Genomic DNA, 144,179 nt, shown 5'->3' on the forward strand with positions numbered 1-144,179 from the left:
TGGCTTTGTCAGATGAAAATCTGCCATGGTCTCGGCAGCAACAGGCAGTTAGGCCAATGCATTTCCGAATATAAAGTGTTGCCAATTGAGCGATTTATTAGAGTATGCTCCATTTAGTTAGCTGCCTTTTCTCACATCTTTCTTTCTGTGGGTGCGTAATTTCAAGCTGCGACAATATCGCCGTTCGATATAATACACGTTTGGGTAGTTGTGACTGGTTTCGTCGCTTCGTAATGTCTAATGTTGCAAACGGCGTCATATTATCCTGAGGGTCAACAGCGCTCACTCCTGCCTTGTAGTTTTTTCAGGTCGCATTGCATCTTCTCTAAATTTACCACACGAAACAGCTCTATTTAAACCCTTCGGAATAAATCTTCCAGAAAATTGGGAATAGATGTTATTCGTAGTAGTACCTACAAAATTTGTTTTTACTTATTCCTACCCTCAGCACGTTTCTAGAAAAATATGTGCGCTCCACTAGGTTTTTGCCGGGGAGCGAGCCCTATAGCTCAGGTGTTCTGTCAACGCAAGCGCGAATAGACCAGCTGGAAGCTGGATTGCTTTAGACAATAGGCTTCGCGCCGTTCCGTAAACCAGCAGTGATGTCGAAGTATCGCTTTTGTAGCGTCATTTGCGCTGTGCTGCTTGTAGAAAGCATTATTTGCCCTAATACAGGCCAAGACCGGAAAAACCAGGCAAGTAAGCACACTCACCCACCTTATAAATAAGCAATATTAGCAACAGAGCCTTGCTGCCCTTAGTAAAATTGTTCTATCCTCAATTGTTACTCAATGTTTCCTAATGATTACACCCGGAAGCATCCGTTTGTTTCCTGCATGTTAAATTTTGGTCACTGCTTTTATGTTTCCTTCAAGTGTCCCGCCTACATGCATCCATTGTGGAGCACTATTGATAAAATCCTGTATTTTATTTAGAAATGTATAGATTAGTTTCTGTCCATTATATAGTTTTGCCTATGTTGCCTGTTTTAAAATATTGCACGGCGTTTTATCACAAGGCTAAAATTCCCTACATGGCGCAGCATGCTGATTACGGAAACGTTCTAAAATGAACAACCACTTAGCCTTCACAGAATATTTTAGTACAATCTAGCACATCAGTAACACTTCTACCTTGCTCACTGGAGTGTTTCTGTTCCTCTAGGTTAGTTTCTTTCGCAAAAATAAAATGTAATGTTTCTATGAAAACATATCGCGTAGGATACGCACTTCTGCTTTTAAAGTAATGTTTTGACAACACTTTGCAAATCTTTCTCTGAAACTACAAGCACTTTATTGGACCATCTCCATGCCACTTCGGAATGCCGCGTCTGCACACAGCAGACCTCTGGAATATGATGCTTGGATAAGAGCTCTCAGGACATATGGAAAACAAAAACAAATACCAAACTTCTCAGTTTACCGAATATATATCATAAATGCAAGAGCAGTTTGGCCTGTCCGCACACAGCTAAGAAACGTGCAGCAGCCAGAACATGGTTTTTAAATAAAACATAAGTGCAACGCAGAAGCCTTAAACTATTTGTTATTCGAAACACATGGCGCCGTTGGTACCTGCGAGTCCAGTCAACTATGAAACTGCTCACAAAAAAGTTAAACATTATTGCCAGAGCGGCTGCGCAATACATGAAATTAGGAGGAGGAAACTGACCAATACACCTTCGTGTGCTATCTCACGTTATCAATGTTACCAAAGTTAAGGCCCTCGATTACTGTGCCATGAGCGAGAATTTGTCAGTTTTACATTGCTATACGGTACTAGGAGATGTTTTCGCCTTTAATTTGCGCCAGCTACTCTGGTTCACAGAGAGATATGAAAACGTAATTAACTTAAACGCAATAAAACTACAATCAACTCCAAATCACAATAACGCAAAGCCCTGTCATATAAGTACGCGAATTCCAAATTAAAACTGAAAGTCAACTGAGGAACACAGCAACACCAAGTCCAGCCACATAAGAGCACTACAGTAAACGCAAGCTCCGGTCACGTAACTACGCTAAAATCATGGCACATAAGAAATCACGGATTACATTGAAATGAAAGTACATGAATCCAGTCATCGAACTTGCCAAAGGCGAGTCAAAAAATCCTATAAAGTGAGCTTACCACAGAAAAACATTCTACTCATTCGTTGCCGAAAATATTGCTCCCTTCTAGAAATCTTTGGAGGGATAGTAATGCTCGTTTTTGTTAAGAATACTCGTATGTTGTCCAAGGACCTTATATCTTCCAGACGCTGAAGGGTCTGTGGTCCATTGCCACTAAACTCGCCGTAATGTTGGGCTGCTGAGCACGAGGTCACGGATTCGAATCCCGGTGTACCTCATAATCAGAAAGTGCTTTTGGCATGTAAAACCCCATAATTTAATTTTTAATTTAATTTTTTTCTATTGCCACTAAATCACGTGCTAAGCGTTGTTTATGTGTGTCGTGTCATGGACATTCTAGCGGCAGATGCTGTATATCTTCATCTCCATGGACGCAAGTGCATTCCGGACTATTTGTTTTCAAAATGTTTTGTAGAACGTTTTTTGTGTATGTGGTATCGAGCCGCAGATGGTGAATGATTGTTTCTTAGGCTTAGTTTGTATCCAATGTGGACGGAATTTCAAATTGAAGCGAAGGGTGAACGTGGAATAAATCTGAAGCTTTTGAGCTCTGACAAAACAATGTCACTATGCCACCATGGGCTGAGATCTTAGTGCTTACTGCTACTCGCTTTGTATTGGAGGAAAAGCATATGTGCAGTTATTAGCATGTGCTTCTACAGCAGCCTTGTCGGCTGCACTATTTTCAGAGATAATGCAGTGGCCAGGCTCCCAGTACATTATTGTGGGATAGCGTTCACATGCTTTAGCAGGTTCTTGTAGCGTCTCGCAAAGTAACGCAAACTTTTACTAATTGTTGATGTCACAATGAAGTGACGACAAGCCTTTTTCTTCTCATTTCTGGTGGTTTTCTATTCGCCTTCTTGTTTGTTTGCAACATCGGGACGATGATGTTTTAGAGGGCGCATTGACGCGTGTGGCTTTTTGTCTTTCTCCGGTAACTGCTTTTTCACAGGCTAACAAATGTTAAACGACATCGCTCAGCGCAGGACGCGCGTGCATGATTTAGAACCTACATGAACGCTATCGTTCATTCTGTCTGTTATGTGTGCCCTCGCCGAGCGTTGTATGATCAGATTGCATGTGTGACGCGAATTGTGGAGCTGTTCCTGGAAACCACGCGGGCACGCGCCATTGCACTTATATCTTGTGGTGTATAAAAGCCGACGGGCTTGACCAGCTGATCAGATTCCTTAGGCTCGCTATCTCAATTACTGTGTTGTAACAGCTCCTGTATTGTGAATAAGCTTGCCTATAACCGTGTGCCGTGACCTGACTCTAGAATCCACAATTTTTTTGGATTCTAGAGTTTAAAGCTGCCTAAACGCCTGTACGTACTTTGACGGTGCGTGGTTATTTGCTACAATTTTAGACAAGCAATTAATTCAACTTCGTTTTTTCCTTGCATTGGGCTGATGTTTCAAAATCGCGTGTACTTCTCGTTCTGAGACTTTCTTGTGTTCAGCCGTTGTTCGTACATGAGCACGCGATGTACATGAAAATTACTTTGCCTAGACGCTTATATAGCATTCTCATTTCTTGCTTATTGACCTGGTCTCGATAAAGGTCCTACTTTATTAATAAAGATACTGATAAAACACGCCAAGATTCTATAGTCAGGTCACGGCACATGGTTATAGTCAAGCTTATTCACAATACAGGAGCTGTTACAACAGAGTAATTGAGAGAGCGAGCCTAATGAATGTACGACAGTATGACCAAAATGCCCTAAGCAGGCCACAGAATTAGCTTCTTGCAACATGGAATCAAAAGTAAACGCCTGCCAAACAAAATGTACGTACATGTTCCTTATCAAGCCACGTTGTTCCCGCATCAGGTGGAAATAAAAATGATTATTAGTCCGTAAAAATTCATCAAGTAATCAGGAGGTATCTTAGACAAATTTAAAAGCAAAAGTTAGGTAGACCTCGTGTATTTCTTATTTTGGAAGAATTCTCAGTGCTGCTGCAATAGTAGCAAATTATTATTTTCAATTCCACTTCTTGACGTGCTTGGACTCCTAATCTCAAAGTTCACAAAATTTCTAGGAATCATATTGAACATTTAATTGTGCCTCACATCTCTTGAAAGCTGATATGATTTAGCTACATTTTATTTGTCGGGCTATATAACGCGCCATATGGATTTTTAAATTGAAGGATAGAAAGAGGCACAACAACTACATTTAAGGCACCAAGGATTGTTATAACTAGACCCGAAAATCAGCGTATTTGGGAACATTCCAGGAGTTTCACAACTTCCGTTGGTGATCCCTCTGCGGTTATTTAGCTTGTGCAGGCAACATAGGACGTTAAAACAGCACACTAGCAGAACCCATCACTAATGGCTGTTAGTGGGCTGTCATGTAAAGATGCAAACGAGAAAGCAAGTTTTGGGAAAGTTCACTTATTATCATATTTGTTTGAGAGGCATAATTTGTACAAGATACGTGGCCAACAAGTGTTCTTACAGCCTAAGGCACTGACTAAATGCGGAAAATCCACCTCAGCTTTTGAAATTATAAAATTGCAATGTAATTACCATTTACTCTCAGAAATATTTATTAAGTACTACACTAAAAATATACTCAGAACTACCACACTCCGTCTGAGCTGGTTTAAGCAATAGCGCTGGTGGTGTTAAGTGAAAAATTGCTTGTGCAGAGCAGGAAACGAAGTACAACTTAATTTCATCTGGAAACGCGTAGCTCCACATAACGTAATGTTGGTCGAACATGCGGGTACCAACCATGACGACGAACGAATGATGAAAAATCATGAATGATGATGATTAATGAATGATGAAAAATGGTGACGAATACTTTGCGACGATAACGACGTGACAACAGTGGGTGACGACACTCATGTCACGAAGTAGGAAGGACGACGGCGTCAATATGACGAATATATACCGACGATTCAATGACGACAACGCAATGAGAACGAGAGGATGACGAGGATTGAATGAACATAACTGCATTATGACGACTGTATGATGAAACGCAATGACGAGAATGAAATGATAAACAACAAATAATGGCAATAGGACAACGACGACGACGACGTGAGATCACTGAGAAGAGTATTACAAATAGTGATGATGGCATGACGACAATTGTGTGGCGACAATGGCAAGAAAAATTGAGGTGACGGCGACAGTATCGCGAAAACGGAGTGACAAAGTTCATATGACGGCGATAGGTTGAACAAAACGCCATTACATGACATTATAATGACATTTGCATGACAACGACGCAGTAACATTGATGGCGTGACGTTGGCGATATTTCAGCAATTGCATGCCGGTACCGCCATGATAAGACCAACAGTACTATAAACAAACGATGACGTCTTGAGTTCGACTGTATGAGGAGGATCGAATGGAGAAGTATTGTCGAGAACGGAAGAACGAAAGGAACAACAAGAACGCGATGACGGCGGCAGTATGAAAGTAATCGTAAGATGAAGCTGGAATGACAGGATTGAACGACAACTAGGTCACCACGACACGAGGACTACAAACACGCAATAACGGCTATTTGACGAATATCGTATCGCCATGATAGAATAAGGACTGCATTGATTACAGCGGCCTGCTGACGAGAGCCACTTCTCCTTGGCTTTGCCTTGCAGTTTTTTTTCAATAACGAACAATTTTTCACTATGCCACCATAGTTCGCAGTGTATCAAACGCTCTGCGCTCGCACCTGTAGTCACCAAATCAGCTGGAATGTCTTCAATTGCAATGTATTTCCAGTGTGAGAGTTCCGTTCTTTTTCGTTTATCTCTATTACTCTATATTCGACAGATATATTGCCGCCAATGTGAAGAAACGGGGTCTATCTTCACAGACTGCAAGTAATTTTTTTAGTTGGTTAATTTTTACTACTTGACATTCGGCAGTCGACAGTCGCCAGTAGCCTTCTACTTCTAATTTAACGGCTCCTACCCGCCTGCCGTGACCGTGGGGATGGCAGACCATTATATACGACATTTATTCTCTAGAAATATCAAAGCGTGTACCGGAAGCGTATATTAACTCCCATTTTTGTGAACTCGAGAACAAGTACTTCCAGGTACGCTTCAAGTCATGTAATGGTGTCTCTTACGTAGCTCTCGGACCTTCATTTTCTACGTCCGCCGCACTAAATCATCACACGAGTACCATTACAGCTGAAGCCTACGCTATTCTCGCGGCAATTCAAGACTTAAGGCTCGCAAATGTCGCTAAGCCTCTTGTCTTCAAATACTCATTAAATGAACTGCACAGCTTGTTGTGCTCCGCGTATATGTGGACTTTGATTCTCTGATGCTGGGTACCTGGCCATAAAGGTGTAAGAGGCAATGTAACTGCTGACGAAAAGACTACGTCAGTAAGTTTTAGCGACCAAGATGGAAATATCCCCATCCCTGCCACAGATTTAAAGCCTTTTCCACGTCGTAAACTGACGGTGCCTTGACAAGGAGAGTGGAATACCCAATCATTGAATATGGGAGACATCACAAAACCAAAGCTAAGAAACTGGATAAGTGAGAAAAGAGCCCGGTACAAGGAAGTACTTGTTTGCCGATTAAGAATGCGGCCCACTTACAGTAATCACCCTTATCTCTCGACTGGAAAGTATCCTACGACCTGTAGTAGGTGTGGCAATAATTTCACAGTCCTGTATGTTCTCATTAAATGCCCTGCAATAGAAGCAGAGACGAAAACGTTTTTCCCTTCTGCGAATGGCGAAAAGATACCTGTTCACCCGGCACTTTTTAATAGCAAAAGACCACTTTTTAACCTGAAAAATGTCTTAGATTTTTTAGCTGAAACATACACTCGGGAAACCATTTGGCTAGGTAATTTTTACCACGCGATTAACTGCCCTCATTTTCAAGGTCTCTCTTGAAGTTCTAGTTTCACTGTTAGCATTGTTGTGTCGTGTTTCTAACAAAACACAATTGCCATTCCCCACATCACTCACTAGTCCGTCTCATTATTTTAGTACTTATATAATTTACGCATTTACAGCGCCATGTTTTAACCCCTTTTACAGCCATGTCACATCTATTGTAACGAATTCATTATCCACGTTATCGACAATTCATCGACAAAATTACTATTTGTCATGGTGCTCTGTAGCCATAAAACAGCACACATCATCATCATAATCATCATATTCATAGCAGCCATGGTAATCTTGCCGTCGGTTCTTTGCGTTATAATGTGTTAAAACATGAAACTGTACACCTAACTAACCTCACTGGAACAAACACTTTCTGGAGCATAATTGGATTAATAAGGTTGAGATTTTTATACCTTCTTTTCTGGGGCACGGTGTGTCTGCTCATTCTATTGCTGGCCAAGAAAAGTGCCTAATTCATTATTTACTGCAATTGTAAACGGTTGCGACTCCTAATATTGTGTTCTGTAATGTAGCCTGATTCCGGAGACGGTGCACACCATGGCCGCGCAGAGCTGGAGGTGGAAATGGGCACAAGTAAAAAAGACAGTCGTACTATTCTTATAAACAAGCGCCCAGCTGCTTCACGGTTATTGGGGAAAAAATGCTATAAGGCGAATACCAACAGTAGAAGCACAAGAGTGAAGTAATTGCGCTCCTTGGACAGCTCAACCGCCGAAATCACGTGGTTCGAAGGAAGAAGGTTTCTACGTCTCAAAGATTCCCCGTGCAGGAAAAAATTATTCTGCTGCGAAACTCGCTGGAGATCAAGAGCATATTTATAGCATTCATTTACCCATTCATGAAAGTTTCTTTTATATAGTTACCAAGATGCCTAGGGGATCAGCATATCTAGGATATGATAAATTCAGAGAGAGTGTTCGAATAAAGTTTTGCTTCAAGGCTGTTGATTTGATTGATTATGGGGTTTTACGTGCCAAAACCACTTTCTGATTATGAGGCACGCCGTAGTGGAGGATGCCGGAAATTTGGACCACCTGGGGTTCTTTAACGTGCACCTAAATCTAAGTACACTGGTGTTTTCGCATTTCGCCCCCGTCGAAATGCGGCCGCCGTGGCCGGGATTCGATTCCGTGACCTCGTGCTCAGCAGCCTAACACCATAGCCTCTGAGCAACCACGGCGGGCTCAAGGCAGTTCAAATACCACAATTATTACGCGCGCTAGTTAAGTTGATCGCGGCCATGGTTGGCACATTTCGATGGACGCGAAATGAAAACGTGTCCTTGTATCATGCATCGAGGGCAGGCCCAAGAACCTCAGCTCGTCAAGGTTAATTCAGAGCCTCACGCTACAGCGTGCCACATAATGATCTCATGGTTATGGCACGTAAACCGTTCTCCCTACCCCCTCCAAGAAAACATTCAGGTCATAGGACTTCTGGAAGCTAGAAGATATGGAATGAAAACAAGGTCTGAAAGAGCATCTGAAAGAAAGTTGGAGCAATGCTGCATGCAGGTAAGTCTTGCATGATTTGTCTTATGGATCCTTTCTTGAGATCGTCGAATGACAGTTGTTTTCGTAAGAGCAACACAAATAAATTGCACAATGCTCCCGTCATCGATTTTCTCTTACCTCTTGGGAAGCACACAAGAGCAATACAGAAAAAGGCAAACAGCATGACTACATGCACCTGGTGTGTTGGAAAACACAAGCGCTCGCTTCGCTGACTCTTTCTTTTAGGATTTTATGAGAATTCTTAAAGCTGATAGGATGTGTCGTATTCCTATATTCCAAGTTAGCTACGTTGTATTGTTCTTAGGAACTTTAGCATTGTTAGCTAAAGGCCACCTGAACAGTCCTTATACAAAAGTAAGTATGCAACGAGTGTTTATGCATGAAGTTTTGGATTGGATTACAGAGCTTAACGTGCCAAAATGACAAATTGATTATGAGGCACGCTGTAATGGGAGGCTACCAATTAATTTGGACCACGCGGGGATCACATGAGGCACGGCGAAGTGGGACGCTATAGAATAATTTTGACTACCAGGGGATCATTACGCAACTCCAATGCCCGGGACACTAGTGTATTTGTATTCGCCCCCAAAGAAATGTGGCCGCAGTGGCCGGAATTTGATCCATCAATCTTATGCTTACCATCGCAACACCATAGCTGCTAAGCCACCACGGCAGGTATGCATAATGTTCTGACAGTAAATATTGGGTGCAATTTTCGAGCAAGAGTGAAAGCTTAAATGCACGGGCTCTACAAAATTCTTACCTTTGTTTTGTATAAAATTGCGACCTATACCTTATTAAAGTCATTCGGAGTGATATGCTCTCAATATATTGCAACATATGACTGTCGTTGAACAAATAAATTTGATTCATAGAAATTTCCTTCTACCAAGATTTGCGAGGAAATATTTTCTATTTTCATTACGTGAACTGAGCAGAATGTCTCTATGATTTTACGCACAATATCTAAACATAGATATTTATAATGATGTCCTCTGCATTCTTCTATGTGATTTCACTGGGCTGTCGAAAAAACTTCTTTCAAGCACTCGCCATTTAGCTCCATTAAATGTAATAGGCAATATATTTCATTTATTACTAATTGCTATTATTCTCTTTCGTTTGCAATCAAACAATTTTGATTTTTCACAAAATTAAGCCGCATCAAGAATGATCAAGTTTTGTCTATAATGTCCTGCAGAAAAATTTTCAGGTTCCAAGCAACATAACTACTCTATTTTTTTTTTGAACGAACAAACATATATGCTCCATCAGAGGCATTGCCAAGAAAAAGGTGACATTTAATGCATGTGATGTTTCCTTATTTTTTTAATAGTCTTTGGGCCTGTCACGAAAAAGTAGGTTTTACCAGTTTCCAGTTAGTTATTCATATTTTTGCCTCTATTGTGTAGAACGATGCAACTTTCATATAAGTTAAGTAATACAACACAAGCCTTCCAGGGTGGCCTTTCGAAATTACTTAGCGATTTAGAAATGTGACACAGATGCAGCTAATGATGAGATCGATATAAGGCAAGAGTATCCAGGAACCGTTGTACCATAGCGAAATTACCTTATCATTTTTATGCTGTCAGCACGAAAACTGCTGACTACGAACCACTCACAAGCCGCGCTTTGATAGCGATATTCCACGTCACTCTGTTGATCGACTTTTTCCGATGGATACGTTATGTGCCTGCTCTCCAACACTTATAAAGTCAACAACTTCGGCAGTATAATACTTTCCCGAATAAACTAATGCAGCTATATAGAAGTTGTGTGCCTGAAATATGCGTGGTGCTTGTATATGTTTAGTGGTACATATTTGAGATACGTGTGCGTCACCTCCGTTATTCATGAATATAATAAAACTGGAGCTTCAGTTTGCTCGCACCAAACTGCATACGTAGCGAAAAGTTTCCTTGTGAGGTGTACAGGCAAATAATACTGGGTGAACCCGACCATCAGCCGTGAAGATTAAAAAGAAATATGCAGATTCCGCGTAGCGGAGTAAAACAAATGTAATGTTGTTTCCCGTCTCCTGGAGATGCCCAGATTACTTTATGCATTCCGCCTTATTAAACATTTAGTCTTAATTTTTCAACTCCTGAACCATTAGAATTAGATTAAAAGAGTCAACAAAAAACTGCAAAACCTTTCTGTTGCTTGATGCGTGCTACATAAAGGTATTTTTCCAAACGTGAATGAAGCCCGCGAATACAGGCTAATTTCCTCGAGCGACCAGCCGTGGGGCAATTCACGTGCGTTTGTGGGCTTTTTTCATGCTCCGAAAAGCATTTTTATGTAGCACGTATTGAGCAACACAAAGCTTTATCAGGAGTTTTTCACGTCGCTGTACAATTTTCTCATTTACGCTTTTCGTCTAATTTTAACATTTCAAAAGGTCGTCAATTATTTAAAAATAATTATGCAATTGGGCGGTAAGCAATAAATAGGCTGAGTATGTCGAAGCGACGGCAAAGAGTATTACCTTGATTCTGTCCAGATATGTGGCATTTGCATATCTCTAAATCTTGGTCTATGATAGTTGGGAGACCCTGTATACAACCTAGTACGTAATTATGAGATGTGAATATGCAAAAAAAGAAAGAGGAAGATACTTAAACGAGTAAAATAGTATTCCTAAATACAACGGACAGCAGATTGGGTACGAAAGCACGGTTGCCTGTGCAATTTGATCGCAACCTAAAAAGCTGGAACGAAGAGCTCTTACAGTGTACAGTAAATGTACAAAAGTTACTGTGTATTTCCATCAGCAGCACTTACGAATCGTATTCTTTTCTAGAAAAACCATGCGACACCAAGGTTAGGGGCGCAACTCGCTAACAAAAAAGCCTCTCCTCAGTATAACTGGAGTTTGACTGGAGCCTGCTTAATACTTGTTGGTGGGAGCGTGATATGCGTAGCACCTTGTTCCGGTGGTCCTTTCCTCGGTATTTCGAAACTGAGGGGCTACCGCAATGTGTTATTTATATCTTACCCCAAAAAGGCGCAATCATTCAGCATCGTTTTACTGATACATGAAAAGTGCAACTTGATAACATCTTTCTAAAGTTGGAGTGTTGTAGAAAAAACGGAGTAGAATTCTGAGCACTTAAATACGTTTAGTAAGCTGACACTCAAAGAGTGAGACTGCCAGGAATCCTACAACTATAAAACCACAATGTTCAAGCTTTCAAACTTGCCATAGATGTTCGGGAATCTGCCATTTAGAAATGTCACCGCAATTTCAATCGATAAATACGTTTTATTTCGATAAGATCGACATGTTTGGCAGCAGCGCCCAATCAGCCACTGTGCTTCAAGAGGATAGGGACCGAGTAAATAGCGTTATGCATCTCGCGATCCTTATACCACATAAATTTTGGCAGGAGCGCAGCCAATATCTTATATTCTATTTATGAAAAATTCGGACATAGAAGAATATAATTTTGATGTTACATTCACGACTCACTCGGAAGTAAATTGAGGAGTGAAACTCCTGACAATGACGCGATATGTAAGCGGAAAATGTAACTTGTTTTTTTTTCAAATGCACGTTACCATTCTTGTATTGGTGCGGGTTAATAATTTCAAGCTTTTTTCATGTCAGAGAAAGCAGCCCTGATCGACGGCGACTGGGACCCAACAAAATGATTCCTATTCAAAAACGCAGCAGTCACAGCCTATAGTATCAGGCGACTTGCCGAGTTTTCTCTGTTGGCGGTTTCTATCGGAGTGCCCAAAGCGCTCAACGGAGGTGCTGCAGAAGTGACAACCAAGGTTCCGCCTAATATGGTGACGCCACCTCAAGCTATCATGAATCCATCGATGACAACTGCCCTTTCGGCGTATGCACAATTGGGCATGCAGAGGGCCAGCTAGGACTCTGAGTGTGCTATGGAGTTTAACGGATGAGACGGAAAGTCCAATTTACGAATCCTTTACTTCGCCTTAGGGGACAGCCCACAAACACTGTTTGTAAACTGTGTAGTGGTTTTTATGTCCTACAATAACCTCCAACGGGAGTTGCTTGCTTCTTACCCGAGCACAGACCTCACGGGGAGGGTCAATGCTGCACTACAAGCAAGGAGCCAGCGCAACATTGGTAGCATGTAGATATCTGCAGAACAGATGTGCGGCCTATTCCGCCGAGTTGATCTAAACAATGAGCGAGGACAGCAAGCTTCGCCATCTTCCTTTTATTACAAGCTACTGAAGAAAGTATATTTCTAATCCTATTGCAGGAAAAGCTACGAGGCGAGAAATGCGAATTCACAAGACAATGCAAAGATGGCCTGTGCTGCCTAAAAAAGGGCAGCTACGGACCAACGTGCCAACCAATTGCACAATTACGCGAAAAGTGCACCACGAGAGCTGTGGACGGAGTCTACAAAATACGTTGCCCCTGTGCTGATCACGGTAATTCAAAGACGTAGGCAAATACATGTTTCAGCGTGTAAGAAAAATGGTAAGAGGCCCACAAAGTAGAGGACAATAGAAAACACAACGCGCTGGACCTTTGCTTTCCTACCTCTGTCGTCCTTGTGCCTCTGAACCTCTTTTTTATTTTTGTCACGCGCTGGAACATGTTTATGTGTATCTTCCATATAGCGCAACTCTCTGCCCTAAATGCGAAAGCTTGTTTCAGCAGCCGCATTTCTTCTAGTGTGGCAATAAAAGACGCCATACCAGAGAATTTTACCGCCCAACGTTTGGAGATGCATTCTTCCGTTGAACTTTATGGTAACTACGTCACTCACTGCATGAAAACATTAAATTCATTTATTGATGTAAGAATCAAGTACTCACAATGACAGCAAGCACGTAACGCCTGTGTTGCTGGGCAGCGTTACAGAACAACAGAACCTGGAAACTACCAGGTGGCCGCAGCCCCACCGAATGGTTACAGTAGTCGGCGATCACCTTCAAAAAAATGCCAGGAAAATGCAAGAACGCCTTTGCCCGTAAACGCCAACTGAGTAAGACTGCAAGGCATTTCTAAGCGCCCACATTTTTATAGTGGGAAATTTTGTCCACAGCACTACTAACTGATAAACGCATGATGCCGAAATCTCCTCATTGCAACAAATACACGTTTTCAAAAGCACAATTTGATAATAAAAAAACATTTTAAGCCTTTTTATACCACAAAATGGCAAAACTGGCCCTCTGGTCGATTTATGCGATGATAAGTCTTTGCCATGGGGCATAATATTGATGAAACCTGGCAAAAAGAAAAATCGTACTAGAATTTTCTCCCAGTTGTAACATAAAAATATCCTTATGAATTATGAAAGAAAGTCTCCGATTGTATTGTTCACTCGATTTTCATAGATTCATTGCCGCAAATTAGGTCATTTCTGAAGTAGTATTTTTACTTCCTAGCAGCTTAAAGGGAAATAAATGTCCACCCATGTAGGCGCATCTGAATGAAAAGTAGCTGTACGATAAAGTTACGGTTTTACTACACACAGACACAAACACACATCGCGCTCCAATCACACTTGTGCAATTGGGTACACTATATACCACCTATTTCTAACTGAACCCTATTGAGGCCTATTTGAAGCTACATTGAAGGAAAGAAGTGTGAGCCGCTAATTACCTAGGTGCACTTCAAAGGATGTGCGGTGCTTTGGCGTCTTCATAAGGCATCCAGGGTTACGGCATTTTGCAGCATTATTGGTGTGAGGTTTATTGGCAAGAGATGAGATACCTTAGTTTTTCGGGCTGTTACATTCCGGAGCGAGCTAATCGTTATTGATAGGAACATCTAGTCCTTCATCCAGATGGCAGTATGCGTACCCTTCGAGCAAGGGAAGTTAGCAGCCATTTAAATATAGACGCTGGAATTAAAATCAACCAGTAACGCCAGAGTTGAAGCCATGCGTCCAAAATTACAAATTGAGTGGCGCTAGTCTTAAAAATGAGCCTCGACCTTTTCGGACATGGGCATCTATTCCGAAGTGAAAAGGGGCACAGCTGCGCCGTGTATCAATCGAATGGATGCCGTTCACCTCCGTTGCTTCAAGAACAATTGCACTTTGTGTTGTATATGCGCGACTTATGTTTAGATTTTCGGGGTAAAGCTCACGTGAACGTCCGTCGTAAAACGTGTTCACGCTCCAAGCTTCCATTCCATGATGTCACCACACCGTTTAATTACGCCCTATATGGCACAAATATTGCCATATGGAAACGAACATATCTAAACAGCAATGTAGGAGCGTCGAAGGGGCTTAGTAAAATAGCGTCTTTTATAAACAATATATTGAACCAGTATTGACGCAGGTGGACACCGCGCCACTAGACTATATTTGCTTGTTCGTTTGGAAAATAGGCGTATAAAACATAAACCTTCAATTAAACAGTATGAACAGGGGGGAGCAGCTGTCAATAATATGTGGCTATAAAGTAGCAATCCCTGAAGCATCACACATATGGTAGTTTATGGAGAAGTGTCACAGCGACGAATGAACACTGATATTTTAAGGCTAACAGTTCTTCATTTTATATAGTTGATATAGTTGAGACAGAAGGGGATAGGTGAGGAGGGGGATGAAGGGGGCAATCGTGACAACTGACCCTGCCGTGACAGGAGACACCATTGTGCACATGTGACAAAGTACAACACTATGTTGAGATTCTACTGTACAGCTTTTTACCAGAAGTGTGCTGTATAGTTGTCTAGCAAACGCAGCTGTAGAAGTACAGATGGAGATGCTGTGTGCACGGTTAGGGAGTACAACTGAAGTAGAACGACGACGAAAACAAGATTGGCTTTACCTTTATGAATATGTCAAAGACGACAAGAAAAAACCATAATGTGCAAGGAGCTCTCAGGAGCTGTTAAAGGCAGCATCTAATATATTTCTTGTTGGCCATGCCAAATTGGTCAATTGGTCATGACGAATTCGTCAAATTTCGTTTGGGACTTTCACTAAATATGCAGACTGTCCTGCGCAATTCGAGACAGTTGAACACCCTATGCAGTTTGTACCGCCGTTGTGTGTTCAGTATGTGATTTTTGTTTGTTTGTGTAGCAACATATTAAGTACAAAAACAACATACCCTAGATTTTGTCCAGCAACGTGGCATTAGTAAATTTCTAAATTTTGGCGCAATTTACGTGGCACACCTTGCATATAATAATCACAAACTAATTGTTTGTGTTGCAGCCCGCTGCCACGTCAGAATTCACATTTGTGTATCAGCGAGAAAAGTACTGAACTCGACCATTGGAGCGTCCAAGAGCTGAAATAAAAAGTGGACATTTTTCTCTTAAGAGCAGCCTTGTGATTTGTCAATGGCAGTGCTTTACACGTACTGTGCTCATTGGGTGTCGTTATATAAAAAAGTTTGTTAGCTGATATTGGGGTTTATCAAGTATTACCAAATGAGGGGTTCGCTGAGCGGTTTTAAAGCGTTAAACTCGGCATCTTCCTACTGCGTATTTTGAACTATTTGCTACGCATATTATGATGCATAATTTATGCAGTTGCATAACAAAAAATAATAAAAAATTCAATACCGGACATGTTTACTACTGAATATACGAAATTCTTTTCGGCATACTAACTGATGTACATTCTGTCAACCAGCTTCCGCTATTTCTGCATATTTACGAACTCTGATATGTAAATTTATAAATGAAACATTATAGTAGAAGTAGTAGAATTCTATACTGACCTCTAAAGTACACAGGCTAGCCACGCAACATGTATTGCAAGTTGGAAGGAACCGCACACGAAAGCTGCTTCTATAACAGATGATGAAATTAGGAGGGCCCTGAGAGAGATGTCGCCGTGAAAAGAACGAAAAGGTGGAGCAGCAGTTGATTTCATCAAAGATTTCGAAGATGACATGCTTGAATTAACTGAGAAATGCTACACAATGCCTCACGACTTCAACTCTACCCGAGAACTGCAACAATTCCAACATTATACCAATCCACAAGAATGAAGACGATGACACCTAAGGAAATATTCGCCCACTAGTTTGCTTTCTGTACTGTATAAAATATTTACTACGATACCTTCTAATAGAATCAGGAAAACACTTCCATTACGTCAGGAAAGAGAACAAGCTGACGTCAGGAAGGAATAATCTGCAATTTATCATATTCATCTCACGAATCATATATTTTAGAAGTTGACGGAGTGTAATCAGCCTATTTATATGGATTTCATAGATTATGAAGAGGCATTTCATTCAGTTGAGATAACATCAATCATAAAGGGGTTGCGCAATCAAAAAGTACACAATGCATATGCGAATATATTCCGTAGCTAGTTTGTTCTAGACAAGTATAAAATTACCTCTCAGGCACGGCGTCAGGCAGACACTTGAATGATATTCACAGCATGTTTAGAAGTATTGAAGTTATTAGATTGGGAAGGCTTAGAAGTGACAATCAACAGTAAATGTATACAGCTCCTTCGGCGTGAAGATTAGGTTGCTCTTTTGAGCAACACTGGATATAAATTCAAGAAATGATAGAGAACTTAAGCCGAGGAATTGTGAGAGTTGGGTTGACGATTGTCATGCAGCATACCAAGGTTTTGTTCTATAGCCTGGCAATGCAACAGCGACTCATTACCCCCAGCCTGCATCTGGAGTCTGACCAGGAGTAATTTTTCAAAGTCATATACTCAGAAGGGACACTGAGCGTGAGAAGGAAGTTCACATAAAAAATTAGGTTTAGGTGCACACAGCAGGCATTACCAAGTGGATAACCCGCACAAGCTAGTGGGCTAGATAAAGAGGACAAATTGGCCCCAAGACTTCCTAGAATAACGTAGTCCTCCCAACATAAGAATAAAGCAACTGTGTGCTTGATGCAGCTGATGCAATATTTGCAATTCCTGATAAATTTAATTCTGCGCGCCTGAGTATTTAGTTCAATATAACATTCGGCGGATGTTTGGACGTCCCTTCAGTTAACTGAGATAGTTTCTCGAGTCAGCATCTGCTGTAACCTTTTCATGATTTACCACATCTAGTTAAAGTTTCCAACGATGTTGAAAATTCCCGAAGTTAAATTCAAAATCTCTTATTTCACAGCAACAACATGTCACAGCATGTTTCTCAAGTACAAGTACTCGATATAATAATAAGCCATATAATAGTGTGTTTGAGCATGCAGATACAAAGAGCAGCTGGACGCAACGGACAATTGTGCAGAGTTGCTGTCTTTTCCTGAGTTGACGATGTCTTAATATTAGACATGTTAGATAACTCCTTTCTGAGTTTTATTTTCTCTCCGAAAGAGGGGCATGTAGTACAGATGACGTGTGCTGTTACTTCAGAGCTAAGCTAAAGATGGGCGTTCTTGATGTTGTGCCAGCGAAAATCAGTGTTATGACGAGAACACCCACGGGTAAGCATAATGATTTTATTCGTAGGTATAAAGGCGAAGAGAATTAGGGAGCAACAGAAAAAAATATTGGCGAACAGCAGGTATTAACTTTCCCCTCGGCGAAAATATGCCAATGGCTACTACCCCAACGTCACAATGAAATTCTTTCTGAAATTCTTTATGTACAACGTGAAACAATCACCGTTAGGTGCGAAAAGGAGAGCCACTATAGAAAAGAGTGCAGACTACCACCTCTGTTTTTGGGAGAACCAGCAAGCTATATCAAGACATTATTTAAGGGATATGTATAAAGTGTTTGCAATGCTGATACGAACTTTAGGAAAAGTGGGGAACCCCCGAAATATAATTTGTTTTGCTAAGACCAGATACTAACATTCCACAGAAAACAGAATGATTCATGTCAAAACAAAATTTAAGCACTAAAGATAGTTCACAAGAAAACTTACATTGTGCTAATACCAAAGGGGAACGTCAAGGAAGACTACCTCCCTGTCAGTTAATGATACCGATGGCGCGGTTACACACTTGTCATCGCTGTGCATTTGTTTAGGAGCAGCCACGTAAGAGCTGGCCAACATTTTGCATGAGCGCATACACTGCTGTTGCATTGTTGGGTTGGTTTATTTTGTTCTTTTTTTCCCTTTTTTTCGTTGGTGTAAACATACTCGTATGCGCTTTGCTTTGATCCACATACAAATTTTCTCGATTCCTCAAGGCCCTACATCACGACATCTGTGACACGCATCCTCTAAGCAGCACCTGTAGACAGCGTATTGAGAGACACAACATGCTGCTATAGAAACGTTCGCTTCAGGATAATAAATTGCTTCGCCGTACTTATCCTTTTCTTCGCTTTACGTGCTAGGAATTGTCTCGGGTGATAGCTTCAAATATATCATAGTTTGCAAAACGTTAAACAAATGATGTAATGCATTAGCAGTATTAGTGCTGTAGCATTCTTACAGTATAGCGAAGAGTTCAACAGCGAGAAGCTCGGCGTGAAACCTCAGCAATCATACTCAACAACCCCACGCAAGCTAGGAGAGACACTCAAACAACTTGCGTTATCACTATATTCCTAGGAGAACAATGAATCGCAATACGTTGAGAATATATTGACTCAAAGCACAAATTCTTCGGCCTATCATGCCACCAGAAATAGCGGGTGATTTCTTTGATGAAGCAGGGTCACACAAAGTTGACCTTACAACGAAAGGCGAGACAAGACAGGAACAAGAATGCTCTTCCTCTCTTAGAAGCGCTGTCTCAACGAAAAAAGCGATTTATCGAACAGAACCAAACCATAGAAAAACAAGAGACAAGGCTAAATTTTTAGCGGTATCTGAGAAGAGCACAAAGAAAGATGATGTTTAATGTTCGATTATTTGCTTGTAGTGTTTACTAACGTCCTGTAGTCAAAATCTCTACTCTGTCATTCCGGAATATACTAACCCATTCGCTGTCCTTTAACGTGTGCGCCTGCGAGCTTTCTCAAGGCTAGAAGAAGCTGTTTATGCTTTCGGCCATGTAAGTTTACATCATCGATGTCTAGGTTGACTACTTTTTTTGTCTGTACGAACTTGCCCGATGTTTTCCGACTTTTACTGTAAATAAATTGGATGGTATCGCTAAGAATTACCCAACAAGCTACGCAATTACAACAGCCCTTTCGACCAGCTTTGCTACAGACGTAGCCAACTTTCTTCTTCGCAACGTCATTTGTCTTTATAGCTCACCATGAAAATTAATGTGGAAGCGAAGCTGAATTACATTTTAAAAGTAATCGATTGCACTTCAGGCTTCTCCTGCACTAACAAAAAGTCGCACTTTTGTCCGAAAGGGCAAGCATCGATTGTAATAGCAAATTAGTACACATGTATATGAAGTAAGGCTAGTAGTTTCATGGGCCGCATAAACATGGAAACATTCGCTTATCAACTGATTTAACAAACACGGTGTCATCGCGCACAAACAAACATGAACAAGTAACATTCGTTCAGCGCGAACAGTCCCTGTCGAAATGCTGGCGTGAGGAGGTTTATACCGCAATTAAAGACGACGACACAGAAAGGGGTGGTACAATCATTCGCTGACCTACAACAGTGCTTATTTCGAGTAAGAAAGCCACATAAATTGCTACATCAGGAATCGTCAGAAGTGCACCGCTTGCGAGGTTAACCTATATTTAAGCTGATGGGATAACCTTTTTGAAACGAAAGGGCGATTGATGATTTTGCAACGCAGTTATCCGCTAACCTATCCATCATTTCGACTTCGATAGTTTTGCGAGTTAACGACCCCGGCTGCTTCCAACAATGGAGCAGTCTTGAAATACTTGAACGCACGTGGTAGGTTCGTCATCACTTGCGCTGGCACCGGAATGCCTACATTGTTTGCAGCGTGCTTCGAGGAACACGCCCCGCTTTTCTTTTTCGTTACATCGGTGTTCCTTTAAAAGCTGACTGAGGCAGATTCCGCTTGAGCAAGCGCGGCAGCAAAAGCGAGTGAAGCGTCCTTCGTGCGGTCTTTCGCTTCAAGGCGAGAGCGGGGAGAAAAAAATTGGAGGACGCTTAAAGGGAAGCTGAAGAGTCTGTCGAATTCAATAAGACGCTCATATACGGATGCGGGAACCTTATAAACCATGTAGGTAAAATTTGGGTTTTTTTTTCAATTAGGAGCGACGTAATCGTCGGTTGAAATTGCGCTGTAGCTCCGCCCCCCGTCGAATGCCGCGCGCTGCTGCTGACGCTGACGATGCGAGTGGAGACCGGAAACCGCAGTGTTGTGACGTCAACTCTAGTGTTTCGTTCCTTCGCAGCGTCCGCGACCGTGCCTGACCGCGCTTGTTTCTGCGCGCGTGCCATCGTAATCTGCTTCGATCGACCCTGCATTCCTTTGTTGGTGCGTCTGCATGTATGTAGAGTGGTAGTCAACGTGAGTGGTAATCAACGTGAGTGGTAATCAACGTGAGTGGTAGTCAACATGGTAGTCAACAGATGAAGGTCACTACACGTACTGCATGAACCGGGAAGCTTTTCACGCGTTTAAACCATCTTTGTAGATTGCCGACAGCTTTGGATAGCGCACAAATGCCGACGATCGCATCCCCGCTTACGTTCCACGAGGAGGCATGCAGGAACACAACGCTACAGTAGTTTGACCGGAAACGAGCTCACTAGATCGGCGAAAGATCGGCGAGATCACTAGATCGCTTTGCAAAAACACTCTCCAAAGGGCATTTCCAACACGAGGACATCCCAAGACTTTGCTTTTGTTCGCGTCGAAAGCACTGCTCGCACCAGCATCGTTTGCTTCTTCGAGAGGCCGACTCTTCGCAATCGGCTCGCACATGTAGGAAGTAACGCCGAACTCCTCAGAAAAACGCAGTCTCTCTAAATTTTCCATTACCGTCTCAGAAAAACAGCACCAAACTACCTGGCACCGCGCTTCATGTGTAGCGGCAGCGGTCGGTTACTAGAGTTGACGTCACGAGGCGCCCGACCAATCACAGGCGGAAACGAGACGCGCGAGCTGGGCGTGTCCGTGGCTGCAATTTTCGTCGAAATGAAATATATTTGCGCTTTCTTTCGCTCAATTTCGATACGACATTCGAATTCGGAGGGTCGAAAACCATTATGTACAGATGTTCACTCATTTTTTCTGGAAAACCTTTCAGCTTCCCTTTAAGCTTCGCCTTCATGAGTGGAACGCGATAGCGTTATCGCGCGCTACGCGTTATCAAACGCGCTACGCCAGTCAAACGTCACGATCGGCACAGATAGCCGGGCCCCGGCGCTATGAAGGCGGACGCGATCATGGGGCGAGTGGCGCGCCACGAGTCGGGGCAGAGCCGTACATTGCGAGGAGGGGGTCTTCTGTGTTTGCCGCAAGATGGCTCTGCGTGTGCGCAGAGCGCAGAAGAAATGTCGCGGAAACGTACTTCGCTACTGATGAAACTGCGACTTGTGTAAGTTACATGGTCATAATTACCGATATACACCGCAGTATAACTTTTACGGCACGTTTCTAAGGCAACACCGCATTCACTAGAGGCGATTTTGTCCCGCTTCGAAGGAACGAATTCGTGGCTGAGTGGTAGCGTCTCCGTCGCATACTTCGGAGACCCTGGTTCGATTCCCACCAGGCCATCTTGCAAGATGTTTTTTATTTATGAAGTTCCTTCTGGAATTTATCGCTCACGGCCAACGCCGCCGACGCCGACACAGACTTTTCTGCGACACGAGCTCCTTAACGCTCTCGCGTTAAAACAGCACGCAGATTGGCATCAGCCGTTTGCAGATGCGTACCCTTTCAAGATAGGCGTGCCCGACCGCACGCTGCCGTGGAGACTACGCACTTGTTGCGACCGAATAAAGTTGTTTCTCTCTCTCTCTCTCCCTGCTCATCCCTTCATATCCAACGCAAACCATAGTTTTAAGTAAATCTTTCCCAAAATATGTATACGAGCGTTTCTTTTCCAGAACATCCCACGATAAATGTTTCCGTCTACGTTGTCAAAGTGCTCCTGTAGTGTCTAAAAAGGCCACATACCTATAACGATTCACTTTCTACTCTGGACGTTTTCATACACTGAGTGAGGACGAATAAGTTATCATCCAGATGCCAACCTATTCTTAGGCCATTCTGAAGTTCTCCCGTATATTATTATTATCTTCCCATGCTTGCAGCGTTGTCTGCATTGCTAATCTGTGTATTACCCATGTGAAAGCCAACGGCCTGTATGAGTTGTGTCTTTCGCCTCCTTACTATTATAAATTAATTTCACTCTAGTTTTTCCCCAACGGTCTGGTATTCGTCCGTCTTTCAAAATTATTTTCTACTGTTTCGCAACGAGCTTCGCCAGTTTTGGCCCTAATTCATTATTCAGCTTAATGGGAACCTTGTCTAGCCCTGTGCCTGTGCGCTTAGGAATTTTCTCGTCGGCTTTCTCCCAGTTAAAGTTTACCAGCATCAGCTCCTTTTACATCTGCGCCTTTTTTATGATATTTTTTTCAAATAACACCTCATCATTGCCTTGGGAACATAAGGCTATTATTTTTTGCATGCAATTAAATGCGGCGCCCGCTTCGGTTTCTTTCCATCTTCGTCTAGGATACGCTGTTGTATTCTGCCAGACACCCTTCCTAAGAAGTTGATGTGGTTCCAAAATATTCTAGGTGCAGCTTTCTTTTTCTCTCGTATTTCTGCCAACCAACATTCATTTAACCTTTTATGTTTGCTTGAACCACTATTTTACCCATAGATTTTCCGCGCTGTTTATTTGCCGTTTTCTGATTGCTTCAACCTGCGGCAACTGCGCTTTTTTGCTTGTTTGCGTCTTCAGGATGCTTTCTCTCGTTCGCTTATCGTATCTTCCTTTTCCACCCCCATTGCGGTTCCTTTTTTTCCTCTTCAAGGATCCATGTTGCTTCTCTTTCCGTATTTCTGCCGTTATTACACTTAGAAGCTCACTATATTCTCATTCCTTGCTTGGCCGTTTGGCAAGTTCATTCTCGACACTTGTGACTATAATTGTTATTTGTCCAGTGTTCAAACTTGAACTGGCCATTTTGCGCACGTTGCTCTCTTTCCCAGCTACATCATCCATATTCAAATGATTTATTTATCATCATCATAATCATCAGCTTGGTTACGCCTACTGCAGGGAAAAGGCCTCTCATACTTCAACTACCCCGGTCATGTACTAATTGTGGCCATGTTGTCCTTTCAAACTTCCTAATCTCATCCGCCCACCTAACTTTCTGCCGCCCCCTGCTACGATTCCGTTCCCTTGGAATCCAGTCCGTAAGCCTTAATGACCATCGGTTATCTTCCCTCCTCATTACATGTCCTGCCCATGCCCATTTCTTTTTCTTGATTTTAACTAAGATGTCTAAACTCGCATTTGTTCCCTCACCCAATCTGCTCTTTTCTTATCCCTTAACGTTACACCCATCATTCTTCTTTCCATGGCTCGTTGCGTCGTCCTCAATTTAAGTAAAACCCTTTTCGTAAGCCTCCAGGTGCCAGTCCCGTACGTGAGTACTGGTAAGACAAGCTTTTATAAACTTTTCTCTTGAGGGATAATGGCAGCCTGCTGTTCATGATCTGAGAATGCCTGCCAAACGCACCCCAGCCCATTCTTATTCTTCTGGTTATTTCAGTCTCATGATCCGCATCCGCAGTCACTGCCTGTCCTAAGTACATGTATTCCCTTACCACTTCCAGTGCCTCCCTACCTATCGTAAACTGCTGCTCTCTTCCGAGACTGTTAAGCATTAGTTTTCTGCAGATTAATTTTTAGACCCACCCTTCTGCTTTTCCTCTCCAGGTCAGTGAGCGTGCATTGCAATTGGTCCCCTTAGTGACTAAGCAAGGCAATATCATCAACGAATCGCAAGTTACTGAGGTATTCTCCAATAACTCTTATCCCCAATTCTTCCCACTCCAGGTCTCTGAATAACTCCTGTAAACGCGCTGCGAATAGCTTTGGAGAGATCGTATCTCCCTGCCTGACGCCTTTCTTTTTTGGGATTTTGTTTCTTTCTTTGTGGAGGACTACGGTGGCTTTTAGTTAGTTAAATGGGGTTTAATGGTGCAAAAGCAGCTAAGGCTATGCGGCGCCAAACACGAGGTGTTTTAAAATCCAGTTTGGGAAAGAAAAAGCTGTGTTAATAATCTTTATTTTATGTAAAAACCCAGTGTCGTGTAGAAATTTACAGACGTCACATAATGGGACTAGCGGATCATCACCTAAAATTAGAGCAGGGTGTAAAGGTATGTGTAGTTGATATAATTTGTGCAAAAGTGTTCGTCTGTGTGTTTCAGTCTGCGTACATGTGAGTAATACGTGCATAACTGTTAGGAGCTGTTGACATTTCTCGCATGTTGGTGTGTCTTATTTCGTAAGTAATTAATTGTATATGAGGTGTGTGTGCCTAATACGTAGTCGGCATAAAGCTACTTCGATGAACCGCTCCTGATGATAGCATGACTTCCACTCGCCAGCTATAGGTTTCGTGAGATGTAGCTTGTTGTCGGCACAACGGTCCCATTCGCGTTGCCATTTTACCGTGAAGGCTTTTCTAATTGCACGGATGCTATCATTATATGGGAGTGTCGTGTTTGTAATATCTTCGTGCGCTGCCATCAATGCACATCTATCAGCTGCTTCGTTACCTGGTATCCCAACATGGCTTGGGACCCAGCAGAAACGAATTGACCTCCCGTATTCATTAAGCACCAACATGTTTAAAATGTCTCCTATCAGGGGTTCACACTCAGATTTGAGGTGTAGAGCCTTCAGTGTGCTTAAAGAATGTTTGTATATGACTGCATTTTTGTGTTTATCAGCGATAATCTTTTTAACAACAACACATATAGCGATAACTTCGGCCGTGAAAACAGAGGCCTGTTGTGGCAATCGAATACTTTTTTCCCAATTTTCCGTTACGACCCCCACACCCACGTGTTCTTTCGCTTTAGAGCCATCAGTGTAATATTGTATGTTATTTTGATATTTGTCCTGAAGAGCACGGAATTCTTGTATAATGTGTTCGCGTTGAGTGTCTTTCTTCTTTAAATGTGTTAATGTCCAGTCACACAACGGTTGAAGGGGCAAATGCTTTGGCTTTCTGGCAACCTGGAGGACTTCGCGGGGAATGTTGTAATCCCGGACATATTCCTCATATCGCAGGACAAGCGGCTTAATCATGTTCGGTTTATTTGTATAGTGTAGGCGTGAGTTGCATTGTGTGAGGATGTTGTAGCATATGAGTTGCGGTGATGACTGAATTCTGAGTATGTAAGAGAATGTGAGTAATGCTCTGCGCTGCTGTAAGGAGGGTTCATTACATTCGACGTATAAACTTTAAATAGGTGAAGTTCTGTAGGCACCACTTGCCAGTCGCAGTCCAAGGTTATGCACTGGATCAAGTCTTTGGATGTAGGACTGTCTGGCTGAGCCGTAAACAATGGAGCCGTAGTCTAAAAGGCTACGAACAAGAGACCGGTAAATACGTAAAAGACACGTTCGGTCGGAACCCCAGTGCTTATGAGATAACACTTTGAGGATATTCAATGCTTTATTTGCCTTAGTCTTTAGTTCTTTAATGTGGGCAAGGAAGTTTAGTTTTTCGTCAAAGATTACTCCCAAGAATTTATATTCTTGTTTCACCGGCAGCGCAACATCATTCAATCTTAAATCCGGGTCTAAGTACAACCCTCTTTTTTGTGAAAATAGCACTGTAATAGTTTTCTGAGTAGAGAAGCGGAAGCCATTTTTCTCAGCCCACTCCATTAGTTTATTTATTGTTATCTGGAGCTGCCTTTCACATGTTCGTAAGTTTGAGGCGCGGCACGCTATTTGCACATCGTCGGCTTATATGGAGTGCATAACAGAGGTGTAACAGAGGCATAACAGAGGCATAACTCATTGATCGGCTTCTTATGTACCAGTTTCTTCCGTTCCCTCCTCAAGTCAAGGCTAATTCGATTTCTTACCATCCTATGGTCACTCCAGCGCACCTTGCCGTGCACGTCCACATCTTGTATGATGCCATGGTTAGCATAGAGTACAAAGTCTCATTTCTTGTCTCGCCGTTCGGGCTCCTCAACGTCCACTTTTGGCTCTCCCGTTTGCGGAAGAAGGTATTCATTATCCGCATATTGTTCTGTTCTGCAAATTCTACTAATAACTCTCCCCTGCTATTCCTAGAGCTTATGCCAGATTCCCGCACTGACTTGTCTCCAGCCTGCTTCTTACCTATCCTGGCATTGAAGTCGCCCATCAGTATAGTGCATTTTGTTTTGACTTTACCCATCGCCGATGCCACGTCTTCATTTAAGCTTTCGACTTTCTGGTCCTCATGACTGGACGTAGACCTGTACGACCTTCAATTTGTACCTCTTATTAAGTTTCACACCAAGACCTGCCACCCTCTTGTTAATGCTATAGAATTCCTGTATGTTACCAGCCATGTCCTTATTAATCAGGAATCCTACTGCTAGCTCTCGTCTCTCCGCTAGGCCCTGGTAGCACAGAACGTGCCCGCTTTTTAGCACTGTATATGCTTCTTTCGTCATCCTAACTTCACTGAGCCCTATTATATCCCATTTACTACCCTCTAATTCCTCCAATAGCACTGCTAGACTCGCCTCACTAGATGATATTCTAGCGTTAAACGTTGCCAGGTTCAGATTCCAATGGCGGCTGGTTCGGAACCAGGGATTCTTAGCACCCTCTGCTGCGTCGCAGGTGTGGCCGCACCATGTTTAGTTGCTTCGCAGCTGCTGGGGACTGATGGTTGGGGTTTGATGGTTGTGTTCATAGAGGAGGTTGTGATCGAGTACTGCACCAGGGCGGCCAATCCTGCTCTCGTGAGGGAGTGCGTTACCGGTTCTGCTCATCGGGGTCAGGCCACACTCCAGGGCTGTTTACGCAATTTGATCAACACGCGCATTTTGTTTTAATCCGGTGGAAAATTTCGCGGCACCGGGATTCGATGTATTTATAGTCACTCCCTATAGTGCTATTCGCTTCCTCCGTCAATGACTATTTCTCTCAACTTATCATGAATTCCTTCTGTCATAAAGCAGCAGTCAATGGTCGATTGCCGGTTTCCCACTTCCCACATGGTCTGGCTGCCGTACTTTATCCCAGTATTCACGATAACGAGATTGTGTGGATCGCAAAGCTCTAGCATTGACTTCCCGTTGTTGTCTCTGTAGCCGTCTAGATCATGCATGTGGGAATTCGTCTCACCTAATCAGATAATTTCAGCATCATTCCCGAAACCCATATTATCACCATTTAGGCATTTCACTGCTGTCGGCGTTATCTAATGCCCTCCTGCGGTTTGAATTTGTGAGCATCCCCTTGCAGGCCTAGCTTTTTTGAACAGAACGGCGGTGTGTCCGCTCATGACGGAGTAGTCGGCTCCTGTGTCTACTAAAGCTGTGAAAAAAAGGTGAGGCGTGCAGACAGGACACAAGGGAAGTCGACACCACGAACGCCGCTTCTCTTCTCTTGGGTCCTGTCTGCACGCCTCACCTTTTTTTGCATAATGAATTCTTACCGACTAGCTCAGCTTTTTCTCGTTCTAAAGCTGTGACTACGTGGCAACCGAAATGCACGTCGAGCTCGGGGGTTTTTTCTCTTCTGTTGCAGGATGGCGTTGTCGTTGAATCATAGCTGCGTCGTGCTGGCCTGTGGATGAAGCGTCGCGTCGTCATATCTTCTTTTATTTTTGATGTGTGACCGAGATAGCCTGTTCGGCGTCTTCGTCGGCGGCGGAGGATATTCGTAAATACGACGAAGAGCAACTGCAGCTCAATCGGTTGCTCCTTTTAGCTTTCGGGATATGGACTGGGTCAGTGTATGGTTGGCGCTGCGACGACAGAAACCGGCCTGGTGATGAAGAAGGGGACGGTAGTCAAGCGGTCCACTTAGTGGCAACGAGATCGTCAGCGATATCTGGACGCTTGCTACTTGCTATCTCTTGCTTCTCTTGCTATCTTATTTGCTATCTTGCTTGATGTACATAAGTGATATATTTCAAACTTTTCTGACACTCAAAGAAAGTGCGCGTCAGGCATAGCAGTTAACATTGCTTTGCTTCAGCACCTTGCCTTTTCGAAGTACGTTTTATTGTACGTACTGCTGTAGGGCTGTTGAATTTCCTTCTAGATATTTTTTTTCCTTTTCTTTTTCGCCCGTCAGGCTAGTCAAGATACCTTTTCTCTACCACCCTACACACATTATACACAGCAGCTCGTCCTCTAACAAATGCAGACTGTGTGATCTCTGCTAAAAATGCATTTGTTTTCGAAACTGCCTGTGATTGTTGGGCTCACAGTTGCAGTAGAAGAGAAGTACGGTAGCACGGATCCTCTAAATGCTTGCTTAGGTACTCAACCGAATAACTTATAATTGTCACTTGGCTGAGTGGTGGAAGTTGTGTATGAGGCATAGCAGTATTTGTCTGTTCACGCATAAATGCAGGTAGTACGCCTGTTTCACTTCAGCAGAAGCCCCTGCTGCCGTGGCAAGCCAGCCATCGCCATGTTTAGTTTTCTTTCTTCGTTCCTATACGAAGAAATATGGTCTCGCCGATTCAATATGAGGCCACATGTACACCTAAATACTACAGTGTCCCATGTTAAACGTAATACATTTATCATGTCTTTTTAAGTGGACAGTTCCCTGTTCACATATCACCTTACATAATGTGCTATAACTACTTCAACATTAGGTAGCAGTCGACAGCCAGTGTACAAATCCAAAGTGATATCAGTTATTCATTGTTTGTATGTTTACTATAACGTGACTGTGCTGCTCACAGATCTATTAGGAGGTTCCTGTTGGTGTCAGTGAATCCATCCATGTCAACCTTGTGTATTAGTATTTTTTTAAAACATGAACTACCTATTCTTATACCCCTCCGCTCCATCTTGTTGCCACCTATTTTGCCACTTTCAACCAAAAGATATTTTGTACGCATAAACCTTGACCTCTTTTGCTACATTACTTTATGAATGAGCAAACTCAACTGTCTATTTTTATTTTTGCTCTCTATATCTAGCATTCTAATTGCCATTTTTAATAAGTAGCAGTCATTCTAGCTCAATAGTCCTTGTAAATAAATACAGACTTACCTGCTGTTTGTTGGATTCCTTCTCGATTCCCAACCATACTGAACTGCTTCTATCACTGCATGAATAAACAAAGTGTTTTGCCAAACAGCTGTTTCAACATCTATTAGTTTTGCAGCTGGTATATGTGTCATGCAGTATGTGCACATCAAGATGTTTAGAGGCAGGATGTTGCAAAATGGGAAGCCTGGCTCAAAAGAATGAAAAAGTGATGCCTACAAACAAACAGACTAAGTATTCCTGAGTGAACCCTTGACAATTCGAAGGTATGTGATGAGGCCACTATGGTAATTAATGTTAATGAAACAGTGTGCATGACCATTAAAAATGAGACAACGATTTTGATGCACAGCTATTTCTTAGCCAATGCTGAAATTAGGTGCACCAGAGAAGTAACAACCTGGGTGTAACCATTCTATGCAATGTGAATGGCGCTAAAAGCATCAGAAACATATCTGGATTCATTTGGAAGATCAATTTTACAACAACAAACTATAAACATGTCTCTCCGATGGTACGTGCCGCATTCTGGATGAGCATCAGCTTGATCAAACTATATGAATGCCAAGCACGTACCCAGAATTTTTTTTAGAAAGGGGGGGGGGGGGGGGGGCAATCCCCAAAGTAACTTTTCTATGCAAAATCAGGGCGGGTCTGGTTTTACTAGTACAAACTTTACAATTTTCCATCGCTCACTATAAAGGCGCGTCGCAAACCCAGAAAATGAAAAAGAAACAAAGTGTATCTGACAAGTAAGCCAGTAGTATACACCTCTGCTTTAATTGGCAAACAAGGAACCACATCACATCGACTCGCGCAGGAAAGAGGCACAGAAAGAACACAGCCAAGAACAAGTAAAATCAAGATTTCTAGCAGTGTTTTTCAAAGGAGCTCTCGATGAATTATAGTGGAAGATATGTTTGCAGAACAATCACAGTTCTTTTAAGGCTCTCGTTTTCTGCTCTACCAAGTGAAGTTCTAAGGCCCCTAGAGTTTCATACAATAATTACGAGAGGGAACTCTGGCGGTAGTGTCTACGGGAGCTGCAATGGCTGCGGTTGAGCCGGCAGGGAAATTATGGGAAGTACATGGATTTGCCTAAGCATCTTTCTTCCGGCTTCATACGGCTTCATTTTCAACAATGTACCTTACAGTAAATAATTAAATAAACATTATTAAATTTTCCGACCATAGGATTCGAACACAGGACCGCTAGGCAAAGACATCCGATATTGAAACCATTATGCCGCGGTCACATGCATCGACACGTGACAACGCCCTTATGAATTCATTGTGGGCACGCCAGTACCTTGAGATGCTAGGCGCGTTTCGATTTGGCCAGCTCGACAAGCTGAACCGTTGCAATCACCAGCGATTCTTTGTGTTCGTTGCGTCTTCGGCATTTGGAAAAGTATACATTGCTCTGAAATTTACGGGAATGAATACATGCAAAGCGTAATAAGGAAATCCACAAGCACGAAGATCATACAAATCCATGTACTTCCCATCATTCCCATGGTGGCTCAACAATTGAATCGCCAAAGTTAATTGTTCGAAACTCTATGTCGAAAACGACTCGTAGTGTTATTTGGGAAGTTGTGTAATGTTGCGTGGCCGTTAGTACCGTACAACCGTGTAGAGCACAGGACGCTCTGGTTCTAGACGTACTGCGCCCACCGTGGAAGGTTAGAAAAGCGCCCACATAGGCACAGCAAATAGGTGCTTACGTCGGGTGGCTCGACTGATAACAGCAGAAGCGTGATTCAAAACACGCGGACTCATTCTCCACTTCCGGCTGCATTTTCTCTACTTCCTTCTTATATAAAAAGATTTTCGTCCACAAATATTTTCGTAAACAAGGGCTTAATTTTTCAATTTTTGCAACTCTCGTTGCCCGCTGCCACTTTTCCAAGAAAAACACTCTATATTTAGGTGAAAAACCAGACGAGGTAACGGGTGACATTCATATTGCTTACAGGTTCAACAGTTATTGCAGGGTATGATTAAAATTCTGAAAACATTTTTAGGGATGACTAGGAAACATAGATTGCTGAAAATATATCAGTGGACCTTTCTAACGGCAGCACCTTCAGATTTCGAAACAAACATCGAAATAATGAGAAAGGCGAAAACATTCCGCCATTGTTTAGCTGCGAAAATATCAATCTGTTTCACGCCCTCAGTTCACTGACCTTTCCCTTGACCCGATCAACGATCGCTTCTATGCCTTGGCCATAATACCACTGTAACTGTAACATAACACTGTAACAACAGCCCACTGTTGACCGCCTAATAGCTGTCAAGTCTCAAGTTTGATTTGGCGGCGCTTTAGGCTTCGCCGGGGGGAGAAGGAAAGGGGCATCCCCCCCCCCCCGCGCCCCTCCGTGGGTACCTGCCTGATGGATGCTCTCCTGCCATACGCACAGCTAGAGATTTCATGCGCACAAACTTTTCATTTCTGATGCAAACAATTGTCGACTGGAAGTCTTGGCCTTGCTGTGTTTGCAAACTAATTCTGTTAACATATTGAAAGAAGTCTTTCTTCATGTTTTCTATTTGTCCCTTCCAAAACAACCCGAGTAGGCAAACAGCGTTTAAACAAGTTGACGTGTTTGCTTGTTTAATAAGCTATGTGTTTTAGCGATGCAAGTTTATTTCATTGGTCCAAAGAGAGTTGTGCAAGAACAAGAACTTACTTGTACATTGCATCGTTCACGGTGTGCCCCCATGAACGAAGTTCCAGGTACGCCACACGGAGCACGGCAATGTTCAGACACAGAAGATTGAAGTCTGGATGCTCCGTCATGCAACCCTGCGGTTGGGGGAGACTTACGGATGCACCCATCTCGCGACAGCACGGACACTCGGGCTCAAGGAAGTTCGCGAGCACCTGGCAGTGTGCACATTCGCACCTGTAATGTGTAATGTGAAAGTAACAGTAGTACACGCACCATAATATAACGATAAAACCATTTAGTCTAAGAAACCGTTAAGAATACACACGTAATTCGCAATGTTACATCCCGAACTGTTGACGGCTTGACTCATAGGTCCATCCAACACGAAGCTACAGGCACCGTGCTTGTTTAGGGCTCGGACCTGAACTGCCTTCGATCGTGAAAACACGAAATTGATACGACGCGTCATAGCTGGCCGCGAAGGAGAAAACGAGCAGGGGCGCAGTAACGTAAACTATTCCAAAATTTTCTATTCCAATTGTGCAATTAGCCCACCGCGACTGGTCACGAACTTTTTGGACCACCTCCACCTCACCTGTCTGTCACGCGTCGTCACAAAAACCGCGATATCTCCCCATCTGATATGACGTGTACACACTGATTATGTATAGTTTGACCGAACAAAACAAACAAAAACCTGCCTCTCACACGACCTCATAAAACTACAAAAACCTACCCCGTCAAAGCGACGCGCAAGCGTTAAAGGTGCATTAATACGCCGAACAAAACCGAATCTTCTTCTGAATAGCCGCAGGCTGCCCCGTTCCGAAAGGAATAAAGGATGGCTGCCGCCAATCGCTCCAGCACTGGCTACTCACCCCTGCCGCTGAGCATCGGTTTATTTGCGTGTAATAAAACTTTTTGCGTGGCCCTGTAACGTTTTCGAGAACATTCGGCATGTTTACGAGCTCCTTCTGCCAACTCTTCTTTGCTGGGGATCCGTTTTAGCGTCATTCTTAAGGTTCCTTTGCATGCCGCCGCGATTGTCGACGAGCCACCGCAAGCTAAGTAAGATAAAGCGGACCAATTGCAGAAGCCGGCACCACCCTCTTCATCCGGTCATCGATATTTAATGCAGTGCCTCGGCCCCATCGAATCCCTCTCCACTTGTGCTTGCTCCTCGCCTCTTGTCAGCCAATTAGATAAGACAAGCCGCTCGGAGCAGGCAATGTTATTAGTTTTTCAAGCAAACAAAATTGACCTCCTATGAATGAGGGGAGCATTTGATTGGTTTGGTTAGACAACCCTGTGGGTGACCGTCCGATGCTTGCATCGGCGGTTACGCAGATTTGACGTCAGGAGATTGGAATAAAACATATTGGAAAAGTTTTACGTTATACGGCCCCAGGTTACGATTAGATTCAACTGCGCATTGCGAATGCCAGGTAAAGTTCCTAAGCGAGCGCTGCAGCGCGTAATAGCAAGCATCTGTACGTGCCAGTCCGTGCTTGAGAGTCGCGACGGCATGTCCAGACTGTCTTCGTCGTCCGAGGTCGCATCGCTGGAGCCGTCGTTGCTTTCCGGCTCCGGAGAGCTGGTGTCGAGGCTGCCGTCGTAGTACGCAACGACGCCGGCAGCGCGAGCCCTCAGCAGCAGGTCACGCTCATCAGTACTGAAATCGCTGAAGTTGAGCGCAGCATCGCGAGCCAATGTGTCGTTGTCCGGGTCCATTGCGACGAGCGTCGAAGTTTGCGTCGTAGAATAAAGTACTAGCTTATGGTCACGCGTTTCTCCTTCCGCTAGCCACCATGCTCCCGCTTGCGCACTGCTATCGGCTCTGTCTTGGCTCTGTTTCTGGCTGCAAGTTTGCGTTATGCCCAGAAAAGCCGTAGCGCCATCTGAGGACGCCGTTCTGCTCACCGACGGTGCAACATCACTATAAGACCATGACGTACCCATGCCCCGATCAGAGGGCGGGCGATTTGAACTACGCTAGAGCTTTGCGGACGCTTCAGAACGTATTTTCTCTTAAAATAAGTTTATCCTTGGCATGAAACAAGCGTTTCGAGGTTACTGGGATGGTATTTCAACAGTACACATTGACCTAATAGTAACCTTTAGTGTCTCTTTAGTATTTAAGGTGCACGCCAATCCCTCGTCTACGCATGGCGACAAATGAGGACACGTAATGATCAGCTTGCTATCACTACGGGAAGGCAACTTTCCGCTAGGAGCTCAACTCTTTGTGTCGGCTGTGCTTGCTTTCTCGGGAAATCTTCGCTTTTAGTATGTTGCATCGCAGACAAAACAATATGGACACTGCAAGTGTGTGAGACTATCCACAACGCGCAATGTCCTTTCAATGGCTTTCCGCAAGGATCATTTCCTTATTTTTTCTGCGACAGCTTAGCTGGCGTTTAAATGTGAACAAGAAGGGAAAGCGAGGGCATTTTCTGTTAGACACAATGATTCGAAGACAAAAGAGAAAGAAGCGAAGGAATGCATAGGCTAAATTATTATTGTTTTATTTGAAATCAGTTAGCGGCTAAGCGACGGTCTTCATTCCCGGAACTTTTATGCTTTCAGGTAGCAAACGAACGCATATGAGTCATCGCATTGGTTCCTAATGTTCGCGTACTACTAAATTATCTTGGTTAAACAATGTGTAGTCACTGCGACCATAAATAATACTTAAACGACACGGACAACAACGAGAAAGGCTGCCTTTGTCGTTCTTTCTCAAATGCGTTGCTTAAGCGGTATAAACTTAGTAACTGTATCAAACCAAATCTCTCAAGAGTACGTAAACCTAATGAATGCACATACACCGTCATGCCCATTAGTGAAACTAGCTAACACTCGAAGTGCTAAATTTTGTAGAGATACATAAGTACTCACAAAGAATCGTGAATGACGCAATAGCTGCCACCATAGCTCGCTTGAAGATAATCCCAGCCATAATGCGGAATATGTGGGTTTGGCTCCTACCAACAGCTATTTGTTTTCGTCACAGTTTTAATTCGCCTTTCGTTACCAGTCTTCAGATGAAAGAAAACTACATGATATTGCTATGTTCTTTCTTTGGATTCTGCGCCTTGTGGCTTCATTTGCGCTTGATTTGTTTATCTTCGCATCATACGAACACGTTCATTTCTTCATGAAATGTCCCAATACATCTGTCTCAAGGCCCTTCTAACTTCATGATTAGTTATAGAAGCAGCTGTTGTATGCGGTTCCTCACTACTTGCAAAGCATGTTGCGTGGCTAGTCTATGTACTTTACAGGTGAGTATAGAATTGTTCTGCTACTTCTACTATAATGTATTATTTATAAATTTTTATTTCCGAGTTCATAAAGATAGAGAAATAGCGGAAGCTGTTTGACAGAATGTGCATCAGTTAGAAGCCGAAAGGACTTCCGTATATTCAGCATTTAATATGTCCGGTATTGAATTTTTAACTAGCTTTTGTTATGCAACTGCATAAAGTATGATGCATAAGCTGCGCAGCAAACAGTTGAAAATACGCAGCAGAAAGATGGCGAGTTTAACGCTTTATAACCGCTTAGCGAACCCCTCATATGGTAATACTTGATAAAGCACCATATCAAATAACCTGCTTTTTTGTATAACGAAAAGCAATAAGGGCTTTACGTGTAAAGAGGTGATTGACAAATCACAAGGCCCATTCTTACGACGAAGATGTCCACTTTTTATTTGAGCTCTTGAACGCTGCAATGGTCGAGTTGAGTCCTATTCTCGCTGATACACAAATGTTAGTTTCGACGTGGCAGCGGGCTGCAACACACACAAAAAAAGAGTTTGTGATTGTTATATACAAGTTGTGCCACGTAAATTGTGCCAAATTTAGAAATGTACGTATGCCACGTACCTGGACAAAACCAAGGTTACGTTGCTTCTGTACTTAGTATATTGCTACACAAACAAACAAAAATCATATACTGAACACACTACGACGGTAAAAACTGGATAGGGTTTTGAACTGTCTCGAATTGAGCGGGGCAGTCTGCATATTTAGTGAATGTCCCAAATGGAAATTTGACGAATTCGGCATGAGCAATTATGCAGCCTTAGGTGCTTTTTGCTACTGGATAACAAGAAACATACGAGATGCAATCTTTACCAGCATCTGAAAGTTGCTTGCACATTATCGTTTTTTTGTGTGTGTTCAGTGATATTCCCATAAACGAATAGCAATCTTGTTTGGATCGTGGTTCTAATTCGGTTGAACTCCATAGCCGTACTTGCACAGCCATGTTTGACATCTAACTATAGAGCACATTTCTGGTAAATAGCTAAGCCGTAGAATCTCAACAAATTCTTGTACTCTGTCACATGTGCAGAATGACGTCTCCCTTCACGGCAGAGTCAGTCGTCACCCTTCTCGACTCCATCCCCTCGTCACCTCACCCGTTCTGGTCTGACTATGTCCAATGAAGAAGTGTTAGCCATTAAATATCAGCGTTCATTCGTCACTCTGACACTCAGCATGAACTACTGAAATTTTTATGGTCCTAGGATTACTCCTTTACAGCCACATATTATTAACAGCTCTCGCCCCCCCCCCCCCCCCTGCTCATACATTTAAATGAAGTTTCATGTTTTATGTAGGACGATTTTGCAAACGAACAAGCAAATATCGTGTAGTGGCGCGGCGTCCACCTGCGTCAATATTGGTTCAATATATTTTTTATAAAAGAAGCTCTTCTACCAAGCGGCTTCGATGCGTCTCGATTGCTGTTTAGATGTGTTCGTTTCTACATGGCAAAATTTCGGCCATATAATGCATAAGGAGCGTGAACACGTTTTACGACGGACGCTCGCGTCAGCTTTACAATGAAAATCTAAACATAAGGTTTCGTCTTTCCATTTCTTCTTGAAGGAACGCAAGCGAACAGCATCCTTTCGTTGGTACACGGCGCAGCTGTGCCCCTTTTCACTTCGGAATAGATGTCCATGTCCAAGATGATCGAGGCTCGGATTTAAGACTAGTGTCACTCAATTTGTGTTTTCGACGCATGGCTTCCACTCTGACGTTATTAGCTGATTTGAATTCTAGCGTCTATAGCTTAATGGCTGCTAACTTCCCTTGATCGAAGGGGACGCATACTGCCAACTAAATGAAAGTCTAGATGTGCCTATCAATAACGATTACCCCATTTATAAACGCAACAGCTCGAAAGGGTAAGGTATTTCATCGCCTGCTAATAAAATATTGCATTAATAACGCTGCAAAATGCCGCAATCCTGACTGCTTAATAAAGACGCCAAAGCACAGCACAACCTTTGAAGTGCACCTAGGTAATTAGTGGCTCACACTTGTTTCTTTCAATGTAGCTTCAAATAGGCCCGAATACAATTCATTTAAAATATGTCTTATATAGTGTACCAAATGGCACAATGGTGATTGGAGAAAAACGTGTGTGTGTGTCTGTGTGTGTGTGTGTGTGTGTGTGTGTGCGTGTGTGCGTGTGTGCGTGTGTGCGTGTGTGTGTGTGTGTGCGTGTGTGTGTGTGTGTGTGTGTGTGTGTGTGTGTGTGTGTGTGTGTGTGTGTGTGAGTGTGCGTGCGTGTGGGGAGTAAAACGGTAACTTCTTCCTACTGCTACTTTACATTCGAATATGCCCACAAAGGTTGACATTTATTTCTCTTTCAACTACTATAAAGTGAAAATACTACTTCTTAAGAGACCTAATTTGCTGCAATGAATTTACGGCCATCAAGTGAACAATCCAGTTAGAGACTTTCTTTCATGATTCATAAGGATATTTTTGTATTCCAACTGGGAGAACAATTCTAGCACGAAAATATTTGAGGCGTGGTTTAGTCAATATTGTGCCACATCTCAAAAAATTATCATCCCGTAAATCTGCCCGACAGCAAGTTTGCCGTTTTATGGCAGAAACAGGCTAAAAATGCTATTCTTAAGAAATTGCGTTTTCGAAGACTTCTTGTGGTGCAATGACGAGATTTAGGCATTATTTATTTATCAATTAGTAATATTGGGGACAACATGGCCCACTATAAAAATGTGTGCGTTTAGAAGTGCCTTGCAGTCGAACTCATTTGTCGTTTACGGGCAATGGCGTTCTTGCATGTTCCTGACATTTTTCTCGATGATGATTCCCGACTTGTATAACCGTTCGGTGGGCTCGGGGCCACCTGGTAGTTTCCAGGTACTGTGGTACTGTAACGCTGCCCAGCAACACAGGCCTCACGTGCTTGCTATCGTTGTGAGTAGTTCGTTCTTACATTATTACTTTATTTTAATGTTTTCATGCAATAAGTGACGTGGTTACCCCAAAGTTTAACGGAAAAAGTTCCTCCGTACATTTGGCGTCGAAATGGTCTTGTACGGCGTCTTTTATTATCACACTACAAAAAATGTGGCTGCTGAAACAAGCTTTTGCATTAAGGTCAGAGAGTTGCGCTAGATGGAATATAGAGATAAACATGTTCCAGCACGTGGGAAAAATAAAAAAAAGAGGTTCAGAGACATCAGGACGATAGAAGTGGCAAAGCAAAGGTCGAGCGCGTTACCTTTTCTATCCTCCTCAACTTTCTGCGCCTCATACCATTTTTCTCGTGCGCTGGATCATGTATTCGCCTCCGTTTTTGAATTACCGTGATCCACACAGGGGCAGCGTATTGTGTAGACTCCGTGCACAGCTTCCGTGGTGCACCTTTCGCCTATTTTTCCAACTGGTTGGCACGTTGGTCCGTCGCTGCCTTTGTATAGGCAGCACAGTCCGTGTTGGCATTGACTTGTGAATTCGCACTTCTCGCCTTGTGGCTTGTCCTGCAATAGGGTAAGAAATAAACGTTTTTCAGTAGCAGCTAATAAAAGGAACATGGCGAAGCTTCATTGAACGATCCGTTTTGATCGACACGTCTTAGAAGCGTAGGCCATTGCTGGGAGCCTTCGGCGACAGCTCGTACACCTATGTTTATAACGCATCACATCGGTGCTGATCGATTCATGAAGTGACACTGTGGACACGAAAAAATTGTTTACTTTAGAACACCAATGCGAAATCTGAATTATCGAGTAATTTAACCTTGTTAGACTTCTTGATTCCATAGCCCAGACGGGCCGATAGCGTGTACACGGTCTGGGCGTGTACGCTAGGCCTACGCTCGGTGGAAGGGAACGATCTTGGCGCGGGTACCGGGCGATTGCTAAAATTTGTGCATTCGAGGCTCAGAGCCTTTTATCTAATACTGTTTAGTACACTAGGAAAAGCGGAAGATCTCGGATCGTCTCATCTTTGTTATCGGTGCGATAATCTCAATCAGCGGCAGGCTTCCTGGGAGTCCGTTCGGATCCGTCTGAATGGCTTCTGCGTTTCGTGTCGACTCCACAATATTGCTACCACAGCGGCAACTCGCAGTCATCGGTTGCGTACAAACTACTACAAAATGAGCCGTCAGCTGCGTTTCCGTGATTTTGTCGAGAATACAGCTATCCGGCCAGTCAAAAGGGAAATTCACAAAAACGCAGTGCCCTTCCACTCTGTGAAGAAGGATGACCAGCGAAGCCGTGTACTGTGGCCTCTTAATGGCCAATTGCACCTCCACCGCGGGCCGGCCCGGTATTGCACTATATTATGGATCGGCCCACGTATGGGGAGTGCCTAACGCCTGCTTCACCTCCGCCGCGGGTCAGCCCGGCATTGCAATATCTTCGCTACCAACGCACGTATGGGGAGTGCTTAACGCCTGCTTCACCTCCGCCGCGAGTCAGCCCGGCATTTCACTATCTTCAGGGATCGGCCCACGTATGGGGAGATTTTTACTTACCACGCCAAAGACAGGAAAATTTCCTTGCGCAGTAGAGACAACAGCGTCGCTGTAAAAACGAAAGTGATTTTCAGTGTAGAATAATACACATGCATACACTGTGCATGATCCATTACGCATCTTATTCGAAGCTGTGACACGAAATATACTTTTACGACTGGAAGACATAACTATATTTAGGACAAGATATTAGTATCTAGCGATAAATATTAGTACCTTCCGTACTGCAGCAGTGCAGCACGAACGCAACCAGCGCAGTTTCCAGTGCGAGCCAGTGAACTGCAGCAAGAACCAGCGTGTGTACAGCACCAACCATTGCGTCCCAGCGTCATAGCCGTGAAAGCGGCTTCCCGTCCACTGTGACCCATCTCTTATCCAGTGTTCTCATTGGTGTCCCACAGACTTCCAGCGAGCGTCAGTGTCCCCAGTGCAAGCCAGTGTAAAAAAAAAACGCGCTGGTTTCACACTGGAGGGCACTGGAAGCCGCTAGTTTTTGCAATAGGGACGTCATTTAGCCCATCTGCTACTACGACAAGGTTGCGTCCGTGGGCATTTTCTGCGAGCTTTCCTTCTGCTCACTCCATGACAACGCTCAACGTTCGTTCTGGAAATGTTCCTACCACCACTCCTTTGTCACCATTCACCCTCTCCAAGCTTGCCTCTGATTATTTAGCCAGGTTTGAGTCCCAGGCGATAATTACCTTTTCAGTCTTCGCTACTACCTAGGCCACTCTCTGCTTCCCTTTCTGAAGCTTTTCTGCGTGATTTAGACTTGGCAAAATCCACTGGACCCTCCGTTCCTGCTTTTCGTTTATGGGCGCATTAAGGCACGTGGAGTTCTATACTGATACTCTCTCCACGTTGCGTGCATTCCACGTGCTTTGTTGACACTTCCTCTTCTGTAACGCAAGCAGACTCCATTCCATTTTAACTACCGTACTCTTTCACCATCGCGGCCCTGTTCAGCTTTCCCTCGGCTGCTTGAAGTCATTTTTCCATCGCCTTCCGTGCAGCACGCTCCGTATTTAGCTCACTTTGGGCTCTTGGGCCTGTTTCACCTGCTCATGCTGGAAATTGTCCATTTTCGTTAGCCTAGCGTCAACATCACAGCGTTTGCCGATTGACTCTATTTCTTATTCATTCTCACCCTTCCCCTCGTCTACCTTGAAGGACTCCCCGCACAATGCACGCTTTGCTGTCTTTCATACCATTTGGTTCACTTAGCTTTTTCTAATGCAAACACGGAAGCTTTCGGAGCACGTACCTTCTAGCAAAAGCCGATTCGCACACTATTTAAATCCTTCAAATGCCGCAAAGTACTTATCAACGATGTTAAAGAAAAGCAATGAGTGACGCACAGAATTATGGTATGACATGTGTTCGCACGTCTACAAACACGCGGCCACGCTCTCAAGTGTCCTACCAAAGCAATGTTCCCGATACCAATGCACACACAGTAAAACCACTAGTAGCTATTAGTCTTGCCACATTTAAACTACTATTTAAAGGATGTAAAAATTTCACGTCCCACACGGTTGTAAGTGCTGAAGCACGTGGCGCGAAAGAACGTTCCGACTATCTCGGAAAACGAAATGTACAAGAGACAGAACCGGGTGCTTGGAAGAAAAGAGAAAAATGAAAGATAGTCCGTTATTTTTTAGAGGCTAAGAAATCAGCAAATGAAAAACAGGTGCAAGCGCAAAGCGTGCGCAAAAAACTTTCTTCGCAGCGCTCGACCTCTGGAAATACACATCTGTCCGCTACAAACAGCGCCATAGCCACTATTTAGCGATAATTTTGCGATTGCAGCACCATCTATCGTGCGGCGCCATGCTGGCATATTTGATCGCGCTGGAGGTGGCACCGCGAACGTGCTGTTGACGACGAGTCGCAAGATTTCACGCCTTTCGCAGAGATGTCAACAAGTTGTTTGGATTGGAAAACTTCTTAGCATATCGTCACTAAGCCTTTAGCTTCGATATAGCACCAGTATGGAACGGCGACGGGCGTATAGGTAGTCCCGCTGCTCTCCCCACGAACCAAATGGGAAACGAGTCAAGTCCTAACATTGTCTATGCACAACGTATACATGTAAGGTGTTAATATTGTACATCTAGACTTGAACTCTATTAAGGTATCACTCAGGCGAGAGACATCAGAGGTGTCTCCATGTGTCATACGGTGTGCCACACCCGCGTACAACCCAATACAGGTAACTGTGCAGGCCCTAAGAAGCACGTTATGCTAGCCTTCGTGGTCCTAAAATTTTCGCGGTACGGTTTTCTAAACATTCTTTTTCGGGCACGCGGGCATAAAGCTTTACAAAATATAACTAGATCGAAAGGGCTGTTACCATGAATAAAATAACATGATGTGCGTAGCTGCGAATATTCCACGATCAACCAGACGCATGCGACGTGTTGAAAGATTATGCGCACTCTTAGGTCTCGAATGGTGCATGTGCGTGCAAGGGCACCTCGCCTACTCGAGGGACCTGAAAAACGAACAACTGCCCTTTGGAAGAGCAACTTCATTTTCTGCAGTAATAACGTGCGTGATGACCGGCGTCGACCACTTGCCGTCGAGATTGAGAAGCACGGGAGAGCCCGTGCGAACTAGGGCCGGCCGGCACACGGAGGCATGGCTTTGTTTAGAGAATGGAAAAGAACACTCCTTCATTTCTTAGTCCGCACGTAGTTTTCATAATACATCCCCGGTCAAGTTCCGCCAGAACTTTCGTTGTGAAGCATTATGATCTTAGAACACGCTTGAACAGAATAAGTTGAATGTGCGTGTGCGAAGAAATAGCTTCATGAATTCACAATAGATTATCGAGTCGGCTACACACCTTTCTTCCATATCCCACTTTGATTATGGGTGCGCTATTCTGAGCTCGTCGCTGAGCACTCACAGGGAGCAAGACCTTCCGAACATACAAGCGATAGCATCAAGTCCTTTCTGTTTATTCAGGCAATGCAAAGTGGACGCTTTTCTGCTATCGCAGCGGTGGTGTCCACGAAGTCCCGACGGCTGAAGCCGCACTTGACGCTCGCTTCATCAAGTTACTTTTGCAGCCGAATACATCTGAGTGGTAGCCCGTCCAATTTGAGTCATGCGACATCGCAAAAATTCCAGACACAACACGTTAGAATAACTCTAATTGGCAATTAAGAGGAAGCTTTATCTCGGGCCCACCACTTCCGACGCGGCCTATTGAAATACATGTAAAACGCAAAAACGTTTTTCTGAGATAACCCCTGGACCGATTATAATTTGTTGGAACTGTTGGACTATTGTTGGAACGAGTGTTGGAAGCGGAATTTCTATTTAGGGCTTGAAGATTGTTAAAAAGATTTTCAACTATCCGACCGTTTGAACCAATAGAAGCACGAAGTTTATGAATTCATAGCTCTGTATCAAGAACAGATATTAAGGTTCTATAAACGGCACCCATTAGATCATTCGAAGCAGACAAATTCGATATGTCATTTTACATTTTACCTGAACTTGTTACGTTGGTTACAAGGGTTCTGCAAAAGCTGTATTTTCATATTACTACATTTTTCATATTTATGTGTAACATATGAATTTTTTCCGCTTTAGATGTAGAATTAGATGCCATTAATAGAATTGTATTATTCTTTTTCGTTGTTTTGTTACAGAGTTGTAAAGTTGATAGTTTCGTTTTTGAAAATTTCCGATTTTTGCCAATTTCTAATGAAAAATTGACGACCTAACTCAAAAATTCGAAACCAGCAGTCACTAGACTTTAAGTTTTTCTTTTAAATGCAGCAAACCTCGTCAAATTTGGGTCAGTGGTTGCAGAGAAAAACGAATTATATTTTTATATGTATTTAGATAGGCGCACCCGAGCTGAAGCTACCTCTTATGCCCCAACCACTGGCACGCGCCGGAAAGCTTCGGCGCGCGCCGAAGGGTCAAATGCGTCAAAGTGTCGGTCGGGAACTCGGTGAAGCGGAACGTCGCGCAGCGATTATGTGTACTGCCGATGCTAGAAGTTTGCCGACGCGCGGCGAAGCTGCGCCGGCGTGCACCAATGAGAGGCTGCGACGCCTCGCAGGCGTCAACCAATCAGAGGCTGCGGAGCCTTCGGCTGCTAGGCCTGTAATGGCCGACCGTGCGGAGACGCCGGCACCAACGATCGTCCGAGTTTTTTGGACGCACGACGCGCGCGACAGTCTGTGTTTTAATAGTAGGCCGACAACGACACGATCAACCGACCGACGACCGTGGGTTGTGGCAGTGCGACGTGGATCCGAAGCGACTTCGAACGACGCCGACTAATCCAACCTGCCCACTGGGTTCCGCCGGGCTCGGTACGATCGTCTGCTAAAACAGCCAACCGAATCACGATTGCCGCAACGTCTGTGCTTGTTGTATGTGCATATTGTTGTGCTCAAAACGAATGGAAACACGTTTACGAGCTCCGAAGTCTGGATAATCAACACTCGCCTATCGCCGATGTTGTTTACGTTACGCGTAGACCTAGCGCGTCCATCGAGTTCGTAACTGGCGAGTGAACGAACTCACATGAGAAACTCTGTCGAAGGAAATGAATTTTCAGGTCCGTTTGGTGCTGCAGTGATTTAAAATATGGCACTCTTGACTTCGTGTGACCTGTGATGTGGTGAATGAACCGTGTGGAAGTTGGGATGGTCAACCGCGGCGTGTTTCGTGTGGTGTCGGTTGACTCAAGTTTAACGGGCAAGCTCTGCGCTGTTTCCAGTGGTAAAGATAACTTCCGAAAGCGAAATACACTAGTAGCCGAACTATTGGAAGTACTTACATAATCAGCCGTGCCGCCTGTTTCAGCTGACACTGCGCTCTTCTATTCGGCATGTGAATCCAGTTCAGTACAAGTTCACTGTACTCATTCACTTACTTCTTTCTAGTGCGTCCGTCTTTTGGGCTAGTTGGGCATAAATCGCTCGTGAAGCAATCAAGAACACTGACGCACTGAAGCATACGTGACAACGCAGTCATGTTTGAGTCAGTGTGTAGTTATAGTTGAGCACTGCAAAAAGAAATTATCTGTTTGCAACGTGTGCCCTGTGTGCAGTGCATAGCAGGACCTGCATCATGCAAGACCTATGCATGTAGCAGCGTATACCACGATTGCTTCAATGCCCGCTTCAGAAGCAGCAAGTACTGAGTCAATAATTGATTTTTAATCTCACTTTTTGCTTATGGAAAGTGTAGATGGTGTGAGTGCATTGTGGGAAAGGTGAAAAGGTGTCATCAGTGTTTTGTGCAGTCAGTATGCTTAAACTGCTGGAATGCCTTCAGCCTCAACTAAAATGTTTCTTGCTGCGATACTATAAATTGTAGTCAGGACAAAAAACTACTCAAAACTAAGTTACTAATGCATCTGCGCAGAATGTGTTTGATTAACAAGTTAACGCTTCCACAACAGCAATATGCCGATGCACTGCATATGTGCTTACAATAAATACATTCCGTAAAGGTGAACGACTGGGCCTACAATATCAAACTTTGTAGTAGCACCGTAAGTGCTGCCATGCGTATCAGCTACAACTAAACTGCTGCACGTCCAACCTTCTTCCTTGGAGGCACTTACTCCAAGGAAGAAGGCATTACTCCCGTCTTTTCGGTTGTCACAAGCTCATGCCAGCCTTCGAGGATTGCCTCAAACCCCTCAAGTAGCACACCCTGCAATACCAACGCAACATTGCACTAGTCTATACTGCAGGGTGTTTGACGTCTCTCTGGACAGCACTAATCTTTCTTCAGTTCATCTGAACAAGTGGTCAGCACAGCCTGAGCCCTCATCACGCCTCTATGGCCCGACACCACAACTCCATGATTATATCTGGCATGCAGAGCTTTCTCTCCACCCCACTGGCGATTTGGATTCTCCTTCCTTGGAACCAGACTTCATTGGCACTCTTGTGTGTTGTGCACCTGTCGAATGTGTGCGTGTGTGCCGTGCTGTGTTATTGAGCAAGTGTGTGTGCACGTGGAGGGGAAGGAAGTGTCTTCTGCATCCTGCAAATTCCTGCTTTAGATGGCTGGTTATCAGATGTTCTAACATACAGGCATCAGCCTTCTTTTTAGTCTAGTGTGCCAAGTTACCACTAAGATTATTATTATTATTATTATTATTATTATTATTATTATTATTATTATTATTATTATTATTATTATTAGAATCATCACTTTGACCACATTGTGTTGAAGCCAGCGTGACACATAATTCAAAATATTTCTGGAGCTTTGTGGGCTCTCTCTTCTAAAAGGAGTGCCAAAGATGTACGTCTTCTTCATGAACATAGTGGTGTTGTCTCGAACACTGCTGATGCCTTTGCAGAACATTTCTGTTTGCTATATGGTGTGAAATATGCTTCAAGTAACCTTCCTTCTCACTCTGGCGCAGTGTATGCTAACAGTCAATGAAAACCTCGTTTCCAAGTATATGAAGTGCCTTAAACTTTCCCTTTCTTGTGGTGTTGATGGTATTTCCTCCACAGAGCTTAACCCTTTGAGACGCTGTCTACACAATTGGGCACACCAGGAGCGTGCATCAATAGCAAAAGCACTGATGAAAGTAATGGTATTTAAAATGTGTTTCATACATCTTGAAACACTTATTATTGGAACTGTGCTGCAATTTTGAATAATGTGCAGAAGGTTTTAACAAAATGAGTGGGAAGGTAGACGGCTGGGTGTTGTTACTCTGTGTCAGTATGTTGTATGTAGCGGGTTCACTTCTTTCATTGTTTTTTACAATGTCGTGCACCAGGCATAATTGTCAAATGGCTGGATAAGTGCTTTTCAAGCTTTTCAAAACACGAAATAATACATGTTTTCATATTTTGTGTTCCTGTAGTGAGTTTTCGCATGGAGTCGAAATTTTGTAAACATGACAAAACTCGCTAAACAATTGAAAATTCTTAATATTTGCTGCAGCTGTACACTTTCTACGATTCTGAGGATGCAAGAGATGTGGTGAAAGCAACTTTTCAATCAACGGGATAAAGTGGTGTCTGAAAGGGTTAAGACGTATGGAAGCATACTTGTTCCTCGTTCTCACAAGCATCTTCAATAGTTTCCTAAAGTCTAGTACCTTTTGTAGCACTCGGAAGGTAGCATGAACATTGCCCATGCACAAATCAGGTGCTAGATGTGCAGTTACTAATTGCCGACCTATATCTATCCTCTTCAGTGCGTCAGGTGTTCGAATCGATATGGGATTCCTCGCTTTCTGTTAGTGCTAAGAGCATTTTAATAAATGAACAGCATGACTTTGTGTGCCGACATTTCAGACTTTCAGACTATTTCAGACTGTCAACAGTGTTCACCAATGCATCGACTTCCAGAAAGACATTTTTTCACTCTCAAACTGGTGCAGAAGCAATAAGTACTCTTAAATGCTTCCAACGCTACGGCATTAAGTTATATGCACAAAACGCACCATGTGAAATTTTGATACACCCCACATGATGCTCCACTCCTTAGGGTCGATGAAATGAAAGATCTTGGTGTGTACTTCGACAAAATGCTAAGCTTCTCTTCACATAGATAATTACACAAGATGCCCTTCACGCTCTTGGAATTGCATGCCGTATATTGCATGATTTCCACTCACCTGTTGTGTTTCTGAAATTCTGCTGTGTGCCTCCAACTACTAGAGTATGCCTCTGTAGGAGGGGGTGCAATGAGCAAATCTAATTCTGACCTCATTGAACGCATCCAGAATAAATTGATGTCTATCTTCAAGCACCACTTTTGCCATTCTGGCGACCACAGTTGAGCCTTCTCAAGTTTACTTCAACTCGCACCTCTACATTCAAGTCTTAATTAATCGCACCTTTTGTTCCTGTATAAGGTGGTCCATGACATTATACATTCCTTAAAGCTTCTTGATCATATGCATTTGTTTGTGCCGCAACAGTATACCAGGTAGCATTCCACATTCGTTGCCTGGGCTTGTTACAAGATTGTGCTAATAAGACTCGACTCCAAAACATACTTCATAGTTCATTTCCTGTGTATTGTGTATCTGTAGATAATCACGTAAGATTAACTCCCTTTTACTTTTCCGCATTTCCGTTTTTCCCTATTTGTTTCTCTATCTTCAATTTTTTTGTCTACTACATTCATGTTTTCTCTACATTTTGTCTCACATAGTGCTCGTTAAGTGCACCACTACAAAGGCTCTCTAGCTGTTGCTGGGCACCACAATAAAAATTTAAATGATTGATTATTATCGTAGTATAAAATTGTGCTTTTTAAGTATGTACTAGTATACTATCTTATCTTACTATCTTAGTGCAGTACCTTTCCTGCAATTAAATAAAGGGCATGAATTAAGAAGAGAGTGAGAAAATGATAGATGAAAGGTAGGGAGGTTAACCAGGACTGAGCCTGGTTGGCTGCCCTACACTGGGGAAAGGGAAAGGGGGACGGAAAGATTAAAAGAAGAGAAAGTCCACTGGGGATATCAGTCGGTCACTCAGTCTGGATCACAGACGCTGACTCAATCCGGTATCTTTCAAATATCGCAGCAGCGCTTTTGTGGCCTTTTGTAGCTGCGATATGCGAGGCCATGGTCCCAAGATCTTGTTCAAGGTGAACGGCTTTCCATCTAGCTGATTGAGAGCTCTGCAGAGGTCTTGCCTTTCATCTTCAAAAGATGGGCAGTAGCACATTAGGTGTTCTATGGTTTCCTCGACACCGCAGGCATTGCACTCGGCGCTATCAGCCATTCTAATCAAAAATGCATATGCACTGGTGAATGCGACGCCCAAACGTAAGCGGCATAGCGCTGTTTCCTCATTTCGCAGAAGACCTGGTAACAGCCGCAGTTGCATAGAGGGATCGAGGGAATGCAATCGATGTAGAGTGAATCCAGGTGTGTGCCACTTTTCCAATGTCAAAAGAGTGTGCTAGCTTGCCTAAGTGTTGGGCTGTGTCAGTCTGCGATAAAGGTACAGAAATAAAGGTTGCTCCTTCGTGGGCTTTCGTAGCAGCTTCGTCAGCGAGGTCGTTGCCGGAGATACCGCAATGACCAGGCAGCCACTGAAACAGGACGTCGTGTCCTTTCATGATCATGTGATGGTGCATTTCTCGTATCTCCGACACGAGTTGTTCACATGACCCGCGACGGAGAGATGACAGAAGACATTATAAGGCCGCCTTCGAATCGCAGAATATTGCCCACCGATTAGCCGGTTGGTTATTAATATAATCAACGGCACCTCGGAGGGCAACAAGCTCCGAACCGGTCGATGTTGTCAAGTGAGAAATCTTGTATTGGATGCTTAGTGATCATGATGGTATAACCACTGCGCTGGTGGAGCTGGTCTGAGTGGAAGAACCATCCGTATATATGTGAACTCGATCAAAGTAGAAAGTGTGCAAATAATCCAGAGCTGCTTGCTTCAAGTTTAAGGTAGGCAGGACGCTCTTCTTTCTTATCCCTGGAACCGTAAGACGCACTTGAGGTTGCTTTAAACACCACAAAGCTGAGGTTGAACGTGCTGAGGGTGTGAAGCCCGATGGTAAGGAGGCACGATGGATGCTGACCTTGTTGGAGATGGACGCCTGTGGTCGTCGTTCTGGCATGAATTAAGAAAGTGCAATAATATGCTATGTGCCTGATCATATGCATTGTGCTATTAATTTCTTCTGAGTTTTAATAATGGCTGGCTACTGTATGCAGTGTTGTGCAATAAAATAATATGCCACAGCAATTATTCCGTGCCTCGCAGAAAAAATTGAATATATCTTTCTCAGTCAAAATATCATAGCAGGCTGAAAACAATAAACTGCAATTTTTCTTTTTGTGGTGACGAAGTGTATAAATTGTGAAAATAACCTATTGATATATTTCTTATACTATTCAAATGAGCTGCTCCCATACATTCGAATAAGTGCTTCAATAGTACGACTTGGCAAAGGGCAACGAAAGACTCCTATTAAAACCCTCTAATTCTCAAGCTTTTATTATCTGACGGTATGTCATTTCATTAATGTAAAGAAAGGCAAACTTGATATGTGGAAACCAGTTACAATAGAACATGGCCCTTACACTGTGAAATTGTTTTGTAGCAATACACTCAATGTGAAGGCCTCCGGATGCGGTGTTGATGCATCAAAACAACCTAGAATAATAGAGGTGCTCCATGGGCTAGATTTGACAGAATCAAGAATTGGGGGGAGACAAGATACGAATTACATACATTTTAGCTATTCTAGTTTTTTTTTCTGTGAGTGCTACAGGTGTTTCAATTCGTTTGTGCTGATTTTCTCAGAACCCACTTTTTCACGTTTCTTTCATGTACCAACAAGCATAATTATATTGACACGGATGCTTTATCTGTGTCCGGTTACCGTATTTCACCGGCTAAAAAATGTTAAATGTTATCGCTCGCTGCACGATGCGCCTGAACGTATCGGAAGTTTCGCGAATGTTATCGATGGTTCTGTCTGTTGTCGACGAACCTTGCTAATCTGATTGCATACGCGACACGAATTGTGTTGTAGTTTCTGGAAGGCGCGCGGGCACCAGCGAATAGGCTGTAACTTTCGACGACTGCCGTATGCAAACCGACGCGCTTGACCCGCAGATGAGATTTTCTTCGATTGCCGACATTGCTCGCCGCTATCGTTGCGATTGAGCCGGCACTATTTATTTACCGTCACTACTACGTGGCAATATTTCCAACACTGATTTTTTTCAGTTATACATTGCACGCCTAATTCTTACATAGTTGGCTGTGCAATAAGCTACCAAAAAAATGAAATGGTGCAACAGTTTTTGATATATGGCATCGTCGTGCAGGTGTTTGCAAAGCGATCTTGCAGACAGACGACGCGCGAGCGCTGATGTCGATATGTTGTACACTATTGTTACTTCAAAAATAAAAAACTGTTGCGGCAGGTGTATATTCATTATTCAAACGTGTTTTTTATATCTAAAAGCGCATACAGATCACTAACTTATTCTTTCAAGCTGTTTACAGCAGGCTGTTTTAGGCCGGACTTTGACGGATGAAGACGGAATAGTCCAGCAACAGTGCGCCGCAGCCGAGGAGCGAGCTTCGGCGCGCGTCGGAGCTTGTCTCCAGTGGTTGCGCGCCCTTTCCCTCCAGCCGAAGCGAAGCGACGCGTTCGCTTGCCAGCGCGCGCCGAAGCTTTCGGCGCGTGCCAGTGGTTGGGGCATTAAGCGGCTACCTTTCCAAGCTGTCGCCATATGCCCCACTGTACTTACTAGCAATTGTAGATACATGGTTCGGCGCGAGCGCCTGCCTGGGCCGCTGTGTCTTGAAAGCCATCAACGACGTCTACAGTGTCCGTCGCGCGCAAGAAGAACTCATGATCTAGGCGGAATCTCGCCTGCCCTCGTTGAAGAGCCATTTAAGCTTTCTACGCACGTCCTCGGACCGGCGAAAAGTCAATGTGGGGCAGCAGCAAGCACTTTTGGCCCAGGAATAAAAGCATGTAGGCCTACCATATGCAATGCCAATTTTTACTGATATAGTCGATATCTTATGGCGACGGGTTTACGTGATGCTCACTTTCAGAGTGCGGTTTCAAAAGGATGCGATGCTCCCTCACACCGCGACCCACAAAAGGTGCTGCGGCATGGCTTGTCGACTCTTCTATAGGGTGCCGAGAAGGCACCAAAGACAGATCGTCCACAAACGAGGATGCAACACAATGCCACAGTGACGGCTTGTGGGTAAAGGCTCACTGCAAGACCGATCGAGTACGCACGCCTGCACTGAACATGACCTCATGCGAAACACTCATGCCATGCCATGCACATTGGGGAGATTTCGAACAAAGAAAAGGTGTCAGCGCCACTGTACATGCGCGAGACGCAAATCTGGCTTTGTGTTTGCCTCGGCACGCCATTTCGCCAACATAGCCTCAACAAACGCGGCGGCACCCATCAAAGTTGCTGCTCTCGCCACGCACCACATTAGACCTCAGTCCTCGTAAATGTGCGGCTATCAAACGGTGTCGTAGGTTCTCGCTTTCTCTGACTTGATTCAATATAGCACGGCACAACATACAGTTCTGCAAACAAACCTTATTTTTCCGTCTTTGCAATTTTTGCATTAAAAGCGTTCTTGCCATCTCTCCCTCCGCAGTACGCGGCCGCTGCAGCGGCAGGCAAATCCGCGATCTCGAGCTCAGCAGTGCAAAGCCGTAGCCATTGCATAGGCTACGCCGACAGGTAGCGAACTTCGGGGCGCACTGATAGCTCAGTCACAAGTGCGAAATGGCGTTGCTAAAATTGGTCGCCATATCTGGTCATGTGCTCACTAATACTAAACTATAGACCAAATGCGATTCTGGTCCCAGTGGCTCTTCTACAAGACGCTAATATCACCCATAAACACTGAAAAAGGTAACCTTTAATCCTAGAATGTTACATTCTCCTTCGTCAAACTAAGCGGTACCACGCGCGTCCGATGAACACCGAAATAAATAGCTAGCAATACAGTACATCGGCGCTACATTGTACGTCCGTTAGAAAAAAAAGGATGCGTGCATTACGAAAAGGACGACTCTGACGGGCATCTGCTTGCTTCTACGATGATGATCACAGCTTGCTATGGTTTTGATTTCAGTTACGCTAGCTGCGACGCATCGGTGGAAGGAAGGTTCGACTCGCATGCCCGCTTTGGTACAAGCTCGGCGCAATTTCCCTCTAAAATGTCGTTTTCGCGCACCATGGCGCAAGGATCCACTCTCGGTGCAGTTCGGCGCAATCGGCGCAGCTGCTCCACCACTGTGAGCGCCAGATGTGAATCAAAACGGGGCGGCAGCGCGGGAGGGTTGGGGGGCGCCTTCGACTGCGCCAACAAGTGCGTAGTTTGCACGGCAGCGTGTGGTCGGGCACCGTATCTAGAAAGGATCTGGAAACGGCTGATGCCATTCTGCGCGCTGTCTTCTCGCCGTTCTTGCCTTGAAGCGAAAGGCCGCACGAAGGTGACTTCACTCGCCCTTGCTGCCGTGCTTGCTCAATGCGGAATGCGCCTCAGTGAGGTTTTAGAGGAACACCGCCATAATGTATAGGAAAAGTGGGGCGTGTTCCTGTAGTCATTCCCGTGCCAGTACAAGTGAAGATCAACGTACCACGTGCGTCCGAGTATATCAAGACTACTCCATTGTTTACAGCAGCAGGGGTCGTTACCTCGCAAAAATATCGAAGCCGAAATGATGGATAGGTTAGGGGATAACTGCGTTCCAAAATCATCAAACGCCCTTTTGTTTAAAAAGTTATCCCATCAGTTTGAAGATAGGCTAGCCTTGCAAACTACGCACTTTTGACGATTTCTGATGTTGCAACATATGTGGTTCTCTTACTGAAAATAAGCACTGATGTAAGTAAGCGCCTGTGTGTACCACGCATTTCTGTGTCGTCGTCTTTTAATGCAGTATAAGCCTCTTCACACCAACACTTTGCCAGGGACTGTCCGCGCTCATCAAATGTGATTTGTTCATGTTTGCTTGTGCCCACTGACACCATGCTAAGGGTTCGACCGTTACGCCCGAGGCCTAACTAACCGGGAGGCCGACCCCTCGAACCCGAATGGTCTCGCGGAGGCCTCCAAATTCTATGCTGACATTTCCAATTTCTACGAGGAGACGACACGCGTGTACCCGCCTCCTCACACCGACCTCGACCGAGCAGAAGCCACCATGCTTCGCATACTGCAGACCGATTTTATTCTAGGTCATTCTAGGCTTTATTTATTCACTGGCAGGGATTACGACCCCGTCTGTACTAAGTGCGACCATGGAGTGTTCGCCACTCGGGCACACATTCTCTAAGGATGCGAGGGTAGCCCTCCCCGACAATCATTACTGCCAGCTCCCTCCGAGGAGGGTTGGAACCAGCTGCTGACAAGAGCAGACAAGAAAACTCAACTCGCCCTCGTCTCCTGGGCCCACGAAGTCGCCCCCATTTGGGAGCCACACTAGGCCTACCTACCCTAACTTCTTACCCTGTAGTGGCAAATAACGTTATTTCTCTCTCTCTCTTGTTAAATCGGTTAGTAAGCGAATGCTTCCAAGTTCATACGGCCCATAAAGCTACTATCCTTACTTCGTATACATATCTACTAATTGGCTATCGCAATTGATGCATCGCCTTTCATGCGAAAGTGTGACTTTTTTTTAGTGCAGAAGAAGCCAGAAGTGCAATCAAACACTTTCGAAATGTATTTCAGCTTGGTTTCCGCAGTAATTTCCATGGTGCGCTGTAAAGTCAAATTACGTTGCGAAACAAACTGTTGGCCACGTCTGTAGCACAGCTGCTCGAAAGAGCTGCTGTAATTGCGTGGCTTGTAGCGTAATCATTACTGACACCATCCAAGTTATTTACAATAAATGTCGGAAATCATCGAGCAAGTCTACACTGACAAAAATGTAGTCAGCCTGGACATCGATGACGTAAAGTTACACGACCGAACGCATGGACAGCTGCTTCTGGCTTAGGGAAAGCTCGCAGGCACAAACTCGATAGGACATGAAATGGGTTAGCATATTCCAGACGGACAGATAAGAGATTTTGACTACAGGACGTAAGTAAACACTACAGGCAAACAATCGAACATTAAACATAATCTAACTTGTTGGTCTTCTCAGAAACCGCGAGAAATTGAGCCATATCTGTCATTTTTCAATGGTTTTCTCCTGTTCGATAAGTCACTTTTCATTTTAGACGTTGCTTCTAAGAGAGGAAGAACATTGAACGCTTGTCCCACCTTTCATTGTAAGTTCGCGTTTTTGTAACCCTGCTTCAGCACAGAAGTCACCCGCTATTTCAGGTGATATGAGAGGCCAGAAAAACTTGTGCTTTGCGTCAACATTTTCTCAACGCATTGCGATTCATTTTTGTTAGCGCAATATAGTGATAACGCGTTTGAGTGCCTCTCCTAGCCTGCGTGTGGCTGTTGAGTATGATTGCTGAACCTCCACACCAATCTTCTCCCTCTTGAACTCCTTGCTGCTTTAATAATGCTACAGCACTAATTCTACAAACGCATCGCGTCATCTGTTTCTCATTTTGCAAACCATAATATATTTGAAGCTATCGCCCAAGATAATTCCTAGCACGCAAAGCCAAGAAAAGTATAGGTACAGCGTTGTAATTTATTATCCTTAAGGGAACATTTCTAGAGCAGCCTGTTGTGTCTCTCAATACGCTGTCTACTGGTGGTGCTTAGAGCACGTTCGTCACAGATGTCGTGATGTAGTGTGTTGAGGAATCGAGAAAATGCGCATATGGATCAATGTAAAGCGCATAAAAGTATATTGACTACAACAGAAAAGGGAAAAGAAGAACAAAATGCGCGAACCCAGCAATACAATGGCACTGTATGTACTCATGTAAATTGTTGGTCAGTTCCTACCCGGCTGCTCCTAAAGAATGTGCAGAGCGACGACAAATGTGTAAGCACGGCCATTGGTTTCATAAACTGGCAGGGAGGTAGCCTTCCTTGACGGTCCCGTTTGATATTAGCACACTGTATGTTTTGTTGTGAACAAGCTTTAGTGCTTAAATTTTCGGTTATATGAATCATCGTGTTTTCGCTTGAATGTTAGTATCAGCTTATAGAAAAAAAAATATAGTGTGCCGCATTTGTTTTGAACCACTTTTGGGCCATGTATCGGAGGGATGGCCTATTTTTCAAATTCCACACTTTTCCTAAAGTTCTTCTCAGCATTGCAAGTACTTGTCATCAAATTACCTTTTTGTACACGTTTTCAGACAATATATATATATGGGCAAATGAAGGAAAAGTATTCAAAAAAGAAAAAAAGGGCTGTCTCCAGGTGGTGCCATTATATAATGTCTTTAATAAATCTTGCTGGTTCTACCAAAAACAAAGAGTTGGTAGTCTGCGCTCTTTCGTAACGTGGCTGTCGTCTTCGGACCTAACGGTGACTTTTTCATCGTGACGTTGAGGTAATAGTAGCATTTGGCATTTTTTTTGTCACCGAGGGGAAAGTTAACGCATGTTAGTCGCCAATATTTTTTTGTTGTTGTTTCCTAATTCGCTTAGCCTTTATACCTGGGAATACAGTCATTAGGCCTACCCATGGGTGTTCTCGTCATAACACTGACTTTCGGTGGTACAACATCAAGAACGCCCGCTATTAAGTTCTCTCTGAAGTGACAGCACACGTTATCTATAGTACATGCGCCTGTTTCGTAGAGAAAATAAAAATAAGAAAGAAAGTATATATAATATCTAATATTAAGAAATCGTCAGCTCAGGGAAAGACAACAACTCTGCACAATAGTCCGTTACGTCCAGATGCTATTTGTATCCGTATGCTCAACACACAATTCTATGACTGAACACTCTATCAAGTGCCTGTACTTCAGAACCATGCTATGACATGCTGCTGCTCAGAAAATAGAGATTTTGATTTTAACTTCAGGTATTTTGAAAATCGGGGGAAACTATAACTAGATGTGGTAAATCATAAACAGGCCACAGCAGATGCTGACTCGAGAAACTGAAGGCACGTCAAAACATCCGCAGAGTGTTATAGGGAACGATATACTCTGGCGCGCAGGAATAAATTGATCAGGAATTCGAAAGCTTGCATCATCTGCATGAAGCACACAGCTAGTTTATTCCTATGTTGGGAGGCGTCCGTTATTGTATGAAATCTTGGGGCCAATTCCTTCTGTTCATCTGACCCACCAGCTTGTGTGGGTTATCCATTTCATAATGCCTGCTGTATGCATCTAAACCTATTTTTATTTTTGTGGCAGTTTCATTCACATGATTAGTGTCCCTTCTGAGTAAATGACATCGATAAAGTACTCCCGCGCAGACTCCAGAGGATGACTGGCGGTAATGAATCCTTGTTGCATTTCCAGGCTATCTAAAATTACCTTGGTATTCTGCATGACATTCTTCAACCCAACTCTCAAGTTCTCGACCAAAGTTCACTATCATTTCTTGAATTCATATCCAGTGTTGCTGGTAAGAGCAACGTTATCTGCACGCCGAAGGAGCTCAATATATTTGTTGCTGATTCTCACTTCTGAGCGTTCCCAGTCTAATTGCTTGAATACTTCTAGTAAACATGCAATGACTACCATTCAAGTGATGGCCTGACGCGTTCTTGATAGGCAATTTTCCACTTTTCTTGTCGAGAACCAAGGTAGCTATGGAATATTTGTAGATATTTTCAAATATAATATCATATGAATTATGCACTCTTTGATTGCCCAACCCCTCTACGATCCATGTTAACTACTGAATCAAATGTCTCTACATAACCTATGAAAACCGTAAAAATGGGTTGATTGCACTCCGTAAGCTTGTAGAATAAATGATTTTTCCGATGAATATGATCAGTTGTAGAGTATACCTTGCTAACGTCAGCTTGTTCTCTTGGTTGATTAAATGGAAGTTTTTCTCGGATTCTAATATAATTTATGATCGTGAATATTTGATACAGTACCGGAAGTAAGCTAGTGGGCGAATATTTCTTTAGCTTTTAATGTCTTCGTTCTTGTGGATTGCTATGGTGTTGGCATTGTTCCAGTTCTCGGGTACATTTGAAGTCGTGAGGCATTGTGTAACATTTCGCAATTAATTTTAGCATGTGATCTTTGATTAAATTCACTATTGTTCCACCTTCTCGCTCTTTTCACGGGGACATCTCTCTCTCAAAGTTCTCCTCACATCATCATTTGTTATAAAAGCAGCTGTTGTATGCGGTTCCTCACTACTTGCAATGCATGTTGCGCGGCTGGTGTGTGCACTTTACAGGTCAGCATAAAAATTTTCTGCTACTTCTACTATGATGTTTTATTTATAAATTTTCATTTCCCAGTTCGTAAAAATGCAGAAATAGCGCGTGCAGTTTGACACTGTGTGCATCAGTTAGAATGCCGAGAAAAGATTCGTATACTCAGCCTAAACAAGACCTGTAATAAATTTTTATATATTTTTGTTATGCAACTGCATAAGGTATGCAGTAACAGATGCGAAGCAAATAGTTGAAAATACGCAGCAAAAAGATGGCGAGTATAACACTTTATAACTGCTCAGCGAAAGCCTCATGTGGTAATACTTGATAAATCACAATATGAAATAATCTATGTTATTTATAAAATGAGAACCAATAAGCACATTGCGTGTAAAGCATTGTCATTAACAAATCACAAGGTCGCTCTTACGACAAAGATGTCCACTTCTTATTTGGGGTCTTGGAAGCTCCCATCGTCGAGTTGAGCCTTATTCTCGGTGATACGCAAATGTGACTTTTGACGTGGCAGCGGGCTGCAACACAAAAAAATGAGTTTGTGATTTTAATGTACAGGGTGTGCCACGTAAATTGTGCCAGCATTTAGAAATGTGCTAATGCCACGTAGCTGGACAAAACCAACGTTATGTTGTTTCTGTACTTAGTATATTGTAACAAAAACAAACAAAATCCTATACTGAACACACTACAGCGGTAAAAACTGGATAGGGTTTTCAACTGCCTCGAATTGAGCAGGACAGTCTGCATATGTAGTGAATGTCCCAAATCCAACTTTGACGCATTCGGCATGGCCAATTATCCCACCTTACGTCTTTTGTGTTACTGGATAGCAATAAATATACGAGATGCTATCTTTATTAGCACCTGAGAACTGCGGGCACATTATCGATTTATTTTCTCTTCTCTGACATTATCATATACGTAATGCCATTTTTTGGTCGTGGTGCTAGTTTGGTTTTACTACCTAGCCGTTCACACAGCATCTCTATCTGTACTTGGAGAGCGGTGTTTGCCAGGCAACTATTGAGCAGATTTTTGGTAAATAGCTAAACAGTAGAATCTCAACAAAGTATTGTACTTTGTGACATCTACATAATGGCGACTCCTGTTACGGCAGGGTCAGGCGTCACACTTCCGCCCATCATCCCCCTCCTCACCTCACCATTTCTGTCTCAACTATGTCCAATGAAGAACTGTTAGCCGTAGAATATCAGCACTGATTCGTGACTCTGACATCCATAGCATAAACTACTGAATTTTTGATGCTCATAGGATTACTCCTTTACAGCTACATATTATTGTGAACTGCTCCCCCCATGTTCATAATCTTTGACTGAAGGGTCATGTTTTATTTTGCAAACGAACAAGCAAATACCGTCTAGTGGCGCGGCTTCCACCTGCGTCAATATTGGTTCAATATATACTTTTTATAAAAGAAGCTGTTCTGCCTAGCGCCTTCGACTCTCCTCCATCTCTGCTATTTAGATATGTTTGTTTCAATATGGCACATTTTTGTTCAAATATGGCGTGATTGAACGGTGTGGTGACATCACAAAATGGCAGCTTGGAGCGTGAACACGTTTTACGACGGACGCTCACGTGAGCTTTATACCATGCAAATCTCAACATAAGTTGCACATATATAACACAAAGTGCAATTCTTGAAGGAACGAAGGCGAACGGCATCCATTCGCTTGGTACACGGTGCAGCTGTGCCCATTTTGACTTTGGAATAGATGTCCATATCCAAGATGGTCGAAACGAGGATTTAAAGCTAGTGCCACCCAAATTTTATTTTGAACGCATGGCTTGTACTGTGACCTGATTAGCTGATTTTAATTCCAGCGTCTATAGTTAAATGGCTGCTAACTTCCCTTGCTCGAAGGGGCGCATAGTGCCATATTGATGAAGGTCTAGATGCGCCTATCAATAACAATTACCTCGCTCCGGAATGCAACAGCCCGAAAGAGTAAGGTATCTCTCATCCCTTCCCAATAAAACATTAGATCAGTAACGCTGCAAAATGCCGTAACCCTGGCTGCTTCATGAATATGCCAAAGCACCACGCAACCTTTGAAGTGCACCTAGTTTATTAATGGCTCACACTTCTTTCCTTCAATGTACCTTCAAATAGGCCCCAATATAGTTCATTTAAGATCTGCGTTATATAGTGTACCAAATGGCACATCTGTGTGTGTGTGTGTGTGTGTGTGTGTGTGTGTGTGTGTGTGTGTGTGTGTGTGTGTGTGTGTGTGTGTGTGTTGAGTAAAACGGTAACTTATTCGTAGGGCTACTTTACACCCGAATGTGCCCATGGGGGTGAACATTTATTCCTCTTTGAACGACTAGGAAGTAAAAATACTACTTCATCAATGACCTAATTTGCTGGAATGAATTTACGACCATCAAGTGAGCAATACAATCGGAGTCTTTCGTTGGTGATTAATAAGAATATTTTTATGTTACAAGTGAGAGAGTATTTTTAGCACGAAAACTTTTGAAGCCTGGTTTCATCAATATTATGCCCTATCTCAAAGGATTATCCTGTAATTGTGCCAGACAGCGAGCTTTGCTGTTTTGTGGTATAAAAAGGATAAAAATGCTCTTTCTTTTATTTTGAAATTGTGTTTTTGAAGACCTGTACGTGTTGCAATGAGGAGATTTAGGCATCATTTGTTTATCAGGAAGTAATACTGTGGACAACATGGCCCCATAATAAAATGTGGGCGCTTAGAAGTGCCTTGCAGTCCAACTCAGTTGGTGTTTACGGGCAACCGTGTTGCGTGTTCCTGGCATTTTGAATCAAAAGCTTTACTGGCCGCGAACTTGCGATTTCGCCGTGGCAGTGCTCCGAGGGGGCACATGACGTCACGACGAGCTCCTCTCCGCAGATATTTCGCTCTCTATCTCGCTCCCTAGTCACTACTGCGCATGCGCCACTAGTAGCACCGAGCCACATGTGTTCCGTCGCTGCGCCGCGCCTTTCAGCCGCCGCCGTTTGGCATGGCGTCCCATTGCGTTCCTCGTCGTTGCGCTAGCCTCCGCTCGCTTCGCCAGCTGCATCGCATGCCTGATAATAAGTCGGAGGATTGGAAAGGAGTGCTCGCGTGCGCCTCAACCACAGTTGAGGCGGCAGTATGGACGGCGACAATTCTGATAAGCAGGAGGAGGCCTGGAATCGACATCGGAACGAGATGAAGAGGAAACGAATCGCCCAGGAAACAGACGAAAAGTGCGCCGAACGACTGGCTAAACGCCGCAACATAGCTGGACTACCAGACTAACCAGAACTTGCAATCAAGTTTAACCAAGGCTAACCATGTTATGCCTTAGCTTTCCCTACGTATATCCTGGCATAGCCAAGCTAAGCCACAGCCAACTTTTTTTTTCGAAGATGATTCCCGACTGCTTTAAGCGTTCGGTGGGGTCGCGGCCACCTGGTAGTTTCCAGGTACTGTGGTACTGTAACGCTGCCCAGCAACGCAGGCATCACGTGCTTGCTATCATTATCAGTACTTCGTTCTTACATTATTAATTTAATTCAATGTATTCCTGGAATAACTGACGTGTATACCATAAAGTTGAACGGAAAAAGTGCCTCCAAACGTTTGGCGTCGAAATGGTCTGGTACGGTGTCTTTTACTGTCACACTACAAAGAATGTGGCTGCTGAAACAAGCTTTAGCATTTAGGGCAGGGAGTTGCGCTATATGGAATATAGACATGAAGATGTTCCAGCCCGCGAGAAAACTAAAAACAAAGTTCAGAGACGCAAGGACGACCGACGTGGGAAAACAAAGGCAAAGCGCTTTACATTTTCTATTGTCCTCCATTTTCTCCACCTCTTACCATTTGTTTTACGCGCTGGAACATGTGTTTGCCTACGTTTTTTTTAATTACCGTGATCAGCACAGGGGCAACGCATTCTGTAGACTCCCTCCACAGCTTTCGTGGTGCACTTTTCGCCTAATTTTCCAACTGGTAGGCACATCGGTCCGCTGGGGCCCTTCTTTACGCAGCACAGGCCGTATTTACATTGATTTGTGAATTCGCACTTCTCGCGTTGTAGCCTTTCCTGCAATGGGATAAGAAATATACTTTTTTCAGTAGCAGGTAATAAAAGGAACACGGCGAAATTTCTTTTCCTCGCTCATGTTCGGATCAGCTCGGCGGAATCGGCCGCAAATCTTTTCTGCATCAATGTTGCGCTGGCTTCTGGTTGTGCAGCGTTGACCATCTCCGTGAGGTCTGCGCTCGGGTTAGTTGCAATTAACTCCCGTTAGAGGTTATAGCAGGGCAAAAAAAAAAAGCGCTGCATAGTTTTCAAGCAGTGTTTGTGTGCTGCCCTCTAACGCGAAGTGAAATATTCGTAAATTGCACTCTCCGTGTGATCCGTTAAACTCCGTAACAAACTCGATGTCCTAGCTGGTCCTCTGCATCGCCAATTGTGCATATAGAAAGGTCAGGCGTCGTCGATGGATGCTTGAAGACTTGAAATGGCTTCACCAGAGTTGGCGGAACCTGAGGTTTCACTTCAGTAGCGCCTCCGTTAACACTTGTTGGCACTCCAGTAGAATCAGCCAATAGGGAAAACTCGCAAGGTGCTCGATACTACAGGCTGTGACTGCTGCGTTTGTGAATAGGAATAATTTTGTTGAGTCCGAGCAGCCGTGGATCTGGGCTGCTTTCTCTGGCTTCATAAAAGCTTGAAATAATCACATGCCTACAAAAACTATCCTTTTCCTTCGAAATGCCCCTGAAGAAGAACATATGTTTATTCGTTCCAAAAACAATATTGAAGGTGCTTGAAAATTTTATACTTTTCTGCAAGACATTATCGACAAAAGGTAGTGTTTTTTATGTCGCTTAATTTTGTGAGAAATCACAATTGTTTGATTGCAAACAAAAGCGAATAGCAGCAATTATTACTAAATGACAGATACTGCGTAGTACACTAAACTGAGCGAAATGGCAAGTACTTTGAAACAAGTGTTTTCGACAGCCCAGGGAAATCAGATAAAAGAACACAGAGCACATCAATCTGATTACCTATATTTATCTGAATATAGTGTAGCTAAAATCATAGCGATATTATGCCCAGTTCAATGTAGAAAATAAAAAAATATACATTTCCGAAGAAATATTCGAATTTCCGAAGAAGAAAATATCTAAATGAACTTTATTGGTTCAACGACAGCAATAGATCATAATATATTAAAAGCATATCACTCCCAATTACATTAATAAGGTATAGGTCACAATTTTAAACAAAACAAAGGTCAGAAATATGTAGAGTCCATGCATTTAGGCTTTCATTCTTGCTTTTATTACACTCAATATATATTGTGAAAACTGTATACATACCCGCCACGGTGGCTTAGCGGCTATGGTATTGCGGTTCTAATCAGCGGGTCGAGGGACGAAATCCCGGCCTCGAAGGCCACATTTCCGTGGGGCCGTAATACAAATAACGTCAGTGTCCCGTGCATCGGAGGCACGTTAATGATCCCCTGGTGGTCAAATTAACATGTAGCCTGCCATTACGGCGTGCCTCATAATCAATTTGTCATTGTGGCAAGTTAAGCTATATAACCCAATCCAAAACTTCATTCATAAACACTCAGTGCATACTTACTTTTATATAAGGACTGTTCCTGTGGCCTTTAGCTTGCAGTGTTAAAGTTCCTAAGAAGAATACAACGTAGGTAACTTGGAAAATAGACATACCACACATCGTATCAGCTTTGCGAATTCTCATAAAATCCTAAAGGAAAGATTCAGCGAAGTGAGCGTTTCTGTTTTCTAACACACCAGGTGCACGTAGCCCTGCTGGTTGTCTTTTACAGTATTGCACTTGCGTACTTCGCAAGAGGTAAGAGAAAATTGATGGCGCGGGCATTGTACAATTTATTTGCGTTGCTCTTACGAAAGCAATTGTTCTTCGTCGCTATCAAGAAAGATTACGTACCTACATGCAGCGTTGCTCCAACTTGCGTCCAGATGCTCTTTGAGAAACTTCTTTTCATTCCATGTCTTCTGGCTTCCACAAATGCTGTGATATGAATGTTGTTTGAAGGGGGTAGGGAGAACGGTTTATCTGCCAAAACCATGACATGATTATGGGGCACGCTGCAGTGTTGTAAGGCTCTGAATTAACCATGCAAACTTAGGGTCTTTGCCTTGCCGTCATTGCATGGTACATGGACGCGTTTGCACTTCGCGTCCATCGAAATGGCGCCACCGTGGCCGCGATCAACTGAACTAGTAGAGCACGCGTTACAATTGTTCTACTCGCACTGCCTTAAAGCAAAACTTTATTAGAGCGCCTTCCTTGAATTTAGTATTTCATAGATATGCTGATCCCCAAGACATGTTCCTATCTATATAAGAAGAAACTATCATGAAGTGGTGAAATGAGTGCCATAAATGTGCTCTTCATCTGCAGCGCATTTCGCAGCAGACTATTTTTTGCCTACACGGCGAATTTTTGAGACACAAAAACCTTCTTCTTCAACCCATCTGATTCCCGCCGTTGAATTCTCCAAGGAGCGCAATTACGTTACTCTTGAGCTTCTTATGTTTGTATTCTTCTTACACCAATTCTCTTCCCCAATAACTGCTGTGCAGCTGTACACTTGATTATGAGAATGTTGCGACTGTTTCATTTTTCCTCATGCCTATTTCCATTTCCAACTCTCCGTGGCACGGTAAGCACCATCTCCGGAATCAGACTACATTACAGACCACCATATTAGGAATCGCCACCATTTACGATTGTAGTAAATGTCGAATCAGAAATTTTTCTTGGCATAGGAACAGACACACCGTGCCCTAAAAAAGATGGTATAAAAACGTCACCTTCATTAGTTCAATTATGCGCCAAAAAATGTTTGTTCCAGTGAGGTTAGTTAGGTATGCTGTTTCTTGTTTAACGCTTTATAACGCAGAGAACAGACGGTAAGATTTCCATCGCTATTATTACTATTATTATTATTATTATTATTATTATTATTATTATTATTATTATGTGGTGTTTATGGCCATAGAGCGCCATGACAAACAGTAATTTTGTGGATGAATTGTCGATGACGTGGATAGTGAATTCCTTATGGTAGAAGTGACACCACCGTTGAAGGGCCTAAAACATCATCATCATCCTCATCATCAACATCATCATCAGCCTGGTTACGTCCACTGCAGGGCAAAGGCATCTCCCATACTTCTCTAAATATCCAGGTCATACGCCAATTGTGGCCATGCTGTCCCTGCAAAATTCTTAATCTCATCCGCCCACCTTACTTTATACCGTCCCCTGGTACGCTTCCCTCCCCTTGGAATCCAGTCCGTAACCCTTAATGACCACCGATTATGTTCCCTCCTCATTACCTGGCCTGCCCATGCCCATTTCATTTCTTGATTTCAACTGAGATGTCATTAACCCACGTTTGTTCCCTCACTCAATCTGCTCTTTTCTTATCATTTAACGTAACACCCATCATTCTTCTTTCCATAGCTCGTTGCGTCGTTCTCAATTTAAGTAGAACCCTTTTCGTAAGGCTCAAGGTTTCTGCCCCGTAAGTGAGTACTGGTAAGATACAGCTGTTATACAGTTTTTTCTTGAGGGATAATGGCAACCTCTTGTTCATTATCTGAGAATGCCTGGCAAATGGACCCCAGCCCATTTTTAATCTTCTGATTATTTCAGTCTCATGATCAGGATGCGCGGTCACTACCTGTCATAAGTAGATGTATTCGCTTACCATTTTCAGTTTCTCGCTACCTATCGTAATCTGCTAATTTCTTCCGAGACTGTTAAACATTACTTTAGTTTTTTGCAGATTAATTTTTAGATGCACCCTTCTGCTTTGACTATCCAGGTAAGTGAGCATGCATTGCAATTGGTCTGCTGAGTTAATAAGCAAGGCAATATCATCAATGAATCGCAAGTTACTAAGGCATTCTCCTTTAACTCTTATCCACAATTCTTCCCAATCCGGGGCTCTGAATACTTTCTGTAAACGCGCTGTGAATGGCACTGGAGAGATCGTATCTCCCTGACTGACGCCTTCCCTTATTTGGACTTTGTTGCTTTCTCTATGGAGGACTACGGTGGCTGTGGAGCCGCTATAGACATCTTTCAGTATTTTTATATGCGGCTCGTCTACACACTGATTCCGTAATACCTGCATGACTGCTGAGGTTTCGACTGACTCAAATGCTTTCTTGTAATCAATGAAAGCTATATATAAGGGTTGGTTATATAGGGCGAGCATGGTCTATCATTCAGTAGCATTTACGAAATCCTGCCTGGTCCTTTGGTGGACAGAAGTCTGAGGTGCTTCAGATTCTATTTGCAATTACCTTAGTAAATGCATTGCGGACCACAGACAGTAAGCTCATTGGTCTATAATTTTTCAAGTGTTTGCCGTTCCCTTTTTGATGGAGCAACATGTCGCTGTAAATGGGGAAATTATATTGGTAATAAAATAATGAAACTGACTAGTTAGTGATGTAGACTATGGCGATTTGGTTTGAATAAAAATGACACAACAAAGTTAAAGTGACACTACAACTTCAAGAGAGACCTTGAATTCAAGGGCAGTTAATCACGTGTTAAAAATCATTTCCCGAGTGTCTGTTTCAGCTAAAGAATCTAAGACTATTTCAGATTAAAAAGTGGTTCTTTGGTATCAAAAAATGTCGGATGATGTGTATTTTTCGGCGATAAGGAGAAGGAAAATAAATTTTTCTCCCTGCTTCTATTCCAGGGCATTCAATAAGAACATGGAGGACTGTGAAATTATTACCGCGATCGTATAAGTTGGAGGAGCCTTCCCAGTCATGAGTCAGGGTGATAACCGTAAGTGGGCCCTATTCGTAATTGGCATGCAAGTACTTCCTTGTTCCGTGCTGTTTTCTCCCTTATCCTGTTCCGTAAATTTGGTTTTACCATGTGTAGCTTATGCAATGCTTGGGTATCCCAGTGTCCTTGCCAAGGCTTTCTCAGTTTACGATGTAGAAAAGGCTTTAAATCTGTTGCAGGGATCGCTAAAACTTACTGACGTAGTGTTTTGGTCAGCAGCTACGTTGCCTTTTATACCTTTATGGCCAGGTACCCAGCATAAGACAATCACTTTGTTGCACATATACGCGGAGCACATCAAGCTGTGCAGTTCATTCCAAATGAAGTTCTTGTATTTTCATGGAGTGATTAGGGCTCTCATTACACTTACTGAGTCTCCGAAGACGAGAGCGTTAGCGACATTTGTGAGCCCTATGTCTTGATTTGCCGAGAGTATAGTGTAGGCTTCAGCTGTAAAGCTACTCGTCTGTAGATTTAGTTTTCCGGACGTTGAAAACGAAGGTTCGAGAGCTGCGTAAGAAACACCCATACAGGACCTGGAAGCGTCTGTATTGTACGACAGAACGACAGAAAGCTGAGCTAGTTGGTAAGGATTCATTATGCAATGTAGTATGCTTAGTATTATACATAGTATACTGTGCAGGAGTACTTGTTCTTTTGTTTACCAAAATGGGAGTGTATATGTGCTTCCGGCGCACACTTTCATATTTCTGCAGAATAGATGTTTGATTCAATGGTCTGCCATTCCCACGGATGGGGCAGGCGAGTAGGAGCCATGAAATGAAGAGTAGTCAAGGCGACCGGTGACTGTTGACTGGAGACTGTCAAGTAGCAAGAATTAACCGATTAAAAATAAGAACTTACAGTCTGTCAAGCTAGACCCTGTTTCATCACATTGACGGAGACATATCTGCGCAAAATTGAGTTATATAGATAAAAGGGAAAAATAAGAACTCTCAGACAGGAAATACGTTGCAATTGAAGATTTCCCAGCTCATTTAGTACCCACAAGTGCGAGGGTAGAGCGTGTTATATACTGAGCCTGGTCGAAAATGGTTCGCTTTAAAAAATAATGCTATACAGCAAATCCAAGTAGAAGACACCTAGAATGGGCAAAGTTCTGAGACTAACACATGCACGTAAATTGCGCCTGTGATTGACGTCTAGAAGTGGCACATACATAGGAGTACTGACAATGACAGCTTGCGTTCTCAGGTATATCCAGAAAGGAAAAAGTGCCCGATCAGCGGCTGCCGTAAGCAGACCGCTTTATTCCATATTGTCCTTCTTCTATCATGGCGATAGTATCGTCCTCATATAGCCGTTATTCTGTGTTTGTAGTCCTACTGTAGTAATGACCTAGTTGTCGTTCCTTCTTGTCATTCCAGCTTCATCTTCCAATTACCTTCATACTACCGCCGTCGTCGCGTTCTTGTTCCATTCGTTCTTTCATTATCTTCAAGACTTCTTCATTCCATCATTCTCATACAGTCGTAGTCAAGACGCCATCGTCGGTTTAGGGTACACTTGGTCTTATCATGGCGGTAGGGGCATGCAATGGCTGAAGTATCGCCATCGTCACGACATCATTGTTACTGCGTCGTTGTCATGCAAATGACAATAGTGTCATGTTGTGGCGTTTTGTTCGACCTATCACCCTCATATGAACTTCGTCATGCCATTTGCATGATACTGTCGCCGCCACCTTAATTTCTTAATGCCATTGTCGTCACACAATTTTCGTCGTACCATCGTCATTATTTGATAATAGTCTTCTCAATGTGGTCACGTCGTCATCGTACCCTCTACCTTTCTCCCTCCTACCCTCTCTCTCTTTTGATCCCATCCCCACCACCCTGCTGGCGCTGAGCCGTGCTCCCGCATGGGTTGCGGAAAATAGCGCTAGCCTTTTCTCCTTCCCCACAAGAACCACTTCTCTCTCGTCATCGTCATCGTCCTATTACCATTATTCGCTGTTTGTCATCCACTGTCGCCATTGCGCTTCGTTATACAGTCGTCATAATGCACTTATGTCCATTCAGTCGTCGTCATTTTCTCTTCCTGATTCCGGCGTCGCCATTACATCGTCGGTATATATTCGTCGTCTTGACTCTATCGTCCCTGCAACTTCGTGACCTTAGTGTCGTCACCCACTGTCATCACAACGTTATCGTCGCAAAGTATTCGTCACCATTTTCATCGTCATCATTCGTTCGTCGCCATGGTTGGTATCCGCATGTTCGACCAACATTGCGTTATGTGGAGATACGCGTTTCCAGATGAAATTAGGTTGAACTTCATTGTTTGCTCTGCACATGTATTTGTTCACGGAACGCTACCAGCGCTATTGCTTAAACCAGTTCGGACCGAGTGTGATACTTTTCAGTATATTTTTAGTATTGTAGTTAATCAACATTTCTGAGAGTAAATGGTAAATTATATTGCAGTTTGACAATTTGAAAAGCTGAGGTACATTTTCCATATTTATTCAATGCCTTGGGCTTAAGAAAACTTGTTAGCAACATATATTGTACAATTCGTACCGCTCAAACAAATATTATATTAAAGAAGCTTTCGCCAAAATTTGCTTTGTAATTTGCTTCTTTACATGACAGCCCACTAGCATCCATTATTGACGGGTTGTGCGCGTGTGCTGTTTTACCGCCCTGAGTTGCCTGCACAAGCTAAGTAGCTGCAGAGGGATGAGCAACGAAAGTTGTGCAACTCCTGGAATGTTCCAACATTCGGTGATTTTCGGGTCTACTTAAAGCATTTCTTGCTGCCTTAAATGTGGTTGTTGTGCCTATTTTCATCCTTAATTTCAAAATCCATTTTACGTGTTATATAGCCCAACACATAAAATTTGTCTTAATCATTCAAGCTTTCTAAGAGAAGTAAACCACATATAAATGTTAAATAAGATTCCTATAAATTTTATGAACTTTGAGAATGGGAGTCCAAGCACGTCAAGAAGCGGAATTAAAAATAATAATTTGCTACTACTGTGGCACCACTGAGATTGTTTCCAAAATAAAAAATACAATACGTCTACCTAACTTTTGCTATTTAATTTGTCTAAGATAGAACGTGATAACTTCATGTATTTTTTGAAGGACTATTAATGATTTTAATTTCCACTTTATGCGGGAAGCAGGGGTGCAGCCAGGGAGGGGAGGCTTATGGGGCTTCAGCCCCCCCCCCCCTCCGAAATTTTTTAGTGCTGTCCATGCACCGCCAACCAAAGCAAGCCCCTGCGCCGGAAATCATTCTCGATTTTGTCTAGAATGTCTTTTTTACGCTCGAAAAGACATTTCTCCGCGAAAATTGCGAAGTCGGGCTGGATTTCGTGGCAACGCCAGTGTACCGGGAGTCAACGCAATCAGCCCCATCCGAGCACAAAGTTTCAAGGGCGTTTTGATGGTGAACGGGCTCGCCGCGGCACCTCGCAGATGCTGCGGAATCTACGGAGCGCACGTATGTCAATTCCAAAACTTTATGGGTATAAATCTCAAAAACTTTTGATGTGAAAGGTGCACTGACATTTCCAAAGTTGTGGTTTAGATTTGCAATGGCGGAGCTTAGTGGGTTTAATGGTGTTATAAACATTTGACGACAAAGGGGCATTGACTTTTCTAAAATCTTCTAAACTTCTAAACATACGAGACAAGCCAAATCAACACACTATCAGACAAGTTGACAAAACATCCAGGGAGGTCCGATGAGACGAAGCGTTGTGGTGGATCATTTGTGCCGTCATGTCACATAAAAAAGTCCCAACATTTTTTTTTTCACCTGCGCCAAAGCAACCATGCCAAGACACTAAAGCCAGCCAGGGTAACTGCGTTATATTTTTTCTGCTTGGACTTTTATTCGCGCGGACACATTGAGCCTCTTCAATTTTTCTGTTCTCGTTACCCTACCCGCGAGCTGCCAGAGCCAGCCAGAGCGCATACGTTTTTCTCGTGTTGCCCCGACCACCGCGTGGCGCACGTCGGTGCGCGTTCGGTTTGCTATGGCCGAGTGGATTTTCACCTGTGAGTTTTGGGCGCTCAGTGGCTAGCAGACGAGAAAAAGAAACAATGGTCGCTCCCCGCCATCACTGTGGGATAGAGGCAACGCTGAACGGACGCCGGTTGGAGGTGTGGTAGCAACCTGGGCGTATGCTGGTAGAGGGCGAGGAGCAGGAGGGTCAACATGCGCAGAGCAAATCATGGTCGCCAGCTCCTCCTTGACGACCTCGAGAAACCCTGCACCAGAGGGCTGAGGAGGAAGGACCAACGGACATCAAAAGCCGAGTGATTGAAGTTCCTCGCGGATAATCACCCAAATGATTACGTGCAGGTCAGCGTCCGCCATAGAACGGCGTTCGCAGTCCGGCCTCAAGCGTACGAGCTCGTTGAGGCGCTGGCACGTCAAGACGATGTCTAAGACGGTAGCCGGGTTCTTTATGGCGAACACGTTGAAGGCCACAGTCCCAATGCCTTTAAGAATATGACGCGCCCTGTCTCACTCAGCCAAAGCATCACTGACACGGCACCAGATTGCAAGCACATCCTCGATGTACGTTGCGTAGGACTCTCCGGAGTGTTATTGCGAGCATCAAGAGTTTTATTCGCAAGGGCGGAGCGATACCGCCGGCGTTCGAAATACTTGTCGAAGCTGCCGTTTGAAGGTGGTCCAATAGAAGAAATCAATCTCACGGTTTAAAAACCAGTTTTTCTCCCCAGCTACTAGATAGAACGAGACATGGCGGAGCTTGAATAGGTCACCCAACCGATTAGCAGATCTGATGCGCTCGTAATCGTACAGGCCGTCCTCAACGTCTTCACCGCGAAGACCAGCGAACAGATGATCACGGTAGTGGCAACTGATCATCAGAGAAGGTGCGGCTCGCGGTGCCGTGAGGGTTACGGTCGAAGAGCCAGGCTGCTCGTCCTGCGACATGCTGGCGGACAGTCGGCACAAGCGGCGACCTGAACGAAGTTCAAGGGTCACGCCTGCAGAGGACGTTGGACCAAGAAGCTCCTCCACCACTTGCGACGCCACAGTAAGGGCCGACTGTTATTGAGCAAGAGAGAACCCTCGGCACAGTCAACTGTGATTATGCGACTACCCGCACGATGCAGAGGGGCACACCCATGATGATATTAATATGCAGAAGATCAATTGCACAATATATATATATATATATATATATATATATATATATATATATATATATATATATATATATATATATATATATATATATATATATAAATATAGAACTTTCTCTAGATTAGGTCACAGTGTCGAAATTTCGTTTCTGCGGATCCTCACCAGTCGCAACATACCGACCTGGCACGCCAGCTTTGTGTCTTCTCAATCTGGTATTGTTTTGTTCATTTTGATAGCACGTATACGCATAATCCAGGGGAAGCTTGCCGTCAGTGTGACCATTGGTAATCTGGTCCGTATGGATGCTTCGGTGTGCTAGGTAGATCCTGTATAAATTAAACGCGAGGGTTGGTTTCTTTAGGTTTTATCGTCCGAACTGTTTTATTCGTCATTGCTGGGAACAGCAGCGCGCAGAGAAAAAAGCGTCCATGACACATTTTATTTACAACGCGTATATTCAGTAAAGTGGGTAAATGCCCAATTTTACAAATACAGATATATTATGCATGGTAATTATCGAATATCGAATCAAATATCTAAAAATAAATTTCCGAAGGAGTACACCTGTATTTAAAGTTGGAATATTTATTTTTCTTTCGAGGTTTGTTTGCGTTGACGCGAGATATGGCACGAAGAGCAATTTGCTAGATGCCGCGATTCCTGGCTCCAGAGTTTTGGCAGCGAGTTACCGCGCTCATCGAGCGCGATTTGTTCATGTTTACCTGTGGGTGCATCACGCAATGCTTGTTAATTTATTTAGTAAGCGAATGTTAATTCACATGAAGATAAATATTATGTTTTCAAGGTTACAAGGGCGATAAAACTATTATCCTTACTTCGTATAGCTACCTACTAAGTTGCTATCGCAATCGGTACTTCACCTTTCTGGCGAAACTCGAACTTTCTTTACGTCGCAAACCCTTCCGTTATGTCAATGACCTGATTTACCTTACTAATAACCCATTTGTGTTTCTTCAATGCCTTTTTCCTTCTGTTCGTCTCATAGTTTAGTAGAATGACATGTGACACCTCCCATCGACCACCACTTGCATAGAGGTGCTAAACCTACTTTGTGTATTGCGGGGACGGGGACCCGAATATAGAAACACGTGCTATCAGGGATGCACCCTCTGTGTAACCGCATATTTTAACTGTACCAATATGAACATAGTAACAGGATTGACTTTCCCTCAGATTAAAAGTGCTCTCTGTGACGGCGTCGTGGGTGGCTGCACGCTAATTTATATTAATGTGGCTTTAAAAGTCTTGAACCTTAAATTCGACGAAGGAGTGTTTTAACGCTGCTTAATTAAAGTAGAAACTTGCCAACATTGAAGGTACCCGTCTCACCAAATCTGTCGGCCGATCTCGAAGGTAGCGCTGTTCAAAATGGAGTTAAAAGCAGCAGCTACAACGAGATAATATGCCAGGAACTGGCACGTGAGGCATGCGCGAAAGAAATATTCAGATTCAACAAACATGTTGGTTACACGTGACGTGACGCTTTTTTGAAGGGTATATTGAAATACTAAAAGATTGCTCCTTTCTTTCGTGCGTTCTTGGTGTACATTGGAGCACGTACGGGCTGCCGCTTTGCCCGTGTTATGTTGTGTTTCAAGAATTATAGAGGGTTGTTCTCACTCATTTTTTTCTGTATTTCAAATGTGTCGGCCGCTTGTGTGCAAATACCCCGTTGTGCTTAGGTGCGATAATATGAAAAAGAGACTATGATTAACACGCGGCAATAATAGGAAAGAGCTCGTTGTTATCGGCATGGTAACTAACTGCCATTTCTTGGCTAATCACTCGTGGCGCACACGTGCTAGGAAATCTCGCGGCTAGGAAATCGCGTATTAGGAACCGCTGACACGTTTCGTGGCCGATAAGCCGTTGTGCGTACATGTCGCAGAATTGAGATAATATTCCTAACCAGAACTCAATTCAAAATGAAACTGTATTGCTCTATATGATGTTACTACAAAATGAAACACACAGAGGTTGTCCAAGAGTCTGCACACTGCCCACGAAAAGAAAAGCAAGCTTTATTTAGCAGGAAAAGTAAAAAAAAAAAAAACGAAACTCTAGAGGAAAGTTTAAGAGACACCATTTATAAAAAAAAACTTACTGGAACAGCAATTAAAACAAACATACAAGTTTAATGAGCAACATATAGAAGCTATCCGGAAATTCAAGCGAAAAGCAGCATCTTTAGGATGTCACACGTAACTATGGAAACGTGGTATAATACATTAAAGCAAAAATATTAATATAATGCACGTACGTACATTATGTACTACGTACAAAATTGTGGTGTAGCATTAGGTTGTTTGAAAAGCAACTTTTTGAATTGTGTAATATGTGCGTGTAATCTAGTTTACGTCAACAAAATGGAAATGAGTTGAAAATCGAAAAAGGTCTAAAATTGGCAGTTTGCTCGACGATTTGTCAATTCGCACAATGGGGTTTACAGGTGCTAATTAAGAGCAAGTTCTTTGAGTTTGGTGTTGTGTAATGAAGAAGGCACAATGAAAGGACTGGGGATTGATTGTTCATATGCCTTATTGGCTAGTTACTCAGCTTATATTTATTTATGGCGACATTCTGAGGAAATTATTCACTTTTAATAATTGACTAGCATCCTGTAGTATGACCTAAAGCCTAATTTTTCATTGTTCAGTTCTGAACAATATTTAGTGGCGCCATGTTACTACTTGTATGTGTACAGTTATACAGTAGTTCATTTGTGAATGAACTAATTCGTATTATAATGCTAAGGAAATGTCACTTCAAAGAAAGGAATCAGCTTGAACGAGCATGCGTACATCTTAGGACATTTTATTCTTACGCTTTAAGTACGGTAATAAAATTTTGAGTTTATTTACATACAATCATGGCTAGGCTGGATCGAGTACTGCGGGATGCAGATGGAAGAAATAGGAACTGGAATGATCATAGAGAAGCGGCGATAACCAAGCGGCGTTCATCGCAAACAAAACGTGGGCGTTGCCCCGATAAGTTCCTCCTGCTTCTTCGCCAGCTCCACGTTTTGTGTATGTGCCAATCCATAGAGTTCATCCTCATCATATTCACCACGTGAACGCGCTTGTTGCCCAATCCCTCCGTTTGCGATGGCACGAAAAGAAAAATTCCCTCTAGAAAGTGTGTTCGTTGCCTAGTGGTTAGACGATCTAGCTACACTGTTGCGAGAGAGAGGTTGGGTGCTTTCATAGGCAACGCATATTCTATAGCATGTTAGGCAAACAATACACTTGAGAACCATTTAACCGAAAAGTCGATGTCTGTTTTGCAAACGCAATCGCATCACTGTGTAAACGAATTCGCATGAAAGATTTCCGGTGTAAAAAAGCAAGTTTGTGAAGTGACATTTGGCAAGATTGCTGGTGACGCAAGCGCGCTGCTGTCGAGACGTCACAAACAGAGTTAGTGGTGCAAGGACATGGGCTATTTTCCTGAATTGCATGTCCCTCTCAATGCGCTCTCAACGGCTGCAGTCTAAAGCAGCGACGTTGTATTCAATGGCAAAACGTTTTACCTATCGAAGCGCTGTGTCCAATTTGAGCCCGAGTGCTTCGCCAGTCAAGAGACCACGTCAATGAAATAGAGCGCGCCATATTATGATTTGGAAGGCCTGCTGCTTCAACCACCCTTTTCGGTGGAACACACCCACTGTTTCCGAATAAGCAGAGTGACATATGCTGCCACGCTCTTGCACATAGTGCAAACGCTGCGCAAGAATACTTAAGTGAACCAGGCGAATCAATATAGCGATAAGTAATGATTGCTCCGTAGCATGCGATCTTTAATAACAGTTTCTTCGTGCTTATAGGAATACACTCATTGTTATTTTGTATTCGATGTTCAAAAACTGTTTGCTACTATGTTTTTTTATCCCCCAAACATTTATTTTCATTTATTTAAATTTATTTTCAAATTCATTTTATTTTGAGACTTGTCTGCGCTATGCGTATTGGCACAGTAAACGGATGCTTTAGTATCAACGATTTTCAAAATATATATAATTTATTTTGTTATTCGCGCAGTCATTGTCTGCATAAGCTTCAATAACGACTTTTGCTCGTGTTTTCCGACAAAAAAAAAAAATGCGCATCGACAGATTTTGAACACTTTTTCTAAACATAGTGCTTTATTTGAGCAGAAATATATAATGTGCTCACTTTTCCAAATGATGGAGCATGGAGCAATATTTCCATACAAAGCGGTACATTTTCGCAAAACATATCTGCCCTACCATATTATTCAGGATCTGCCGGATAAATTCTTCCTATTTTGCTCTCAAAGCGTCTCACGGTATATATCCTAAGAAAAACAAAGTGATCCGTTTATGCTAGAAGTTGCTAAGCATAGTAGTAGTGGATTCACTCGCCGATATTATTATTTCAGACTGCAAATCACATCTTACACAGATCATATGGCTAAAAATTCTTGATGTGGTGCGCACGGTACATTGCCAACGTCATCCCTTTTGGCTTCAAGTTGGTATGTTCTAGAAGGTCGTTCAATGCGTTCTTGTAAAGAATTTTGTCATTGTACTTGCTCACGTGAGGATATGCTGTTGTACTAACATTTTAGGATTGAAACTCCACACTTGTTATTGCATAAGCAACCAGCAAATGCCGTGCAGAGGAGTTATTTTCCCCGAGCCAGACCTACAGTAAAATTACGGTATAATTAGACGCAATCGTGATTTCACCTCCAAGCACTAGTCAAAGTAACCAATAATAAGGACAAAATTGTAAGTTGCCTAAAAAAGTGCGGGGCATCTATACATGTTCTAATCTCGCACCTGTATTTTACAAATTACGTTGCCTGCAATAACAAATGAACCCTATTTTTTCCTTCGCGTTTTAAACAGGTTTCTCATTAAATGCATGATATTTAAAAGTTGCGCCAACCTACCATTAAGTGGCACATGTAACGGTTAAAGAACTACACTAAAGCTTCTGCCTGGTCTGGGCATTTCTAACACGTTTCTTGCGCCATATTACAGCGTAAGCTGTTAAGGGTTGATTACAATAGCTCCTTTTTGTGCGTGTTCTTATTTTGGAAATTGCACTCTTCATAAGGAGCAATCATGTTTTAACTCGCAGACTGTATTACGCATGCAGAAACTGCGTTGTTGTATTGTAGTGCTTGGCGCATGAGCTTATTTTGTTTTTTGTTTTCCTCTATAATATGGGATTGTGTGTGTTGTATGATTCTCATTGCTCCTGTGTCCATTTCTCCGCGCATCGCTAGTCGGTGTGTGTGATGTACGTCCGCTGGCCAATCACGCATCACCGTAAACTTTATCATCATCATCGTCATCATCATCATCATCATTATCATCATCGGCCTATTTTACGTCCACTGCCGGGCGAAGGCCTCTTTCCCCGCGATCTCCAATTACCCCTGTAGCCGCAAATTTCATAATTTCGTCACACCACCTAGTCTTCTGCCGTCCTCTACTGCACTTCCCCTTCTCTTGGTACCCATTCTGTCACCCTAAATATCCAACGGTTAATGTGCGAATTACATGACCTGCCCTGCGTCATTTTTTTTCACAGTGCACTTAGAAACTAGAAATAATGAGATCCTGTGGCAATGTTTCATGAAGTAAAAAAAAATGACTTGGTTTCGTGGCTAAAGCTCCGACACCAAATCAGTTGCGTTTAGTTTATGCGCCCTAAACCACCTGTATTTTTAGCTAGAATTTTAATATAGCTCGTAAAATGCAAAATATACACTCGGACGTGCTGGCAATATTTGCACAAAAGCAGCATTAGAATTGTAAAGGGGGATTCTGTGCAACTTTTCAGCTCATGTAGGACCCTATTTTTGATGGCAGTCTCTAGAATGTGTAAATATCTAGGAAGAAATTACGCCTTTTTAAAGCAATGGACAAGTGCGCGTACATAGCGAAAGTCGTCAACAATATTACCGAAAAATACCTGGTGTTGCAGGGCATGTGCAAACACACACGGTGCGCCATTGCGGCAATAGGCAATTCATGAGCCCCAACGCTATCAGAAGATAACTATGGAGAAGGGAAATTATGCTCTGTAACAAAAACTGTCCTATGGTGCAATTGTAATGGCGCAATAAATGCAGGGAGTTCCCTTCATCTATGAGTGTAGGCGTACAAATTGACCAACGAGAGTTTAAGGCAAAGACGCAAGCAAGCGGCCAGCAGGAGCCCACATGCACTCTAGCTTGCGAGCATCTCTACACCCGGCGATAACTATTTGTGTTAGCGAGCGCGTAATCCATGAAAGGGAAACGCAATTTTTTTTACGAGCAATCGTACATACCTCGTCTATGAAACCGGCGAGACGAGAGGAACAGGAGAGGCAAAAGGCACTGGCTGGGCGTGGCCTTGAGGCTGCCGAACAACCTCCTAGGAGACCTGCGACAATGCGGGCTTCAAGAAAGACTTTGTAGCTTAGAAACTCCGGAAGAACACGCATATTCTTGCGCGTAACCCACATTCACGAAGTGAAACATCGCTACATTTGTTATTTTACTGCTTGCCTGCAGGAAGTCCGCGAGTGTAAACATATTTTTGCAACATAGCACCATGATAAACTAAACTATTGGTTTGCTTTTCTTTAAGACTTATTTACACAATAATTCAGAAGTTCCGGCAAAACTCATTTCATAATGGCGGTCATTAATGGTACTTGCGTGTAATGAATGTAGCGACGCACCGTGTTGTTGAAAATGCGATGTTTTAAAATTTGTAGTCATTCTGAGACTTCCACAGCTTCGGCTATATGTGAGAAGGAATCTTCTATCGGCCCACTTTGTTTGACACTCGCTTACCGAGATTGGCCATGAGCATGACGACATGATGACAATGGCATGACGAGAATGGTGTGACGACGATATGTGACGACGCCCCTCCCCACCCCCCATGACAAAACACAGATTAATAATTCGGCACGCGACGCTGCATTGCCCTCTATGGTATCACGACATTAATGTGGCCTCGAATGCGCCAACGTCATACCTTTGGCTTTCAGAACATCCATTTTACCAGAACTTGAATATGAAATCAATGCATGGGAACTGTTTTATGTGTCAAACCTGAACATTAGTTAAAGATGGTGCAATCGGGGCGGTTTATTTTCTTCCAAGAAAATCCAATTCACCTGATTTATCGTCTAGACTTATGCGCATTAGCAACATTCCCACTCTAGGGCATGGAAGAAAAATTCCAAGATTTAAATTCATGTGTAGCCTGTGTGGAAGGTCGTTCAGGCTTGGCTCGAGAGATCGAGCCAAGCCAGCTGGTGACACAGCTTTGGGCCGCCGCATGGTGGCTTGGACTGCACCCGTGGCTCCATTTTGAGTCTCTTCTCAACCTAGGATCATCATGAGAACGTACTGTAGCCACAATAGCGTCGACTGCATCTGCGCTCCCTCAGTACTGTGAAAATGTGCTCGCCTGTAACAATTACTGCCTTAACTATGCCTAGAAATACTTCTTGTGTCCCCTTCCGTGGACATCTGAAAGCCTGCTACGCAGCGTTGCGACCCCCACGAACTGACTACTCGCGCACACCTGAAGACAGTTCCCATTTTGCTAAGCAACTGCGTAATCACGGTTCTCTGAATAACACGTTGATTATATATACAACCGCCTTGATATGTTAGGCAAACAGGCTTTTTAGTTTTTTTATGGGCTCCTTGATGCTTGTTTCTTCCAGAGCATTTGTTTTTTACCGCGTTAAGACCTCAGTCTGTGAACGTTAACCCGTTGTATAGTGTCTTCTTTGTTCTGTTGAGGCCTGACAGTGGCAGTGTTAGCTGCTTTGAGCTTAAAATCTAAAGGTACCACATGACATTGTTTTAGCAACGAATAATGTCACATCCGTCAATTCTTTATTAGATCTTGTAAAAACAGTTACAATAGCGTGGTTGACCTCGGTTTCAGCTGGCTACCACGCTTCCCGCAACCAAAACGAAGTGGCACATCCAAACGGCACACAGATTTTATTGGAAACGCAACTCACCCCTACTCTCGAGAATTCAGCAACTCATTAGGTGTGAATTGGGTGATCACTAATTATCACCTTTTAGATTGATGAAACCAGTTTCAACAACCAATAGTTGCACTCATCAGAGTCTACATGGTGAAATGCAAATGCAAGTGTTCTCTTTTCGGAATGATATTTAGCAGTAAGGTCCCGGTTGTCGTACAAAACTACTAATTTCTCAGGGAACATTGAGAAGACACAATACCGCGTAGGAGAGCGGAGCGAAAACTAACGAGAAGAACGGGAAATCCATCTGCGAAAACTGAATACAACAGGATAAACGCTGTCATTCGTCGTCACACAAAAACATTAAGACGAGTTCAATGGGTTGCTTTCTGTAAGAGTTTATCGGCGTTTATTACCATGACAAGGATATGGGGAGTAATGAATAGCCTATCCGGAAAGATTCGCCTACACAGGCCATTCGAAGCACTTGCTTTAAAGCAAGGAAAAGATTTGCAAACCCTTGCAGAAGATTTTGCAGACGTATACACATCTGGCAGATCAGCAGGAGTATCGAACCCTCTGTTGTCTGAAGCATTCCATACCTTGGATACGCCGTTCACCTTTCGTGAGTTGGATTTGGCGCTTAGCAAATTAAGAAGACGCTGTGCTGTGGGTCCCGATTCGATCAGCAATCAGATGCTGACAAATCTGCCATATGAACTAAAACGAGCACTTCTGGACATATTTAATCACGTCTGGAGCACAGGAGAGATCCCAGAAGCGTGGAAGACAGCATGGGTGGTGCCAGTGCTCAAGTCCGGAAAGGATCCTGCAAACCTCACCTCATATCGGCCAGTATCGCTAACATCATGCGTATCAAAGTTGATGGAAAGACTAATATGTACGAGGTTAACATGGTATCTTGAGCAAGGAAATAGACTGCCATCATGTATGACCGGATTTCGTCCACGGTTGAGTGCCCAGGACAGTGTCTTGGATCTACTAAGCCATATCGAGCACCATCGCGTAGACGGCCTTTCCACACTCGCCATCTTTATGGACGTTGCCAAGGCATACAGGTGTGTGCTTCATACAGGCATCATCAACGGACTCCGAGCCATGGGCGTCTCGGGAAATGCTCTTCGATTCGTCCGTGAATTTCTCAGTGATCGATGTGTACAAGTGAAGCTGGGAAGTATAATGAGTGTCAAGCGACGCATTTCCCTCGGCGTCCCACAAGGAAGTGTCCTATCCCCCTTGCTTTTTAACGTTGCCATGGCCAGCCTTCCAGATGCCCTGAAAGTAGGTCGGATGGCAGTTAAAATGTCCATCTACGCAGATGACATCTGCATTTGGATCTCGGAGTACCAACACAAACGTTTCGCCCGGATAGCCCAGGCCGCAATCTCCACTATCGATCGCTACTTACCGACGCTTGGCCTATCCTTATCAGCAGAAAAATCAGCCTTCATGCTTTTCCCGGGAGTGAGACGCAAGTCAACACGTCTGACGCTGAATATCAGAGGGCATTCAATTCTTCGTGCAACTCATGTTCGATTCCTGGGCGTCACCATCGACAACAAGCTACTAGGGCGTGGTGCGGTCGAAAGTGTTGTGGCTGCATCAGTGCAAAGAATCAACGCACTTCGTCGATTGGCAGGTGTACGTTGGGGAAACAATCCTATATCCATGCTTAAACTGAACGCTGCACTGATAACAAGCCGCATTCTCTATCTGCTCCCTCTGATATCACCGTCATCGAGTCAATTCGAGCGCTTGGAGGCAGTGAACAGAAAGGGACTTCGCTTGGCGGTGGGAGTTCCAACGGCGGCTTCAAACAAGAAAGTCACTAATGAGGCAGAGTCTCTTCCACTGCGCCTTTTGGCATCTCAGGCCTTGCTGACGCAGCTATTAAGGCTGGGCGAGTCACGCGCAGGCACGGCGCTTCTCCAGCGGCTAAGATCAAGAACTCGCTCACATTTCCATGCGGCGCTGAACACCTTCCGATTTTTAGGATTGGAATGGCCTAAACGAAGTCGCCTTGACCCGCCATGGTCTTTTCCGGACGTTACCTGCAGCCTCAATGTACCCCACCTACCGACGAAACGCACCATTTCAACTGCCGAAGCCAAGTTTGTTGTGCTGGACCACTTGAGCACTGTGTTTCAAAGCCATCTACAAGTGTACACAGACGGTTCGGTGTGCGCACAAACGGATAGCTGTGCAGCGGCATTCTGCATACCATCCCTTGATGTGTGATGGTCTGGCCGACTGGATCGCGTCGTTTCCTCTACAACAGTAGAAAGCGCCGCAATCACCGCGGCTTTGCGGAAACTACGTGGCTTTTCTGCACGAGATGTCGTGGTGCTGACGGATTCCAAGTCAGCATTACAAAGATTACATCGGGGCCTACCTCTAGAGAACTTTACAAGGCAGTCTCTGGCACTGATTGACGACCTAACGAGCAAAGGATTTAACATAAGGTTTCAGTGGATTCTATCACACGTAGGAATTGAAGGAAACGAGGAAGCTGACGCCCTTGCACGCCTAGCACTGACATGTGTCCCAAAAGTGAAAGCTCCGAAAGCTTTTCAAAGCCCTAAGGATGCAATCCGCCTTCACTTTAGACAGATGCACAAGAATCCACACGAATCCTGTGTGACTCATGGATTTACACGCGAACAAGCGACGCTTCTATACCGCATCAGGACCGACTCCGCATACACCCCAGCTTGGTTATTCAAGACTGGGCTTCGCGCTTCCCCACTCAGTGTTTTCTGTGGTGACATTGGTGACATCGAACATTTCATTTGGCTATGCCCACAGTTTGACACAGAAAGAAAAGCGTTGGTCGACAACCTGCAAAAAAGCGGTCTCACGCACAGGACCTTTGAAGACGTTGTTTTCCCCGGAGGGCCCGCGGCATTCAGGAAGAGAGCGCAACGACTGCTGATAGCCTTCTTGCGAGACACGGGGCTCATCGACACCTGGTGACACACCCCTGATCTCAACTCGAAGGAGGATCAGGCGGAACAATTGCCGGCTATGTATGCCAGGCTAACCCCGCCTGCTTCAACATTACCACCGCCACCAACACAACGCCAACGTTGTGCCTTCTCCATGTCGCATTGTTTCGTTTGTATTGATATCACTTATAGAGATACACCAGGGGGAAGCTTGCCGTCAGCGTAACTGTTGGTGTTGTGCTCCGTATGGATGCCTTGATATGCTAGTTAGATCCATACAATTTAAACGCGAGGGTCTGATTGACGAGGTTTTATCGTCTTGAGTGTTTTGTTCCTTTTTATTCTTGGATCTGCAGCGCACAAAATAGAGAAACATGAGTGAAACATTTGCTTTACAGCGTTTCTAATATGAAGAATTACGCGCATACCAAATGTTATACATGCAAATTGAAAATGAATCGTAACTATGGAATATCAAAGTGAATATCTAAATTTATATACTCATCGCAGACGCCAATATATTGTGCAGGAATATTTATGTTTGTGTACTTATGTACAACGGTTCTACTGACTGAAGATAAAAAGGCAGGTATCTATCGGGGACATTAGGATGAGCTTTAAACATAATAGCTTTAATTATAAATTACGAAACTGCACCAATGCACTGTGCATATCATTAAAGTCCAGTTGAAACTAAGCGTTCTGTATATAAGTGAATGTTGTATGACTCGCATCCCAAAAACATTAAATATATGATTGCCTTAAAAGATAGGAAGTAGTGGAAAAAGCAACAAAATATGGTGAAGGACTTGCGTGCAGTGAAGGCGTGACAACCAGCCCTGTTATAAGAAAATTACGGCTCATACTAGACGAGGACACAGAAGAGAATGTCAAGACAGGCGCTCGTGCTGCCATGATTTTTTATCTCTTTGTCTTGTTTCCACCGCAAATTTCTTTGAATATCAACCACCAACTAGCTGAAAACATCTGCTTGGGTATGCGGGCCGCTACAAGGAAAGGTGCAATGCTTGCAGATCTGCTCAATGACTATACTGCCAAATACGTGAAATAAAAGCCTGCAAGCAAATAATTGGAGTGTTGTCACATAGCCTTACACTGCGAAACCGAAAGTAAAGTTTGTATTACCCATTCTGTTCCCGCATTGCACTTCGAAAACGTTCCTCGGTTGCTCACTTCTGATATCTTGCAATGGCTTGTTGCACACACGGAAACCCGAATGTTGGGAATATTTGGCTAGATATAAGTATTCTAAAATTCGTAACACATTATTTTGGAATGCGAATACGAGAAGTGCGCGACAATCAATCCGGTTTCGAAACTTTGGATATTCGCCTAACCCTGACTTTATCCTAAATGCTTGAGACTTTCAAGCTATAATACGATTTCCAATCTGAAGTGATAACTGATACGAGAATTAATGCTCTTTACGACGGCCTTATTGAACGGGCGCTCAGTAATGCTCAAGGTTACACGTCGGTCTCGCGTCTTGCAGCGTTGAGGGGCACCGCCTCCAATGTCACTGGTGAACTGCGGAAGCTAGCGTTCGCTCGCGCACACCAGCTGCGATAGCACTATTCTTTGAACGCAAGGAGTTGTCTTGAGTGCTTCATAGAGGCAACATGTCGCATTCACCTATAGTTAGAACATCGCCTGAGCGGTTCAATCAACAATAAACCTTGCCGCCGTGGTCAATGCTTCGCTCTTCGGTTAGGACTGGCATTTAAAAAAAAATTTTGCTCTTGAAGCGGAAACGTCGTGCACATTCTTGGGCGTGCTTGTCTTCGTAATCATCACGCCGATTTCAGTGGGGCATGTGCAGCGTTAATGGAACTGGAGTACGCGCATGCGCTTTCGCGAACCCGAGCTACGCAGTGCAACCAGTCTTGCTTGCTGCCGTGTATTTCTTTATTTATTATTATTTTATTTAAGCTGTAGTACATGGATCTACGTGCAGCGGTGGCGTAGAAGTAGAGTATCGGCGCCTCGCGTGCAAGAGGACCGTGGTTTGAATCCAGCTGGCATGCAGTTTTCCACCGGATGGAAAAAAAATCCGCGTGTTGATAAAATTGCATAAACAGGCCTGGAATGCGGCCTGTCCGCGGTCACCAGAACCGGGAACGCACTCCCTCACCAGAGCAGGATTTCCCACCCTGGTGCAGTACTTGGCCACAACCTCCTATATGAATACAACAATCAAACCCCGGCCCTCAGGGCCCAGCGGCTGCGAAGCAACTGACCACGGCGGTGGTCAGACCTGTGTTGCAGCAGAGGGTGCTAAGGATACCGGGTCCGAGCAGGCCGCCATTGGAATCTGAACCTGGCAACGTTTAATGCTAGAACGTTATCTAGTGAGGCTAGTCTACCAGTGCTATTGGAGGAATTAGAGGGCGGTAAATGGGATAAAATGGGGCTCAGTGATGTTAGAAGGACAAATAAAGCATTTACAGTGCTAAAAAGCGGGCATGTCCTGTGCTACTGGGGCTTAGCGGAGAGACGAGAGCAAGGAGTCGGATTCCTGATAAGTAAGGATATAGCTGGTAATGTACAAGACCTCTATAGCATTAACAAGAGGGTGGATGGTCTTGTTGTGAAACTTAATAACAGGTAAATATTGAAGGTCGTACAGGTCTACGCCCCTACATCCAGTCATGATGACCAGGAAGTCGAAAGCTTCTATGAATACGTGGAATCGGCGGTGGGCATAGTCAAAACAAGCTACACTATACTGATGGCCGACCTCAATGTAACGGCAGGCAAGCAGCAGGCTGGAAATAACTCAGTGGGAGAATATGGCACAGGGTCTAGGAATAGCAGGGGAGTGTTATTAGTAGAGTTTGCAGAACAGAATAATATGCGGATAATGAACACCTTCTTCTGCAAGCTGGAAAGCCGAAAGTGTACGTGGAGGAGCCCGAATGGCAAGACTAGACATAAAATAGACCTTATACCCTGTGCTAACCCTGGCATCATACAAGATGTGGACGTGCTCGGCAAGGTGTGCTGCAGTAACCATAGGATGATAAGAACTCGAATTAGCCTAGACTTGAGGAGGTAACGGAAGAAACTGGTACATAAGAAGTCGATCAATGAGTTAGCGGTAATAAGTAAAATAGAGGAATTCCGGATCAAGGTACAGAACGGGTATTTGGCTTCAATTCAGGAAGAGGTGTTGAACTCAGGTGTTGAAGCCATGAACGACAATCTTATGGGTATCATTAAGGAGTGTGCAAAAGAAGTCGGTGGTAACTCCGGTATACAGGATACCAGTAAGCTATCGCCGGAGACGAAAGATCTGATCAAGAAACGCGAATGTATGACAGCCTTTAACCATACAGATACAATAGAACAGGCAGAACTCCCCAAGTTAATGAACAAGCGTAAGATAGCTGACATAAGGAAGTATAATGTGGATTGAATTGAACATGCTCTCAAGAACAGACGAAGCCTAAAAGTAGTGAAGAAACTAGAAATAGGCACAAATCAGACGTATGCGTTAAGAGACAAAGCCGGCAATATTATTACTAATATGGATAAGATAGTTCAAGTGGCTGAGGAGTTCTATAGAGATTTATATAGTACCAATGGCACCCACGACGATAATAAAAGAGAGAGTAATCTAGAGTAATTTGAACTCCCACAAGTAATGCCGGAAGAAGTAAATAACGCCTTGGGAGCTATGCAAAGGGGAAGGCAGCTGGAGAGGGTCAGGTAACAGCAGATTTCTTGAAAGATGGCGGGCAGAGTGTTCTAGAAAAACTGGCCACCTTATATACGCAATGCCTCACGACCTCGAGCGTACCAGAATCTTCGAAGAAAGCTAGCATATTCCTAATCCATAAGAAAGGGGATGCCAAAGACTTGAAAAATTGGGTAACAGCTTACTGTCCGTTGCCTACAAAGTATTTACTAAGGTAAACGCAAATAGGATCAGGAACACCTTAGACTTCTGTCAACCAAAGGACCAGGCAAACTTCCGTAAAGGCTACTCAAGAATAGACCATATTCACACTATCAATCAGGTGATAGAAAATATGCGGAATATAAACAACCCTTATATATAGCTTTCATTGATTACAAGAAAGCGTTCGATTCAATCAAAACCTTAGCAGTTATGGAGGCATTACGAAATCAGGGTGTAGACGAGCCGTATGTAGAAATACTGAAAGATATCTACAGCGGCTCCACAGCCACCGTAGTCCTTCATAAAGAGAGCAACAAAATCCCCATAAAGAAAGGCGTCAGGCAGGGAGATACGACCTCTCCAATGCTATTTACAGCGTGTTTCCAGGAGGTAATGAGAGACCTGGAGTTGGAAGAATTGGGGATGAGAGTTAATGGAGAGTACCTTTGTAACTTGCGATTCGCTGATGATATTGCCTTGCTTAGTAACTCAGGGGACCAACTGCAATGCATGCTCGCTGACCTGGAGAGGCAAAGCTGAAGGGTGGGTCTAAAAATAAATCTGCAGAAAACTAAAGTAATGTTTAACAGTCTCGGAAGGGAACAGCAGTTTACAATAGGTAGGGAGGCACTGGAAGTGGTAAGGGAATACATCTACTTAGGACAGGTATTGACTGCCGATCCGGATCATGAGAGTGAAACAATCAGAAGAATAAGAATGGGCTGGGGTGCGTTTGGCAGGCATTCTCAGATCATGAACAGCAGGTTACCATTATCCCTCAAGAGAAAAGTTTATAACAGCTGTATCTTGCCAGTACTCACGTACGGGGCAGAAACCTGGATGCTTATGAAAAGGGTTGTACTTAAATTGAGGACGACGCAACGAGCTACGGAAAGAATAATGATAGGTGTAACGTTAAGGGATAAGAAAAGAGCAGATTGGGTGAGGGAACAAACGCGAGTTATCGACATCTTAGTTGAAATCAAGGAAAAGAGATGGGCATGGACAGGCCACGTATTGAGGAGGGAAGATAACCTATGGTCATTAAGGGTTACGGACTGGATTCCAAGAGAGGAGAAGCGTAGCAGAGGGCGGCAGGAAGTTAGGTGGGCGGGTGAGATTAGGAAGTTTGCAGGGATAGCATGGCCAAAATTAGTGCATGATTGGGGTAGTTGGAGAAGTAGGGGAGACGCCTTTGCCTTTAGTGGGCGTAACTGGGCTAATGATGATGATGATGATGATGATGATGATGATGACATGCATCTTAGCCATTGATTTATTGATTGAAAACTTTATTGTTCCACCGAGCTTGGGTGCCCGCCTCTTAACCTACACGTAGGTAGGGTGGGAGGACGAAGCAGTCCCCGCGCGTTGAGGCCAGTGCTGTGTTGTGGGTACCTGACATAGTATGAAATCATGGTCGTCGTCAACATGCGGCACTCTTCTCAAAATTGAATAGTTCGCATTGGCGCGACAGTAGCATACATGCGATTGTTGCTTAATGATTTGAGCAGCAGGCTGTACAGATAGAGGCGCGAGTGTCGGTCCCAGCGTCGGGCACGTAATTCCGTTATTTTTTAAAGTTGATCTATTCAGCACACAGAAGCAGCATCCAGCCAGCCAGCAGCCTCTGTCAGATAAGTACAGAAGGTTTTGCAGGTAATACTTCGCTCTCAGAAAACGGCACATTTCCTTACTGCACTTAAACAGTGCACATAGAAGATAACTGCAACGCACTTCTTTGGAATCGTCAATGGCGCAATAATAATTCTAGTTTTTTTTTTTTTTGCATTGAGAGAGCACACTTGAAATAAAAATTAGGCATTATAACGCGTATTGGCAGTCATCGTGAATATAGCTCCTAAACATCTAGCCAACAGGGACGTAAAGTGTCTATTGTATGTCAAATAAATATTCGGCGCTATGTGAAAAGAAGTGGTAAGCAGAACGGTACCATGTTTTTCTTTAGTATAATTATCTACATATATACCGTGCAATGCAAAGTTACGTAGACCGTAAGAGCAAAGCCGGCTTCTTGCATCTGCTTTCGGCTTAAGCTTCCGTTTATTTAAGAGAAATCTAATACGTTTAATTTATACATAAGCGTCCCTTATACTGATAACTCCAATTTCTTTTTCAATATAATAGTGAAGGAATACCAAAAATGTCCGCCAAGTAACTGCACCTACAGGGCCTTACGAATAAATGGCGCATACCTATTGTGAGGAATCGCCCTAATGAGATAGCCCAAAATATTAGAGTGAAATTAGATAGCCCCAAATATTATTATGTGAAAATCGAAAAAAATGTCAACACTAGTTCGGAATCAAGAAAACGGATGGTCACTTCGTCCTTCTCTTCGTCTGATGCATTCATATTGCAAACACGTAGGAGCTCAAATTTCCGCTCACATGCAATCAAAGTCAAAAGGTGGAGTTCTCGGCCTGGTGTTCCCTAGTAAATCATCGCAATTTGCTGTTTTGGCCCTTCATTCCTTTATTTTTGCCATTTCACTTCAGTCACTATGGCGGCTCAGTAAACATGGCGTCGAAATCACGAGGGCGTACACGACGTCGCGGGCTCAGTCGGGGTGCCGTCAGCGGCATTACAGTGGGTGCGGAAGACAGAAACGTTCGTGTTTCGTGCATCGGGGGCACGCTAAAAGTTCCACGGTGGTCCAGCACTATGGCGTGCCTTAAGATCAGCCCATCACTGTGGCACTTAAAGCCGCATACTTTCTGTATAGTCAACCTATTTTTGCTCATTACTATTCCAAATATTGCCAGGTAAGAAGCTCAATAACAATCTTTTTTTTTATTTATGACATGCACTCTGAGTACCTAAGGCAGAAAAAAAAACCATTCAGAACACACAGGTGGATTTGCCAGTGCTATCGTGTCACTAGATTTACATTATGCGCTCAGCGACAAAAACAACCAGCCGAGTGGTGCGGCCGTGGCAAGCGCCTTATCACGTCAGACGAAGAAATGTTTTTATACAAGAAATGACGTCAATTAAGGCAGAGTAAATTCGCGGAAAGCCAGGCGTCAGAGAGAGGCAGTGATATATTGCTTAAAGTGCAGTGTTGAAATTTGCCGACTAGGCCGCGATAACTTGACAGCAGCAAATAACTATAAAAAATTTTATTTTTGTTCAAGCGTACCACTGAGAAGTGTTAAACGCAGAGACTTGCAAGAGAATCAGATCAACTTTATTTTTCCTCATACCAACTACAAAAGTGGGAACCAAGAACATCATATGCATGACCTTGCGTGTGTTTTCTGTATACGCAGGAGCACCACATAAAGCTGAGCGTGCCATTCGCTTGCATTCAATTCGATCGCCCGTGTGAAGAAGACGCATGGATCCACGTTTTCTAAACTTCCAGGTTGTCTGTGTCGTGTCATTTGTAGCAACATTAGCTATCACCGCTGAAGGCCACACGATGCAATCTCCTGCTGTAGTAAGTAGTGTCTTGACACGTGGTGCGCAACAACTGCCACAATAAGTATTTTTGTGCCTCTTTGTATCGAAGCAATGAAGTAGAACAAACGAGCTTCTACTCGACATCATTTGACTCAAATGTTTCTGATTGTTCCGCAAAACTAGAATTTTGAGTAATATATATTCCTTTGTTTGTTACCCGTTTTCTCACTCACGCTTGCAAGCATATACGATAGCTACTACCTCCTCGTGGGAAATGATACATGTGAAAGGTCCCGTCAGAAACATGAAACAAATAGAAAGAATCTTTACATTCATAACTGCAAACTTCATAACCCAAGCATTATGTATATGCATTTTTATACATGTATTAAGCACACTGTTCTTGTAGAGAGTTTCGCTGAACCGAATTAGGAATCGTGCATTTTAGACCAGAGCAATTTCACAGGATGCGAGGGCATACAGGAAATTACAGCACCATAACGCGAGAGGTTGGTGTTTTCAATGTTGTCCTTTCGTTGCTACCGGAAAATTTCTTAGCGCGAACATCTAAAAAAACAAAGTGAAGCGCAAGTGTTTCAGCTTGCACTCTACTGACCTCTTTTGCGTAAATCATAAATGTTGTACTAGTCGTGGTGCAAACACTCCTGGCTACGCTACCCTCATCAGATGTACACAAGGGATTAATCCCATTGTAATGTCATAAAATGTCCCGAAGAATATAGTAGCTATACGATTAGGATGTATTTTATTTACCCTACGTTTGCTAATATCATTCATACTACTATGCACACCATATGACACGGATCAGGCCGCTCTCGGAAAGGAAAAGTGATCATCACAGGAGTGCGAGGGTCGTTTGATAAGTGTGGCATAAAGCAAGTAAAGATGCCATGTCTGCAAAAAGCATTTTTTTTTAATTTTTGACCATAGTTCCCTTCTAGCTCCACACACTGCTTCCAGCGGTGCTCCAATTTTTTTATCCCGTCAGAAGAGAAAGCGTGGCTCGAGACCCTTGGAATAGTCAGTCACCAATGAGATAACCACTTCATCAGAAGAAAATCGCTTTTCACCCAGCCAATTGTTCAGGGTTGGCGAGAGAATAACGTCATATGGGGCCGTATCCAAAGAATAGGGTTGATGAGGCACAACCTCGAAGTCTAACTTGTGCAATTTCACCATTGCTAGAAGTGATCTGTGGGGCGGAGCATTGTCTTGGTGAAAAAGGAGTTCTTTCCGTACTAACCCAGGTCGTTTAGTGCGCAATTCTTTCTTCAGTTAATATAGGACTGTTGTGTATGTTCCTGTTATAGTTTTGCTGTTTTCTAAGTAGTCTACAAAGATTATTTCTCGTGAATACCAAACCAGAGCCACCATGAGCTTTCCGGCTGAACAAACAGTCTCTGCATTTTTTTGAAGCAGCTTCATCAGGCCAAGGTCATCGCTTCAACTGCTGCTTAGACTCTGGAGTGTAATCATGTATCCATGCCTCATCAAATGCCACAAATCGACGTCAAATGTCCTGCGGATTGCAATTAGGCACCGTTAAACGCTGCCTCGAGACGTCTGCCCTCATGTTCCTTTGTTCAATCGTCAGCAGTCGCGGCACCCAACGTGCACAGACCTTCTATATCTGCAATTTCTCATGAGGAATATTGTGAACTCGCTGCCGAGATGCTAACAACTTCAGCTTTCTTGCGTACCTTTACTCGGCAGTCTTCCATGACAATTCTATGAATTGTCTATACCATTTCTGGCGTGGTAACCTCCACTGGACACCGATAACGTGATTCATCTTGCGTAGAAGTTCGGCCACGTTTGAATTTATATATCCTGTAGTAAATGGTATTCAGTTATATGCAGAGTCTCCATGAACTTCGGTCAACTTGGCTTTAATGTGGGCAGTCGTACAGTGTTTAAACAGAAATGTTTGATGACTGCTCAAAATTAACCTTTTTCCTATGGCTGTCAGAAGCTTACTAACTATCCGTACCAGCGTAAACATGTTCTGCCGTCCTATGAAGTGTGCTGTTCTGGCGCTACCAAAAAAAAAAAATTGTAGCGCCATCTTTTATAGTTTTACCACACATTCCAAACGGCCCTCCAGTTGCGGACATGTTGCATCAATTCTGCTGAAATTGCGACCTCAGAATATTGTGCCTGCTTAACGCAAAGAATATGTCATGAGCCTTTGCTAACATGAATAAGATACCATATCATGATGTTTGTCATCCACGCCGGCGTTTATGCTTTGTTAGGGCGTCGTGGACCGGGGCGTGACCGTTGCTACTCTGGCTGAAAGCGGATAACCCGACAATCCAAGAAGTGGCATGAAATGGTCAGAATGGCGCAATTTCCCCGCCCCTAAATACTTTTACGGCTACACCAGCTGCCTAGCGCAGGGTGCCCTGTTATGTTTACAAGTCATGTTACAATATTGTGCTATATGACCACCTATGATATGCGCCAACATTATCGAGTCCGCGTAAAGCGCAAAACAAGAAGAAGAGACCTAGAACCAAACGTTGTTAAAGCTTCAGTAATTATCGCGTCCAGCTACCACACAGGCAGTACATAAGGAGCACGGCCTTGAATACCATTATAGGCGGTGAACAAGGCTTTGCTGAGGCGAAAGCATCGGACGACTAATTGAGTTTAAAAGCTGGCGTCTGGCACCTGTTGCACCGGAAGGGCACCACAATTCCCGTAACCGGTGACACCACGTAACGAGCTCGCTTCGAGAGTTCCTATTGCCTGCGGCGCCACGGAACGAGGGCGCCTCGACAGAGCAGAGCGGGCGAAAGGAAAACCTTCTGCGACAGTACGTGATTGTAAGCAGGAAGACGCGCTATTTTCTGCAGCCTTTTAGGGAGCACGACTCAGCGTCTTGGGGAAGGCGAGAGGGGCATAAAGACGAAAAAAAGAAGAGAAGAGAGAGAAGGTCGAGTCCATTGCAGAGCTCGGTACCGTCAGGTACCGCTGTCTGCGGTAGCCATGCGGCGCCTTCACAATATACACGAAAGCCCCGAGTCCTCCGGGAACGTAAGAAGGTGCCTCAAGGCGGAGCCGAGATACCGGCCGGGACACAGCAGCTGTAACGCCGAGACTGCACACCAGGTGTTGCGTGAGGGGAGAGTTCGTTGCCGTCTCAGTGGCATGCGGCGTTCGCAATTAGCCCTACTTCTGCTTGTTAGCTGGCGCGGAACGCCCTGCTATGGTACATTTATCGCAACGCGAAACCCTAAAAACCGCTGAACGGTCTTCCATTGAACATTAACGCTTTAGCATTCACAACTGTTAAGTGCTTATGTGTCCTCGGATTCCTTTTTTCTTTGCGCTGTGTCGAGAGTTAGCCTGACAATGAGGATTTTGGCTGATGAACGACGACACAAAAGACCGTCACAGTGACAGAACCGATTAAGGACTGAATATATAAAATCTAGCTTTAGAGCTTGCTGCCGGATTAAGTTATTGTGTTCTTTACCATCGTCATGTAAATAAAGCAGGCCGATCTAACGCTGGCTTGAACTCTGTGCTAGCGTCACGCTTCCCGTTATGATGGTTCGACAGCCAGGTGTCTCGCTTTAGAGGAGGTCACGCCATGCTTGTCATATTTCTCGTTCAACGTGCCGCAGTAGTGTATTTCATTGGTCAAATCATTAAAATGTGCCTTCTTGAAAAGTCTCGGTGCTTGCGCAATAACGGCAAGCTGTATTTTTATTATTTCATGGCATGAAGATGTATGTTTTTTTTGAGAACCACAATTTTGCTTTATTGCAGCTTAAGACCTTTCACAAGACGTGCGAATACACGACCCAATGCGAACCGCACCTCTGCTGCTTGAAGAGAGGCCGTTCACAGACTTGTCAGCATGAAGGAAAACTAGGACATTGGTGCAAAAAGAAAGCTACTAATGGAGTCTATTCTAAGTACTGCCCCTGTAGGCAGGGCGAAGGTAACGTAAATGCTTTGAAATTCTGCGCGTTATGAAACTTGCTTTGAAACAAATTGGGATAGAGTATAGGATTATGACTAGTTAGGAAGCAGCTCATGGCTGAACTCAATATTCTGATGCAATAAATGAATATGTGCAGCCAAATTTTTCTGATTAGCAGAAGGTACTTAAAGGGATCTAAGAGTTTGATATAGATAGAGGAATATTCTTATAATGTTTCAAAATAGAAGCCTGAATATGAGAATTTTACCGTGTCAGCATACATGCTAAATATAGTTTCTAAATTTCTGCCGATAGCTTGTCCACTCGCCCCTCACAACGTTTGGGCATTGCAAACAGACAAGCGCGGCTTCTAGATCAGGCGGAGGGGGGGGGGGGGGGGGGACAATTTTGCTATAATGTATCAAGTGGTTGCGCGGCGTGTCTACAACTGTAATTTTGTTTCTTTCGAGGGGGCCACGTTTCTATCCAGATAGTCGAGGTCAAACGAACAAATGCGTGTACATAAGAGGCCGTGCTTTCAACGCTCCATAGCGCCAGTTGTACTGTGCGCTCGAAGAGAAGTAAAAGAAATGGAAGTGGCGGCTGGCGATGTAGACGTACGACTTTCCTACGGCTCCAGTAGGGTAGAACGCAGGAAAAGAAAGGTGCTTGATGGCCCCAGCTGAGGCAGAAGTCGAGAGTTTCTAGGTTAGCCGGTAAGCTCCCCTGCTGTTAAAGTGGCAGTTTCCCGTTTGATTTTATTGTGAAGGAAATTTAGCTTTATTCCATGCTATTTCTAGGAGATCGGTAGTTAGGTAGGATTTTTTTCTCTCATCTCTTGTCGGACCTCTTTAAAAGAAAAAAAAAAATGCATGAGCGCCAGTGGAATCAAATCATTGGGCGCTATAACGTAAAGCCATTGCGAAACTTTTCTATTCCAATTCTGCCATCAGCCCACCACAATTGGTCAAAAAAATTGCGGGCCACCCCACTTCGCCTGTCTGTCATAATACGTCACGAAAACCACGATAGCACCCCATCTCTTGTGACGTGTACACACTGATTATGCATGATGGGACCAAACAAAAGAAAAATAGTTACTTCTCGTTCGACGCCTTTTTGCCAATAACCCTCTGCTTTTGGTCAAAAGTTTTTGGGCTGCACCCACTTCGCCTGCTTTTCACGCAACGTCACAAAAGCGCAAAAACTCATGGCGTCAAAGTGGCGTGTACGCGCTAATAGATGCACTAATATGCCGAACGAAACTACATTTTTTTCTGAATAGCCGCAGGCTGGCCCGTTCCGAAAGGAATAAAAGATGGCTGCCGCCGATTTCTCAGGCGCTGGCTACTCGCACCTGCCGGGAGTATGGGTTTATTTGCCTCTAATAAAGGTTCTTGCGTGGCCGTGTAATGTTTTATAGCACTTTCGGCACGTTTACGACGTCGCTCTGCCAACTCTTCTTTCGACCAGATGGCAACATCAATTGCATCGCATGCTGTTAACCCTACCGCTTCAGTCCCTGTCACAGATGTCAAGCCTTGTTACGAAGGAAACTGCGAAACTACTGGCAACACTTGTGGGACGTGGAAACAAATATGAAGCTGCACGAAATAAAGCCACGATTAGGTTTCTGGCCATCTGCAACAAAATCACGCCGAACAGATGTCCTATTCTGTCGTCTAAGAATAGGGCACACATTTGCCACCCATAGCGTTTTACTCACTGAAAATGAGCCTCCAACATGTGGTAAATGCGGGTAGAGGCTGACCGTCTTCCGTGTCCTCCTGGAGTGTCGGGAAGCCGAATATGAGAGAACGAAACATTTTCCCTTCGCATGCAGGCAGTACATCATCCTGTAATGTTACTCCGCGCAGAACCGCTCTTTGATACCAACGCGGTCCTGCGGTCCCTGTAAGATGTTCTGTTATATGTTATTAGCCCCATGCGTTTGTAGCGCCTCCTCTCTTCAGAGGATGCCGCTGTGATAGTTATTTCGCATAGCACGTGCCTCTAGGCTCTTGTGTTTCAAGGGATCTGGCAAGGCAGTAGTGCTCTAGGCAATTTTAGCATCTCGAATATTTTGTATATTGCATCATTGTTTCCCAATGCACTTTAGTGCTCATAGTACACGTCATTAATCATTGCCATAATATTATTACGCATAGATTGTACGTAATTTACACCAACTCTTTAGGCACCTTTACAGCCCCGTCACATTAGATTCACAGAACCCATAAGACCACTACGAACTCATTAACACTAGTATGGCACTCTTTGGCCACGCCTGGCCCTTGCACCACTAAAGATGAAACATCAATCAATCAACGAACTCTTCTTTCCTGAGAATCCATTTTAGCAGTAGCTTTAAGCTTCCATTGCACGCCACCGCGATTTTCGACAACCCACCGCACGGTAAGTAAGGGTAAGCGAGCCACTCGCAGACGCCGTCACTACCCTCTACATCAAGTGAAATATTTTCAGCGCACTGTGGCGGCCCCATCGAAACCCTCTCCCCTTTAGCGTGCGCCTAGCCTCGTGTTAACCAATTAGATAAGAAAGAAGTGCTCAATATAGGCAATACTATTCGCTTCGAAAGCCAAAAAAAATGACCTAATATAAACGAGGACCGCGTTATATTGGACTTTTCTAACAACGCTGCGGATTACCTGCCGATGCTTCCGTCGCTGGTTACGCAAATAGGACGCGAGGAGATTGGAATAAAGACAGATTAGAATAGTTTTACGTCATCAGGGCCATTGTCTCCAACGTCAAGGGCCTAATGTGCTAACAAAAGGCCACGATCGCATGCATATTTCTATCGCACTAAACAGTACTTTGAATGTTGGGCGCGTGCATCGCAAAGCAAATTTGTGAGTAGACACTGCAGAGCCTGTTGCAATTGGCACGTGCCTTGCCTTGCATAAGAAGAATTTACATATAAGGGAGGACGGGTGCACACAAATGTTTCCAATACACCAAATACGCAGTAATAGATGACATGAAGAGTAGGGATTTATAAGAGCCCACCTTGTCACTGATGATTCCGTATGTAATGGGACATAACCTCAATTGTCTCATCGTAAGCAGGTGTGGCCCCCTGAGTTTACCTCAGCGCTCTGAGGCGATACGCTGGTGTTGCTGCGGTAGAACCACTGAAGAAGAACGCCGAGCCAGCGAGGCGTAAATATGACACGAAGCAAAGAGCTCAGCGAGAGCGCTTCTACGCACAGAAACATGAGGCTGAGAGCGAGAATTATGCAGCATTGAGGTACCAAGCACATGACCAGCATCTGGGCCGAAAGCACGAGCAAGGGCTCACCGGACGGCGGTGATGGAAAAAGAGCGTCAGAAGCACCTAAAACTCATAACAATGCTAGCTAGCTATCTGCAAGCACATTAATTATCATACCATTGATTGTCACAATGAGATGAATCCGCACAATGTTTTCTGGATCATTCTGCTCTCAAAAATGAACCGACACTAAAAATTTCCTCAATAACATTCCTCGACAGTCACCTAAGCTGCCATTATAGGCCTATTATTTGCGCTTGATCGTAGTCAGGGGCAAACTAAGCTAAATTAATAATTAAAAATTTAGATTTAAGGAAACCCATTCTCTACATCAAAGATGCCACATAGGGGCACAGGCCCAAGCTAGAATTTAAATGTAATTTTCATTTATCGTTCTAAGAGATACATTTTACGTTATGTTGATCTTTAAAAAATATTAAGCTTCAGGCTAAACCTATTTTGAATAGTTTGAAAATTTTATAGTATTTCTTTGGAGATAAAAAGAAAATTTGGGATGAAATGAGAGTGTGTTGTTAAAATTTTTTATATTTTAAACAATTTATTGTTTCCCTGGAGCACCTTTTCATCTTATCGCTTTCAAAGCCTGCAGTAGGTTAATTAAATAAAACGCGCGAGCCTGTATTGGGGAATCACAGGTGAGGATGACTAGATCTCACTTACGCTTGCCACAGAATAACGCCTTATCTGCACCTGGGAGGCACCGAACTTTAAAAAGAATCCTCCTGCTGTGCACTGCAGTAACGGCACAAAAAAATATTGAGCCCGGAGCACAATTCACATGTCCTACCCATTAGACCATAGATTACACAGAGACCGAGATTTACTTGCGTCGGAGAAAACGGTTAAAACAATGAAAAACTAGCAGGAAGCGTGTAAGCTATCCTAAAAATGCTAGTCTCGGCAGTACTCACCCTATTATTTCATTAGCATTCATAAGGTACTTCACGCACTTCCCGGGGGCTGTGTTCGTATGTTTGGCCTACTAACCACAGTTAAAAACATCGAAGTTTGATTTCAACAGTTGTGAGAGAGCCAGCTGTGGATCCACCTGCTGTCCATTTGTCTACCTCCTTCTTGTAGGCTTATCTTCACACTAGTTTACGTGATTGAGCAGAGACATGCTTGAAGAAGATGCGTCACAGGTGGACCCCCCTGTAGACAAGTGAGAAGCAAGGAAGCAAGCAAGTAGCCATGGTAACTTGAAAAGTCATTCGGCTGGGCAGGTGCCCATTGCGCACTATAGTGAAGTGGTGTTGTTAACCCTTCATGACTGGGAAGGGGCTGTTGGAACGAGGTTGAAGAGGACGACGAGGCGAGTCAATACGCACGAGAATATGACAGCATGTTGGTCGGCTTTCGGGCAGAAAAACTTCACGTGGAGTTATGTGAGAACGTGCTGGCGCAGGACGCAAGGTTTAAATGAAAATCTGCAGATGCTGGACGAAAGAAGCTGGATCAGGAACGGGTGGCGTGGGACGGGCGACGAGGACGATCACTCGTGAAGCCTTGGGCACAGCCGTAAACCATCTCGGCTACTGGGCGGGAAAGCTCTGGTCAAGCGTAATAGTGAAAGCCAAGCAGCACAATTCGCAGGTGTGAAGTCCAATCATCAGCTTAAGCTTGAGCAGCAGACGCTGCTTTCCAACTGCCAGTGCACCCTCTGGACGATGCCTTTGGGTGCCGGGTAATACACACTTATTGGAGTGTGCACAAAACGCAGAAGTGATGTAAGGGGTGTCACAAGGGTTGACTCCAACTGTCTGCCGCAGTCACCGTCGAAGGGGCCCTAACACGGCTGATCTAGGTTGTCAGGAAGATAGGGGCAACTGCGCACAGCGCGATGTCAGGCATCACAGTCGCTTCAGGCTATCGGTCAATACACCTAAGTAGGGGCCCTATAACGTCAAACTATTCCAATATGTTTCTATTCCAATCTCCTGACGTCAAATTTGCGTAACCACCGACGCAAGCACCGGGCGGTCACACACAAGGTTGTCTGTACAGACCAATCAAACACTCTCCTCGTTCATAGCAGGTCACTTTTGTTTGCTTGAAAAACGAATAACATTGCCTACACTGAGCGGCTTGTCGTATCTAATTGGCTGACAAGAGGCGAGGAGAACGCTCAAGTGGAGAGGGATCCACTGGGGCAGAGCCAGTGCACTGAAAATCGATAACCGGATGAAGAGGGTGGTGCCGGCGTCTGCGATTGGTCGGCTTTCCCTTACTTAGCTTGTGGTGGCTGGTCGAAAATCGCGGGGGCATGCAACGCAAGCTTAAGAATGACGCTAAAACTGACCCTCAGCAAAGAAGAGTTGACAGAATGAGGTGGTAAACGTGCCGAAAGTGCTCGAAAACGTTACACGGCCACGCAAGAAGTTTTATTATACGCAAGTACACCCATGCTCGCCGGCAGTTGCGAGTAGCCAGCGTCTCAGCGATCGGCGGCAGCAGTCTTTTATTCCTTTCGGAACGGGGCAGCCTGCTGCTATTCCGAAGAAAATTCAGTTTTGTTCGGCATATTAATGCATCTTTATCGCGTACACGTCACTTTGACGCGGTGAGTTTGTGCGGTTTTGTGACGTCGCGTGACAGGCAGGTGAAGTGGGTGCAGCCCGAAAACTTTTTACCAGTAGCCGAGGGCTAATGGCAAAAAAGGGTCGAATCAGAAATAACTGTTTTTCTTTTTTCTGTCAAATCATGCATAATCAGTATGTACACATCATATCAGATGGGGAGCTGTCGCAGTTTTCGTGACGTCAAGTGACAGACAGGTGAAGTGGGGGTGGTCGAAAAAAGTTTTTAACCAATCGTGGAGGGCTGATAGCAGAATTGGAATAGAAAAGTTTGGAATAGTTTTACGTTATAGCGCTCTAGGTGCGCAAAGCCATGGTATGGTGACAAATATCTGAAGATGTCCAGATGAATGCTTTCGAAACGGGCTTCCGGGACGCGATGTTGTCCCCATGGAGGCTTGGTGTGTCGTTGGATATTGAAACTCTGGGAGGCTGTGCGAGCTGGAACCTAGTCACGCACATCGAAGCGTACACGAGGCCAGACGTAGCGCTGGTGATAAGGTCTCGCATGGCATGTACGCCGTGATGGCAGATCTAGTGGATTGAGTCAAAAACAGTAAGACGACGAAGAGAAGACATATATATGCTAGTACGGCTAACTGATATCTCGAAGATCGTGACATCATGGCTGGGGAAGAGGACCTGCTTCAGACGGAGTTGTGTATGAAACTGGATAGGTGGAAGCTGGGGTGGGATACTCGTGACATCTCGAACGAGGACACGGGCGATCAGCCAGACATGTCCTGGCATTGGTGCCGATTCGGCTGAAAAGGATCAGCTCCACTGTTCAAGTTGCCTTTGACATAACGCATGTCAGTTTTGAAATCCGCGGGGGAAGCATGACGGAAGTCTCGAAGACACTCTTTGGCGGGGAAGGAATGCATGGTGGAAGTGAGAGGATTGTGGTCAGTAAAGATGACAAAATACTCGACCTTTGACCGACTCTCTCAAGTAGTAGAAGCTTGATGTGGGCGAGTTGGTTTTGCATACTTGAAGAAAAGAGCGCTACGAAGACGCGGACTAAAAGAGTCCGTCGTACATGTTCCTCTTTTAGTCCGCGTCTTCGTAGCGCACACCCCCAAGTACTTCGCAGCAAGGTGGGTAGTGACCAGCTCCAGTTCGAAAGTACTATGTCGGCACTCTGTGCGGCGCATATTCTGGGAAAAAAAGAGATAGGGACCAATGCATCATAAGGCTACTTAAAAGCGGCTTGCACGGTCACTAAAAATGTCCACCATAAAGCATACAGGTAACACAAAACCATAAAATTCTTCTCGAATTCATCTATGAAGCGATGGAATGTTTGGGCCGCGTTGCGCAAACCAAAAGGCATACGTGAAAATTGAAGAAACCAAACGGCGTGGTCACAGAACGTTTTACGAGATTTGTTGGTTCTAGAGAGAACTGGTGAAAAACATTCCAGAGATCTATCTCCGAATATAATGTGTTCCCAAGTAAAAAGGCAGCGCAGTCCTGAATATAGTTCAGAGGGTTGCGGTCAAAGACAGCGAGGGCATTCGGCGCGCAGTTGTCACCACAGGACCACCAATCGTTGTTTTCAGGCACCATGGCGAGGGCCGGCGACCGCGAGATTCATGACCGATAAATGACTGAGAATTGTTGGCGATAATGATTTTTAGCTGGAACATCAATTCTATGACGGAGCTTATCACGGCCCAGTCGCCGCAGGCTATAGTGCACAGGCAACACAATGCATCACGATGTGCCTAGGAGGCTTTTTCATCGAAGCCTTTGTAGTGATTGCTGAAAACTTGGCGGGAAGAGCCTTGTACGCTGAGGTAGGTGATATTACAAAAACGGGTTTAGAGCCATGGCGGCCGACAGAAAATCATCCACCATCAGAGCGGTAATGTTATTGATAATGTTATTGAGCAAGTGCAAATGCTTCAAGAAATGGCATCCTAAGGTTACATAGTGAATATCTGCATTCAAATGGCTATTGAAGCTGTTTTCTCAAGCAGAGCTAAACAGTTAGAGACTTCTGGGCATAGGTTGCGATGACCGAAGGTTGAACAGCCTGAAGAAGGATCACCATGAGTAGAGGCGCCGATCACTTTGCGACGCACGGCAAACGCTGATTTCTGCACTGGTGTCACGAAGCCAGCGCTAACCGGTGTTGCGGCTGGTGATGCAGAAACTCAAGCTTGCGTAATGGCCGTGGCCGACGCCATTAGTTCTCACAACCGACTGCCGCCTTTCACAGCGCGCCACGAATAGGGGCACGCACATCGACGAGTGGCAGCATTAAAATGGCGGTGGTAATAACACAGGCTCTGCGACAAAAAACTTCGTGAAACTTGCGGAAGCGATCGACGTGTGGAACGTGCCGTGAGAGGCTGATGAGATGGACAGAATCATTGGCTAGAGTTGAGAGTGCCTCGAAATTCTTGGCGCAATTCCCCTACTTGAGACGCGAGAGTTCTTACTGTTTTACGGAGGAAGTAGACCTTAGAAACCGGAGGTATGCGGGCAGCGTATATGGCTGCCGGCATAATGTCCATCATGTCGTCGGCCAGTCTGACGAGTCCCTATAGCGAACTTATATGAACTGCGACGAGAGGCAATGAAACTTTGATCGGAAGACGCTGCAGGAAGAACTCACGTAGCACGGCCATGTCGAGAGAATCTGCAGTGCCGCCAATCAGGCGCTGAAAGTGGCGCAGAATATGGGTTCGACGTCTGTCATCGATTTCCCCTGTAATAATTAGCTGCCGATACGGCGATGTGTAGGCGGGACGAGGCGGTGAAGAAGAGCCCATTTGATTGCTGTGTATAGAGTTTCCCCCAGAAGCAGTATGAGAATGTCACGTACGTCGGCCTATGCAATTGCTGGTAGTGCTTCAAGGAGGAGCTCATACTTGCGAACTTCCGAGGTGATGCGACTCATGCGCACCTTGCTCTCAGCTTGAATAAGTCGTAATGCCGGATCGGCGTTCACAACGGCCGTACTGTGAATTTAGCTGTTGCTCTTATCACAGTCGCAGGAGGTACGCAATCGACTTCACATGTGGGAAGGACGGATTTGCTGCCTTCTGTGGTCTCCTGCTGATCCATTGCAGGTCTTCTTGGAGTTCAGGTCACCAGCGACTGTCGGCTTAGTTACTAATCACAGATAAAAACGATGCGGCCGAACCCATGTCGCGATAAGTGGCGATGCTGGTCTGTTATCATTGAATCAATATAATGGCACAGCGCATTGCCTCCGTCGAAACGAGTTACGTATGAGGCGTGGACTGCAGTGTATCTCCCCTTTTGCGTTCCCATAGGAACACTCGACGCCACGTAGCACAGCCGCCACCTTGAAGCCTGGGCTTTGCCTCCCAAATGCATGGCGCGCCTCTGCGCGCGAACGCTGAGAAACGCGTCAGGCGGCAACCAGACTCCTTTCCAGCGCTCCTTTCTGGACGCGCTGCGTGATCTAGTTGCGCTGCGGAAAATTTCGTACGTGCCCTCCGAGTTCGCCAATTAGCTGCGAAACTAGCCCTTGAGCGGTCGAGATGAGGAGGGCCTGAACCAAAGGAGGCAATATGGTCGGAGGTGAGAAGGCTGTTAGGGGGCGGCTTAGATGACGATTCACTCTAGTGTTAACTTGCGGTCGTGAACCAGTCAGAGCGGGACGTCTCAGGTTGCACAGAAGACAAGCCGCGACCAACTGGAAGTCGTAGGGTCTATGTATAGGCACCCAGCAACCGGCTCTTGCATGCCTCGTTGCCTAGCTTCAGGAGAGTTGTTACGGCAGCGCAGACTGCAGCCTGGTACGAAGAAGTCTAGAGCTGGCTAAGTACAGGTCTCGCAGGCCCGGGTCCACGCACCCGTGCAGATTGCACCTCCGTATCCTAGCTGCCTTCTTCGAGTCGCCGACGTATCTCCCACACTCTCACGGCCCTCTCTCACCTTTCCATTCTTCACCTTCTGCATTTTCAGTCCGTGTACTTTGACAATCGGTGCTTGTTTTTGTTCTTTTTCGTAACACTGCACATCGTCTCTGTCATTGTCTATTGCTCCCAACCATCCGACGTACCATGCTTGTTCGTGTCTTCGCTCGCACTTAACATGTCACACCTGGGTCACTGGGCAGTCCATGGTTGAGTGGATAGTGCATCGGGAAACTGCTGAAGAAACATTGTTCGAACTCAACCGTCGGACTAACTCGGGTTACTTCGCCTGGGACAATGTGTACATGTGTGCTACCCTTCAACGAATTTTACGCTGACGTGGACCACCGTAGATGCGGGTCTGGGTAGAGCTAGAGACAAAAGTTTAATAAATGTCCTTGCTGGGGTCAAGGGAAGCATGGGGCCGGAAACTAGCCCAAGCGAAGCCCCCTTCCTGAGGCGGCAGCCAGACCTTGAGTCGTGGCGGCAGCGTCGGTGAGTCGGACTAGGTAGATGCTGCTGTGGAAAAGTGACCCCGACTTGATGCGCTGGGTCTGTCTCACTGGGTCTGTGCTGGCCTTCAACGGAACTCCTTTATTTGAACTTCAAGCACTGGGCAGGTGCCCATAGGTGTGTGTCGCCTTTCAATGAACACCTTTGACGCCAACTTGGGTATCTAGGCATGTGTCACTGAGAATATGCCACTCTGCAATGAAGAGGCCCTTTGAAATTATGCGATGATAGGCCTAATCAAACCCACGTCACCCGGGTTCCTCAAGGACGCTTTGGCTCTCAACGTATCAATTAACTTGGTATGTCCCGCTTTTCAATTAATGCCTTGTTACGGGAAGATTTCAAAGATATTTATATACATGATTTACACCACGACTGCGGATGGCGCCACAACAAAGATGACGGGTAGAAGCACAGCTCATTTTTCTCGTGTGCTATACGCCCAGAGTGCGAGGAGCTCGAGTTAGACAAAGCGGCTCCCGCCGCGGCACGTGGTCACGTCTCTGTCACCGCCTCGCGATACTCCCGGCAGCCCAGCGCCGCAGAGGACGCGGCTACCGTACCACGCACGTAGGACTTTATCCTCCAACATTACCGACTGCGACGTTAGGTATATCCACCACATTACCTCGAGCTGACCCTATAGGAAAGCGCTGAATTCAGAAGACACCTGAGCAACATCTACTTTCATAGCATCCTCATGCATCGTAACCGTATGATGCTTCACACCTACAACTTCTCAATCTAGGACGTGCCAGGCACCCTGGCCCGTCTGCTAATCTAGTACCTCTGGCATCAAGACGCTGATGCCCAGTCTCTAACAACCCACATCTCAAGCTCCTCGCTGAGACGTGGGAGGCTAGGGTCTCACCACTTAACACGACGACCAACGACTTGACGCCAGAGCCCGGGAGGTGATCACTGCCAGAAGATTCATACAATGATAGACCCTACCAATTAGGGTGTCCCCGAGCTAGGGAACACAGTTTCTGAAACGAAAGTTAATTTCATTCATTCATATCATATCACAAAATATCACTTTTGCTTTCGTCACTTTCTACTTTATGCGCACCCGCCGTGGTTGCTCAGTGGCTATGGTGTTAGGCTGCTGAGCACGAGGTAGCGGGATCGAATCCCGGCCACTGCGGCCGCATTTCGATGGGCGCGAAATGCGAAAACGCCTGTGTACTTAGATTTAGGTGCACCTTAAGGAACCCCAGGTGGTCTAAATTTCCGGAGTCCTCCGCTACGGCGTGCCTCATAATCAGGAAGTGGTTTTGGCACGTAAAACCCCATAATTTAATTTTTTTACTTTATGCGCGTCTAATTTTTTCCTAGATCTTCTCTTGTTAGAGAACAATGATAGGCTAATATTTTGTTTCATTTTTCGGCATGCTTGTAGTTAACTACCCATTGCTTTGCTGGGCGATAATACTCGGTAGGATATTTCAGTGCTCTAAGTAAGGGAATCCTGCGAGAGATCTCGACTATTGGAAATAGTTATGATAAAAGATAAAGCTGGATGTTTTTTCATTTCAGGAACGTGCAAAAAAGGCTTCTGCAAATGGAAAAGTGCCTAATTTCCCAGTAGAAAGCTGGTACATCTTATTATGGGGAATAATAAAACAGTCCAATTAATAGTGATAAGTTGCCATGTGTCTAGTACGTTCTTTATGGCAAAGTTCACTTCATTTTGTGAAAGTTTCTGTGGATCATAAAAGAAGGTGGCTACGACATAATCATACGTATTCATTATCATTCAATGGATGATATTGCTTCATACAAGCATAACCTTCATTTCTGTCACAGTGCATTCCTGCAGAAAACACTTTCTACGAAATTGACAACGAATACACATCGCAAAATGATTTCATAAACAAGTGCGTGTTTAACATAATGTATGTCTACAATAAAGGCGTAATTCTTGTGTCAAGTAAAATGAAGTTTGCGTGCATGCGCAACATTTCTTTTCACTTCCCTGCCTTATTTTTTCTCCGTGCACATACTCTACTGCCGCACGGCAAATTTGTTTCCATGTTCTCATTTTCCTGGTCATCCCTTTATTTCTTAACCAGGAAACATGCGTCATCGACGAGTTTATTCGCTGCGGCTGACGTTTGATGTGAGTAGCTCTCTTGCGAACATTTCCTTTGGGGTCTAAGGAACGTAGGAAATGTCAGCTCGCGCGACATCCCACAAAGAATTGAGAATGGAGCCTCTCATAATGTTCCCATTGTGGTGCACAAGTTGAAACTAAAGAAGTGGTCGAGAACAGCTTATTCTACTTCACAAGCCAGATATATTTTGTAGCATATGCTTTTATGCAATATAGTGGTCTGTGTACATGATCATGCATATAACGGCGGTGTGGTTTCAAACTGCGCTATTGCCAAGTGCAACCAAATGAAATCTGAACATTCACTTTCGACATGCTCGGGATTCTGATCATATGAACCACTAGATTTTCCGCTAAATGTGGCACAAATAGCGAAATAGCAGTCCAAAGGCAAAACATCAAAACACAGGCACTGCCTGAGCACTCTCTCAGATAAAAAGTAAAGCCAGTTACACGCAGTGAAAGCTGTCAAAACAGTGAAGCTGGTGGTCGTTTTCTCAAGTTTGAAGTTGTGTTTAGCGCAATTTTTTAAAAGTCCTTTCTCTCGTTGTCGTTTTGGAGACTGCACATTGGTACCACATTGCACACACACTTCAGTTGCGTGAAATGATCAAATCACAGTCTATCGCGCACCTTGCATCTTCGGCCGAACTCACAGTCGAGGAATTCTCTCTTGAACCGTCAGTCGGCAACCTCGGTGCGAGGAATCTCTCTCCGTCTACGTCTCTGCTCGACCTCGTATTCTCGAAGTTAGGGGTTGGCTTGCGCTTCCCGTACTCGATCCTCGGTGGTAGCGGCTTCCTTCAGCTGGCGCTTTGCTTACGCTTCTCGCTCTCGAAGCTCGGGATCTCAGCGAAGTCGGTGCCCCAGTTCTCGTGCAAGCTCCCGCTTCCACTAGTGCCGAGCATAATTCAAGCGGAAAAAAGGCGCGCACCGGCGAAACACCTGCTCCTAACCCCTCTTCTCCTCCGTCCTCGCGCGCAGCCTCTGATTTGTCCGCTCCTCTCCCCCCTTCGGCGCGCATTCAGATTGGTCCACTGCCATACCGCGGGGCCCCGCTCCTACCTTCGGTGTGCCCTCTGGCGGTGAGCTTCGGGACTTTGCCCCCGTGCGTGACACCGGACGCAGGATGGCAAAGGCTCGACTTAGAACAGCTCTGCTGTTAAAATACAATCTTCTTTACTACCCTTCGTAACATAAATCATGCTTCTCTTTCTTTAGGGATGTAACTAACGTAAAACTAGATGTTTATAATTTCGCTCTGCAGGCAGGTTTCCACAACAATATTGCGATAAAGACAACATGGCTTCCATCCGTTATCGTGAGGGCTTTTCAGCAAGATGAAATTAAAAGAAGAAAGGTCTGGACAGCAAAGTTCTCTGGCCTGGTAAATTACAATTAGGTGCTTTGCAACATGATACTGCGATTCTGTCTTGGACAAAACGAAACTGCTAGTCCATTGCATTGCCCAGCTGTAGGAATGATTCTTTGGTTTGCGAAGCGGGAAAGCTTTCCGTTAACTTTATTTTTTTTTTCGTTTGTTTCAGTTTCTTTGCATTTGCTTCTATACGACATCCCGAGGGATGGGATTCCCACGTAGGTTAACGAAGCTCATCGTGTCAGCTCAGCCTTCGGAGCAGCCATTGGTGTGTCCGCCACCCCTACACTAAATTTGCACTTCGGCGAGAAATTTGAGGTTTCCAAGGCTTTCAAAAACAAATTGTGCAGCGCGATCCGTCTACGAGTCCTTGCGCGTTCCTGAGATTCACGAGGTTGCCGAACCTCACAAGGTTCGGGAGGCCAGAACAGCGAGTGTCGTTCTTGAAACGGAAAGCACAAGTCTAGCGCTCGAAGCCGCGAAAATTAGGTGAACATGACCACTAGATGCACGTTCGTCAACACGACCACTTCAACAATCGTGAGACCGGGGAACCGTGGGCCTGCCAACGTCAGTCACCCCTGACGCCTTGAGTGTAGCTTGCCCTATACAAGCCTTATGGGCGATGTTAGATATCGCGATTGTCATTCAGGCTGATGAGCAACGACTATGCACTGCAGTGCGTCGCATATGCTCAGAGGCTAAAAAAGGTGAAGACCAGACTTTACAGGGACGACAACATTCGCATGGACACTTAGGAATCTGTTGTTTAACATGATCGAGTAGCAATATCACGTCATCTAGAATCTGCAAGATTAACGGAGCCTGGACACCCCTAAAGATTATGAGACAGGCTTTGCAGATCAACTAAATCGGTGGATTCATAAAACTATTAAACAGGCACAACTCGAGAGGGACGTACAAGTACCTGAATATTGTGAATTTTATTTCAACTCTCTAAAGCAAACCACGATTGGCTGAATTAGGAAAGAAACCGTTTTGGACATTTTCAAGACAACAGCACATTCAGGGATTAGGTCCCGCGCGAATAAGGTCCCTACTTGGATCTACGTTTTTTACAGTTTGAAAGGACGCCCGTCGATAAAGAAGAACTTAGAATGGTCAGTTTAAAAAAACGCTGCGAGAAATGCCGAACATGACTTAACACATTAAGTTCTCAGAGGCATTCAGAAGTATGCAGACACATTCAAGATAGGATAGTACCAGCTCCAAAAGTGTAAATATCACCTCCGACACATTTAGAAATTTAGGCTGGAAATGGGTTTACCGACGAGAAGCCTTGTACCATGTCAGTGGGTAAAGTTTTGAAATTTGTACTTTCGCTCTACGTCACCGCGCATGGTTTCGGTAAACCATCCCAAAAAGGGGCATCACGAAGTGGCACGACGGCGTGCGGCGATAGACCGAGTGCTGTTTTCAGCACTGAGCCGAAAGCCCTGGCGAGCTCTTGTCATACGTACGGAGCTCTCTCCCAGGAACGCAAGACGTCCAGGACAGTTAATGCAGTTGTTGCCTAGAACACTGTGCCAGTAAATACAACAATGCACTTGAACGCTCGGAACACATTCAGTGTCCACTGCTGCCGATGGCGGAAGAAGGCAGGCGCCTCGAGCAATGGTTTGCACATGCGGGCCACGATGTGTTCGCAGGCAGTATTTAGCGCTTGCCGCCACTTAGTCTGGTGAGCAACGGTTCTGACACACCGAATGTCACGCACCGACCGTCTGCGATTACCGCAAGGGCGGAATACTGAGCCACTCACCCAGCCACACTGACTCAGGCACGCCAACCACGTGAATTCCCTTCCGGGGCGTTGAAGACACAGATAGATGGTCACGCACGTAGGTTGCCGCTTGCCTCTGGTCACCGGCGTTCACCCTTCCCGCTGCTCGCAAACCCGCACGGCGCGAAGGCTTTCCCCAGTCAGGGCTTCTTAATGCCAATCATAATCTCAATATCCAGTCAGGGCTCATAATACCAATCGGGGGGCTGCAAGGCATTATGCCTAGGGAGGCGGCCGTGGCGCCCGTAAAAAGCAGCGCGAGGCCGTGGGGCAGGCATTTGGATGTTTCCTTGCAGTGTCGAATGACCCCGGCGCCAGTGGAACTGTTATGACTGCGCTTGAGGACTGAAGGAACTCCTACAATTATCGCCCCTTAAACGTTCCTACCGGCTGAGCAATAAGCTGGTGGCATGAAATACGAGGTAAAAGTCCCCCGTATCAGCAAGCATAAGACATCGCAAGGACGGTTAACCAGCAGCCTCTGTTCCTGCAACTAAACACAAAGGGTGAAGCACCAGAACGTTACAAAAATCGCAAATACACGGATAGCATAAGTATAATAACACTTGAAAAATAGAAAATCGCGTACGAATGAATAACTCAGTGGGAACTACACATGAACACTGGCCAAGAAGACCACTGGAATCAAAGTGATCTCTGCTACATCAATGCACGCACAAATGGAACCCCCACCTTTTCCTCCCCCAGGAAAATAAAACCTCAACATAACGTCCCGGAGCCTTACCACTCAGTGCCGGTATTCTTAGCCCAGGACCACAGCGGGCACCTGGCTGGCCATTACCGCGTTCGAGTATCACCGCCTGCGGAACCATCCGTTCCTCAACGTTCCTGCAGGAGAAGCGCTTACAAATTCGGGGTATTCCCGCGTCCTGCACCGGCAAAAGTTAGCCAACTCGCTGTCCGTACGCACCGCTGCCTCCCCCCTCCTCAGGATGTCACCAGCCTGTGAAGTGGGACTTGTGGGCGACAAGCATACCACATTTCCCGCAGGTAGCAGCATCGACAGGGAGAGGTAGGTGAGCATGCCCGTGGAAGTACCGGGCACGGGTTGCCGGCTCCTCTCCCTTCAGCATGGCGTGGGGCCACGGCTTCGCCGACAGATACCAAGGGGGTGCCGTTACACCTTCCGTGCACGTTCAGGCAGATACACTCCGTGTTTTCTGACTCGTATCTGCAGATTTTGCCGGTGGGACTATTGGCTCTGAAGCGAGCATTCTGTAAGCTGGAGCGCCTAGCCGTGTCCCCCAGCGTCGGCATCATTTACTGCAGTGGCTCGAAGCCGCGAGGGAAGTAAGGCGGTTTGGCCATTTTGAGCATAAATGGGCTGCCATTAAGAGTACCGATCAAGCCGATTGTCGATAGCGGGAATGATGGTGGGAATACGCTCCCTGGACATTGGCAGCACCAGTGCTAGAAAAAGCTGTAAAGACGTCGATTGTTTTCGAGAAGGTGCAAGAAAAGATGGGAGGTGGAGGAGGGAGGCTCGCGATGCCAGCTGGAGATGGTGTTACTGCCGCTTTGCATTCACACGTACAGGGAACTCGAGGCACACACTTGGCGCTCGCAGCAGGTTCAGGCGCAGAGAAACCATTGTCTGAGGCGTCCAAATCATGTGGTCACCTGCTCCCCGTGTGACGCTCCCCCGATAGCGCAGCTCCACTTTCCCAACACTACTCGCCTTCTCAAAGACGAGGCGGGACAACTACATACAATGTCGACGTGGCGTGTCAGTGTCTAACCGCGAAGTGGTAACGCGCAAAGCGCATCGGCACACTTTTTATCAGAATTTTTGGGTCTGCAGTGAGGACGCAGTCGTTCACTGGAAGAATGCTGAAAACGGTGACATGCAAGTGCGATAGCGATTATACGGTGGCAATAATAGGAGGCAGGCGGCAATTGCGACCGTAACTGTGAGAAAGTATTATTTTGTTTATCAAATTGATATTCCCGCCATTCGTGTTTTCCCAATTTTTCGCGATTCATGTTCTTCGAAGTATTTCTGCGATAATAGGTGCGTGTTTTCGTCCTTTCCTGTTCAACTGCTTTGGTATTGAACCTGTCGAAGCGAAACCAATCAAATCGAAAACCAAACGAAGCTTTTGCACGTGGTGCGATTTTGATTAGGGAAGCATAGAATAAAGCTCATGTTCCTAAGAATATAGCAACTGCATTAACAGGCGATCTACGCAAATAATCTCATAGACTGCATCCGAATACCAAGATTTCTTCGCCAGACATCGCCACTTACTGGTTTTCTTTAGACTTTCTTTGTCAGTTTAAAACAATAATCACTACATAAATCGCAAACAGTACGATGTATTATATCGCTATAAATCTTGGTCAATTTCATTTCTAATAATATCTCACAACACATTCCGGCCAATTGTCGGTCTGTTTAACACCTGTAGTGGTAATCCTGAGATTTTCACTGCTTCTGATATAGCGACGTCATCTCATATCGTCCCACTTTGCTATGACACTCACTTGCCAAGGTTACCCATTAGCATAGAGGCATGCGGACAACTCTTCTACCAACACGTTAACGCTGGAATGACGAAGGAATTATATCAATTCAACGACAAGGATGTATGACGACGACAGCAGAATATCAATAATGTGGCGATTCCTAAATTATGACAATGGCATAAAACATGAGTACAATGGGACGATGACTGTAAGACGACGACGGCCTGGTGATGACGGCATATCAATACCTTACGAAGTAGAGGGATTGACGGCGATGGCGCTACAAAAACAGCACTGTGAGGACGGTATGTAAACACATGCATGATAGCGTCGGTGTGACAACGACGCACTCAACTACGACTATGCAATCACATGACAACGATTGCATAATCCCAATTGAATGACAATAGCACATTCACGATTGAATGATGAAGAAATGACGTCGACGGATCGACGAATGTAGTATGACGACAACGGTTGACGACACCGGCATGACGAGAGTCATGGGCCAAAGTCGCAATGATGACGATGGAATCACAAAGATGCAACCGGACGGCGGTATGACAAGGAATTCATGACGACGACTGCATCGAGATAATGGGGCGACGACGATGGCATGACGCGAGTCGCATGACGAAGCTGGAATTATGATGATGACACGGCACAATACCACTACGGCGATGGTCTGTAAATTGAGGCATGATAGCTACTGTCTGAGGATCACGGAGCTGAAAAATATTTGTTGAAAACGAATAAAATTCGTGACTCCCGTAAATATGTACTCATCTGAAAACGCCCAGCGGTCCACCTTGTCTGGTTCGCAAGAAAGCTGCCACCGTGTAAACATTGGTCCTTTCTAGCAGAAAGAAAGTAAGGGCAACAGTGGCGTCATGGACCTGGAAAAGTAGATAGATAGATAGATAGATAGATAGATAGATAGATAGATAGATAGATAGATAGATAGATAGATAGATAGATAGATAGATAGATAGATAGATAGATAGATAGATAGATAGATAGATAGATAGATAGATAGATAGATAGATAGATAGATAGATAGATAGATAGATAGATAGATAGATAGATAGATAGATAGATAGATAGATAGATAGATAGATAGATAGATAGATAGATAGATAGATAGATAGATAGATAGATAGATAGATAGATAGATTGTTGCGGATGTACGCGGAGACGCCAAACCACGTATTTATGCTAATGAAGTGATATCTTCCACCGAAGTATAGAAAGTGAAGAGTCGTTCACTTTTTGGTCATTCTTCCTAGTTAGCGTGGCGGTGTTTGTGAACAAATTCTTGAAATGAAAACCAAAAGGAACATTTATCCTTATTTGCTGAACTAAAAAGCGCTTACACCCGCCGTGGTTGCTCAGTGGCTATGGTGTTAGGCTGCTGAGCACGAGGTCGCGGGATCGAATCCTGGCCACGGCGGCCGCATTTCGATGGGGGCGAAATGCGAAAACACCTGTGTACTTAGATTTAGGTGCACGTTAAAGAACCCCTGGTGGTCGAAATTTCCGGAGTCCCCCACTACGGCGTGCCTCATAATCAGAAAGTGGTTTCGGCGCGTAAAACCCCACAATTTAAAAAGCGCTTACCAAGACGTTTGAGGTAGGGCAAATTTTTATGTCTCTAAATTTATCATGCACGTATTGCCCATGTACGCTCAGACAACTCGGATAGATTGAGGGATGACAAATGGGATTTCTAGCTTTACAACATTTATTCTGCAGGACAGGCCAGAAAACGCTGTGGTTGTACTTATGCATATGCACTTTTAAAGCGAGACCTTTCGTGGCCCTTACACCCACTTTGCTGTTTGTATCTGTATATGCGTCTATGCGGCCTTTGTTGTGCCGCGAGGCTGAACTTATTGAGCATATATATATATATATATATATATATATATATATATATATATATATATATATATATATATATATATGTATGTATATATATATATATATATATGTATGTATATATATATATATATATATATATATATATATATATATATATATATATATATATATATATATATATATATATATGTATACACACTATTACGTGCATACATACATTACATTACATTTTAGAAGGTTGATTTTAAACACCGTTACATCCGCACAGACGCCGGATGCTCCAACCACTAGGCCTCAGGAGCGTGCCTACAAAGGCGAACCGACACATTTAGAAATGTGGAAAGTGCGAGCGAACGAATTACGAATTGAGACGCTCGGCGTGCTAGCCACAGCGCAAAGCAACGATTTATTCATAAAACTAACGCACGGATCTTATCGCTGCACGATCCCAATGAAAGTCATTGGACGAGTTCGCTGCCAAAATTATCTATGCGTCCCTCATCGTACTGTGTCGCTGTCCCTGGTTTCTATGAGGTGAACAATACGTATTCTGTTTTTCAACTTCCATTTTCTCTAAGAGATACATCATGGTGGCTAAGAGACGCGTTAGTGACTAAAATTTTCAGCACGGCTCTTTTTCTAATCCTCCATTTTATTTAGCTGGCACATGAAAGCTACGTGTGCACCAATTCGCGCAGTCAGTTGGTGCTGAAATGCTTTTTCCGCTAGTGTTAGTAATTTTCTCGGTGTATTTAATGCCAACAGGGTTTCTTTACGATAAGCATGTTTATGATAGGCACACTGCTTGGTGAAACGAAAGCAGCAAGAAGACGAAACAATAGACGTTACAAAAATACGTAATCCTCAATCAACCAATAAAATAGAACTCTGTGGTTTCACGCGCCAAAACCCCGATTTGATGATGAGGCACGTGGTAGGGGTGGACTCCGAAATAATTTTGACGACCGAGGGATCTTCGAAGTGCCACTAATGCACAGGACACTGGCGCTTTTGCACTTCGCCCCCATCGAAATGCGGCCGCCGACTGCGGTATTTGATCCCGCCACCTCGTGCTTAGTAGCGCAACAGCATATTGCTTAGCAGCGGTGGCGGTACGACCAGTAACATGGCACGCGGCATAGTCATTACTTATGGCGATGTTAGATTGGATTGAATTTGCCCTTTATTTTGCTATATGATTTGCTAATGCCTTTACTTATCGGAAATACTTCATCAACATTACGCTTGAATGCCACGTCAGCGCCTGAATTTGTTATTTTTAACGTCATCGACTTGTTGTTACGGCCCATTTTTTCCGATAAATGAAATTTGGACACTATGCCATTTGTTCAGTGTATGCATAGAATGAAGTGTGGTAAAAAGAACCAGATCAGGCAGTAGATTATTAGCATAACTTAGTAAAATATTCAAGACCGAAATCGCAAACCACACTTTCATCAAATTGACTTGAGAACAAAAATTTGAAGAAGTGCATCGAAATCTTTATTTAGTTCTAGGACATGTTCCAGTATCTGGATGAAGCACTTGCTGATACTACGCAGTAGAAACAAGTTAAGCATGACAAAACACATGAGGAAAAACTGTCATAGTACATCTATAAAACTGGAAGTTTGAATTACAAACGGGAAATAGGCTTGCTAATAAAAGTCACTTGAACGGTGACACTAAGAATACCTAATGTCAAGCCGTTCCTTTACTCTCCAAAGCAAACAGTTAAAATATCATGTTGAACTCGAACAGCTTTTGCAAAGAAATATTTCGTATGTGTGCTCAAATATCGAAGCTACTGGATCGAATCTAACATCAAGATTTGAAAAACGACCACCAACTATTGAATCGAAGATTAAATAAATATTATTTTTTTAAAGCAAGACACGTTATAAAGTTTCTGCGGAGAGAGATTTCGAAATATAAAAAGTAGACAGTGAGTGGAGAATTTATTCAGGAAACGCTAAATGTTAGCATGAGGTATGATCCTGTAGCCAGCTACTCTCATGAGAGGCGAATAATGCTCTAATACCGAAGGCACACTTTTGCTTAATGAAGGTAATGTGTTGAGTAAACTTAAGGTTAGAATCTAATTTGATGGCCAAAAATGATACACAGTCAGAGACGGGATTGTGATGACTATCTAGAGTTATCTCAGGCAAGCCAGACCGTATTTGTTGCGTTGGCCTTCGCTACATTTGGCTACAATTCCTGTCGTCATGATACCGCGGGCTTTTCACTCTTTTGTCTTTGTTTGGCCATGACCCAGCGTCACATTTTACACTACCATTCCCGCTGCCATGAATACGCCCAGTGAATACGCCCGTGGGGTCATTTCAAGAGGTGACCAGGCACGCCAGGTGGCTCGCCATCACCTAACTGTGTCGCAACACCACTGGAGACACCGCTGACTCGCATCATCGCAACGTTACCTAAACCCTGGATACACTTGTGTATGCATGGACTTCACTCAAGCATAGTTTCATCATGGGGTGCAAATCCTCAAACAATGAACGTGAACGATGGGCAACCTGAAATAGAAAAGTAAACTTTTTGCCATATAGTAATAAAGCATCGCAACTGAATTAAAGCACTTGAACTAGTACCTTAAGTTTCAGTTAATCGGGCACACTCTATTTGACCGGTCAATGAAGTTGCAATGAAATAAAACGTTCATGCCTGGGATATTCCGGAAGTTACATGACTATTAAAAAATGCAACCTAGAAATAACTGCAAATGGAGCGTTTTCTTTCTGCTCAAGAGGCCTTTAAAAAATGGAAAAAAAATATTTTCATACGCTTTTCGACTCGGTGCTGTCTATTGTATCCTCAGGTGGCCAGTACATGCACATACACCGCTGCTTGTTATAATTCGCTTTAAAAATGTCAACATTCTTTAAAAATACACTTGCGAGGCTTTTCTTTCCAGCAGTTACCTATTGAAATAGGATAACAATAATTCCGGGCACTTCAACTAGGTACAATATCTAGTGCATCTTCCGGCGTGGAACACGTTCGCGTATTCGACCTATGACAGCACAATCAAGTTGCAATGAGACAAAACGTTCATGCGTGCGGTATTCCAGCATTTTCAATTGTGCGAAATATTTGTAATATAGAGATAAACGCAAATGCAGCGTTTTCTTTCCTCTAAAGTAGTCCTCATAAATACGAAAAAATATTTCCGTACGCTTTTCCACTCGGTGCAGTCTAGAGCATTCTCACATGCTGAGCACGTGCACGTACTTACAACTTTCCTAGCGCTAACAGGATGCTTGCTGTACAATTGCAATAAAACAAGAAGTTCATGCGTCAGGTTTCCCGAAACGCTTCTCCCAATACAGCACAAAATGCTATAGCTGAGATAATGAGTCCATTTACACTATTTGTCTATTAATATATTTTGAGATTTTTTCTAGGCGAAATGTAGCCAGATTTTGATTAGAAACCCCAGCTTTTAGTTGTTCAGTGTGACACGAAGTAGTAGGTTTCCTTATGTTTTAATGGAAGGTGAAAACGTCAGTGGTTGATGACGTGCGCTGTTCTGGACACTAAAACGACACCTGGTATAAATTATCAGACTTGTCTACATTCTCCCAAAATAATGGTGGGAGCCTTTCTTTGTACTTCAGTGTAAACTGTGCTTTCATGTCCCATTTTTATCTCCTAGTCTTTGTAAACCTCTAAATTGCAGTCATGCTCATTTGTACAGACATTGTACCAGGTGTTTTCTAACTAACTTGAACGGCTGGCTTCGTATAGAAGGGGAGAAATATTACGGTGAATGTGGCACATGACGGCAAGTAGCGTGGACGGAGAACACGAGGATGAGGGGGACGTTTTAGCCAGTCTCAGCCTGGCCTTGATGCCTTTTAGAATACCCCCTTTCTTTTTTCTTTTCTGACGGAACAGCTTATATATATATATATATATATATATATATATATATATATATATATATATATATATATAGAGAGAGAGAGAGAGAGAGAGAGAGAGAATGAGAAAGAACTAAGTTAGATATTTAAAAAAAAATTTACAAGTTGTATATATGTGTTGGCCTATCAGTGGATCTATTTTTTTTTAGTGCGTTAGAACACTTAGAGCAACACCTTTTGTTAAAAAATTTGCAGCCTTCCTGTTTCTAAACTGACAAATTTGTAGTACACTTTGATATCATTCGCCTTTAGGGGAATATATAAAAAACGGGGCGATGTGTATGACTAAGATAAACGAGAAACATAGCGACACTCCATAAGGGCGATTATAATTGACGTTAGCGTAAACATGACGTACGTACTTATTTTAATTTTCATCAGAAGTCTAGAAACATAATCTGTAATCTGTGCAAGAAAGACTGAGCATGAGGCACGTGTTTGTGTCTTCATGCTTCGCGCCACACCAGCATGCCTGCTGCAGCCACTGCAGCAGGCGGTGCTGTGAGTAGGCGTTTCTCCGCGATGTTACATGCTGCTTGCTCTCATATTCGCAAGATGACGTGTGTTGCTTGGCGTTGGAAAACTGATGTGAACGTGGAACCTCGAAAGTATCGCTACGCCACAAATACCGCTGTGCACGCTGACAACACCGCGGTGTTGTTGCCAGATTTCGTCAAGCCTGTCTCTCCAGCTGCAGCAATTAAGCTGCGTAGCTTAGCTTACCTTTGCATATATCACTGACAATCAAGAAATTTCGTGGTCCACTATTCGAAATACGAGAAACTCACGTTGTAAACATAATGCCGTGATAGCTGCGGCTTCGGGTGAATTACACTAGCAGAAGAGCTTGCCTCTGAGAGTAAGGTGGTACAGGTTGAGTGTATTCCTCATGCTTTATTTATTTGGCGCCACCATATGGACAACGATTTTTTTAGGTTTCCGTTTGGTGCTGCGAAAAGTGCACCCGTAAAACTGAAATTGGGCAGTGTAGTTCAAAACCATGCGCACAGAAATAATCTAATTTTGAGTGCTGAGGTTATTACTAGCACTGAAGCAATGTAACATTACACCGTGTCACCAGTGCCCGAACGCGTGATGTATAAGCCGTTCTCCTCCATCTTCCATCCCTCTAGTTACCCAGACACATATGTAGCAGCGCCATAGCGAAATCCGGGCGCAGTTCTTGACTGAAATCAGATTACCTAAAGACATGTGACGCAAGTTCGATTCCATCAAACACAGGAGAAATTTTGAGGAATATTCAAGTGGTGCACATATAATGACAAATACCCTCTCACCAAATCTGGCGTCAAGCAGCTTTGAATGGAATGTCATTTGAACGTAATGAAGCATAGCCACATACAGAGCGGAACATACCCAGTCAGCTAAGTGATGGTGAAAGAGGTTATTTTAAGGGTGACACATACACAGGAGTACATAACCTTTAACCCAGGTTGGTGTGAAAGTGGTTCACTGAAGAGCAGCACAAAGTAAGTGTTACATACTTAGTACAAAGTTTCACATCACGGTTGGTCGCACAGCAGCCCGATGCACAGCAGCCCGATGCTCTTCAATTTAGTCCATGAAATATCCGGTGACCGAAGTTAGCATGAAAATGTTTACCGACAGACAGGCATTCCAGCAACTGTAGTTCCGAAAGGATGGTAATCCCACTCAAAGTGTTTTGATTGACTGCCCTTTCTTTGAAAAACGATGCGTACCTCGGTAATGCTCAGCGACCAAATCGTCCCGTCACGGGCGCGCCCTATTAAAGATGACGAAGGCGTAAGCAAAATCAAGAGCTTTTAGCGTAGAGCCTCAGCATGCATTGTATAACAGAGTGCTTAGTCCTAATATATGGTATTTGCCAGCATAAATGTCCACGGCTACATCCGTCACCGCACTACGCGCCAACAAACGTGGCGGTCCGCAGCATTTAAACTACAGTTACGGACAGGACGCTCTTGCTCTTCATTGGGCTTTGGGTTGATTCAGCCCATGCGAATATGGCCGCCATTTCACCGTCGCTTCCGATCACCACGCACATCAAAGGCTATCGTACCTTAAAGATCCCACTCCGCGTCTTCGTCACTGTGCACAGCCGCTCAAATAATTCACCTATTTCGATTCTTATAAATGTGGCTCATTGTACTGGGACGCTGACTGTTTGTCGCAAAAGCCCGGGGATCTGCCTGGAGCGTCTGATGGCGTGCCTGCATGTGTACTCACTCTGACGTTTAAGCCACATCAGTGATGAAAAACGTTGTGATTCCATCTTACGTTAGATTATTTAGAAACTGTATTCCGCACACGCGACGCACCTCTTCACCCCTTAGTGGTAAAAGACAAGAAATTATATCACCACAACGGTCATTAGAATGGCCGCGAACTGCTGCTTATCATTCCTACGCATCTGCCTTTGATCGTTCTCGGCCAGCTCCATGACTCTCAAACCGCTGGTTACCTTGGAGTTTCTCGCGCCTACAACCACACTTGGCGTCGCTTTTTTGCCCGGTCTTTAAAACTCTGTTCGTCGATACGTCGCTGAATGTTAACCCCGCCGACGCCGCGAAAAACCACATATGCCTCCTGCTGGCCTCCTGCAGCCTCTTCACGTGCCATCTGACCCTTTCTTCTACTACCATGAAAACAAATGTATTGCCATTGCTGCAGACCACACCACATTGAACGCAAGTACGCGCGCTCTCCGTACCAACTAGGCTACGGACATCGCCATTTCCTACAACATGGTTTCATTTTGCAGCATGGAGCGCCTCGTCAACTTCTCACCGAGCGTGGCTGCTACTCTCTTTCCAGAGTGATTGAAGACCGGCATAGATACTCCGCGAGACATAGAAAACATCTGTAATGAGCCTATAGATGGCTTGATTTGCAAGAGTTGTCGCCTGTTCACGGGAATCTATGCTGTCGTCGTTGCTGCAACCGCCCACTCAACCAACATCATCTGGTCCGAGAGGGGGGAGCTGGACACCAGCATCTCCCTCTGATATTGGTGGTGGGGGTTCTGGGTGAAGGATGCACGTCTAAATTTTGTTTCTAATGTATGACAATGTGTCGAAGGTTTCTTAGCCGTTCGCAGTATTTACATTGTTCGTGATATTGAGTAGGCAACATGAGATCCAGCCTCCTTTTGTGCGGGATCGTGTTGGTTTGCAACAATCTGAGTGTTTGTTGCGTCTTCGTGGGCTGTGGATGCCCTGGTGGGAGTGTTCTGCGGTTGAGTCTGTAGGGTTTAGTGATGTCTTGGTATGTTGTCAGTCTAGTGAACTCTTCTGTGTCCTCCGGGACCTGGGCAATAGGTTCTCGGACCTTAAGCAGGCGAGTTCGTTGCCCTCGAGGAAGGCGCGAGCGGGTATCCACACTATTCTAACATGTCTTTCGGGAAGTTGGGCTGTTAGTATGCGTCGAGTTGTTGGTGACACCCAGCCCGACGTAATGCCCCTGCACATTTCTTGGGAATGAGTTACGGTGACTATTGTCGTTGTCTCTGTGAGGGCTAATGCCACGCTTGTTTCTCGGCTTCCTGTGTTGTCGCATCTGGTATGGGGGCGCTGACGAGCAGATCCATCTTTGTCGTCACCATGACGGCTTTGGCTCTTCTGCCACGGTATGCGGCTACATCTCTGTAGACCGCCTCCTGGAGGGACCCGTAAGTCCTGCCCAGGGCCTTGTTTCTTGCTTCACGCCGCCCTTAGTGGTGCGCAGGGTGTATATTTTTCGGTAAGGGATGGATCAAGACGTGACGTCGGCAATCTTCTGGAAGTTGTGGGGGTGGTTTAGAATTTGTACGCGAGTTCCAATAGATTAGTTTATTAACATTCTGGCCTATTTGGGTCATATCCAGGCGCATTTTTCTACTGGAGAGGTAGTCCTCAATTAGTTCTTCGACTGTGGTATAGATACCCATACGGAGTTTGTCTGTGGACGTGTCATAGGAAGATCAATGACTTGCTTTGTGGCTTTTCGAATGAGTGTTTTTGTTTTACTTTGTCAGATTTCCATGTGCTCCGTTGCATACGTCGTCATAGAGAAGTTGAAGGCTTGAACAAGGCGGATGGTGTTGTTCTCACTCATGCCTCGGTGTCTCTTTGTTATTTTACTAATCATGTATAAAACTGGCTGCGTTGTGCTGGTGAGGCACTGAAGCATCTGCTCGCATTTTGCAAAAGCTTGTATGATGAGTCCAAGGATTCTGAGGATTTTGCGGGTATTTATAATCTGTCCCTGTAGGATGACCTGTATGCTATCTTTATCCTTCTTTGTGCGACGCCCCGGGCCACAAGAAGATCTGACTTCTGAGGCAAGCAGACAAGTCCGCTCTCCTTTGCATATTTGTCTACCTTAGCCGTTGATAGTTGCAGGGTGTCTTGCAGGTCTCTTAGCGAGTCCTTACCCGTTCATAGGGTCGCAGCATCTGCATATACTGCCATGGCGTAGGTTGGGTATGCTCCCCAGCCGCCCCGGGAGACCCAGGAGCGTGATGTTATAGAGAATATGAGAGAAAACCGAGCCTTGTTGAGCGCCTCTGGTTCAGAGTGCGATGAAAGAAGAGGCTATATCCCCGATCTTGAGCATGGCTATGCGGTGAGAAAGAAAAACAACAAAGTAATTGCGTGTTCTCTGCCCGCATCCTGTGGTATTGAAATTCCCAAGGATCGCCTCGTGTTCCACTTTAGAATATACCCCCTTCAGATCTAGCGCGAGAGTGTCCCGTGGGGAGTGGCGTGTGGCAGGGACGAGTATCTCCTTCAATTGAATTAGCGCGTCCTTGGTCTCGAGATGTCGTCTAAAAGCCAAACATGGTGTTCGGCTTTTTCTGGGTTTCATCCAGGTGTTGTTGGAGGCGTTTGAGTACTCTCTTTTGCATGACCTCGCCTATGCACGGCGTGAAGAATATCGGCCCCAGGTTCTCAATGTGGGGGACTTTCCCGGCTTTAATGAAGCGTATTTAGACGGCTTTCCGTTGTTGCGTAAGCTTGCTTGATGTACAAAACTCATTGAAGTAGTCTAGACGCGTCTCTAGGGCCTAATCTTCAAGATTTGCCACGATTTTATCAGTAACCTAGCCGGGCCCGAGGGCACTGCTTCGCCTGCTTTCATCAATGGCTGCACGAAGTTCGTATAGTGGTATCGGCGCAACAAAACACAAACTTACGACGGCCTACCACCCGAAATCTAATGGCTTCACTGAATAATTCAACCAGACCCTAACTCACATGCTTTTTATGCATGTTTCTTCTTTTCATCAAGACTGGCCATTTGTTTTGCCCTTCGCTAGATTTGTCTAAAATTGCTCTCGTCACGATATCGCTGGTTTCTTACTCTTTTGTCTTCTGCTTGGCCGTGACCCAACGTTACATTTTTACACGACATTCCCGCTACCATGAATACGCCCAGTGAATACGCCCGCGGGGTCATTTCCAGAGATGAAGAGGCAGGCCAGTTCGCTCGCCATCGCCTGACTGTACCGCAACACCACTAGAGACACCACTATGACTCTCGTCATTGCAACGTTACCTAACCCAGGATACACTTGTGCTTCTATGGACTCCGCGTCGGCGTGTTGTAACACACGTCACTAACGAGATTGACCAGGTCGAGTCTTCTTCTGCCTGCGTTTTACAACCTGCAGAATTTTTTCACCTATCTCGCTTTAAACTTTACCTCTCGCCCACACCATAGCAAGCACCGTTGCTGTACTTTCTAGCCTTGGGTTTATGTCCCATTAATATTACTCTAGAGAAGCGTCGACAAAGAAGACGTTTCTTTTCTGGCGGACATTCTCACTCATATGGTTCAGCGCTTTGATTTCTTAAATATATTGTTAATACGCTTTACTTTCGTGTTTGCCTCCACGTAACGACATATTTACACAATCTTGTTTGAACTGGTAATCACACACACACACGCGCCTTTGCAGTGGCACCGATGGATGGCACGGAGTGTTAAGAGAGACGCGCTAGACAGGAGCACCAGCTGCCGCACACAATTGTTATATTACGCATTTTGGTGGTGACCATGAGGGGTGCCGTGAAATTGTTGCAGTTCTAAAGTAACGTTAGTGTCGTCCTAGGAAAGTTTCGATCGAACTTTCTTTCCGTTTGGACCGTCATTGTCGAGCACAATTATGAGTGCGTGTATATACGAATGCTTGTAATTCTCCGATCAGCGTGTAGCTGTTGCCCCGTAGATACAGCTTAAGGCTGATGACCATGTGTGAGAAGGCTGATCCCTGGCCGCGGTGAAAGCATTTGAATAAGGCACGTAAGGAAAAAAAGGTACCCTATACCTAAATTTAAATGCTGAATAAATGCCATGCCACAGAAGTTTCTACTACAGACCCACGGTGTCTCTCATAGGTGCAGTTTTTTCTTTTAGAGGTTAGTTAAACTTCATGAATCAATCATTGAAAACTTTTGATATTTCTTGTAATCTCGCTTATAAGACAGCAGAAAACTCTATGCCTTCTATGATTATCATCCAGATTCTACACACAGAGTAGGGCTGATTGTGCGAATGCGTCCGCATTGAGCCTATTAAAGGTGGCACACCCAGGTTCAAGGCGGGCGCAAAGGTGTCAAAACAAATCAGGATTTTAAAATTAAGTTTTAGCGCTCTTACATTTCTATAGTTGTCGGGGTCACTTCAAAATTTGAAATTACAACACTGTCGTAAATTACGCGTGCTGTGCTGGCACCTCCACCTCACTATTGGGGTTTCACATTATAAGGCTGAATATTTTACTAATTCCTTCTGCGTGATCCGATATCTGTAGTTTACTACTGTTGGCAGTGTTTGACAAAAATAAATATTTTTTTATGTTTCAGCGAGATGTGACAAAACAACAAGAAGTTGACGATCGCTTTCGCCTGAAATAGCGCTGTCACTTAAGAGAAGCACTGGAAGAAAACACTGTACCTGAGCAATATCAATTGCACGAAGGCCCAACCATGGCAGCGTTCAACTGCTTCACACCTGGCGATTGGCTTACTTGAATGAAACGCTTTGAACGCTTCAGCATTTACTCGGAACTAAGCAACAGAGACACGTGCCGCTCTTCAGCGAAGCTTTTCCAGGCCGACATGGGGCATTGTGGATGCGGAACTGGGTAGGTTCCGCAGTTCGACGGAACTTTAACGCTGACTTGTAGCACTAGACACGTGCCGCTTACTGTGCTGATGGAACAGGGTTCCAGGCCAACTGCCGGCTGGGCGCTGCTGCAAGGGGTTCTGGGAGCTCAACGACAATGCGGATAAAGCATGGCGCATTGCCTTTTAATTTGTTAGCATTCATAACGTACTTCACGCAATTTCTGGGGTTAATCTATGCAACTATCTATGTACGTATGTTTCTATGTATGTTCATGTATGTACATATGTGTCCATGCCCTTACCTAATTTTTGCGGGATAAAATTTCCTGTTATATTAATGAATAGAGCTCCCCTTTTTACGCTCGAACATAATATGCATCCACATGTTTGTTCACTTCGCCACACGCACATGCAATGTGTACTATTGCTATTATAATTGGATAGACTAAGATATTTGAAATTGCTTCATCACGGGCTAATTAAAATTATTACTGCATTTACTATATTATGGTATGTTTCAGCAATTACAACACTATATATATATGACATGGTTCGTAGTGAATGCACAAAAGAAGAGGAAAAAGGGGCTTAAGGGAAGAAGGGAGGCAAAGAAAGATAAAATGCAGGACGACACGTGTCTCACCCAAATTATGTCTCTTCTACAGCCGCTCTAGTTAGGAATGCTACATTTTTGCTCAGCTTACAGCTTTGAAGACAACAGTAGGGGGGGAACTTTTTCTTCTAGCTGGAGTCACAGGAATCCGTTGTTTTCACACGATAGCAAGTGCACGGCGAGCGAGCGACGGACGTTCCTCACGAAGTTAGTTCGACGGAGCTGATCAACGTGCTGCGGCAAGAAGTTGCAATCAGCCACCAGATCCTGGTGCAGACAGGATCGGTGACTCTGAATCTACAGCACTCGACACTAAGTCAACTCGTTCTGGAGCCCATCCCCACGGCATCCTCAAAAAGTAAACGCCTGCTGGAGAGGTGAACCTGATGTTCACTATTATAGAGCAACTGCAAAGGCACATGATGCGACAAAGTGAAATAATGACAACTTTGGTTCAACCGCTCAATCCAGAGAAATTATCACGAGGTATTGTTTAGCCGAATGTTTCTGAAGGAGACTCGCAATGTGGGCACTACTTCTTCCTTAGCTTCAACAGGGCTGCACGACGATATATATATATATATATATATATATATATATATATATATATATATATATATGTGTGTGTGTGTGTGTGTTATAGCTACCACATGTCCTCGTCCTGAAAATACATTTGTTGCCGTAAACGACAGCACGCACAAGAAGAAGATACATAGACGACGCCACGTGCGCTTTCTTCCTCTTCACCGGCATGTGTTTTTTCTCGCATTGTCTCCGTGCCCTACAAACATAGCACTCCTTTTCGCCCTGCATTGTTGCCGATGAGGCTGCTGCAAACTTCTCAAAGGGCCCAGAAAGAGTCTATTATTGCTACCAAGTTTCCTTTTGATTTGAGGCATATCTCGCATATTTTTTTCCTGAGAGTGGCAAACCGTGCTGTCTGCTTTCCTTGTTATCAGTGCTGAAACGCCACATTTTTGTAAACCCTGATGAAGACCCGTATGATGGTCGTAACCGTTGAAATTAAATAGTTGTTTTGTTCACATTCTACCATCGCTCAAGTTCTTTATGTTCGAAAGATAGCCTGAAAATTTATATTTGCTTACTACCATGTGTTGGTATGTAGGGTGTAGCGTTTCTAACTTGAAGGGCAGTAGAAAAGGCACAATCTCAGTGACACGGGTATATTCTACCATTAAATCTCTGACATCCTCTTATCTTCCTTCAACCCTCTTCTTCGTCTTTTTTCGTGCATCCAACAAAGACCGCTTCACTCCTCCGGACTTTTTTAGATGACACATCCTGGTGTAATACTTTAATGTGTTGCGAATAGAGGCGCACTTCATTTGATGGAGGCGCCGGTACACAAGACGTTGTTCAATATTCCATGCTGGGATGCGGTCCTCACGTCAAATGGTCCGTAAAATCTTGAATTGGAATGCTTTCGATGCCCTTTCCTTCGAAGGGCATCGCATTGTTGTGCCTTTCATCGATGTTTCTCTTAATGCGGCGCTTGTGGACCTTCTGTTCTTTGACAGCATTTTCTTTATTTCAGTGAGTTAGACGTTTTGTAGGAGGCCTAGCTCACAATCTTCGGGAATTATGGCCGATGTGGCGGAAGTGGCAAAATGAGGACTGCAACCTAATAAAGTGGTGTGTGATCTGTTGTGAAGTTTCACAGCGGCCTAGAGGCAGCACTTCCAGCCAACTGAAAAGTTCAGATACATCTTCAGATATTGATTGACGTCTCTTATGGCGCGTTCCACTAGGCCATTAGCTGCAGGGTGGTGTGGAGAATGTTTGATCTCTATACCATGCTCCTGTGTCCACTTTGATAGCTTCGCACGGCAGAAAGCCGGCCAGTTTTCTATATCTAGCGTCGTCGCGTCTAAAATATTCAGCCTTGAGGAGAGGGATAACCCGGATTGTGTCTTTTCTAGCTTTGACTGCGATCGTCCTTGTGCACTTATCTATGAAAAGCAGGAAAGCTTCTATTCGCTTGACTCGTACCCCCTTATTTTTGAGCTCCGCGCAGTCCAAATAAATTACTTCGAATGAGACGCTTCAATATTCGTGGTTTGTCATGACGTCTGTCGATTGCTTGAATTTAACTTTGTTCACCTGTCAGAGGTGGTATGTGCGTATGTAAAAGCTGATGTTGTTTTTCATGCCCAGCTATATGAATCTGATGAGCAACTTCTTATAGGTACGCCAGAAACCACCACGTTCACCTGATCCAGGAGTGTCGCGGTACAGATGAAGAATTCTTTGAACCCTAGTTGGTGGTACATGATAATTTTCACTAATAATGTCGAGATCTTCTTTACCACTCCGGAGCTTAATATGATTGAGTACTTCTGGATTCTCGTTTGATTCGCGTACAAGTGATCTTGATAGTGCATTAACATCAGTGAGGAACTGGCAAAGAGGGCGCGAAATTAAGAAATCAAACTCTTGCCGACGGTCGACCCATCTGGCGTTCCGGCCTCTTGGCTGGCCATGCTCAGAAATTGAGTCAGTGCTAGCTAAAGAGTGTGAATTGGGCACTTCCAGGTAAGTATGAAAGTACCGAGCAGCTTTTAAGACGGCCAGAGCTTCCTTTTCTATGGTAGAGCAACTGATTTAAACGCGTTTCAGGATATAGCTATAGTACTTCACAACATGGTGCTTCGTTTGATGAGCTTGTTTGCAGAGTTTCTGGCATATGTACCGGTATACTAGTGTGATGCGTCCGCGATCAGCATGAAATGCAGAGAAAAATTCGGTATTCGCAAGATGAGGTCTAACTATATGAGTTTTACCAGTCCACAGTGGGCACGTTCACACTCCTCGTCCTAAGAAGGCACATCTTTCTGGGTTAAACCTGAGAGGCACCTTCTCCTCAGTGCATAGCCTTTGATAAAAGCCATAAAATGTCCTACACCAAGAAAAACACACAGGGAGTGTACGTCATCAGGCTTTACCTGCTTGCCGGTTCTCTGTACTGGTTTTTGCGTATTGCTTTTATTGTGTTCATCTAACACCCTGCCAAGACAAACTACTTTATCTCGAAAGAACCCACATTTCTTGAGGTTGAATTTCAGTTGAAGAAGGCTGAAAGCATGAAGAATTTTTGAACGGTGCTCCTCCTTTGTTTTTGAGTAGATGATAATGTTGTTGATGTATGCATTGCAAGACGATTCCAAGTAAGGTTTCAGCATGTCGGTCATAAACTTCTGAAACAACGTAGGGAAGTTTTTCCAACAAAACAGCACGTGGTTATAGTAAGACAAGTCAAATGGGGTTGTGAAGGCGGTTTACTTTTAAGGTTATTCCCTTAGTGAAATTTGCCAAAGCCCGTTACAGCGATTTATTCGCGAAAAACAATGACAACCACCAGTTTCGTCAGAGATGTCGTAGATTCTCGACATTGGATAAGGTATAAATTGAGTTTGGTGATAGAGAGCCCGGTAGTCTGTTCAGAGTCGGAACGTTCCGTTCTCTTTTGGTGCAGTAGTTTAGGAGAAGCAAATCAGCATACACAAGGCCAGATGTTACTTGCGTTCAACATTTCTTGTAACTCCGGACATATTAAAAGGGGCTCTAAGGACCACTGTTTTATTTGACAGCTCAAAAGGATCGACAAGATTTTTCTTTATCGCAGGAGGACTGCTCTCCATGCATGTAAATTTGGGTACTTTGTCTTGATGTCTTCCTGGTTGAAAATCAGCCTTGATGCGCTGGGCTCTTCACCTAGATCTTCTGCTCTTATGGTGTCCTCGGCTATTACTTTGGGTCCCAAGAAAAGTTTATCTTAACTATTTTCCTGCCTATGCGGGACAAGAGATAATCATAGGCGACATTAGAAATCGCCAATACCTAAGTGGTAATAAAATGTCCTGACATTCAATAGCCAGGGTTACCTATTCGCCATACACGGTTATTGACCCATCATAGGCTTGGACGTCTAACGTACTACCAGCATGCAGGCGACCCACATCCACTCGGCTCTTGATGATAATTGATACAGAAACCCCACTGTCAACGAGAGCCTTCACTTCAACGCCATCTACCTTAATGCGTCCATAGAGTAAGCGTGACGATACTAAATACATGGTGTCACTGTAGCTTGTTCTCTTTTTTTTTTGTAGGGAAGGGGCTTTTATTTCACGGTAGCCAGTTTGTGTGGAAGTAGTTTGCCGTGAACTGCTAGAACTGGTACTTCACCATCATCACAGTCACACATGACTCTTACCAGGGATTTGATTCTGAAGCTACCTGTACACTCAGAAGACAGCAACCACTCTAGATGCTCACTCAGCTAATAAAAATCAAGTGTTTCTGCTCTGCCTCCTGGCTGTATTCTAAATGTAATTGTTGGCTCAGAAGTCTGTAGAAAGCTGAGATGGTCATCAAATGTTTTCAGAACTTTGAGCTGGATTTGCCTGCAGATGCGCAACACTTGGGTTACCAAAGCTACACCTGTAGGAGGGGACAGCTTCGGTTATGCAGAGCACAATAGGCGGCGCTTCTCAAGACAATCATCGACGAGTACCGCTAAGGTGCCTCAATGTAGCGTGCCGCCGTACAGAGTGGCGAAGCCTATTGGCCTGCGCCGTGCCACCGTTTCGCCATATTGGGGCAAGTCACTTGCTGCGCCCGTTCCTTCCAGCGTTGGTAAAGCGGCATTGTTGGGGAGTTAGCGAAGCTGCTGTGTTGTGCGCCAGGTGCTAGGCAATTTAACTGTGTTCAGTCGCAAAAACCAGCATGCCAGGGTGCTTTGTACCGCTGTGTGCCGGCTCCACAACGAAAGGCATGCGCTGTTCTCGCTTTCCACAGGATATGAACGGAGGGAGGCGAAAGTGAGGCATAAATACTGGAATGCGAATCATAACTCGAAGATATGAGAGGTAGGCCAGAACACCCATGCTACTTCTTATAAAAGTATTGGACGTGTCCGCTTTTAGGTATAAGCATTGTGTGGTTAGAATAATGCCTTGAAGCTTGCTTTCGTTTGTTTAATCATTGTTAAAGCGGCCGGCACGCCTCATTATCAGTTTTACTGTGACACGAGACTCGCCCAGATTTATTTCGGTTGATCTGAGCCACGCGCGACTATGTCGAGTTCCAGAATTTTGTCGTTGCGTTTAGCATATTATCTCAAAGTTTCCTTACCGGCTTTAAGTTGAGCTCGCCGAGAGCCGCGCGAATCCTGTTCATCGACGACAGTCGATAAAATTTGCTGCATCCACCACCGCCAAGTTGTGCAGTTCTTAGTAGGCGCAAGTCAGCCTAATAAAATGTTTCTTTTGAAGTAATTCAACGGTTTGAGCATCCCATTCGGCCAACGCGGCCTAGCTGCAGAGTAGTCATTTCCTGTGAGAGCTATACATGCAAGCATACCCTATTTTAATTCTGTGTGCAAGAAGCCCCTAGGATTGCGAGTAAATGTGCAAGGCCTTTATACACCTGAATTTGCTGACACAAGCACATGCTAAACAAGAATATCGGCCGACGCTCCAATGCCCGCCGTATCTGCGCTGGCACCAACATGGCGGTGAAAAGGCAATGTCTGCACCCTGTATGGCGGCACGCTTCATCGAGTCAACCTACAATACTCGATTGGAAGACTGGTAGATGAAAAGTAGGGAAACGACAAAAACGGAGACCTAAGTTCACAATAGTTCACAAAAGTTGACAATAGGGGGGGCAAAAAATATTGTTAGGGGAATACCCGTCGTGGATTTCTTTTCCTTTTCAACCTGGGTTGGACTCTAGGTAGCATAACAGCAAGAGTTTGGTGGAGTAACCCGCCGCCTCGTCCCAAAGAGGACGCTGATACCATCCATCTATCCGTCCATCCTCAAGGAAAGAACCACATGTATATCGGAACCGCAGCGTAGCATCCCATCTTTCTACTGCATTCCCCTGGAATACACTAAAAAGTTGCTTTTCCACAGTTCCTACCGTGTTGCTTGCAAACCATTCCATTTTCTGGTAATAGCGTCCCGATAGCGGGTAACATTCCAAATCTTTGTGTCGTCAGAGTGCCACCAGCACTTGTAGACTGACTCCTATGAGGTGAGATATGAAGGAATAAATAGTCGTCTCAAATTAACACCTTTGGAACAGTGAACTTACTGCGAAATAAAATTGTGAAGAAAGGAAACCAAATTATTTCAGAACAACGTGTTTTATTCTATTTTTTTCTCAAACGTATTGTTTGCAGCACGCGTATTTCTTAGTATGTGTACTCTTTACAGATATATTGCATGGAAACTTATGAAAGCGGTCGCTATCGGCCTCGTGCGCTCCTGTTTCAAATCAGACATACAGCGCCGCATCGGCGAGTGCTGCTGAAAAATCTGTGTTCCTCGCTCGCGGCAGCACAGCGCTGACAAAGGACACTAGGGGCTAAAACCTGTGTACGGGCTGAAAAAAATAGACTGCTTTCTACTGTTATGTGCATTGTTACGACAATGAGTAAAGCAACACCACTTGGATGCTCGCCGAAGGTAGAATTTTATCGATGTCCCTTCGAAATCGTGCAACAATGATTGCAGGTGTCCCACACGCGCAAAGCAAACAAACGCGTTTTCTATTCATATGAATAAATATGGGGACGTTCTAAATTAAATATGATGCCATCTACTACATTTCAAATTGGTGACATGCATCTCGTATTATCACGCGCCTCTTTTCTCGCACATTTTCTTCTGCTTGCTCTATATTGTAAATTATAAAATACTTGAAACGAACAAAATAATTCACAACAACAAACTTACTGTAAAACGTAGTTACTGTTCGCCACGTGCTGAAAAAAGCATCACATATTATCTGAATTGAAACAACGGCAAAAGTGGTCTAAAGAATTAGACAACAAAGTATTGCTTGTAGTCTAACCTTTACTGGTTTCCGCCGTCTAGCCATTTATATTTTATCTTTTACGCTACCACCAAATATGTTTGCCCCTAACTGAACGTTTACATATCTTCGCGGCATACAAATTCTTCAGCAGTGTTTCAGTCTTTTAAGTACATCTTCAGAGTTTCGTTTTATCAGAAACTATTTATTTAAACCTGCTTCTAAAGCCCTGTTCCAATCAGGCGCCAGATAGTCTTCTAAATCTTATTTGCAACCGGGCTGTAAACATGTCGAGGTGCTATTTCAGCAGTTTTCAATGAAAACTGGTAATAGTGTTTTTAAGACGGAATCTATGTTTCCGGTGAGGTGCTGTATTTCTTTTTTTCTTTTTAAATAGTTAGTACTGCCTTGCTAATTATTTATACATGAAGACATAAAACCTGCTGAATATATACATATATATACATGTGCCTGCGGTTGACTATTTGATATTCGTTACTTGCTCTCCGTATTCTATAAAGACGCGAGAAATGTGGTATTACCCATCTTTATTTATTAGAACTGTGCGCGAACAGCGTGACTGAAACAAGGACACAAAGAGAAACAAGAACTACAGGGATCCAACGTTAATCATCTAGCCTTCACGAAGGTGTTGCTATTCTTATTTACTGTAGTTAGATACCGTGTAAGGTATCGAAATTCGTGACAGCTTGCGGAATTGCGCCGCGCAAAAAACGGAAAACTCTTCATTACATTTGCCTGCGTTGACACCTTGTTTTGGTAACGCGCGCTCGTTTTTAGGCTGGGCAATATTGACAAGAGATTGCTAGGCTTGCTCGTAAAAGAAAACTATAGCCGATCATTATATTGATATAAAAATGAAGACGGCGGCCTTTTAACTTACGATTCCTTTTTTTGAGCAGCTAGAGAAAAAAAGAAGCCATTCACCAGCTCCCGGGGAGAGGAAGGAGAAATAAGAATATTGAGCGTCCACCATTGACTGCATACAAAATTATTCCAATAAATGAAGTAAATACAGTGTTGTTTCATCCTAGGCCATGGCCATTTCTTCTATATGCTTGTGGTAAGCAGCGCTTACGAACGAGATTCGAATTTGGCGTCCGGAGGAAAACACACGGAGTATGGTAGACCAGCCCCCCGTGGGTCTGTCGAGTTCGCGAGTGCTGGCGCCACCTTACGAGCGAATGAGGTCAATAAGGGCGCGGCGGTTTTTTACGTAGACGGTGCTGCACCGCTTCAACGTCAGCTGAAACATACCATCTCATTGAACACACGCAGCCCAACACGTCTCGCTGGGACATTCAAGAAGGCCGAAGAAGGATTATCGCAACTCAGGAACCTGACTAGTGTTTAAAACATTCTGCATAGCTGGATGTTCCGTAGTTAGGCTAGCAGTTAGGTTCTATAGTTGTTCTGTAACTTGGGTTTCTAGTGTGATATAGTGCACCCTTTGATTGCTGTCTCTGTCTTAAAAGCTTATGCATTGCCAGAGGCTAAATACAACTACATGCTCGCAATTATGAGAAATTTTGCGTTGAAGGCCAAGCATAATTCGCCGTAATAAACTAGCTCTGATCTTGAACAAAAATCACACATTAAGGCGAGCGCCTTAAGCGGCTCATGGGTAGAAAATTCCGTCGTCCGGTGTTATCAGAAAATTGACAGTCCGGCCTTATGACACCGAAATTCAATGGCACCAAAATTGATACTGCCACCCACTACCATTGGCGGGAATCAAACACACGACCTTTGGCTTAATTAAGGCAAAGATAATTAAGGCACATGTAATTAATATAGAGTTGAATAAGCCACTCGAAACCATGACCTTTGGTGGTCTTCAATATAACAAATGCGACTAGGAGCCACGCTTTTCTACTGCAGCGCAGCCTGCATAGAAACAAGAGGGAAATTTTATCATGCGGCTGTACAGTGTGGCCACCGGTGATTTGTACGTAATTTCTTACTTCTATTCTTTGCATATTTGGTTAACTGTCGGAAGCGTTGGGATCTCATGTACAGGTGTATGTATTAGGTACAAGGCGCCTGAGAATAGCAGAGGGCCCACTTCATACAAACGCGAGAGTTCATAAAGAAACGTTTACCCGGCACCAACCACTGTACCACTGGCAGAAGGCGGTGTCACACTCATGCGGCTGACACTGTTCAGCGACTTCCAAATGTTGTTTCAGTGAATCCAGCCCCAGTCATATCTGCAGTCATAAACATGTCGTTAAAGGGGTCCTGCCAGTCTGGCAATGCAAGCTACAAACTGTATAAGTCTATTTTCAAGCCAAGAAAGAAACTATGGGCCCTATAACGTAAAACTATTCCAATATGTTTTTTAATCCACCCTGCTGACACTAAATTCATATAGCCAGTGACGCAAGCATACGATAGAAACCCGCAAGCTTGATGTAGAAGCCCAACGAAACGCTTTCCTGGAGTATAAGGGGTCACTTCTGTTTGCTTTCAAAGCAAATAACATTGCCTACATTGTGCGGTTTTCTTACCTGACTGGCTCACAAGAGGCGTAGAGTCCGGTCAAGTGGAGAGGGTTTCGATGGGGCCGACCAAGAGCAGTACAAATATATGACAGGATGAGGACGCTGCTGCCGGTGTCTTCGATTGAGCCGCTTCCCCTTAGCCTTTGGTGGCTGGTTTGAAATCACGTGGCGTGCAACGGAAGGCTCAGAACGACGCTAAAACGGATCCTTAGCAAAGAAAAGCTGGTAGAGCGATTTTGCTTACGTACCGAGAAAGTTCGATAACGTTGTACTGCTGCGCAAAAATGTTTATTATGCGCAAAGAAATTCTTGCTCTCTAGCAGCCCCAAGTAGACACTGCCTGAGCGATCGGTGGGTAGCCGTCTTCTATTCATTTCGGGACGAGGTAGTCTCCGACTATGGAGAAAAAAATTGAGTCTTTTTTGGCATATGTATATGTGTTTGGCATATTGTATTTGTAACGTGTACATTTCCCTTTGACGTAGTTAGCTTTTGCGGTTTTTTGACGTGGCGTGAAGAACCGGCGAAGTAGGCGCAGCTCTCAAACTTTTGACCAATAGCGGAGGTGTAACGGCGAAAAGGCGTCAAATCAAAAAGGATTATTTTTTGTGTTCGGTCTAATCATGCATAATCAGTCTGTACACGTCATATAAGATTTGGAGCTATCGCAATTTTCATGACGTCGCGCGACAGACAGGTGAATTGGGCGTGGCGCGAAAAGTTTTTTTACCAATCGTGGAGGGCTGATTGAAGAATTAGAGTAGATATGTTTGGAACAGCTTCACGTTATGGCCCCCTATGTAGCACTATTTGGTCACATTATAGTAGATCAGTGCATGTGGCGTCGTTTTAGCTTTCCAAACACAACTTCTCGTTTGCACAGGCTCATTTCACAGGACAGATCGTAAATGCTATAGGAGTACTAATTATATTCGCAAGAAAACATTTACGAAGCCATATCTGCAAGAAACTAGTAGAGTGCTAGCGTAACATTGCAAATGAATAAAGTTTCATTTTGTCGCATATATACTGTAGGGGGCTAAGCATCTTTCTGCAGTTATTGTTGCGGTTGGAGCTGCCGTTCAGCCACTTGAATAAAGAAAAAAAAGCTTTTCATGATATAGCTCGCACGTCTGCAAGAAAACAGGTATGCTTACATTGTGCAAGAACAGTACCACGCAGTGGCATTGATATAGAAAAAATTCAGCAAGCCCTGCAAACAATGAACCGACCATTTGACTTCCCAGAATCGCCAAACACCTGCATTATTCATAAATGCTGGAAGCACTGGATAGTCGAGTCGTAGCCCCGTCCGATAAGTGCCTGGCAAGGCCTCTTCTAAGAAGCTGCAATGCGGAAATACAGTGCATTTTTATCTCTGTTAAGATGTTGTTTCGTGAAGCAGACTCTTTGCTGCTTCCACGAACCTATTAAAATACGAGCATGTTTTTTTTTTTTTTAGAACATTGCCGTGTACCATAGAATAAAAGTATGGCAGCGCTTTGCTCAAACACGCAAACCGGCACCAATACTTTGCTTCGCTCTGACTACTTTCGAAATTGTGGAAAGAAAGAGAGGGTTGCATACTATCTTCCACTGGAACGAATTTGCATTGGATCTTGTAAATTATAAGATATTCACTGCCAAAAAAGTGTGCTTCCATAATTTTACCCAAAGAAAAGAATATTAGTGAGTGTGCTGTCTGAGTGCGCTTCTTAAAGAAATAATATCAAAGATGAAGGCATTTACCATATTTGCATACATTTCTGCAAATAGTTTTGCATACTGATTTGATGCCATAATACCGCAGGTTTATGCTCGCAGTCTTTAGAAAATAGATTATTGTTTTCTTTTGCCAGCCAGTCACAAAAGTCTGTACTGATTTGAATTATAACCAATATTCAAAAAAATACTTAGATGCTAATCATTGCCCTAATAAAAACAGCACATACGCACAACAAAAAATAAACATTGCTTGGATGCTTATTGTGTACATACAATTAGATCATCAAGTAAATAGCGTGTTTTGAGATGCTTGAAAAAACTGGCCTACCCATGACTTCCTGATGAATTAAAACTACTTATTATGTCATAAAACAATATTTCTTTACAATATGATAGCTATTTTCAGCCAAAGCACTTCTTTAGTTTTATCATTACATCCGCATAAAATGAAAAAAAAATATTTGGACCACAAGCAACACAATATATTTTATGTATTTACACTGAGGGCTGAAGTATAGCGTGGAGGAGGAGTGAAAACATCATTATAACAGAAACAGTAAGAATCCGTACAAAAATAAATAACTAACGGAATGACAATATTACGTATTATAAACAGAAACAGCTGTTTCGAATGCCTAGGATCAGTTATGGAGGTGACGAAGGCTGGGTGGTGCTACTAGTATGTACGTGTTTTTCGGACGAGAATTTTCTTATTTATTTAAAGATACCTTACAGGCGCCTAAAGGCATTGTTTAAGGGGGGATAATACACTCAAGGATTATAAAATAAATAAATAAAATAAATAAATACATTTACAAAAAATACACTGTAAAAATACGTTAGCATACAGTAATGTGGTGTTAAAATTGTTCAATGGACAAACCGAATGCTTTTGAACGCAACTGGGCAGTGAACAAGAAACTTTCACAAAGTAAAATATAATGAATAGAATTACAGAGCGAGTAGGACATATTTAGCTACAACAAAACAGTATTTAAGGGATAGTAGCACCATAATAACGGGAAACAAAATAAAAGATGGCACGTTAGGTTATGTAGTGTTTGAAAAATGCGTTCTTAGATACCAGACATTTTCCTCGTCACTCTCATAAGCGATGGCGTTCGGAAGATTGTTCAAAACCGAATCGCTCTTGCAAGAGCGGAGTAGTGAAATGAATCAGTCTTTCCGCAGATTCGCATGAAATTGAACTGATTGTACAACCGCTGTGACCTGTAATGAGGAGTTTCAAGAGGCAGAACTTAGGGCTCTGTGTTATGGACATATTTATGAAATAATGATAGCAGGGCTATATCCCGACGATCATGCCAGGCCTGTAGTGAAAGGTCGAGTTTAATTTGTGTTATGCTTTTTTTATAGTCGTAAGAACGTGAAAGAAAACGCGCAGCCCTATTCTGAATGGATTCGACTTTTTCGATCAAGTATTTCTTTTGGGGAGACCAGACGGATCCGATGTATTCAAGCTGAGGTCGAACAAAAGTGAGATAAGCTAGTTTACGTATGTCTTTAGTAGAATTACGTAACCTGCGTCTTATGTGCCTTAATGATCTCGATGCATTGGCACATATGTATGCAATGTGCGTTGACCAGGAATGAGTCAAAGTTAGGTTAATACCAAGATATTTATGCCTAGTATCATGCGAAATAGTGATGGTATTTATGTGATAAAGAAACGTTGATTTAGTGCGCTTCCAGCTCGAAGAGATAATTATACATTAAGAAACATTACTTTCATTAGCCAAGTGTTACACAAAAGTGAAATAGGTTCTACATCTTCTGGGGAGATTGTATGATCATCGGCTCATTTGATGGGACGATAAATGGTGCCAGCTCACGAAATCGTCGATGAGCGAAGCAGAGGAATGGTGTCTCTTTCTGCCAACTGTGTTATCACCAATGCATTGCAGATATGCCATATTCCATTACATAATGAATCACTAGAATAATATTGCCTACACAAAGAATAAATGACAAAGTATGCCGAAGCACACCCATATACATACATGGCTAGATAACGATATTGACACGAGCACTTATTTATCCTTTTCTTGGGGACTGCATTCTACCCACATCACATACCTTAAAGTTATTGTCCACTGAAACGATGTACGCATAATGCATAACAACGTTGCACAGTATACCATTTGTCCTGATGAAGTCCAGAGCTGGGAAAGCGCACAGTAACGGCATGCCGAAAACATAAAAAGAAGAAACCCCTCAAAGCCGCTCACTCGCTAAGCTTTATAGATATACTCTGGGCAACCACTCTCATGATTTCAAAAAAAAATTGCACTGCTTGTCGACCTGCCTGCAATGTCAAGCATGAACTAGGCTTGTTATGCTACTTGCCTTCGCGATGACTACCTAGCAGGCGCACGTATGCATTCTGTAACTAAATACCATGATAACATGATGATGGTAATTATCAGAGACTAAGTTCAGATGTCCGCGAAGAAAACATTTACCGCTTACCATCTATAGCAGTTGAAACTTCATTGAGCTGGGATACTACGCTGGCAGAATTCGCATTATCTGATCTACAAAACGCAATTTTCTTCCATCAGCCTTACACGGAGCTTGGTCTGCTTTAAACACTGGTGTAACCCATACGATCCCTTTCATATTTATACAAGAAACCGAAACTCTGCATAGTAGCAATATGCTAAGTCCAAGAATTTTTCTTAAATAGAAGCTGAAGAGTTTTCCAGAAGAAAAATGAGTGAAGAGCTGTACGTAATGGTTTTCAACCCTCTGAGTACGAATATCGCATTGAAATTGAGCGAAAGAACGCGCAAACAGATTGTATTTCGACGAAAAGTCCAGCAGCAGACTCGGGGCAGCTCGCGCGCCTCGTTTCCGCCTGTGATTGGTCGGGCGCCTAGTGACGTCAACAATGGTGTTCGTCCGGAACAACCGCTGCCGCCAGACATGAAGCACGGTGCAAGTTGGTTTGGCGTTGTGGTTTAGTGAGACGGTAATGGTAAATTTCGAGAGCTTGCGTTTCTATGGGGAGTTCGGCGTTGCTCCCTACATGTACCTAGCTAGCCTCTCCAAGAAGCAAAAGATGCTGATAGCCAGCAGTGCTTTCGACGCGAACGTACGAAAGCGAAGTGTTAGCATCTCATGGTGTTAGAAATGTTCTTTGGTGAGTATGTTTTTTGCAAACGTCTCATCAATCCCCACCCTTTGCCTTCGCGCCCCTGCCATCCAACTACTGCTACCGACTCGAGATCCAGCGGCTCAACCACAGCATTTATCCTCCCCCTCACAGAAAGCTCAGCACTGAAGAAGCAGTAGCTCTCAGTCTTATTCAGATCAACACATTTTCAAGCCTACACAGATACAGTAAAATGCTCCCACATACATATCGCGGCATCTGCACCTGGTGCGGCGACACACGCCCTACACTTAACACCTCAACACCTACACCTACACCTCAACACTTAAAGACGCCTAGCACGTCATTTGAGCGGTGGGAAGTACAGCTGACCGGCGATGCCCTGGCGGGACAAGAAGCTCTCGTCCAGCACGTACGTCGAGCAGCCATGGCCAGTGGAATCCTGCAATGAGGACACTCGACCTCATTTCATTTGAACTTGAACTTTATTTGTGTCTATACAGCGTACAAATGACAGGGGCACAGACAAAAAGCCATTAGATCGGCTTGACTAGGTCTGTGTCCCTTATTGGTTTCTTTGGCATCACGTAGCAATGCGTGCATAAATACAAGATGAACGGATGTATTGGAAAAACAATATAAATATAAACAATATGTGGATAAATGGGACTACTTATAGAAAGTACTTTCGCACTGCGGCGAAAAATTATTAATGCAGAAATTGTAATTGTCATACAAGTTACGAAAAACAGGAACAGGAAAACGACAAAATGCAGACAACATGAATCACTTTTGATTTACGGGTAACATTCACAGAAATACAAAACTAAATAAGTCACTGTGCAATTACAGCTTATAATGCGTGTACATCAGAACAAAACAGAAATAAAAGCACTAAGCATTCACGTGAATGCCAATATGAGTGGCAAGTTTGGGCACCTAATTGAGATGATAATAAGTATGGCGATTAATGAAGAGAGTTAGGTAGAGATAGTTCAAGGCGCAGCATTTGATTCCCGTAGTTAGTTCTTGAGTGCGGAATATGCCAAGTTTCTCTGTGACATGTACTGAAACTGCTTGTATTTAATGTTAGCCTTGACAAGTGCGCGAGAAAATTAGTGCTACCTTTTCTTTTTGTTACAAAGCATTTTAGCAAAATTGTATTGTAGACCGATTTTATCAGCGCTATATCTAATTGACAAAAAATAGGATCAGTATGCGCATCGAATGTTTAAATTAGATGTTTTCTCTCTCTCTCTTGCAAAGCTGTATTCAGCGATCCCGTGAGTTCGTTTCTGGGCAAACAACTGTACTGTTATGTTCCTGCATGCCTCCTCGTGGAACGTTAGCAGCTATGCGATCGTCGGTGTTTGTTCGCTGCCGCAAAGCTGTCGGCAATCTACACGGATGGTTTACATGCGGGAAAAATTTCTCGGCTCTTGTAGCACGTGTAGTGACCTTCATCAGAGAGCCATCCGCACGCCACTCGTAACCGGAGCCGTAAAGGTGGGGAATTCCGTCGGGTACATGGGACAGCCGGTTTCTTTCTATGCGCGAGGGGGAGTACAGCGTCCTGGCTTACGCCGGCTTTTAAACAGATGCAAACTTTGCACTTGCACTGCGTTATGGTAGCCGCATGTAGGCTGTTTCACGTGCGAATAGAAAATTAACGGCGGTTTGCGACGAAACCTGCGTCAAGGGTGGGAGATAAACATGCACCTTCCGTTCAGCGTTCTAACACGAAGGAGCTAGCAGTAAATCAAAATCCAGGTTTGGACCAGTTCCTGTATTCATAACGTCTTCCAAAACTAGTTACCATCCATCCGCCCCCACCCGTTCCGCATTTGTGCGTTCGTTGCCCCGACTTTTTCGCGCTGTGTTCAGAAAGCCTGCTAGCAGCAAGTCATACTCTCACTCATTCACGTATTATTGATAAACTCTGGTAGTAATCGTCGTCATGGAATTGGTTAGACCAGAGTACTCTTGTTCTTGAGCGCTTGAAATTCTTTCATTAATCAAAAGACTAGCGCAAACAACAGGGACACAGACAGAGAAGACGACAGGACGAGTGCTAAACATCAACTGACGCTTTACTGCGAGAGAAGGTACATATAGACATTTCCGTGGTGCATGCGCACACAGGGTTAAAATAGTACAGGCACAATCTAATCAAAATGTGGCAAACTATTCTGTAAGTACATTTTTTTTGGACAAGGTAAGTGATGTCGGGCTGACACAGTTGTCACCTTCCCTGTCAACGTGATATGCCTCACAAATCTCGTGCCCCCACCTTGTGCCTCCCCTACCAAGCACACACGTGTTATCAAACGCGGGCACGCACCCGCACCGCTTACAATGCTTGGCCAAATAGACGCCCCCCGCTAATGAATCTACCAGCGTTTGGTGCTCTCGTAGTCTTTCATTTAGGCAGCCGCCAGACTGCCCCACGTAGCATCTACCGCAAGAGAGAGGTATGCGGTATACGACCCCTAAAATGCAGGGAACAAACTTGCGTTCACGTTTTATGGCGCAGACCCGTTTTTTCTTCTCGTTTACGGCTTTGCACATGCGCACCAGCTTTTTGGGGGCAGTGAACATCACGTCCACGCCGCACTTCTTTCCAACTTTTCTTAGCCGATGCGATAGCTGGTGCACGTACGGTATAGCTGTACGCTTCAGCTTCTTGCAGCTTTTTTCTGCTGCCACGCCAGGACGTTCACCTGCCCTGGCGTGGCAGCAGAAAAAAGCTGCAAGAAACTCTATTGCAGAGGGGATTGAATGCCACAGAGTCTCTGAACTGAGTAAACCTACACATTACATACATAGACAATGCACTAACTTTGAGCATGCCATGTTTATTGTGCTTTGGCTAGTTTTGAAACGTATTTAGCACGAAAATTGCTGGATTTCTTTCCGCAACAATTCATTTCAAGGGTAATTCTCTGAAGCGCGGAAAAAAGTTAATGAAAGATTCATGCGTCGTGACAGCTTTGAGCCGGTGAGCCACTGCAAATTCTAGGAGCAGTATTGCTTTGGAGCTCTAGAAATTAACTGAAAATAATTACATGCAGAAAAAAGATGAAGTGTTCGCACCTTCTACAAATATCAGATACATTTCAATGCTCTTAACAGTACTGATGTATTGACTGAGCGTGTAGGCTCCAGCGCATGCTATCTAATCTTACACATGAGTGGAATTTTACTTCCAAAATGGATAGGTATATAACTACTGCTATTACTATGGCTCAAATTTGAGAATCCCTATATTCTTTAAAATATCCGAAATGAACACACAATTAGAACCATAAATTTATTGTTACGGTACCATAACTTTTCTTTAATACTTTTGCGCCTTTTTTTTCTATTCATGAAAGCTACATCTCTACGTATTCCGCTGACATATAATTATTGGGGTGTAACATAAAGAAAATAAATCTGAACACTTCTAATAACTGAAGAGAACTGCGACTGATCTGAAAATCTTTTTCCTGATCATTGCAACGAAAAACCAGAAATGTTTTGCCACATATTTTGTTCTTCCTTTCTTCTTGTGCTTTCTACGAAAGATGAAGATTCACTGCTCACTACTGCCATTATATTACTGATTGTGCTAAGCACTTAATAAATATGATATTGCCTCAGGCAGCACTTGTTACACAAGTAGGAATAGTGCGAACTTCGTTTTTAAATTTAGCCAAAGGTTTTTCTCCTCTCATATTCATAGCTTGAAAAGAAACAAAACTTCAGGACAGCACTGCACAATAAACATTCTGTTGCTAAATTTTATTACTTGCAGCAATCGAATGCCTAGCAATGGGTGTTTTCCTTTTCCTCCTCTCAATGAAAAATCTTGTTCGAGGACATTACTGAAGCATAGTTCAACCATGTGGTGCGCAGTATCAAGTAATGAACGTGAACGATGGGCAAGCGCAAATAGATAAGTGAACTCTTTTACAACGTAGTGATAAAACATCGTATCTGAATAAACCACTTGAACTTGTGCTTTAGATTTGAGTTAGTCGAGCACACTCAATTGGACCGGTCAATCAATTCGCAATGAAAAAAAACTTCCATGCGTGGGATATCCCGGAAGTTACATTTGTATAAAAAAATTGCAACCTAGAAATGACTAT

General features: G+C 44.1%; 1 protein-coding gene and 1 long non-coding RNA gene across 4 annotated transcripts; one reads left to right on the forward strand and one right to left on the reverse strand.

Annotated features, from left to right (window-relative positions):
- Nucleotides 1-461: 461 nt before the first annotated feature.
- Nucleotides 462-106,126, forward strand: LOC129385708 (uncharacterized). 3 transcript variants are annotated; one of them, XR_011895729.1, is made up of 7 exons: nt 462-699; nt 8,458-8,558; nt 66,655-66,746; nt 76,329-76,424; nt 90,091-90,260; nt 94,022-94,196; nt 106,019-106,126. It is a non-coding gene; the product is annotated as an uncharacterized lncRNA (long non-coding RNA). The 3 variants fall into 3 exon arrangements; XR_011895730.1 differs by lacking the exon at nt 8,458-8,558 and having other exon boundaries at nt 467-699; XR_008613225.1 differs by lacking the exons at nt 462-699; nt 8,458-8,558 and adding an exon at nt 65,713-65,763.
- On the reverse strand, nt 32,288-63,723 carry LOC129385829 (uncharacterized). The gene is made up of 7 exons (XM_055072983.1): nt 63,522-63,723; nt 61,787-61,961; nt 58,300-58,402; nt 40,092-40,140; nt 38,916-39,090; nt 35,967-36,069; nt 32,288-32,507 (listed from the first exon to the last, which is right to left on the reverse strand). Exons 1-7 carry the CDS (start codon nt 63,642-63,644, stop codon nt 32,288-32,290), a joined length of 948 nt encoding a protein of 315 aa, XP_054928958.1. The 5' UTR covers nt 63,645-63,723.
- Nucleotides 106,127-144,179: the final 38,053 nt, after the last annotated feature.

Source organism: Dermacentor andersoni, chromosome 7 (assembly GCF_023375885.2).
Source record: "Dermacentor andersoni chromosome 7, qqDerAnde1_hic_scaffold, whole genome shotgun sequence".
Classification (NCBI taxonomy): Eukaryota; Metazoa; Arthropoda; class Arachnida; order Ixodida; family Ixodidae; genus Dermacentor; species Dermacentor andersoni.

Coding starts and splice junctions, on each gene's coding strand:
- LOC129385829 (XM_055072983.1), bottom strand. CDS start 63,644: ATGAGAATTCGCAAAGCTGATACGATGTGTGGTATGTCTATTTTCCAA. Junction 36,070..38,915: donor CTGCCCCTGTGTGGATCACG/GTAATTCAAAAA, acceptor TGTGTGTTGCAG/CCCGCTGCCACGTCGAAACT. Junction 32,508..35,966: donor AAAAAGTGGACATCTTCGTC/GTAAGAATGGGC, acceptor TACACATTACAG/GTGCGAATGTGCACACTGCC.